A 144,179-nucleotide genomic window follows, 5' to 3' on the forward strand; every position below is an offset into this window, starting at 1 on the left:
TCTACCCCCTTCCACTCACACTGTTACTACTATCTTAATGCAGGTCTTAATTAGCCCTAGGACAGGAGCCTCCTAAATTTTTTCTAGGCCTTCAGTCTCCCCATCTAATTCATCTTGTATATGTTTGCTGCCTGTGTAATCTTCCGGTACATTTTTCTGATCATGTCACTTCTATACTCAAAAACCTGGTTCCTTATTACCTACCTGTAATGTACATTACAGACTACAAATTCCTTATCCTGGCATTCAAGGCTTTCTGAACTCTAATGTCTCCTTATCTTCCCCATCTTCTCCTTCACTACCCCATTTATATGTAGCACTCCGCTTCAGTCAGACCAGAAGATACTGTCCACAGAACCTCCCACAGAATTCTTGTTCCCAGTGCTTTCTTCCTTATCCCTGCCTATAGACATCTAAGCTTTGTACAGAACAGAGACAAAGAGACAGAGACAGAGAGAGAGAGAGAGAGACAGAGACAGAGACAGACAGAGAGACAGAGAGACAGAGAGACAGAGAGAGAGACCATGAAACCTCCTTAGATCCCTGGCTAACCAGAAAGGATGTTGTGGTACAGTGGAAAGGATGCTGGGTCTGCCGTCAAAAGGAATGGATCTGAATACTGGCTCTAGCTGTATTTTCATGGGCAAATCACTTAGCAGCTCTAAGCCTTAGTTTCTTCATCTGTAAAATGGGTATAAAAACACTAGCACTCATGTAATGGAAAGAATACTGGCTCTGGGACTTAGAGGTTCTAAGTCTGCATTCCAGTCCTACCTCTTGTTGTTTACTCTATGTGTGCGATCATAGGCAGAACACTTCACTTCCAGAGGTGTCTCTGTAAAGGCTGCAAGTTGGTCCAGTGGACTTGCAAGCTCCCTTCTATAGTTTATAATCCAAAGTGTTTACTGAATGAATGGATTGATGGACAAATGGATACCACTCTTCTTTTCTTCTTCCCATTCTGACTCTCACCTCTAGAATTACTGGAGCCTCTGAAAATTGTTCCATGTCTGTCCCATACAATAATCCCAGTTGGAGGTAGAGTGGAAAAGAGGCATAGCCAGATACTGTATAATGTGCACACACAATGGGTAGGGCGCTGGAGGCAGGAAGACCCAAGTTCAAATTCAGGGTCAAACCCTTCCTACCTATGCCACTTAGACGTTGTTTGCCTCAGTTTCCTCAATTGTAAAATGAGGATAACAATAACACCTACAACCCAGGGTTGTGAGGATCAAATGAGTTCATATTTGTAAAGTACTTAGCCCAGAGTCTGGCACATAGTAGGTGCTATATCAATGCTAGTTAGTATTATGAGTGATAAGAATGTTGGGTTTGCAGTCAAGAACATAGGATACTTATATTTGTGTGACCTTGGGAAGGTGACGACTCCGCATCTCAGATTCCTCATTAATAACATGAAGTTGGGTTAGTCTACCTCAAAGAGCCCTCCCAGCTCTAAATTTATGGTCCAATGGTCATCATTCCTAGAAAACAAGAAGCTGAAGGGTCAGTTAAAGCGTTGTAGTGGGAATTCTTGGTGGTGTGTGGGGTTGGATTAAGACTGAGCCAAGGTCTCAACAGTCTGTGATTCCCTCTGGCTCTATGGGGCATGGGAAGCCCCGCCTCCTCTTCAATCGATCAATCAATTAACAAGAATTTAAGGACTTAACAATATATCTAGATGGGGTTCGTACTGGAGAAACGAACACCAAAGTGAGGTTGTCCCTGCTCTCAAGGAACTTATGTTTTATTAGAGGAACAGAACACACCCAAGATAAGTAAATAAATGATCTGTCCTCGGGAATTGGACTTTTCTTTTGGGATGTGGGATGAGCAGACTTCCTGAGTCTGGGCTCACTAAGTTTGTTTTGGGGAAGGAAGTGTCTGGAACTGGGAAAACCCAGACCTCCTCCCGTTTCGCTGTGCCCCACCTAGTTACCCACCATCCAACAGTCTTTACTCCTTGTCTCACAGGATTGAGTCTCTTCCATTCTCCTCACCTACATCCCAAGGGAGACTGGATCCTGCCTAAGGGGGAATTCTGGTCTTAGCTTACCTCCCCCCTTGAGTACGGTATTGGGCACACAGCAGATATTCAATAAAGGTTTGAATCTTCCATATTTGGTCTTTGATGATGGAAGTGGAAGGATACTAATGGTATTAACTCAAGCTTCCTAGAGTCCTGTAAGACTGACCAAGTGCTTTCCCCACAGCCATCTTGTAAGGTCAGTAGTGCTACCATTTATTCACTCATTCAGTCTCAGACACTTACTAGCTGTGTGACCTTGGGTAAGTCACTTAACCCTGTTTGCCTCAGTTTTTTTAATCTGTAAAGTGAGGTGGAGAAGGAAAGGGCAAACTACCTCAACGTCTTTGCCAAGAAAATCCGAAATGGGGTTATGAAGAGTCGGACGTGATTGAGAAGGACTGAATAAATACCCACAACAAACTATTGTTCCCTTTCTCCAACGGCCCCAATTGACCCATCCTCAAATGTCCAGCAGGTGGCAGCAGAACCGAAGAGGCCAGTGGGCGGGTGGGGCAGTGGGCGGGATGCCCCCCGGGGCTTCTAGCTCAGTGTTCAGCATCCCAGAGCTTTCAGTAGCTTGGGTCGGCTTCTTTCTCTCCGACTATCCTCCTTCTCCTCCTGCTCCTTCTTCTCCTCCGCTCGATCTGTCTGGCCCAGCCCTGCCTGCCCCTGCAGGGGCCATGACCATCAACACCCTCCACCAGGGGGGCAGCTACAAAGTCCAGATGCCATGTCTGAGCAAGGTAAGAGGGGACAGGGAAACTACATCCCTGTCCCCCTGTGCCTGGTGATCCTATGATCCTCCCCTGGGAGGTAGAATGAGCTCATCTCTCTTGTCTACTGATTCCCTGGCCAACTGATAGGAGGGGATTCATAAGAGGGGGCTGGGGGGAGCCATACTTTCTTTGTTGGGGAGAAGAGGTTATGGGTTTGAAGTAGTCTATGTCCTGGGGAAGGAGCCCAGGGATGGTCCTGTGACCTGGGAGAATTTGGAGGGGTTTGGGGAGAAGGGATTCTGTCCCTCAAGACAGCCTAGCAGAGACACTATAACTTGGAAGGACCCTGGATGGGAAGTACTCCAGGGATCTTTGGACAGCGTAGTAGATACCCTCTGACCTGGAACGAGCCTGGGAAGGGGGTGCACTGTGCTCTAGGGGAACCCGGAGGAGGGACAGTCTAGCAGAGACCCTGTGGTATGGGAAGAACCTGGAAAAAAAACATTTCCCTAAGAGGACCTTGGGGATACCTTGCCTTTCTGTCCTTTCTGCATGAGGAAAGAGTCAGCTTGGGGACACTAAGCTTTCTGGCCATGAGACCTGCAACATTCCTCCACTGGCACCTGACTGATTGGTCCTGAGTGGCCTTAACTTGCCTCCTTTTCAGGGGAGCAGAAGAGTCATTGCTGTTCCCCCCTGCCCCTTATCTGCTGATTCAGACTGTCTTTCTCCCGTTTCTGCCTTCCCCTTTCTTCTCTCTGATGGCCTCTTGGCTCTGGGTTCCCCTTGAGCAGGTGGACATGTGTGAATAGGGTTGCTACCGCACCCTTCTGGGAGTGGCCCCATCATTGCCCTCAATCATTGCCCCATCAGGGGTTCTGGCCAGAGGCTGCTCGCGGCCCCAAACATCCTCGACAAAGGCCTCTCTGGGTCCCTGGCCTGGTCCTGCTCCAGAAGCAATGGGTCCCTATTAAAGTCTTTCCAGGTCCTGGGATTCTTCTTATGTCCTTACATACCTTGACAAAATTGGGTTATCTTTCACAGAACAGAGCAGCCCTAGAATAAACTTCAAAATATCAAAAACGGGATGTCAAAGTTGGGAGTGACCTTAGGGTAGGAAACACAGCTGGAAGGGCCCTTAGAACCCAGAACATAAAATATCAGACCTGGAAGGGTCCTTAGAACACAGAACATAAAGTATCAGACCTGGAAGGGTCCTTAGAACACAGAACATAAAGTATCAGACCTGGAAGGGCCCTTAGAACACAGAACATAAAATATCAGACCAGGAAGGGACCTTAGAAGAAAGAATACAGACTAGCATAGAATACAGAATATCAGAGGCAGAAGGATCCTTAGAACACAGAACACAGAATGTTAGAGCTGGGGTGGGGGCCTTAGAAGAGGAAATGTTAGCTTGTAGATATGGAAGGACCTTAGATACCATTAGTCCAGCTCCTACTTTTGCAGATGAGGAAATTGAGCCTCAATAAGGAGACAGTCCCAGACCCCCAGTTTTGATTGGCTATTTTCCTAGACTATGCTTTAAACATCTGATCTTTTGTGGTCCAGCTTTCCAAGCTGTGTTCCCCCTTTGTCTATTTCCCTGGTTCCCCAAGAATCTCTGGAACTTCAGCATTGACCAACAGGCTCTACTGGGCTTCTCAGGACACTTTCCCGGAGTCCTTCTGTCCCCAGTACTCTCATTCCATTGGCTTTTCAAGGAGGCCTGGCTGTAGATCTCTGGGAAGGAATAAACAGCTCTGTAGCAGAACCATGGGCTGATCGGCGCCATCCTTCCCTCGGCCCTGGAAAGAGCCAAGCTCTGAGCTGGGAAGGCATTTAGTCAAATGCTAAAAATAAAAGCAGCCTGCTTTGTTATAGACAGACTCTTGCCCTGGTCCCCGGGAGGGAAAGCTGGGGGAGGGGGTAGCCCTGCACTCCCTCTTGATGGCGGAATGGGGAGAGGAGGACCAGGAGCCCTCCCAAGAGTTCTCAACCCCTGGGACAAAATGTTAAAAAGGAGGTTGGTGTTTTCTCTACCTCTGGCTTCCTGCCCAGCCCTAGGCAGTCCCTTCCCTTTTCCTCCCCCAGGAGCAGAGCGGGGGTGTCCCCTAGAGAGGAGGAACAATTTTATACAGAAACAGAAGAAGATGTGGCTGCTTGTGGGAGGGGTGGTCTGGGGTGATTTTAGAGGCTCTGAAGTCCCTCCTGTACACTTCCCCAACCAAAAAGAGACCTCTCCTACTTAGAACCTGGTACCTGAAATTCTACCATTCAAGATTCATTCATTTGACCTGATCTCTAGTTAAAATGCAAATATACCTGGGAGCAGACTTTGATAATGGAGAAACTAAGAAAATACTGGGTCCCGAAAGTGCAAAGAGAAGTAGGGCCCACTAAGAGAGGAAAAGGATGCAGGAGTGAGGGGATGGAAGACTGAAGGGTCCCTGAACCAACAGAAATGATGGCCCTGCACAGTGTCTAGGTCCATTGTAGCTTTATGGGGGGGGGGGGTTCATCACTGTATCCCACAGATGGAGCGTGTGATTGTGGGCATGCAGGATCCAGACATGGGAGTTAAGATGCGGAATCAGCGCCTGCTCATCACAGTAATTCCTCATGCCATGACAGGTGAGTCCTGTAGTGCTGAGGGGATTGGAGAGGTGCCCAAGTATAGCTTAAGGCCCCTCTGAGGAGAGGGGAGACAATTTGGAAAGGTTTCTGGGAGAGACAGCAAAGGCAGGTCTGTTGCATATTGAAGTTGGATCCCCACAGCTCAGTGAAGGCCCTGCAATGAAATACCAGGATAGGAGACCTGGGACCCACCAGCCCTAAGCTCTGAAAGGAGAGCTCATCTGTCCTTCCCCCATAGCTTGTCTCCCATTAATGCACTTGGTCATCAATTATGCATCAGGTTGGGGGCAGGGATTGAGCTAAGAAGAGCTTGGGGTCCAAGGTTCTGTCTTCTTCTTGCTGAGGAGCGGTGCTATCCCCATCCCACCCCAAATCTCCCTGACTTTTTGACCCCACCCCATCTCATCTCCATTTTGTGCTTGGGGCTCCTAGGTTTTTGTCTAGCTAACAGAGTAGGGCAGAAAGTGTCCCCCTCCCTTGGGACCCCAGGAATGAGGAGGGTCTCCCGCATCTGATTGTGGGATGGATGGAGGTGGAGTAGTGACCCCTGCGTCCAGGGACATCATCAGCCTCAGAAAACTTGCCCATTGGTCTGGGTAACTGTCCTGGGGATGGGAGTGGCCTGGTCTGGTACTTCTGAGCTGCTTGCTTTGCCCATACCCTCTCTCGCCCTGCATCTGTCTGCCTATTCACCAGGCTTATCATTGCTGCCAAATTCTCACTCTTCGAATGGAGGAAGAAGGGGGAGGGGAGGCAGAAAGGGAGAGGAGATCAGGATTGGGCCTGACTTGGTCTTCCTGTGTTGCTGTCTGTCTCTGTGTCTCTGTCTCACTTTCTCCTCTTTCTGTCTCTCTCAAAAGGTAGTGATATTGTGGAATGGCTCATCCAGAAATTCTCTATCTCAGAGGAAGGTAAGAGAGCATCAAGGTTGGGAGGAACTGTTTCCTGCTTCTCAGGCAGGAAGGGCTGGCTAAACATTGCCCCTGTCCCTCTGGTCCTCTGTAGAGCAGGAGAGCCAGGGTTCATTTGTCCATCCGCAAAGGCGCTGAGCTGGGCCGGTCCCACACCAAACATGGTCTTACCCTTCCCTTTCTTTTCCTCTTTCGGAGACTGAGGGCTCAGTCCAATCTTCCAGATGATTATTGTTCCCGATTTAATTCCTTGTTAGGAAGTGTAATCTCCAAGTGCAGTGAGCTAGCTGCCAAAGATAATGAGTTCCCCAGCGCCAGAGGTATTCCAGCAAAGCTGGATGACAGCTGGTAGAGTAGGTGGGTTGGGGTAGATGCTTTAGGCAGTCCCTTCCAGCTCTGAGATTCTGTAATCTGTAAGAGGATGGGGGCTATGGGTGTGGTGGGGGGGCAAGACCAAGTTAACGAGGACCTGGGACCTCCTGAAGGGGCTGGGGAGCACCATGTGCGGATTGGAACCTCCCTGAGGACAATGGGGGCCATTTTCCTGCAGAGCTCAGGTTCCTGGTCCTGCGACACACTCTAGAAACCTAGTGCCCCTCCCTCCAGCAGCCTTTAATGGGTCTGGAAAGCTGAGCTTTTATCTTGTCCTCACTAGGGACCAGGGTTGAATTCATTTGCTCTGCACCCGCTGCAAGAAAACAGGCGGCTCCTCTCAGGAGACTGGAAGACAGTACAGACCCAGATTGAATGGCAGGGGGACACTTGGGCAGAAGCAGTAACTGAGAATAACCTTGGGGTCTGGGTCGGGAGCTGCTGGAAGCTGGCTTGGGTTGACACAGAATCCCTCCCTGGCTCCCCTGAAGTTTCTGATCACCTGGCCTGGCTCACACTCTGTCTTCCTCCTCCTCTACCTCCCCCTTCTCCTCTTTCTCTCCCTTCTCCCACTTCCCCTCCTCCCTTTCCTATTCCATCCCCCTCTTCTACTCCCCCCTCCTTTTTCCTCCTCCTCCAACCTTCTCCCCCTTCTCTTTCTCCTCCTCCTCATTCTTCTCACTCAGGGCTTACAAAATCATGGGATTCAGTGCAGGAATACACCAAATGCTTCATCTGACAGATGAGGAAGTCTCTTTTAGAATCCCTTGCTTTCTTCCAATCTCAGCTCACTCTGGCATGTATACAAGGCCTTGCCTAATTCCTCCTGGTATCTAAAGCCTCCCCACCCTGAAATCACTTTGTATGTTTTTTTTTTTTTACATTCTAATGGAATTTTTTCCCAATTACACGTGAAGACAATTTTCAACATACATTTTTTGGAAAGATTTTGAGTTCCAAATTTTTCTCCCTTCCTCCTTCCCTCCTCTCCCCCTTCCCCAAGGCAGCAAACACTCTAAGTTATATATATGCAGTAACGTAAAACTTGTATGTGTTTTTTAATCACTTTGATGGGTACCTGTTTTCCCCCAAGAGAATGGTAGGTGTTGAAGGGCAGAAATTAGTCAGTCAGCTGGTAGAGTGGATAGTGGGAGACTTGGGGTCAGAAACACTTGAGTGTAAATTCTGACTTGGTTAGCTCCTAGATATATAGCCCTAGGCTCATTATCTAATCTCTCTCAGCCTTAGTTTTCTCATCTGTAAAATGGAGAGATTAATAGCAGCTATACCTCAGTCAGTTGTCATAAGAATCAAATGAGATAAATTGTAAAGGAGTTAGCTCAGTACCCGGCACATAGTAGAGACTCTATAAATGTTAGCTGCTATTATTATTGTTTACGTCATATATAATTATCATATATTATTCAGATACTTTCTAGCTATGTGACCCTGGCCAAGTCGCTTAATCCTGTTTGCCTCAGTTTCCTCATCTGTAAAATGAGCTTGGGAAGGAAATGGCAAAGCTCTCCAGCATCTTTGCCAAGAAAATTCTGGATGGGGGTCATAAAGAATGAACTAAACCATGACAAATTATTGTTGTTAGACAATATGTCAGACATTTTGCAAACATGTAGTGTCCTATACATGCTAGATGTTATTATTGTCCCTATAGTCATAGTGCCTGGCACATGTGGCTTTGTTTTTGAACAGTTACAATTTAATCAGGGCAGGAGCTATTAAGGCTTAAATAATAATAAGCTAATATTATAAGGCTTAGAGCTGCACTAAAACTCTTGGGACACCTTGTCTTATGGTTTACTTTAGAACTAAGTGTGGATTATTCATACATTGTTAGACTCGTTTGAAGGATTGAGAAAGGAATGATAAATAGAAGCATGTAACAGGATGATTTTACATACATATATATACATACATACACGCACACACACACGATTTGTATCTAATGGTAGCCATCTCTAGGGCGGGGAGGAGGGAGGGAAAAAAAGCAAAAAAGAAAGAAATTTATAGGAGAAATCTATTATATATTTAAAAGGAGTAGTGAGTTGTATACTATAGATTTACAGTTTTCATGCGCAATCATCTTTTTTATTATACTGTTATGGAAATGCTTGTCTTAGTCCATAAATTAAAAATAAAATAAGGGAGCGAAGGTTATACAAAAATCAGAGGTATCAACATTAAAAAAAACTAAGTGGTTCCCTAGAACTAGATACCTTTTCCCAGAAGTGATCTAAGCCCAAATCTCCCTCTGCAGAGTCTCTCCATCTGGGGAATCTCATTGTGAAACATGGCTACATCTATCCCCTGAAGGACCCTCGATGTCTTGTGCTCCGAGCAGATGATTCCCCTTACAGGTTCCAGGTGAGACTGCCCTTCAGTTCAACGCCATCTTTCTATGATTAAGAAAAACCAACACTCAAAGAGGGTGAGGGATTTCCCAAGGTCACACAGCAGATTTGGAACGATCTGTGGTGATAGTGGAGAGGTGTCCAGTCCTCTAGGTGGGACATCCTCCAGCCAGCCAGCCAGTCACTCAACCTGGCAAAAGTCTTGGGTACCTGGTTCTGGGTATGGCTTCAAAGAGGGAGGGGCTCTCTAGGATTGGTGTTGTGGGGGCTGGAGCTAACTTGTAGATAGGTGTAACTCAGTTCCTCTCCCCCAGCCAGCCCCCTCAGGCCTCCTGGATTGCAGCTGGCCCCTCTCCCAGTTCTTCACTTAAAGTAAAAGACCTGATTTGCATTTTTCACATATTATTTTTACTCTATAAAAATGGCAAGTGAGGGGGAACAAGGTGGTGGTGGGTACAGCACTGTACTTGCTATTGGAAGCTTGGGCCTTGGGCCTTGGCATTACTACTCCCACCCTAACAGTGTATAACTATGGGTATGTTACTAAGACTCTTTGAACCTCAGTTTCCTCCTCTGTAAAATGGGGCTAATACTTGAACCGTTGAGTTTGTCATGAAGCAGAGAGCTTTGTGGATGACAGAGTGCCAGAGAAAAGTGAGAAGGATTTGAAATCTGAGGTCCTGGGTTCAAATTTCAGCTTATCTGCTTTATTACAAGAGTTGTGACTTTGAAGAAGACAGTTTACTTTTCTGGGCCTCAGTTTCTTCATTTGTTAAGTGAGATTCCTTCCAGCTTTAAAATGTGTGGCTCTACGATCCTATTGTTATCATTATTACCTCCTCCTCTTCTTCCAGCAGGGGACTTACTTAGCCTGAGAGGACAACTGAGGCATCTTTAATGCTGACTGGGGAATCTATTTCCAGCCAAGTTAATTGCAGCTAGAGATAGATTTCCCTAAAGGTGGGCTGGGCGCCAGAGGCCTGCCCCACCTCTCTTCTTCTGGGGAAGGGAGTGGTAGCCATGGGATGTGAGTTTGGGAGAGAGATAAGGAACCAGCTTGTCTCAGGGCCAAAATAAGCTTTGTGCCACCCTACAGGAGACCTCACAGGAAATGATGAAGTAGACTGAGACTGAGAATTGGGTCATAGGAGTTTAGAACTAGAAGTGTCTCTTGGGAACCTTCTAGTTAAAATTGTTCATTTTACAGATGGGAAGACTGAGAGTCAGTGAAGTGAAATGGCTTGCTCAGGAAATAAGGGGCAGAGCTGAGATTCAGACCTAGAAGTCTAACTTTAAATTCATTGCCCATTCTGGATCTTTCCACTGTGTGTGACTTTGAACCAGTTTTCTCCCTCTCTGGGGCTCCGGACCTAGAAGTGGACTGAAGGACTTTTAAGGTCTTTCTACCTTTAAATAACAGCCTCTCCAAAGCATACAGGGCTTTGTAGTTTACAAAGCACATTTTTGTTTGATCGCTACAGCGAGCTTGTGGAGTAAGCTGGGCAGGCATTATTGTCCCCATTGGATAGATAAGGAAACTGAGACCCAGAGAGGAAAAGGAATTTGTCCAAGGTTACACGATGAATTAATGGCAGAGCCGGGACCAGATGGTAGGACCCCTCATTCCAAGGCTACGGCTCTTTTCTTTGTCATTTTAGGTTGAGGGTAAGGAAGACACCAAAGACAGGTAGAATTAAAAAATCCAGTTCAGAGAAGAGAGGATCTGTCTTCAGTGGTGGTAGATGATGTTAGAGGGGACGTTTGGAGCTCTAGTCTAGGTGGTAGAGAACCTTGAATGCCACAAGAATCAGGTAAGTGGGATAGGTCAGACATACTTGCTCCTGAAAAAGTAGGAATGCCATGCTCAGGAAAGAGCATCCTTCTGCTTCTCCCTTCTGCTTCTCCATCCTTCTGAAAGAGCATCTGTCTAAGGTTTAGGTTTAATTTTTCACTAATCCTATCCATCCACGGCAGCTGGCTCTGTACCAGTCTGTCCCTCTCCAGGAATCAGTATCTCACCATATTTGAGAGGCCTTCTCCTGATACCCTGTAACGCTGGGGCCTTCCCTAGAAGATTACCTCCAAGCTATACTATAAATAACATGTAGGCAGGGACAGTGTTTTTTTGGCTTTCTTTGCATCCCCAGGACTTAGAACAGAGCCTGATAGATAGAGCTTAAAAAATAAAACTTGTTGACTCGATTTGACTACAAGTCTGGAGTAAGGTCTGGGTTCCTCCAGAAAGGCTTCCTGGAGGAGGAGGGGAGATGGGGGAGCCCACTTTGTTATTTCCAGCCTGTGATGTCCTGCTCTCTACCTCCTCCCCCCAGACACCCTATTTCTGGATGAGCACCAAGTGGCCAGCTGCTGAACTGGATTATGGTAAGTGGGTCAGGGCCAGAGGCAAGGCTGTGGCTAACAGATTTCGAATGATTTGATAATGGGGGGCGGTGTGTCCAGAGACTGTCAGACTCACAGGAATGTCAGTACTCTGAGGGGCCTAGGAGGTCATGCAGTTCAATTCCCTCTTTCTACAATTAAGGGAAATCAAGATCCAGAGAGGGTGAAGGACTTGCCCAAGGTCGCATAGTTATTCACTGAAGGGCCCCGCTGGGTCTCAGCTCTTCTCCCTTCATTCCTCCCCAGCCCCAGACAGTCAGTGTCCCCAGGGCAGGGCCAGCCTTCATCAGGCCCCTCCCGGCTGCTGCCTGGGAGAGTCCCGGTGCCAAACAGCCTCTGCCCTTGGTGCGCCCACCCTTCTCTGTTCAAGTTGCTGCGATGTGCAACATAGTAATCTGTGTAATTATTTACCATTTATGTAATCTATTAGTTACATCTGTCATTTAGGACAAGCTATTTTAATCTCTGTTTGCCTCAGTTTCCCAATTTGTAAAGAGAAAAATAATAATGGCACCCACCTCCCAGGGTCGTTGTGAGATCAAAATGATATTTAATAATTGTAAAGTGCCAAGCACTGCAACATTACTATTTCTCTAATTAAATGTACCTGATAACTTTAAAATGCCAAAGACAATAAGATCGATGACTTTATGTGATAATCTGGAAATGCAATTGATGTCATCTGAAGTTTGTTTGTGTTATTATTGGATTTCTAAATTCTCTTATATTGTAAAATTTGAGAAACCAGTGTAAACAGAAATGACGTTAGACAAAGTAATTTTTTATCTGGATTTTGTTACATATGAACTGGGCTCTTAAAAGGATCTGATAAATAAATTAGATGTCTGAGAACTGTTAAATATTTAATGAGGTATATTTAGTTGTAAACAGGTAATAATATTAGTAATACTATTACTACTAATAATAATATTTACTATAGTAGCAGATTTTCATTTGAAAATCTTGGCTTTTATAAAAGTATACAAAGTCGTTTAAAGAGGTAGTTTCAGCATATTAACGATGAGTCATCTCTTAGGTTTTTGCTGTATGTTTGAAGCTCTAGAATATGGGTAGTTTTAATTTATAAGTAAAGGATTAATGATATTAACTATTGGGGAAACATCAGGAAAGATATTGAAGCTCTATGATGTGGTTAGTGAAATTTTGCTATTTTAGGTAAAAATTCCTGGGACTGCAAATGTACGGTTGTTTTGAGTTTTGATTACCAGGATATTTGTCTGAAATGTCATAAAGCCAATAGTGTAGCAGTCTGAGAACTGCTTAAAGGTGGATGTTTGCACCTGGGAAAGGTTGTGGGGAACAACCTAGGATATGGCCTATGTAGGATCCTTCTGACTCCATTTCCCCATTGTGCTATTTCCTTTCTGGAAAAGGAAAATTCCCCACCTGGTTAGTCCTGAGCCTTGCCTTTAACACTCTGTGACTATATGATTGGTTGTCAGATGTGACTCATGCCTGGAATTAGAGCTAAGGGAATTTTTTTCCAACAGAGCTAAGAGAGTTTTTCCCTTGTATTATGATATAACTTTGTCCCTCCTTTTTATTTTGTGGTAAATTTCTATCATCAAGAAGTTTTGTAAGCGCAACACTAAATCTATTAAATAATAGATTGATACTGGAACATCTCCAAGTTGTTATAATAGGATTCAAGTACGATCATCTTACAATTCCTACGCTTACGGTCAGCTTATAACATGGGAATGATATCCTCTGAAGGAGGAAATAGTTAGACAAACTAATAAGACAAAGATATAATGTAAAAGTTTTCTAATTAAATGGAATAGCAAATTTGGAAAAAAGTAACAAGATTGGTCTGTTTTTACTAAGAAATATATGCAGATGTATGCGATTGGCTTCCAAAATTTATCGTAGAAATTCAGGCTCTGGGTTTGAGTTTTTAAGTTTAGCAATATGTTTTGAGTAAGAAGTTCTCAAAATTGGGTTAAGGATTTATTAATTAAGGATTAGTTGGATTTTTACATAAAAAATTGCATTGATAATGATATAGAAAGTTAAATTTGTTTCCCATTTTAAAAATCTGTCTGATAATCTGATAGGACAGAGGAGTTCATTTTCAATTGGACTCATGAAATTTTAAAGATACCAGGTATAGGAGTTAGGTGGGATAGGCACATGCTCCAGACTCCAGGGATGGGGTAGGACTTCTGGAATGATGTTACTGGAGGGAGCTGGTGTTTAGTCACCAGTTTTCCCTCTGTCTATGGTGCATGTGCACATATGCATGTGTGTTGGCAAGTGCACATGCATGCACACGTGTTTGTGCCCACCATGTCTGCCTTTCCAGCTATCTATTTGGCCAAGAAGAATATACGGAAACAAGGGGACCTGATTGAGCATGAAAAGGTAGGGCGGCCCCAGGCCCACTGCCCCCATCCAATACATTCAGATCCTCCTCCGTACTAATGGGGATACCAGTGGGGTATACAAAATGCTTCATTTCTTCAAAGCAGAGGACATGCAGACCACCCAGCTCCTTGCCCTCTTGACTAGGTCCCACGCAGAATTGCCTTGGGGCCCTCTATCTCCAGCCTCTCTCCTAGAGGGGATGGGGTCTGAATCTACAGCCTTGGGGCAGGGGTAGGGTTGGGTAGGGGGCCCTGACTGGAGCCCCTCTCCTCCTCTCCCTCCTACAGGATTACTATAACCAGCTGCATAAGAAGATCAATCACACATGGGACTTTGTAGTGATGCAGGCCCGGGAGCAGCTGAGGTGAGCCCTTCTGTGCCCTCTACCCTTCTCTCCCCCTCCCAGCAAACCCTGCCCTTTGTTTCAGGTCGTAACCACACGAGCCATGGCCCCTGAGTCTGTGGTCTGCATCAGGGACTATGTTAAATACTCTCCTGTCTTGCTGTCTCCCCTCCCCTCCTAATTTATCTCCTGGCACTGCCTGGAGTGGGAGACTGGGACTGGGGGAGGCAAGGATCTCTGGGGGATACAGAATCAGGAGCTAAGCCATTCAGCTGGGAAAGGAGATAAGAGGAAATGGGGGTGGCTAGATGTTGGTGAGTAGGCTTTCCAGATGTTAGGGGAAAGTGTCTGCTAATCCAACAGCCCCCAGGTTCTACCCCACCCACTCTCAATCTCCTCTGAGACAGGGATTAGGGTCATGCTCTCCCCTGAGATCAGCACATCCCCAGACTGATCTCCATCTGATCCAGCACCCCCTTCTCCCAGCCTGATCTCTGACTGAGCTCCTTGCCTTTCCTTCAGAGCAGCCAAGCAGCGCCGGAAAGGGGACAGAATTGTCATTGAGTGCCAGGAGCAGACTTACTGGCTGGTGAATCGGCCCCCGGTGAGAGACACTCCCCATGTTAGGTTGGGCAAATCGCTTAACCACCCTGGGCCTCAGGATCCCTTCCCTACACAGTGAGGAATCTGGACTAGTAGATGATGAAAGGAAAGAGGAAAGGCCAACAGGGGGGACATTGGTCATTGGAAATGACCAATGGGGAGGGAGATTTAGATGAGGAGCTCTGAAAAAGGGGCACAGAAGACAAACTTTCTCTGAGGCTCACTGAGTAGGGGTAGGGGGCGAGCGGGGGCTCACCGGGAGGGAAGCTGTGGAGAGGGGGCAAGGTTAGATGAATAGACTTTGGACCATGAGCTGATTCTCTCAGTGCCCCACTCTTCTGGCCAGCCTGGGGTCAGCTCTACTCTCTGTCTCCCTCTGCTGTAGCTGAAGGTAACTACAGTCTCTGGGAGCCCCTCAGTAGGGTTTGGGGGACCTGGGACCCTAGAGGGTGTTTAGTTTTTAAACTGTTCCCTGCCTTGCCCCACCTCCCTCCCCTCATCCCAAACCAGGTCAGTCAGTAACCCAGCTCCCCTTTCCCTCTTGGTGAAATGAGGGCAGGACAGGATTTCTTAGCTTGAAAATGGCTTCATTCCCAGGCTCCATCAGGAGGCAGGCGGCTATGAGCCTGGAGAGGGCCTGCCCTATGGACCTGGCCCTATGGAGTGGGCAGCAGAACCTCAGGGGGAGACAGTAAGAGGTTGAAAGTTGACTCCTCCATTTTCCCTCCACTCCTTCCCCCCATTTCTCTGTCAGCCAGGAGCCCTGAATGTGATGGAGCAGGGACCCGAGCGGGGTAACGGCTATGCCACCAGAGTGCAGATGGTGAGTGGTGATTCCCCTGTTTGTAGAAAATAACCCTTACCTTGTCTGTGTAATAAAGGAATTTTGAGGAAAGCCGACTCTGGCAGGATTTCGGGATACATACCCAGGGCTGGCCTCAACCTCTTTCCCCACCCCCTTCCTATCTCCCTTTTCTCTTTAGCTGGGTTCCAGCTCTGGCTTTGGATCAAGACCTCAAATGTCTCTGGTTTCCCCTTCTCTCTCTCCAGCTCCCTCCCCTGACCATATTTAAAGACGGAGCTGACTGAAACCACAACGTGAAGAATGATTAAGGGAATGAGAAGCATTTTCAGGAACAAGGATCCTTAAGATTATGCATTCTAGAGCTGGAAGTACTGAGAATGCCACTTAGCCCAAACCCCTCATTTACAGCTGGGGAAGCTGACACTCAGGTCAAGTGACTTGACCAAGGCCACATACTGGTATATGTAAGAAACAGGTTGTAGGTCCTCTGATTTGAGAGTCAGTGCTGTGTTCCCCAGGGGCCAGGAGCTATGAAGCCCCATATGAGAACAGAAGGTCTGAGAACGAATTAGACAACAGGAGATTGTTTTGTGGCTGTAATGGTTGATTGCTTCAGACAGACTGGGACCAGGCTGAACTCTTTGTCTAACTTTTTTTTTCCTGGAACTAGACTTGTGATTTTATTGGCACAGGAGACTTCTAATGAGGAAGGCCCTGGAAAGTAGAAATTTCCCTCATTTTCCCCTCCCCCTGCCTGGACTCTGGAGACTTAAAAAGAGAGCTCCAAAAACCTCTTCCCTTCCAGCCAAGTCCAGTCCATTCTTCTGCGCTAGAGTCTGGGGCCTTGTTATAGTTAACACTGGACCCTGGAACTACAGATAGCTACATGGCTATAGCCTTCAGCTGCAGCCAGCTACTGGACCATTTAAGGTCCCCCTAGTAGCTCCCTGGGATGGAAAAGTTGAGATGTGACCAAGGATTCCCGTTAGCACTGGACTTATTTGATTTGAGTCCCTTTGGTTGGGAGCTAAGTGGGTCTAATCTAAGCTTGGTCTCCAACCTTCTATGTGATCCTAGGCAGATTCCATCCCCTCTGGTCAATTTCTCTGTCTGTAATTGAAAGAGTTGGAATAGATGATCTTAAGGTTCTCCATGGGCAGCTAGGCAATGCCATAGTGCACAGACTGTGGGGCTGGAGTCAGGAAGACCTGAGTTCAAATTTGGCCTCAGACCCTGGGCAAGTCACTGGACTCTGTTTGCCTCAGTTTCTCATCTGTAAAATGAGTTGGAGAAGGAAATGGCAAATTATTCCAGTATCTCTGCCAAGAAAACCTCAAATGGGGTCACAGAGTCAAACAGGACTAAAAATGACTGAATAGAAAGGTTCTCTGAAGTTCTGGATTTTTGTATGTATCCAAAGTATAACTAAGGTTGTGACCTCAGGTATGTCCCCCACAGCAGGGGGTGCACTCCACTGACCTAGCCACACTTGCTCCTCATCATGGTAATGATGAGAGGCACTGGTATCTGAGAGGCTGGTGGGGTTAGAGTCCAGCCAGGGTTTAGGACTGGGGAAGTGATCAGAAGTGTGGGGGAGAAGACTGTAAGGTTGCCTTCATCAGCATTTATGGGGAGACGTTCGTCTGATGAGCACCATATCGTTTCACCTATGAGATAAAAACACGTAGCATTTACTTTAATCTTGTGACAACCTGGTGAGATAGGAGTTATTCTTATCCCCATTTTGCAAATGGGGAAACTGAGGAAGAGAGAAGTGAGGTTATTTGCTAGGGGTTTTGCCGCTAGTAAGTCCACTCTATCCACCATGCCACACAGGTAAATCACTCACTAATTGTGCTTACTTCTTATGTCTGATTCTGGCTGTGGGTGAAAGGGAAGGGAGAAGTTATTCCTCATTAGGGACTCTCATGGCCCCCCATTCACCAGACTGTTCTGCCTTGCCCTCACCCTCTTTGTCTTAATCTTTTTCAGACTAAAAATATGGATTTCTATAAGCGAGAGGTAAGCCTTTAGACTGTCCTTGGGTTTTATGGAAGGGGAACACATTGTGGGGCCCTGGGATCCTTCCAGGGCTGGGGAACCTGGGGTCTTGAGGCCACATGTAGCCTTGAGGCTGCAGGTTCCTACCTCTGTGTTTAGCCTAAGGCCTGCTGGGAGAGATGGGATGATAGAGCTATGGGTGGAATCTGGTTACCTCCTGGCTATGGGGATATCCCACTTAAAAGTTTTTTAATTGGGTAAATATGGACAAAGATGAAAGACAAGGGAGGCTTGGCTGTCCCCATCCACCCCACTGGAAGGTCATCCCTGGCTGGTATGGGGGCCTTAAAGTTGATCCCTCCCCATTCCTTTTTTTTCTTGTGTCTCTGCCTAGATCGAGTACTGTAGGAAGGCGATGAGTAGGACTAGGGTGAAGTCTTCTATCTGCCTGGAAGCGTGAGTGGCTCCAGATTAAGAGGAGCAGGGTCTAGGAAGGTGGGAGGGCAGGGATGTCTTACATGTCCACCCCAAATCTCTCCCAAATGCTTCCTTTGTCCCCACCCATATTCCTCTGGCTTTCTAAACCCCTATCTGGGATTTCCTGGGTTTACTCTTACCATAACAGCCCTTTCCTTTCTACAAGTCCTTGAATGGGGAGGGCTCCCCACAATTGTCTTCATTCTCTGGCACCACCACTTACTACCTTTGTGACCTTGAGCATATCGTTTATTCAGTGTGAACCTCAGTTTCCTTTTCTGTATAATGAGAGGATTGAACTAATTGACCTCCAAGTTCTCTTCCAGCTCTAAATCCACGTTCTTGTTATCCTTATGGGCTTACTCCACCCAGATACCTCAAGTTCAATGACCAGTACATGCCCCATGACCCCATTATGTCTGGCTGCCTGCCCAGTAACCCATGGATCACTGATGATACTGACTACTGGTCAATGAATGCCCCCACGTGAGTGTGCTTCTCACCTGCTGAGGGTGGGTGGAGAGAACTAGGGCCACCCTTGTTTCCAGTAAAAAAAATCATTCCACAGTACTGCTGATTCTTGCTGGGGCTCATGGGCTCAGACACAGGAACTCTGGCTCCAGAATTCATCAAGGCCCTCCCATTTAGTGGGCCTCATGCTTAAACTAGGCAGGTTCTAAGGGGACCTGAATGGTAATCACCCTGATAAATTCTGGATCCGTTTCTCTAATTCTGAGAGTTATGGGGAGATTCTTGGGGTGGAAGATATAAAAGGAGCTGCCATCACATACACATTTATTGCCTAGGGTGACGACCCCTACTAAATTACGGGTTGAGCGTTGGGCCTTTAACTTCAGAGAACTTCTGGGGGATCCTCTGGGCCATATACAGTTCATGGAATTCCTCAAGAAAGAGTTCAGTGGTAAGACAGTTACCCCCAGCTCCACCCCTGGTCATGTTCCTGTAGGGAATTCAGGGACCCAAGAGGATCCTGAGTGATAACCATTAGAAGTCGAAGGCAGAGACAGGTTAAATATTTGAGGAAGGATTTGAGCTCAGGTCTTTCCATCCCCCAGTTCAATACTCTACCTGGCCACCTAGATGCTAGCATGCCTGGCATGATGATGTACTTCCTGATCCAGACTCAGCCTTTTTCTTCCCAGTTCACTGGAGCCTTGTCTCTTCACCAGAACATTGTGGGCCAATGGGGGTAGGGTGGGAATAGGAAGATGTTCAGAATGACTAGGTATGCAGTTGGGGGCCCAGCTCACTTTGTTCGGGGCTTTAGGGGCTTCTCCCTGAACATTTCTTCTCTCAAGTCACCCCTTCCTCTGGTCACCCCTTCCTCCCTCCCACCCAGCTGAGAACCTGAGCTTCTGGGAAGCATGTGAAGACCTTCGATATGGGGAACAGTCCAAGATTGCTGAGAGTGTCGACTCTGTCTACCAGTGAGTCTCACCTCTCCCCCCACCCCAGATCCTGCTCTGGGTCCTGACTCTCCTTGGGTGTCAGAGCAGAGAATCTTCTGGTCACAAGGGGTTTTTCTTCAGAGGTCATTAGGTCCATTCCTCTGCTGTCAATGTATCCAGGTGTACTGAGGTGAGGGTGGGATGGGAAATTTTTGACATTATGTCTGAGGGAGCTCTGTGCCCCAAGATGCTTCCCCTCCACTCCCTATTTGAGGCCAAATTAACTACTTTATGCTTCCTTTTGTGAGTGGTACACACGATTTCACTCTCTAATGAAGGGAAGTGGGATTAGCCAGAGAGGAGTCACTGGATATTCAGGGGTATTAGGTGGTCCAGTTGAGTCTGCTGAATGAGGGGTAGTGAGAACAGCTTGGGGATGGGATATATCAAGACGTAGGTAAGTAGTAACAGAATAGAATGGTACAGGGACCATGCCTCTATCTCTACTCTTTTTAAAAGTATAAACATTTCTGAGACAGATATCTTATCTAAAACCATGGGAGGATTAGTCTAGCCAGGTGGGAACAAGAATGAGCTACACAATAGATATTTATTACAAGTGGGGAAGGAGAGAGAGACTCTGATCAGGAGGGTGAAAAAGCAAAGGTAATTTTCGTTTTTTCCCAGTGCCTTGATGGGCAACAGTATCTTAAAGGCAGGCCACAGACTGCAGGTTCTTCTGTTAATTTGTCCCTATTTCTCCACCTGTTGGGGTTCAGACAGTTTCTTGCCCCTGGAGCCACACGCTGGGTCAACATTGACAGCAAGACTATGGAGAAGACACTTGAAGGGATCCGTAGACCCCATCGCTATGTCATGGATGATGCCCAAATGCATATCTACATGCTTATGAAGAAGGTGCTGGGACTAGGGGTTCAGTGGAGTTGGGAAAAGAAAAAGGGTTCCCATCTAAAAGCACTGTCTCCCTGTTAAGGCTGTGAAAGGTGGCTGGGTCTGAAGCTTGAAAACCATGCATTTATCTTAGAGAAATGCAAAAAGAGTTCCCTATGGTTCCCCATCCTTGCCTTGAAGACTGGGACCCTTGACTTAGAAAAATTAAAAATGCCTGGGTCTTGGAACGTATGCATTCATTCATTCATTCACTCATGTTTTATTGAGTGGAAGGCTACTTACAATGTCAAACAGAAAACAAAACCAAGACCAAGCCCAGATCAGTTACAAGGAGTAGATTAGGTATTATTGGACATCTGAGATGAGTTGCATAGCTGTTCAGTCACTTTTGTTGACCCCATTTGAGTTTCCTTGGTGGAGACACTGGAGTGGTTTGCCATTTTTTTCTCCAGTTCATTTTATAGACGAGGAAACTGAGGCAAACAAGGTTAAGTGACTTGCCTAGGATTGCACAGCTAAAAAGTGTCTGAGGTCAAATTTGAACTCAGGTCTTCCTGACTCCAGACCTGGCACTCTATCTCCTGCATCACCTAGCTGCTCTTCTGAGTTGGATTAGATCTGACAATTATCCTGCAAATAATTATAAGAACATGGAAAGCACACGGTAATGGGGTCATTAATGGACTTTTCTCACAAGTTGTTCCTAGAGCCTTGTGGGAGGGGATTATCAAATTGAGGAGGAAGCTGTGTACTTGCATGTTCCTCTGTTCTGGAGGCATCAAAGGGACTAAATAAACACTAAAAAGGCAGCCTGAGCAGTGGCAAGAGCTCTGAATTTGGAGTCAGAGGGGTCTGGGTATGAATCTTCTCTCTGCTACTTTCTACCTGTAATTGTGAGCAAGTCATAAACCTCTTTGGGTCTCAGTTTCCTAATCTGTAAAAGGAAGGGATTAGACTAGATCTCTAAATCCATAATTCTATACCAAATTACTTCAACGATCTCTTAGAAGGTAATTTTATGGTCCTGGGAAACAAAAAGTACAAATTTCAAAACAACTGTATAAGTAATGCTATTGGAATAAGGTGGTTCTGCCTATCTTTCAGGATTCCTATCCCAGGTTCTTAAAGTCTGACATGTATAAGACACTCCTGGCAGAGGCTGTGATTCCACCCGAGACTAAGAAACGGTGAGCTTCACCCCTGACCCATTCTATTCACTCTTATTTCCTAAACTCCAAGATTCGGGTTTGTAGGGGGTTGGGGGACAGGAGGAATGAGGCAGTCTTTCCCCTGGCCTTTTACCACCAGTAACCACTTTTTCACATGAGAGCTGGAATTGGGAATTACCAAGCAGGTTTACCTCACCCTATCCCCTTCCATGGAATGGGTCAGCTTGGGGGAGAAATCTCTTATTGAGCAAAGAGAATGGGGGCAAGACTTGACAACAGCTCCTGCATTTGCACTGCCCCTTGAGAGTCCGGCCTTCATCCTTCCCTCCTCTCTCTCTTTCCAGAGTGTTCCCATTTATGAGGAAGCAGCGCCACTCCAGCCCTAGCCCGGCCCTCCTCCTGCCCTCAGAACAGGAGCCCAAGGGGGAGGACAAGAGCAAGTCCCCGACTTCTGGCACCTCTACTGGGGAAGGGGAAGGCTAGGCATGGCAGTCCTCCCTTCTCCTCTATTGCAGCTTTTCCCTCTCCTCTGACTGACAGCCTGGAGGATGTAATTGGAGAGGGGAGGGGTTGGCAGTGCGAGGTATGGGGAAGGAGACAGAGAGAAAGGCATGTCATGAACTGAGATGTGTGAGGGCTCCCCACTCCTCCCTCCTTGTCCCAGACATTTCCAGCGTTCTCCAAAGAGAGGTTATAGTGCCCACCCACTCCTTACCTCTAATTCTGAGTCAGTCCTCAGGCATCTCACCCACCCCAGCCTTAGGCAGAGAAGCATGGTGCAGTGGACATGGTGGAGCAAGGGCTTAGGAGTAAGGGCACAGGGTTCTAGTCTTAGCTCAGTTGCTAACTTGCAGTTTACCATTGGGTAAGTCACTCTCTGGGCTTCAGTTTCCTTCCTGAACAAGTTACTTGGATGATACAAAGGCAGATGAAATGCTCCCGAAGGTTTACTCTTCCAGCTCTAAAATCCCATCATTCGATCCCCACTCCAGCCAGACCTGGCTTGGTGACTTCTGAAATGGGCTGTTTCCCAGGTTCCATTAGAACCTTTCTGGCTCTGCAGTCGAGTAGTTATTTTTATGGCTCTTTAGGGTCAGCTCATCAAGGAGCAGCTGTTATCTACCTTAAGGTCTCCAGATGCCCTTCATATACATGTGTGCACATGCATGAACCCCCAGGAGCATACATGTTTCCTGGCTGAGCAGCAGTTTCCTCGTCTTCCTTCCCATGGCAGGCTCTTATAGTTCCAATAGATGGCAAAAAGAGTAGGTCTGCTGAGCCAGCCACTCCAGGGTGGGGCAGGAACCCTGAATTTGCTGGGAGAAAAAATGGGCAAAACTTCCTGCTCCCCCAATATCAGAAAAGATCAAAGCCATTGATTTCCAATTTGCCCCAGAGAAATATCTCCAAATAAATGAATCTGGGATTTGGAAGGGAATTCACAAGTTATCTCGTCTAACCCATACGTGAACAAGTGGGCTTTACGTGCAGTCCGCTTTGGGATAGCTTTAACCTGTAGGAGAGCACTTCAAATACTTGAAAACAGCTATCCTCAAGCATTCTCCAAGCCAGACACCCCCAGTTCTTTCAACTCATCGACATGCCATGATTTTGGTACCCTTTACCATCAAAGGAGGGCAGCTAGTGGTGCAGTGGATAGAGTGACAAGCCTGGAGTCAAGAAGGCTCATTTTCCCAAGTCAAATCTGACCTCAGACACGTATTAGCTGCGTGACACATCAGTCACACGTCAGTTTCCTCATCTGTAAAATGAAGTAGAGAAGGAAATGGCAAACTGCTCCAGTATCTTTGCTAAGAAAATTCCAAATGGGGTCATGAAGAATTCATCAAAGTTGCTCTCTTCTGGATACTCTCCCGTGTATCACTGTACTACCTAAGATGTGGCAGTGAGAACAGAAATGTGGTCTGACCACAGTAGGGCATAGAAGGCCTGCTGCTCCTCTTCATGCAGCCTAGGATTACATGACATCGTTTGGCTGCTGTATCATCCTCTCAGCTTGTTGAGCTCAGTCCACTAAGACCCTTAGATTTTTTTTTTTTCAGATGAACTTTTGTCTAGCCACACCATCTGTACCTTGCACTTAAAAAGTTAGTTTTCTGAATCCAAAAGTGAGAATTTACATTTATCCCTACTAAGTTTTATCAAATTAGATTTGGCTCAATAAACTAGCATGTCAGAACCTTTTTGGGTACTGATAGTATCATCCAACATGTTAGCTATCTTGTTAGCTTATTGAAGGAAGGCCAAGATAGCGTTGGCTACTCTGCTTTTTGGCAAAGAGCACACCAGTGCATGTCTATATAATTGGAGTCCTCTGTCACTATTGTAACCATGCCTCTCTGCCAGGCTTGGGATGTTTCCGAAATTTCTCATTTCCTTTCTGTCCAGAAAAGATGTTGCAATGACAATATCAGTTCTGTTTCTGTCTCTGTTGATCTTTATGCAAATGTTGTTTCTTTCTTCAAATTCCTAGATTTTTAAAAATAGATATATCTCCTGATACACAATGCTATTCCTTACCCCACCCTCTACGCCCTCTCCTTTCGCCCACCATTTCTCTTGAATCTTTCTAAAGGCAGTAACGGGGCCCATCCCACCAAGTCTCAGTGATTTGACCTATGGTCAAATTTTGTTTCCTTGTGTTGTTATCACCGACCTTGTCTTTACCCAAAAAGTGTCCGATGTACAAAAGTAGAGGCATCTGAGCCCATGGACTTTCAGAGCTACTCCTTATTTGGATTTTACCTCTGGTGAATTTCAATTATTGTTATTGGTAATTAGGGGGTTTTCTCCTTCAACCTTTTCCTTTTCCTTTTCTTTTTCATTCAAATCTCTTTTGAGAGGGGCAGCATGGGGTAGTGCAAAGTATCAGACAGACCCGCAGCCCAATACTCCTCCAAACCAGATTAAAATGTAATTGGGAAGTATTTAACAAAATAAAAAATACAATGGAACACAGATAACATCAATATGTGGTTTTCTAAGTCGATATATGAAGCCCACATGTCCTGCTTCTATTTGATACCAATGGTGGAGTGGATAAAGTAGGCCTCAGAGCCAGGAAGATGCAGGTTCAAGGCTCTGACACATATTAGGTGTATTATCCTGGGCAACTCACTTAACCTTTCAGTGCCATAGGCAACTCTCTAAAACTATAAATTGCAGAAGATGATGACCTACACTGGCAGAGGGAATTTCCTCCCCTGGAAGTTACCAATGTAAATGAAGTCACTGGTCTAGTCTCAGTCTCTATCGATCAGATTTACAAGACTCCAGGCAATACATTTTTACTGGTCTTATTAGGTCAATTTCCTCCCCAAAAAGAGCCCATCATTTCTATGTTGTGGCCCAGAAATCCCAAATCCATCTACACTGCCAACTGTTCACTTTCTAAATCTCCCTTTTTCTTCTGAAGGCTTTGCCTTCTAATGGCAGACCAATGGAAAATGCCACTTGTGCCACTCAATTCTTCACTTTCTTGGCCATGACTCAGTACTCCTTGGCAATGATTTCTGGTGGTATCATTGGTACCTATGTAATTCACAAGAAATGAGTGGGGCAGTCCTTGGGTTTGACAGTTTTGGGGAGGTCCTCCACATTTTGAGACGTGTGGCCTTAGAAGGCAGACTTCTCTAGGACCAGGGCCAGATATCATCGATCAACACTCCTGGTCTCTTCCAGTCACTCTGATGAAATCACCTCATGATTCCTAAGAGGACAAGCAATTGCTTTTTCAGAAAGAACCCTTTCCTGCTGACTCCACTGGTCCTTTTTCACTTCCTCTTTTTCATCTCATTCTTGCACTTGCCAAACTTCTGATATGGTTCAGGACTTTTCTCTGCCTTTTAATTTTGGAGCCTACCACTTTCAAAAAAAAGGAATACTCCCTTCTCCTTGATAAGCTGGAGAGTCTTTGAAGAGGCATTCTTTGAGGCTTATTCATTACCTTTTCTTCTAGAAGAGAGACTAGCTTATTCTTTGAGCATGGACAGATGTTATTTGGGCATGATGGGAGACAAATACTCTGTAAGAGTTTTGCATAACTCACGTTTACACAGTGGTTTAAAAAGTTTGCAAAAGCATAGTACAAGTGAATCTCAAACAATCCCAAGACTTTATCATCCTTACCTTCCAGATGAGACATCTAAGATTCAGAGAAGTAACCAGGCTGTGTTAACCCTTAGGTTAACCATAAGTTGCCCTGACTTCATCCACTACCCAAATTCTCCTCCTCTGTGATAGCAAGGCTTAGTAAGTTGAATGTTGGCTTTAGCATCAGGAAGATCTGGTGGTGTGAGGCTGAACCAGAAACTTAAAACCTTTGGTGCTCTTCATGAAGTCATAAGTTGCAGTGAAGGTGTTGATTGGCATTGGTTGAGTAAACTATCTCCTCATCTGGAGTTTCCTATATCAATTGCAATCCTACATCTATCCCTATCCTATGCCATCTTTGCTGGGAGTGAAATCATTAGTCCAGAGCCTTCTTACTATAGCTTATTCTCCTTACCACTATTTAGCAGTCATATCCCACTTGGGTGGGGGTGGCGAGGGGTTCTGAGTCAGGCTTGGAGTCAGGAAAACCTGAGTTTACATTGGATAATGAGGCATGTGACCCTGGCAAGTCACTTAACCAGTTTGCCTCAGTTTCTTCATCTGCAAAATGGGGATAACAGTACCTATGTCCTGGGGTGGTTGTAAGGATTAAATAATTGCAAAGTGCTTAGCACAGTACCTGGCACACAGTAAGCACCACGTAAATATTAACTATCGTTATCTGGGCTCCCTTGTGATGAGCAAACGTACTCGAAGGATAAAAGCTTATGTTCTCTGTGTGAAGCCTTGGCCTTGTTAGTACTATACGTACCCTCTCCTCTGAATTCTCTGGCCCAGACGAAGGCCCATTCCACAAAGCTGTATAGACTATGCGCTCTGAACCTCTACATGGAGACATACAGAGTTCCATGTGTGCCCCTCTGTTTGAAGGGCAGGATCAAGAGAACAGCAGAAAGGCAAGGCTTGAGACAGCTGTTTCCAGCACTGTGCACCCTGGTGGGAAGGGAGGAAGCCAAAGTTACTCATAAGAATAAGCATAAGGCTTCATGGATGTGACAAGTACAGGGGAAGCTCAGTGGTCTCTTCAGCCTGGGCTAGGAGCAAGGGGCAGTGGCTGAGAGGTGGCAGGCAGCTTTTTCAGGTAACCAGCTAGAACATCTGGGATATCTACAAGATCCTTTAAAACCTACTGACACCTAGAATGAAGGCAGTAAGAGGGGAATTCCTAGAACATGGGTGATAGGGCTAGGGCTCTCCTAAGGAATGGTCTCTTATCAGGGGAAAATAATTATAGGAGGTAGGATCATTTCACTGCTCAACAATTTTTTTTGGAGGGGCAAGGCAAGGCAATTGGGGTTAAGTGACTTGCCTAAAGTCACACATCTAGTAAATGTCAAGTATCTGAGGCTAAATTAGAACTTGGATCCTCCTGATTCTAGGACTGGTATTCTATGCACTGCACCACCTAGCTGCCCCTACTGCTCAACAATTCTGCAGGTGATGCAGGAGTGATGAAAACAGTCCTCCTGTAAATGTCACGAATTCTGTGATTCAAAGAGTTTTCAGTCTACACTTTGATAGAGTACCGTTAGGTGTATGAAAGGTCAGTGATCCGTGACACGGGAAATCATCTTTAGCTAGGGGTTTCACAGCAGGTTGCACAGAGGGAACAAATCAACCTGGGCTTTGAAGGAAAGAGAGGATTTTAATAGTTTGAGATGGGAGTAGAGGTAGGGAACGGAGGCCTGAGAATATTTTCAGGAGGAGACTATCAAAATTCATCCAGGCTAGAAAACAGGATAGCAATAGGAGGAGGGGAAAGGCTGAGAGTGGGCCACTTTATCTCTAGAACATAGAGTATGTAAAACAGCATTATGTGAGATAAGGCAAGAGATATGCTGGAGATTGTGACACGCCACAAAGAACTCTGAATTGTACTCAGTAGGTAACAGAAAACCACCGAAGGTTCTGAAGCAAAGGAATGATGTGAGGACACTTCTTTCTGCTAAGGCAGATGTTGTCTGTGGGTACTTCAGACCTTTAATTAAAATCATCTCTATTTCTAGGGCTAAGACTAACAGGTACTCTCACTACAGATCAACGTCTTCCTTACCTAGAGTGTACTCAAAGACTGCAAGATGCTTACCCTGTTTAACTTATGCAAAAATTAAATCCAAGAAAGCCCTGAGTTCCCACCAATAGCTTAAAGAGTAGGGAGATAGTAATCAAAGCTGTCCCTATTTTTTCCACATCGATCCTTAGGGGTTCTTTTGAAGAAAGTTTGGAGGAACATTCCCCTCCCATTTCTCTGGGCAAGATCAGATTTTATCTTCATCTTACAGAGGAAAAAACTGGAGCTGAGTGGTGTATCAGAAATCAGAGCTCTTTCCCTCACACCATGTTGCCGTTTGCCAGCTCAGGGGTGCATAGAGATGCACAATATTGGGGCGTGTAGCTGCCCTGGATTCCTGACTTCACCTTGGTGAACCCCTCACTCTCTCCTGCCTTGGTAACCCCATCTCTTGATCCCTATTTTGCACATCTTCGTTCTAAGTGGTTTACTCCTGTGGTGTGACTCTACAAGGTCTTCTCCCACACAAGCCTTTTGGCCTCTGTGTCTTCACACTCCCTCTTCATTTTTCTAAGCAGTGGGGAGTATGGGGAGACCCATCTGGACTGGCTGGGCTAGGGAGCAGAGCTGCACTATCTGAAAGAGGCTCATTCAGTCTTTAGTGACGAGTTTGGCAGGCTGCAGAGACAAGACTAGCCGAGTGGCCATGCCTCTCCATCCACGTGACAGTAAATTGTTAATGGTTACTCCACTGGATTTACTTTCATCTTAAAGGGCCAGAACCTGAAGTAAAGAGACCCACAGATCCTGCTAAGATTTCAGATCGACTGAACTGTCATGCCCTCATCTACTAAAACTGCAACAGTGTGGGCTGAGCCTGCATCTTTCACATCTGACCCACTGCAGCACACTCTTGGGGAGGCCCATTCTATCAGCCACCACTGAGCTTGTAGCACACTCCACACACTGGCGGCATTTACAAACAACGCAAAAGCATTTATTGAAAAAGACAATGGAAACTATGGGGTTCAAACTGATTTGTATGAGGTCAGAGAGGTCAAGTTCCACGATCTGAGGCAGGTCCTAAGCTGCACCTGCCTGGAGAGGAGCTTAAGATCAACAAGGCACATTGCAATGCAAGGACTCGAATCATTCCCAATGGTCTCTTAAGGCAAAATACCTTCCACATCCAGAAAAAGAATTATGGAATTTGCTCACAGAATGAAGCATGTCGTTTTCGTTTGTATTATGTTTGGGTTTGTTTTATGATTTCTCCCATTCATTTTAATTCTTCTATGCAACATGACTAAGGTGAAAATGTATTTAATAGGAATGTATGTGTAGAACCTATATAAAACTGTATGCTATCTCAGGGAGGGAGTGGGGAGGAGGGGAAAAAATCTAAGATATATGGAAGGGATTGTAGAACACTGAAAACAAAATAATAATAATTTTAAAAAAAAGATCAACAAGGCACTAAAGGAAGTTCTTCGTTACCTAAGTCACCAAGCCCAAGCCCAATGCCATCATCCCAAGCCTCCCCACATAAGAGTTGCTGCAGCCTGGAGGGGCTCGGCTCTCTGGTACTGAGCAGCAGTGCAGTGTGGAGGGCCTTGACTTTCTGACTTTAGCAGGTGACAAGTCCAGTTCATTCTGATTCCATAAAGGAGAACAGGCCCAGAGTAGAACATCCAAGAAACCCATTGTTTCCTATTGATGCTGGTGTAAAGAATTTTCCTGAGTGTGTGTTACCCCTGCTGGGTATGTTTTGGAGTTTATGGTACAAGTATCCAATGTGAATATTTTAAAACCACCAAATTTGGTGAGCAACCTGCCTCATATCATGGCACATCACCTGCTGCTCATCAGAAAGCTGCTGGGAACAGTGTTTTTTCTCCCAAACTACAGGTATGGAGTCTCTGAAGCCCAGCTACCCCCAAGGACTAAGTCCAATGGGCTCCTTCAAGTCAAAATCTCTACTGTACCAAGAAAGCTTCCTAAATTAGGATTTGGGGGCAGATAAGGTTCTGCCAAAGCAGCAGTCACCAGGACACCCACAGAGTCCAGGGGCAGCCTAGAGGTGAGTATAGTCTAAACAGCTCTAAGCAGGAGGAAGGGTCAGATGGGCAGTGTTTCTGGTGACACATACTCACTGGATGCTGCTATCTGACCAGGAACAAAAGTGTTTCCACAGAAGTTAGGTAAAGCTGGAGGAGGAACAGCAGAATTGCTTCACAATTTCCTGAAAATGTCAGCATTTCTCAGTCATTCCATCAGCTTGTCTAAAATGGATATGCTGGACAGAGATAGGAAAACCACCAAGAAAGAGTCCCACCTCCCTCAACCTAACTCAGCAGCCCTAAACCCCATACGTCTTCAAGAAGGAAATCTCAACAAGTTGGCCCTACGGTAAAGTGAATGGCCTCATGCTTAGCCTGGAGGTCTGGTAAGGCTGTCTTATAGAAGTTTTGGTCATGGCTGAGAACACAAGAGAGGGCAGAGGCAGAACCTGTTTGGAGAACTCAGGTCCTTGTACTAAACCTTAGAGCAGACCTGCACAACTTGGCAGTAGGTAGGGGTCAAAATTAAAATAGGCTAAACTTCTTTGGGCTACAGACAGGTTAGACTAGAGACAGAATGATGGTGGTTGGTTGCCATGGGTCATGTAACAAACAGGAGTGTGCACGGTGTCAACACTACATGTTTCATAGGCCACCCGAAATCCTTTGGTGGGCCACAAGTGGCCTATATGTTGTGTAGGCCTGCCTTGGAGAGAATCACAAGGTGAGTGCCATGTCCGCCATATTCAGGGCAAATGAGTGAAGACACACCAGGAAAATGGGATTAATGCTATCAAAGGTATAATGAGTTAGGCTTCCCCAGTGAGTAACCTTTCCTAATTGTTCCTTATTTGTAAGGAGCACGTAAGAAGGCATTTTGATACCATCTAAACTCTTGAGTCTCAAAGTAAGGCACCTGGAGAAAGACTTGGGACAAAGGACTCCAATTCTGTTTCCATAAGAAAAGGAAACTGCACTTCTGGCCTATGTATAGGTCAGTTTGGAGAACATGTGAAAAGTAGAATTTTCTTGGATTTTTAATTTCTTCAGTTGGTTTCTTAGAGAGGAGGAAGAAGACAAAGGAAAAAGCAGACACCGTCTGCTGACGAGTTCATGCTTCCCTCTTGTATCTCAGCTCATAAAACCGGTCCTTAATGGATTGTTCATTCTCAGGCTTTGCCTGCTGCCCCAGCCAGATCACCCGAGCATTTAGGACATTCTCCTTCACCTTTTGCTTTGATAAAGACACCAGGCCAGGCCAGTCTTGATCCGTGGGCCCAGTCAGCAGCACGTAAGAGGCATGGTGATTCTGCTCAAACAGCACTATGGTGGGAGAGACACAAGGGGTCAAGGGTCTCTCCGGGGTGCCAAGAATGCCAGCCCTCCCACCAATCCTACATCAAAGGACCTATGTTTTCACCCTGGAAAGCCCACCATCCCAGGCTGTCACTAATTAAAACCAAAGGGGAGATGAGCATCCAGGTCCCCTGAGTAAAGGTTTTCACTTACCATTAAAAGCCACAATGTTTTTGGTAATGTTGGTAAGTTCCAAAAAGTTATCGGGAAAAGTGGGATGGAACATATACAGGGTTTTCTGTGAATCAACAGTTTCCTATAGAGAACAAAAACCAAAAACCATGGAGGGTTAATGTGCTTGGTGTACATCCTAGTCCACTCTAGACTCCTGGACAGCTCTTCTGGTCCCCCCTCCCCACAAGAGATCAGATAACTTAGAAGGAACCTTAAGACCATCAACCCTTTGATTTTGTAGAAGAAAGGCAGAGTTGGGACTTGAACCCAGGCCCTCCAACTCCAAAGTTCGGGCTTGGCATGGTCTCTCCTCATACCATCTGGTTACTGCTGCTCCAGAAGAAGAAGGCGGATCGTCGGTCTGCTGTCATTACAGCAGCAGACTTGGGTGTCCCTGCAAACGCATTCAGGGTGTGGCTCCAGAGAATGGCTCCTGAAGCAGCGTCCACAATGAAGATCTGAAGGAAGAGGGGACATGCTGGGGAAAGGTCCTACAGCAGAGAATGGGGGGCCACATCGTGGGTCCCCAGATGCCAGCTGACTTCCACTTGGGGATTTTACTGGCTTGGCCCAGTGACTACCCATGTGGAGTGTATTAGAGACCACATTTCCCTTTATCAAGTGTCTACTAACCGCAGAGCCTGGTGGAAGATAAAAGGTTTGCATAATGACGAGCACCCTGGGAAGTAGGAGCTATCATCTCCATTTTACATAACAATTCTGGGAAGGTGCTATCATCATCATCACATTTTACAGTTGAGAAAACTGAGGCAGAAAGAGATTAAGTGACTTGCCCAGGGTCATACAGTTAGGAAGTGGCCAAAGCCTCTATGACTCTAGGGCTTTATCCTGTGCCCCTTTAGTAGCCAGCTGTGTGTTGTAAGTTAAGACAAGGCCTCCAGCCTTCACAGAGTTTAATGTGTAGAAAGAGGATATGACACATTTGCAAATAATATAAAATAACGTGGTAAGTGAATCCTGGGGAACAAGGAGGGAATGTGATTTAATACAGGTCAGTGCCTTCTCTGCAGAGCAGTCTAAGCAAGCTGCCAGAGGAGCAGTGAGAGGTTCAGTGATTTCCCAAGGTCACACCTTCCCTTCTATGTTAGAAGTGGGACCTGGACCAAGGTCCTGGTGATTTTGAGGGCAGTTTTTTTGTCTACTGCTCTGGAATGCCTTTCAGTAAGGCAGTAAATTAGAGAGCTGGGAACAAAGAGCAGAGAGAAGGAGAGAGGAAAGGAAAGCTTTCTGGAAGAAGCAGCATTTGAAAAAGTGGACTTTAAACAATAAGGAGGAATTCCACAGGAGGATATGGGGAGGGCATTCTGAGCAAAGCCGGGCATGGCAAAGCAAAGATTCTGTTTAGAGAATAGACTGTGAAGAGCAGTGGTCTGAATGGCCATGCCAGGCTGGAAAGGGCCACGCCAAAGAGATTCTGGTTTATACAATAGGCAAGAGAGAACCACTAATGGTTTCCTGAAGAATCCCCAGCTTCAGCCTTGTGTCACTAATTGCCAACTGGACATTTCAAAGTCAACATGACCACAACTGACCTGGACCTGGAATCAGAAAGACCAGAGTTTAAATCCTCAGACACTCAGCTATGTGACCTCGGGCAAGTCATTTAACCTCTATCTGCCTCTGATACCTCATCTATAAAATGAGGATAAAAATAGCAAACTACCTACCCAAAACTGTTGTGAAGATAAAATGAGATGTTTGTAAATCTTAAAGTGCTATATAAATGCTACTTTGGGGCATTTCCCTATTTAAAAAACTCCAGTGGCTCCCTATTATCTCCAGGATGAATTATAAAATCATAACCTGGCCCCTTCCCACCATTCCAGTACTCTTATACCTCACTCCCTGCTCCACATCCTCTGGGATTAATGACACCAGCTACCTTGTTGCCACTCTCAGACAACACTCCTCTCCCAACTCTGGGCATTTTCAGGGACCATCTCCCATCCCTGAAATGTTCTCCGTCCTCATATCCATTTCCCTCCCACTTTCCCTTGAAATTTCAGCTAGAGTGAAAATGAATGTTAAAAGTTAAATAAAAAAAAAAAAAGAAAAAGAAAAAAAAAGATCATGATGTATATGAATGACAGCAAACTATATGGTTGAACCAAAAATATGTTAAACATATATCCTTTATCTTGTGGACTCTTTCTCTAATGACATCAAAATGTCATTCAGATTTGATAAGTGCAAAATTCTTAATGTAACCCTAATAAAAGATAGATTGAATACTTCTAACTTTAAAAAAAAAAAAAGAAATTTCAGCTAGAATCCCACCTTCTTCCCCATTTCTACAGAAGGTACCACAATTCCTTTAGTCTCCCAGGTCCATAACCTTGGTGTTACCCACGACTCCTCTCAGTCACTCAACATATCTAAAGACAATGTCTTGTCTTTTCTACCTCCACACCCTCCCTCTGCATCCTTCACGCAAGGATTTACACAACACCACCTTCTTTGAGGCCTCTTCCGTAGATGATTATAACAGCTTCTTAGCTGATCTGCCCAATCCAAGTGTCTCTATTCAACTCTATTTTACACGCTGCTACCAAAATGATGTATTATGTGACTCAATAAATTCCACGAGCTCCCTATTTCTTCTGCAAGCAGACACAAAGTCCTCTGTGTACCCTGAAAGGCCCTTCACTACTTGGCTCCAATCTATCAGACATCATTCCTCTCCTGATCTCTATGATGTAGCCAGAGTTCTCTTGGTCCCTTCTTCCCACACCATGGATCTCTCCTTTCTCCAGGCCTTTGTTCCAGCTCACCTTGGAGAACCGTGCTGTTCTTCCTTCAAGGTGGGTGTGAAGAACCACCTTCTAAACAAAGCCTTTCCTGATTCTCCCAAACTTCTAGCACCCTCCCTTCCAAACAACCTTGTATTTAATGACTTAGTATTTAGCCCATATATATTTATGTATATATACAAAGGCAGTATGCTGTAGTGGATAAAAGTGCCAACTATAAGGCCAGGAATACTTTGGAGTTGAGGTGGGTTGAATCCCACCTTTGATATATGATGCCCAGGTAACCCTGGGCAAGTCACTTAATCTCTCACTTACTTCTCTGGACACCTCTCTAAGGCAGTAAATTTCAGAGAAATTCTACCAATGATAGAGAGAGTACAGGTTCAATTCCTGTATCACTACACTTCCATTTTGGTTGCTGTTTAGTCATTTTCAGTCATGTCTAAGTGTACTGGAGTGGTGTGCCATTGCCTTCTCTAGTTCATTTTACGTATGAGGAAACTGAGGCAAACAGGGTTAAATGATTTGCCTAGGGTCACACAGCTAGTAAGCATGTATTTATATTTCCCCTCATTAAAATGGACACGCCTCGCTAGTAGATATTGTTTTATTCTTTGCATTTGTAAAGAGAGACCATATGGCACCTGCCATCCAAGTACATTTCTGTGTCTCAGTCCTCTCGTTTCTCCACCTTAGCAGCATGAAAGGCTGAAGAACCCCTATACCACCTGACCTTTGTGGATGTGCAAATGCTGATTTGGCAGCACCAACAGTCACTGAGACACACGAGTCACCCACAGGAAAGTATTTCTAACACAGGCAGCTGTCTCTCTGCCCCTCTTTATGCTCATCCCAAGAGGCAGGGCACCACAAATCTTACCTTTCCTGACCCTGGCTGGTCATCTTTTTGCCCTTTTTGCCTGGCACCCTCCTCCCTTCATCACCCAGGCCCCTCTTACCCCAGAATCAGGTCTCTTACTCCTTATCCAAGGAATATACTGGGTGCCAGCACACTCTGGCTGCCCAGACTTATCTGCCTCAAGCTTCAGAGAAAGACAGGATGAGCAAAGGAGTTGGTTTCAAACCTTTCTTTGGACACCGGTTCCATTTTCAAGGACTATAGCGAGTGCACCTGGTTTGTAGTAGCCAAGGACTGGTTTTCTGGAAGGATAAAAGGAGGAAGATCAAAATGGAAATTCCTAAAGAAAGTTACTGGAATAACTAACATTCCAGCAACAAGCAGAGTGGCTGACTCTCATGGTCAGCATATACTGTACACAGACAGCAATTTAAAACAAATTCAATGAATGACAGAGCTTTCCCTGCAAAGAGGCAGTTCCCTGGGAGAGGCAGTGCAAAGCTCTTCACCACTCCTAAGCAAGCAGCAGCGTCAAATTTAACAGGCGGGTGTTTGGGTGACTTAAGTCCCTCAAAGCCATTTTTAGAACAATATTGCTGTTACTATACACAACATTCTCCTGGTTCTGATCATTTCCCGCAAGTCTATCTGTGTTTTTCTAAGATCATCATGCTCATCATTTCTTATCAGCACAGTCGTATTCCATCACCATCATTCCCTACTGTGAGCAGCACAGTCTAGTGGAAGAAGGGCCACTTCCTCTCTGGGTGACCTGCGGCCCAGCACTGAATAAGTCTAATTTCTCATCTTTAAATTAGACTAACACCTTACCTTACAATAGGACTGTTTAGATAAATTACTTAAAATGTTTGCATACGGAAATGCTGAACAAACAAAAGCTGATTCTATTAGTGCAATAATCTAAACTGCCCCTCTGTCTAGGAAGGAAGGAGACCAGCACACCTACTAAAATGCTTACTATGTGCTAGGCACTGAGCTAAGCTTTAAAATGATCTCATCTGAGTCTTGCAATAACCCTAGGAGGTAGGTGCTAGTATCCCACCATCATCACCATCACCAACATCCCCATTTTACAGTAGGGGAAACAAAAGCAGATGGAGCTCAAGTGGCTTGCCCAGTGTCACCCAGCTAGTAAGCATCTGAGGCTACAGGTGAACCTGGTCTCCCTGTCTACACCATCCTGCTGCCCTGGCACAAGAAGGTATTTCTGTTTTTTTTTTTTAAACAATCTCCTAGATAAGAATACTAGTCGTTTGCTTTAGAGGCCAACGATACCTCACAACTTCAGACATGTTGAGGGTCCACTTCAAAATAAGTCTCTGTCCATCAAGCAGCTCACAAGCATCTGATTTCACAAGGAGTATGTCATTTCCTGTATTCCTAGGTACTTTCATTAGGTAGCGGATGGTTCCCGAGCTAAGTATAAAAGCAGGGGGAAGGACCAATTAGATAAAAGAGTGAAGGTTTCTTGGGAGGAAAAACATATTAGTTCTTTAACTGGATCAAAATGTTTCCAATTCTGACAAAACAGAATTATGAAAGGCAAGGGGTGCTCATTCTGGGGAGAGGGACTGGCTAATCAGAGACAAATGGAAATTTGGCACCTCTGGAGGTGACTGTCTACACTCTCCCAATCATACAGTTACCCATTTATTTCACTCACTCCTCTTCTAAAACATTTGGAACACTGGTTTTTTTTTAAACATTTTATTTATCTTATTCTGAACTTCAGAAATAAAAGAAGCATTTCCATAACATAGAATAGAAAAAAAAAAGATTGCACATGAAACTACAAATCTATTTTGTACAACTTGCTGTTCCTTTAAAATATATAATAAAATGATCACGTAACTTCCCCCCACCCTTTTTCCTCCCCTCCACCCTGCTTGAGATGGTCACCTGCCCATCATTAGACACAAATACACACACACACACACACACACACACAGACATTCTTTTCCATTTATCAGTTCCTTTTCTGGATGCAGATAATGTCTTCCTTCTTAGGTCCCTTGTAGTAAGTTGGGTATTTGTTCAAACAGTCAAATTTGGATATTTAGTCAAAATGCCTTAAGTCACTCAAAGTCATTTTTAGAACAATACTGCTGTTACTATACACAACATGCTCCTGGATCTGCTCATTTCCCACAAGTCTATCTGTGTTTTTCTAAGATCATCAAGCTCATTGTTTCTTCTAGCACAGTAGTATTCCATCACCATCACATACCACTTGTTCAGTCGTTCCCTAATGGACAGGCACCCCTGAAATTTCCAGTTTTTTGCCACCACAAAGAGAGCTGTACTTTAGGACATATAGATTCTTTTCCTTTTTCCCTAAACATCTTTAGAAAGAGAATTAGTAGTGGTATTTCTGGGTCAAAGAGTTATCTGTCCTCTTTTTTAAAAATTAATTTATTACATTGCTATGTATGGCATTCACTATGGGCAGAGAGCTTTCCTCATCCATTGGGAAAATATTTCTATTTTTATAATCAGAGTCAAGAGGTAAGTGGGCATAGTGAACTTTTTCTCATGAGCACATGTATTCTGTAAAGTAAGGTAGATTTGTGTATTTTTGGTCCTACAAAACAAGTAATTTCTAGATACTTTCTCACTGACTTAGAAGACAATAAATGTATTTTAAAATACCTGACATATAGCTGGAACTTTGATCTTATTTCAATTTAAATTCTTGAAGGATTTAATTTCTCTCTTTGTTAAACTCTTCTCTATGGGATAGAAAATTCTCCATGCAAAAAAGGATAATATAATGTTCAATTTGAAACTTTTCTGAGATAAGATTAACACCTTATGGAATGATTCCAGTCAATGAATAATGAATTGCATGAGGTTTTTCAAATCTGTTAAATATTTCTTATTGGTGTGATGTAAGAGAAAGAGTGCTGGATTTGGAGTCAAGAGGAAGATGACCTAGATTTTGAAATCCATGTATATATTACCTCTGTGACCCTAGGGAAGTTCACCCAATCTTGTTGGACTTGTTTCCTGACCTGCAAATACTGCCTTACCAGTTAATTTTGTTAAATTTGGGGAAAAAAAGGAGTTATTTGTATATGGAAAACAAGGGACTTATCCCCTTCCCTCTTCTTCTCTATAATCTTTTCTCTCTCCAACTATTATTTTTAATCAATAAGCATTTATTATGTCCCTACTTAGGGTCTGCTCAAGACTCCACTCTTCCAGGCCTTCCTGGGCTCAGCATGGCACCGTGCCCTGCACACAAGAAACGCTGGCATCGCAGGCTCTTCCCGCTCCTGGGGCTTCTCTCCATGCTTCCCTCAGCACCATTTCACTTCTCCTCCAGGGCCTTTTGCTCGCACTTTTTCTCTTGCTGTGTCCCGTGCCCCTAGCTGGGTGGCATCTTCCACACAATTTCATAGTATTTTATGCTCCTCTATTCACATTAGATTTATGGGTGACCGTGCCTTATATCCATGAGACTGTAATTTCTGGATCACAGGGAACACATCTTTTGTATTTTCCTTTCTGCCTAGCACTGCATACAGTAGGCACTTAGTATTTGCTAAATGGGCAATTCCTCATTTTTCTCTTCTGATTTTATCTCTACTTTTGTTTGTCCTTCATACTTTAAGCCTTGAATATGATACACAACACCTAACCGCTTCCCTTTAAACTGCTTATACCATGATCTTTCATGCTTTTATGTAGATCTCCATATACACTGGAATATAGCAGCACTTTTTGTGGTAACAAAGAAATAAAAACAAAGGAGATGCCCATCAAGTGGATAATGGCTAGACACTCTATGGTACACGAAGATACCATTAAAGCAGGAGATCTTAATCTTTTTTGGGTCATGTACCCTACCCTTTCGGCAATCTAGTGAAGTTTATGGACAATGGCTCACAATCATGTTTTTAAGTGAGTAAGATAAACTACAAAGGATTTCAAGGGAAATCAATTAAATTGAAACATATATAGTTATCAAAGTATTAAAAAAGCCAAATTTATGGACCCCCAGGTTAAGAACCCTTGATGTAATGGAACATGATTAGGTTGTAAGAAAAAATAAATATGATGACCCTGCTGAACCGGTAGGAAAACAGAAAAAACAGAACAATCAAAATTAAATGTTGTGTAATTGTAATGCCCAAACTTGACCCTCAAGAAGGTCTATAAGGAGGCACTTTCTTTCTCTAAAGAGAAAGATGCTTGGGGTATGGAACGTTTCATTATAATCTCAGACTTTTTTGATGTGCTAGTTAGTTTTGCTGAATTGTTATTTTCCTTTATTTTTTCCAGTCATAATGGATGGCTATTTGGGAATATGAAGGAGAAAATGTATTGGGAAATATAGGTAATATTTTAAAAACATCTGCATGAGACAATTACTTTTTTCATTAGAGAGTCACCCTCCTCCAGAGAGAAATATCAACCATACTATAGAAGTGCAAGAAAATGTGACTGTACAAAATGAACCTGAGAGAAAGAGGCATTCTGTGGGTAACATTGTCAATCATTATCTTCCAGTAAGGATCTTCCTCAAATATGCTTCTTCCTCCAGTCATTTCATCATAAATCTCCTTCAGAGGATATCCAAGGAGGAAAGATGCTGCATAAGACAAAAATGAATCAAAGGTCTGGTGTAAGGAGTGGCTCACAGCATCCAGGGCTAAGGAATGGCAATCTTCTACCAAAGCTCCTGTACCAAAATCTTAAGGGTCTTTGGGAAGCACAACATGTGTTCTAGACATCACGGAATAGTGAGAATGACTGGACTTAGGAATCAGAAGGCCTGGGTTTTTATACTTACCAGAACTGTGATTATGAGCAATTCATTTTTAATCTGAGTCAATTTCTTCCTCTATAAAATGGGAGTAATAACCCATTTTTATGGGCTATTGCAAGAAAAGTGTTTTGTATTAACAAGAACTATTATTATTATTGTTATCCCTCAAGAGTCTTTAAAGAATTTTGATAGAATTTGCATCAGAAGAACCCAGGGGATCTATTTGAGAAATGGTGAGAAGACCAGCCAAGATGGCAGAGTAGAAAGAAGTAGTATGACTGAGGTCTCCCCCACAACTGAATGGGAAATCTTGAAAAAAAAATTAAGAACAAAAATAATTCTGACTCATTTTTCCAGCCCGGGTTGTCACTGAGAGGCAGGCAGAAGAGTCTGCGGACTCTGGGATGGAGTATAGCCAGGGATGGCCAAGGAGCATTACAGCCTAGACCCTGGAGGAAGACCTGCATATGACTGTGCACCAGGGCAAGAAAGAACAGAACTAGAATCCAGGGCAAACTGAGGAGGGAACCTATATCCAGGCATTCTAGCATAAGCAGTTGTATGACTAGGCTGTGTACTGAGTGCAGAGCAAATACAAAAAGCAAGGAGTAGCTTAATGGCTCTGGTCCTAGGCGAGGAGCAGGATCTTAGATCTAACCCTCAGTCTAGTCTGAAGCCTACACTGGAATCATGAGGACAGTAAATCCAAACCAAAGAAGAGTCTGAAGTTCTGTCACTCTGAATCTGAAGAGCTTTCCAACTGACTGATGGTGCAGTCTAACAGGGAACCGCAACCAAGGCCAGGCCCACAGCTGAATGGTCGCACCCAAGCCAACTAGCAGAACTTAGACCAAGAGGTAAAGCACTCAGACTTGATTTTACATCAGACTGCTTTGGGAGCACTCAAAGTTAGAAGGTCCCTAGCCTAAGCTATTCTTGAGATGCTAGAAAGCAGCTAGAAGACCAAACAGACACCAAACAGGATCAAAGTCAGCCCTGCCATTCTCTTCAGAAGCACAAAGAACCTGGCCCTAAGGCAAAGTCCAAAGTTGGAGTGGAAGAATAAGCATCTCACCATAAAGAACTATCATGGTGACAGGGAGGCTCAAGACATAAATCCAGAAGAAGAGAGTGACGCCAAAATACCCAGAACCAAGCCTCAAAGAAAAACATAGCTTAGAAATAAGCTTAGCTAGAATTCCTGGAAGAGACGAAGCTAGAATTCAAAAGACCTAAAAATGATTTTAAATACAATGAGTATACTAGAGGAAACAACTGGAAAAGAAATGAGAGCCATGGAAGAAAGAATCGGAAAGACAATTAGAAGTTGGAAAAAGAAGTGTAAAGCCTGAGCCATACAAGAGACTTCTTGAAAATTAGAATAGACCAAGCAGAAGTAAATGACTCCATAAAGAAACAAGAAATATTAAAATAAAGCCAAAATACTGAAAAATAGAAGGCATACGTTATCTCATATCTGAAACTCAGCTGGAAAACAGAACAAGGAAAGGCAATTTAAGAATCACTGGAACTGCTTAAAAGCCAGGACCAAAAATAAAAAAGACTAAATATCAAACTTTTTAAAAAATAGCAAAAGAAAATTGCTTAGAACTAGAGAGCAAAGTAAGACTAGAGAGAATCCATTGTTCACCTCTTCACTCTGAGGAACATCATGGCCAAATCTAGTGCTTCCAAGTCAAACAAAAACATACTGCAAATAGCCAGAGAGGATTCAAATACTGTACCAAGGAGCACAGCAGTCAGGGTCACACACAATCAGCAGCTGCCTCCATGAAGTAACAGAGACTGGAATAATCCAGAAAAAAAAGCATCGAGGCTTATAACCAAGAATCATTTACTGAACAAAACTGAGTATAATCATACAAGTGAAAAAACAGACAATGAGATGGAGTGTTCCTGATGAAAAAATCAGAGCTGTGTAGAAGCTCTGAAATACATGTAGGAGAAGACAGAAGCACAAAAGGGTAAACATGAACAAGCAATACAGGACTGAGCAAGGATGAACTGATCACATTCTAGTAAGAGAAGATAGATAAGATTTTCCTCGGAACCTTACTGTCATCAGGGGTTATAGAAAAAGGTTAACAAGACAGGGGCCTGGGAATGTTTTTTTAATGTTTTGATGATCTTAAAATAAGAAAGGAAAGGGAGGGGAAAAGGAATACACTAAAGGGAAAAGAAAGGTGAGGAAAATGAACTGACTTCATTTGGGTGCACAAACAAAAGACGGTATAAATGAGGAGGAAGGGATGAGGAAAGCCAGAGACACTCAGGCTTCATTTTCATCCAGATTGGTTAGTGGAGGGGAGAGAACACACACAGAGTTGGTTGTAGAAATACAAGTCACTCAACATGGAACAGGAAAGAAAGGGGAGAAGGGAGAGGGAGGACAAAAAGGAGGAAGGATTAATTCTAAGCTAAACAAACTTTACCTAGGAAGTATAACTCAAAACTTAGAGCAGAGGGCTTTAAAAGGAAAGAGAGAGAAGAACCTGTGACTGGACTTCTGAACCAGGGAAAGAAAAGAGGGAACTGGGGAGGGAGCAAAAGCAGAACATAACAAACTTAGACTTCTGGCATTGAGAACATGCCTTTTCTCTTACCACTCTCTTCTTTATAAAGGGTAAGAGGGATACTCTGATCAATGCAACAAATAACCAACCAGAGGACTCAGGATGAAACATCCTACTGTCCTTCTGATGGAGAGGCGTTTGATATAATGCGCAGGATAAGACATTCCTTTTTACATAACCAATGTGGGAATGTGTTGTGCTTAACTATGCATATTTCCTATGAAAGATTTCTTTTTCTTTTTCTCAGTGGAGGAGGAGGGAAGAGAACATAAAATTCCTGTTAATCGAAAAAAAATTTTAAAAAGAGAGGTCCAGAGTACAAAGAAAAAAAAATACCAGAATGAAAAATAATGTAGTAGGCTCCAGTGTTTGTGACATGCATGACATAACCAACTTCTCCTTCTATATTTAGGCGGCTCATGGAACCAACTTGGTCACCAGTAGTGCTTGAATAGAGGTAACTTTTAATCTGGAAGACAAAAGAACCCCCCCCCAAAAAATATCAGGATGTTGCAATTACTCTTGTGCCATTGAAAAGCTAGGTGGAGCAGTGGATAGAGCACTAGGTCTGGAGTCAGGAAGACCCAAGTTCAAATCCAACCTCAGTACTTGGCATTGTGAAAAAACTGCAGGTTGGGAAAACCTTTCTTATTTGAGTTCCACCTCATAAAGATTTCCCTTAGAGGCCTGAAACAGAAAAGGAATTAGGCTAAAAAAATAAAAACCTTGAAATGAGCCACCCTGGTAGCTGTGTAAATGCTTCCGCAAAGGAAGGGGCACCTTTCAGAGACAGTTACCCAGAAAACTTTGAAAGAAGAAAGAAAAAAAAACTAACAGTCTTTACCCCCTTTAGAGCCAGATAACCTCCCCCTCCCCCTGCTGTCTATGAGCAGAACCCTGAGCCTTAAGTCAAGAATCTGTAACTAAAAAGACAAAGGGGAGTGCAAGAAAAACACAAAGGAGAAAATAAAGGAGGGCGTGTATGGAGGAATAAAGGGAAATCAAGCATTTCCAGCTGGTTTTGACTGAAGGCCACAGACACAGTAGAGAAATAATATTTGTAAATGTGCCTGGCACATATCAAGCACTATATAAATGCCACCTGTATTATTATTATAATATAAACTTACTCTAACGCTGTAGGCCGTTAGATGCCAAACTCAAAGGAATCAAGACTTAGCTTACTGGTGGAGCAGTAAGAAGCAATTACACATGGAAAGGAAAGTAGTCAAAGGGAAGGGGAGGAGGGAACCCCATAGCATAGCAATAATGCTTTCCATCACAGAAAAAGTAGCTCATTGCTTAGAAAAGGATTCCTTCTCTTCCACCACAAAGTATGAAAGAAAAAGTTTGTACCTCTCTCCCTGATCTGATGAAAAGTAGCAGGTCTTCAACCCCATTGCCAGTCACATCAGGTATCCTCAGGAATGGACTCAGTATTGAGTCGTTAACTCCAAAGCGCCAAGGCAGATGCCACAGTATTTCCCCTTAAGAGGAAAAAAAGATGTATTAAAAAAAGATGTATTACAGGTGAGCAATGGCTTCAAAAATCAAAATTCTAAGAGACCCTAAGATTTCTTAGTAGAGATTTCACAGGGCTAGCAAATACTTATTAAATTGAACTTAACTTCCGGACTTCCTGGTCCCAATTTCAGTAACAGAAGATGGCTTGTATTCGTATAGGAGTTCACACTTTTCTCATCTGAAACTCACAATAGTCAGTCAGGCATTCTTAAGCACCTACTCTGTGACTGACAGATGGAGATATGAAGGAAAGCAAAAGACAGTTCTGGCCCTCAATGAGCAACTGGAAACAACATGCAGATTGCCATTTACCAACAAGCTACACAGAGAGGGAAGGCAGCAGCACTAAGAAGGACTGGGAAAGGTTTCTTGAAGAAGCTGGATTTCAGCTGGGACTTGAAGGAAGTCAGGGAAAGTCAGAAGGCAGAGAAGAGGAGGGAGACTGGAGGGCATGGGGGATGGACAGTCAGTAAAAAGGCTTAGAAAACTGAGAGATGGAGTGCTGCGTGTGTGAGGACGAGCAAGGAGGGCAGGGTCATTGACTCACAGAAGAACATGTAAGCAGCTCACAAAGGCGGGAGGGGGCTACTTGGAATGCCAAATGAGACTTCATATTTGATCCCAGAAGTGATAAGGAGCCACTAGAGAGAAAGTGTGCAAGTGCACAAAACCACCAGAGCTCTACTTCAGGAGGACCACTTTGACGGTTAAGTGGAGGATGGACTGCAATGGGGAGCGACTTGAAATAGGACAACCAACCAGAAGCCTATTATGCCAGTCTGGCAGGGAGGATGTGAAGATGGTAAGTGTCAGAGAAGAGAAGTGGAGTAAAGGGGAGATAACACAAAGCCCCTGGTAACAGGTGAAGAAGGTGAGGAAGACACATTGGTTTAGAGCTTGGGTAACTTTGGAGAGAAAGAGCACAAGTTCTATTTTGGACATGAGTCTAAGATATCTACAGAACATCCATTTCTAGACATCCAACAGTTCATTGGAGATATAAGAATGGAGGTCAGCAAAGAAGTTGGGGCGAGATAAGTAAATCTGAGAATCATCAGGAGAGAGATGACAGAACCCTAAGGGATACCCAGAGTTGACCTAGGGCATGACCTAAATGAAGGTCCAGCAGAGGAGTCTGGGAAGCGGTATTCAAATGGGAAGGGGAGAAGCAGAACAGAGTAGTGGCTGGGTGGAGAAGGAAGGGTGAGTACCAGAGAGCTCCTTCCAGATCCTCCATTTAGGGCCCTGCCACATCTCCCTGATTCTACTTTCCCCATTCCTGCTACTTTTTAGCTTTTTTATGCACTGTCTTGCCCTGTCAGATTGTGAGCTCCTTGAGGACAGGGATTGTTTTTTGCTTTTCTTTGCAAACCCAGAGCTTAGTATAGGGCCCTGCACGTAGTAGGCTTCCAAATGTTTATTGAGCTTCAGTGTATGCTTATCAGATAAACAGGGAAAATAACACATATAGTACTTATACTTTATAGAGTTGTGGAGAAAGCACTTTGTAAACTATAAGGAGCTATTTAAGTGTGAGCTGTAATTATTATTCCTGGTGTTTTACAAACAAAACAATTGGTATCGTACCATTTGGATCTACTGAATTTCTCAGGAAAAAATTCCTAACAAAAACTCTTGTTCTAACCTTAATCTCCTTACCCACACACAGTTTTCCTTTCCCACCTCATAAGATTTCTTTATTCCCTGAAATCATTTCTACTTCTTGCTTTTTTCCTCTCTTTCATATTCTGGAAGCTACAATTAACAGGGAAGTTCTGAATCAGCTATTCACACATAGAACATTTTGGAGCCTGTAAACATGCTCATCTATCTCTATCCTAAAAAGCCAAGGAGTTTGCAGTTTCAGCTCTAGATTTATTTAGCTTACTTCCCCAAAGTCAGAATGATAAATGCTCTCCAATATTTTATCAACTGTTTTTTAAAGTAGTCAACCCCAAACCATTCTTCCTTATTTCAGACTTGCTGAGAAGCTATTACTATCCCATATTTTAGAGGTACAAAGTCAACCTCCTTTTCTCTCCATGTTTTCCTGGACTTAAATGTCTATTTTACAGGAGCCACCTATAATTTGAGGAGGGGGGGGCTCACTGATCCAAATTTTAGGATAGGGGTCAAAGGTGCTTGATGGCCAAGGTTGTATAAAGAAGTACACAGTGGCATGCATGTGAGAAAAGAACTTGTCTTGCCACCCTTTTCCTCCTTCCTATTTCTACCAAACCTGAGACATCCTGGGGATTAACTATGATTTATTCTACCAGTAGATATAATGAAGAACTAAGGCAACTCCCAAAAAATGTCTCTGCTGAAGAGCTCGACCCTCCAGGCTGGGTAGGATCACTCTGAGTCATCACAAAAAAGGGAAAAAAAAGAAACCCACTGTGACAATGGCTTTTTCACAAATCAAGGGTGACCCACCCAGGGAGCAACATTAATTGCTTTGCACCTGGGTTTAGATTCTAGAAAGAATATATTCTTGGCACCTTAAATTAGGTTGAATAAATGAAGTTATAGTATGGTTCTTTTAAGAGGGTCCTGATTGCTTTTCAGAGATTTAATTAAAAATCTACAATATTATAAAATCTCTGAAGATGAAAACATTGTCATTTTTTGTCTTTTTCTCTCCTCTGATGTCTAGATCAGTGCTTAAATTGTGGGTTGCAACTCCATGTGGGGTCATAAGGGATCATGAAAAATTTGGCAACAGTAAAAGGTTTCTAAATGCACAGTGACCAAAAATTAATTACAAATCAAACTCATAATGAATCTGAAGTGTTTTGCCCTGCAGTCTCGGTTTTCATCACAAAGCATGTTGCACTTTGCACTGTACATGCCCTCAGGCCACACAACCCCAAAGAATGCTGCTGCCAAAATGTGAAAAGGGGGTCTGGAGTAGAAAAAGTTTAAGAAGACCTGGTCTAGAAGATGCCCAACATAGCAGGTATCTAATAAGGTTAACTGAACTGTCAGATTTTGACTTCACTGGATGCAATCCTCCCATGCTATCCCCATACTTCCCTAAAGGACCATGAAAATTTAGGAGAGAAAATATAAATATGCTCCACCTGTTTGTCCTACCTATGGTAAAATCAACTGCAAGGAAAGAACTCTTTTTTTCCCCCACAATGAAGCAGCTTGAGGGTGGCCCATTCGGCATCTCATAATTAAAACACTCCATGTAGGCAACGTCCTGAACAACAGGCCTCTCCCAGAGCAGGCTGCCATTGGCACCAGACACAGCAGCAAGAAAGACGCATGGGGAGGTTAAGCCTAGGAGAGGAAAGGCACAGTTACTGTTTGTGTACACACTCGTTTGTCTCTGGTTCATTTGTCAGAAGGAGCACCATAATGACTTTTTAATTCATGGGCCCACCCCCACCCCCAGTGCTACTGACTGTCCTTTCTAAAGTGGAGTTTTTACAGGGTTTAGACTCCTGCCACATCGCTATCTAATTCATGGCCTGCAAAACTCCCAAACGCAGGGTGAACTAGAATAAAATGTAATTGAGTTAAATAAAAATAAGCATGCACACGTAAACATACAAATACAACACAAAGGATGTGACTTTGTGGTTTTGTAAGTCAGTAAGTGGTGCTGTGCTCCATTTCTAATTGAGTTTGATACCACTGATCTACACACTTTAGACATTTAATAAATATTTGTCAAAGGCCTCCTGATTTCCGAGTTTACGCATCTTCAGCTGATCAGCAGAAACACTGCTTCAGAATCATTACCTACAAATTCAGGCAATCTATACACAAGTGCTGCCAAACACTCTCTTGACTAATGTTTCTGCCAGAAAAAGGAAAGGAATTTTTGTATCTGATTATTCAGAATAGTGCCTGAGAAGGCACTGCAGGTTCTCTCCTTCTTCCTACCAACAAGCAAAATTACCTTCATCTGTGCAGGATATATTACCGCTGCTGCTGCTGTTGCTGTCTTTATAAAGAAAAATAACATCTTGAACAGTGTCTTCGTTTATATCTTTAAACTCCATGAAGTCATAGGTTACTGAAAAAGAGTCACAAATAAGTATCAATAGCCAGCTCAGCGTAAGCAGCGCACTAACGAGGACTTCGGTGACTGTTGGATTCATCCCCTCTCTATTTTACAGATGAGAACATGGAAACCCAACCAGGGGGCCCAGGTGACTTGCCCACAGTCATCACCTAAGGTGTAAGCAATAAGTTGATTTGAATAAGGATTAGGTAATCAACACTCCCCATTACAGGAATTATACGTCCCTTCTAAATTTACTGTTGCCCTTCTGTTTATTTTTAATACTTCGTTTTTCTCTTTTTTGTCATTTTCATTACCCATATATTTTTCCCTCCCCTGGTCAAACAATTAAGTATTGAAAAGCAAAACAAATGTGTACATTAGCTGTGTCTGAAAATGTAGGTTTGTTTTCACGCCTTTAGTCTATCCTCCCTTCACCCAGAGGTGGGTACAAAGCTCCATCATTAGTCTTCTAGAGTCATGGCTGGTCATTTGAATTAAGTAGAAGTCTTACTCATTCAAAGTTTGCTTTTCTTGATAAAACTGTAGTTATTGTTTTTTAAATAATATTTTATTTTTTCCAATTACATGTAAAAACAATTTTTAACATTCATTTTTATAAAATTTTTTGAGTTCCAAATTTTCTCTCTCCTCTCCCCCTCCTCCCTTCCCAAGATGGTAAGCAATTTGATATGAGTTACTTATTTGCAATTATGTAAAAAACATTTTTCTGTACTAGTCATGTTGCGAAAGAAGAAACAGAAAAGAAAAAAACATGAAAAAACTAAAGTGAAAATAGCATACTTTAAAAAATTGTAGTTATTGTAAAAATGATTCTCCTATTTCGGCTGCTCACTTCACTCTGCACTGGCTCACATAAGTCTTCCTAGGCTTTCTGAATCCATCCCTTTCATCAGTTCTTACAATACAATAATATTCTACTAATTCATATATCCTAATTAGTTTAGTCATCTACTTTGTTTCCAATTCTTTGCAACAACAAAGAGACCCGCTACAAATATTTTTGTCCATTATGGGTCCTTTCTGTATGTATGTGACTTCCATGGCTACTACTTTAGATACATGCAATAATCTGTAAAGGAAAGAACAATTCTAATAACATAGCAAAGAACTTCTGGTAAATAAGGAATATCATTACTGCAGAAAAGACTTTTTCTTCCTTCTGTCAGGTCCCCTTTTTACTCTTTTAATTTCTTTTCACTTTAGGATGGGAAAATGAAGCAAAGGGGAAGGAGGAAAAGCTCAGAAATGGAAAATCTCTGTGTTAAACTATATGAAGGACAGATGACTAGAGATGGAATAATTAACCAGTTCTGTAACTTTTTCTGTTCCATATTTAGCACTTCCCCTAGATGAGAAGGGGGTATTTTATTCCTCTTTGGAAAAAAATGTAAACTACTTCCTTTCCTTTCTCTTTAACAGAGGGACCCAATGGATATCGGAATGAGTTTAAAGGTCCACAAAGCTAGCTCTCACTGTGAAGTACCTAACTCCCAAACTCAAGAGAAGTTTATTCCTGAACTTGCTGGCTGACAATGAATGAAGATTTTCTAGAGTTCACTAATAAAACTCGCATTTACATAGCACATATACAGCTCACAATGCTCTTTAACAAGCACAATCAAGAAGCCCTCTCCAGACCTAGCACAGAGAAGCATTCTCAAAATTATTCAAATTCATATCCACTCAAATAGTATCACGTACTCCTGTTTTCCTGAGCATTATGAAAGAGAAGGAATGTCCTGAAAAGACTGCCTCAATCACTGTACTCAGCAGTCAACTGCGGGAAGCTGGAAGCTTCTAGTTTCAGTGAGGGAGGACTAGTGTCATTTTTGCTTTCTATACTTACAGATTTAAGGGCTATGGGTGGCATGTTTGTCAACAGTTTGTAAAACAATATCTACCAGGAATCATTCACTTCTTTTTTTCTTTTTCTTTTTTTAAATTAATTTTTAGTTTTCAACATTCACTTTTATAAGTTGTTTCAGTTCTAAATTTCCCTCCTCCCCAAGAAGGCATGCAATGTGACAAAGGCTATACATGAACAAACGTATTTCCACACTAGTCAATCACTCATGTTTTTTATGGCAGGCTTCACGTCTACTAGCCTATTTGTGAGTGAATAAGAGAGGCCAATTGTATTCATTTTAACACCTGGTATTTACAAAATGGAGAGAAGGTCAGCTAAATTTAGGGGTGAGGTGATTATTTCTCATTTCTTTCTGGCAACGGCCTTTTTTTTTTTTTTAATTTTTAAACCCAGCTTCTCGCAACTACAAGAAAGCAACAGTAACAGCTTAGGACCCACGTTCTGGGCCACTCATTCCTACACACACAAAAAGCATAACTTCACCATAAGGGAAGAGCTGTTTGGCTTTTCCTAGTGAAGTCCAGTGGGAGCAAGAGAAAGGCACAAATGAGCATACTTACAGTCAGCTTACCTGCTGTGTTATAATTTATTTCCCACATTTTTTGTGATATAGGTCGATCTGGACATGGGATGATGAATGAAATGATGAATACCACAAAAAGGCAGGAAAATAACAAAAAGAAAAAAGCGACTGTGCGGCACTGGGCAAACCCGGAATGATGAGATGTTTTCTTAAAGGAACGGTTCTTTTCAGTTTGGTTTTCCAAATTCCCCCGAGGCTTTCTGTCATCATGCTTCAAAGGGTGGATCTCAGCTTCTAATTCTTTGTCCATCCTGTGGGCATTATTCAGTTCCACTCCTGGTCATGACCATTAATAAATCAGAATTAGCTATATTATCAATCAGTATAGGGCTTAGCAGACAACCTTTTGGGTTACTAAGATTTGGGCCCATTTAGGGAGAAAGCTCTTTTCTTAGATCCACAAGCTCAAAGGTATGAACTGAAAGGGCATCAGTCCTAAAAGGTTCCATCTAGAAAGTTTTAATATTGATTTTAAAAGACACAAAGACTGGAGCTGACCCAGAGGCTCTAAAAAAAACTCTGTTACCATTAAGATACTTCTGTCCTATTCAACAGACTGAGCAAACCCTACAAAATTAAGAAACAAAAAACACAAAACCACTCAAAGTCAAAAAAATAACAAAGTGATCCTAATCTCATCATCTTGGCAGGTACAACTAGTAAGGGGATGGGAGGGAAGGGGTTATCCAAAAGCTCCCAGGCCCACCTACCCAAAATTAAGAATGGGAGAAGTGAGACAGAGTTCATTTGATATTTGAGAGAACCAGAAATTTTTAAGCTTAAGATGTAGGGGATGGGGATGTACCAGGTAGGAGTTAAGGAAGAGAGAGAATAGTAGTGATTCACATGTGTATAGCTTTTTACAATTGTAAGGGCAAATAGGTGGCACAGTGGATAGAGCGCAGGGTCAGGAGTCAGGAAGACCTCAGTTCAAATACAGCATCAGATACAAGCTGTGCATCCCTGGGAAAGCGATTTAACCCTATTTGCTTCAATTTTCTCATCTATAAAATGAGCTGGAGGAGGAAATGGCAAACCACTCCAGTATCTGACTAGAAAACCCCAAATGAGGTCACAAAGAATTGGACACAAGTGAAATGACAACAAAACAAATGAGAGTTGTAAAGCATTTTATAAATATGTTATTCTATATCAGGAGAACTTCAAGAATTGAAAGGTGCTTCACAGTCCAAACTGTAACCAGACAGAAATCCCTTCTTACTGTGTTGCTGACAAACTGTCATCCAGACTCTGTCTAAAGACTTCCAGCAACAGGACCCAGAAGTCTGAGGTAGTTTATTTCAAAACTTTTGGATGGCTCTATTTGGAAGTTTTTCTTAATATTAAGTCAAAATAGCCTTCTCTATAGCTTTCACTAAATGTTGATCATTTCACTTTCTTGTATCTCAGATTCCTATAACTGGAATATGGAGATGGAGAAGATACATCTAGCTACATTTAGTGGGCATCTCTCTACTCTCTATGAGGTAGCCCAAAACTTAAGATAGTCTCTTATGTTGTGATTCTCAGGATGAAGGAAGTAGGCTGCAAATATTCCCCCTTTATAGAGAGGGAAATCAAAGGCTAGAGAAGCAGTCAGAACTTGAAAACAGGTCTTTTTACTCCAAGTACAACACTCTACTTACCAGACTACTATTCCTGAAAAACAATAACAAAAACACAAGAGAACAAATTCCTTAATAAAACTTAATACTAATAATCAATTTAAAACAAGTCAAGTTTTGGAAAAAATGGCCATGCAGTGTGTCTTCTTGGACATAAAGAATTCAGGCAGTGAACCTAAAAATAAAATGAATGGTTTGGTCTTTCATGTTGATTCACTGATAGTGGAGCTCTGAATATAAATTATTTTGGAAAACAATTGAGAATTATGCAGAAAAAGTTACAAAGTTGGAACTCTGATTTAGTGATCCTATTTTGGGGTTTATATTCCAAGAAGGTCAACGACTTTAAGAAAAGTCTCATTTATACAAAAACATTTATATCAAGATCTCAGAATAGAAAATGCAACATACCTCCCTCCTCACAATGGAATGCTGGGAGGAAAAGGAGAAGGGAGAGTACTGGGGCAGAATGTTACCTAAGTTGTCAGACTGAGTCCCGTAATTAATGCTTTTGCTGAATTGTTTTTCTTTGTCACAATGGAGGGGTCAACGTAGCAGGGCGGGGATTTCTGCCTCCCTAGAAATTACTACAATATAAACACAAACAGCGTCATTACATGTCATTTAAAAGAAGAAAATTATACCAGCATATGCATAAGCAAAGAATTGGAAATAAAGTGTAAGTGCCCGAAGATTTGGAAGTGGCTGAACTGTAGCATCTGAATGGAAATGAAATATCACACTATAAAGAATTAATATGATGAACTAAAGGAGTGATGGAAACATGTTTGCAAGACGCAGAATAAAGAAAACGTATCTAAAAGAACATATACAACGTCTACAACTATATAAATTAAGACAATTCTACATAGCAACCAAACTCAGATCAAACAGTCAGACGAGCAGACGGAGTTCTGGACTCGTGGAATTGGGGAGATCTATGGGCAAATTCCATCCCAGGCACTCACTAGTTGTGTGATCCTGGGCAGTCACTCAGCCTCTTAGTAAGATAAAGAGGTTGGATTTGATGGCATCTAAAAGTTCCCTCCTATAAAAATGGCCCATGTTGGCACCAACACATTAAAGCTGAAAAGGATGAGTATGCCTTAAGGAATGGTAAACCATTAAAGTGAAACGTTCTATCAGCAGGAATCACTCTCAGATGCTGTTTTGCCTAACAGGTTCCCAAGACTGTACTTTATAAAGGATTAACTGGGAGTTTAAGAAATTCATGAGTAAAAAAACAAGTTTGGCCTTCCTCTTTTATTGTTTGGTATTAAGGTTTCATAGAAACATGTGAGTTTATGGAACAGGAAATGGGGTGGAAGAGGCAGATGAGAAGAAGCAGGGAAATCTTTTGGTGAAGCAGATTCCAAGAGAACTGGAATCAAGCCTAACAGCTTCAAGTTTGTGTTCAACTGGCCTACTTATTCTCAGTACGTACAGTGCTTCTTTCCTGCCTCTGTACCTCGGAATCCTTCCCTTCCCTTTCACAGATCAGCTCAAATATTTTCTCTGACAAATGTGCTGCCCTCCCCATTTACTCTGTACACACTGCTTTGTATTCACTTATCTGCCTCTCCAGAAGGTAAGTTCCTTGAGGTCAGGGATTTTCATTTTTGCCTATTGCTTATTGAATACTAGTTGAATTGAATCATATACTCTCTAGTGTTAAAATAGGAGCTACGGAATTCTGGGGGGAAGGGAAAAGAATTTCCTAACTATAGGCCAGTGGAACTGAATTCCTGGCAAAATTCTGGAGCATATTACTAAAGGGATAGTGATGGTCAATGAATATCTGAAAAGGGAAGTGGTTATTATAATAAGCCAGTAGAGTTTCATCAAGAACGGACCATCCTAGACTAATACTAGTTCCTTTTTTGACAGTATTCTTAGATTCCTTCTAACAGATGCTCCTAGATCAAGGGATTATAGTATAAATATAGTTTACCTGTATTTTGGTAAAACACTTGTGAAGTTTTTCCATCCTATTTGCACAAAAAAAATAGAGAAATATGGGCTAGACAATATATGTACAATTAGGTAGAGATGGAACTTTCTCAATGGCCAGATCCAAAGTACAGTCCTTAATCATCTGATGTTGTGGTGGGCGAAAGATGAAATGACTAAAGAAAACAAAGGCTTGACCTTCCAAGCATTTTGATTTATTAAATAACGGATGCCAATTGCCTAACAAACCAGAATCAGATCACCTCAGTTTAGGCCTAGACCTTGAATATAGGGGAAGACAGACTTTGATACAGTAAGAATAATTAATCAAATAATGCCAATTAATTAAAAGAAAACAATACTAATTGAAGGAACTTTCCAAATTGGGAGGAGGAGACTGAACAGGTGAAATTCCCTGAATTCAGAAAAAGAAGTATACCACTCTCCCCATGTGTCTATAAACAATCAAAGGAATATGGAAACAATACCTGATTGATCAGCAGAGGGCCAGTTTTCAGATAAGACACGTGGGTTGTTTTGAGATGTACAACTGTGAGAAAACTCCTTACATCATCTTTGGATCTGACTGGGTTTCTAGTCAGCATAACTGAGGTCCTTGGTTAAGGATCTCTACACAGCAGGTAGAGGTGGTCTAGTTTCCCAGCAACCCAGGACTAGGTTCAAACAATGCAATATGGTTTCCTCCCAATTCCCACAATTGAATAAAGTTTTCTCACAAGACAGAAAGTGGACTGGACCCATAACTGAACAGAAACAAAGCTAGCTCCAGAGCTGGGTCACAAGAGAGAGTCAGTGTGGTTCCCTCAGTTCCCAAAATTAACACTTGCTGTCCTAATTCCCTCAGTGTCAACTTAGGAGGTCTCCAAAGGAATGCCCAAAGTATCTATACTTAGCCCCATGCTATTTGACATTTTTCTCAAATATATGGACAGAGAAAGAGATGGCATGCTTATAAAATTTGCAAGTGATACAGAGGAACAGGTAGGATTAAAAAATATCTTGATAGACTCAGATTGGGCAATAGACTCAGACTGGGCTAAATTTTCTTAAATGAATCTGGGATGTCTTTGGTATAAATACTTTCTTCAGTGAAACAATCTCAACCCATCCATGTCCTTTCTGTGACTAAGATCAAATTCACTGGGGATAAATGTAACCTTTCAAAAAAAAAAACCACCCTCAGTACAAAATGGGGGGAAAAAGTCTTGTTAAACAATACCAAGTACAAAATAGGAAAAATTCCAGATATTAGTTTGCTGGAACAGATCTGGAGGAGTGGGTGGGAAAGAGCTGAGATTTTTAGCGTACTTCATGAGTCAACAGTTTGATATGGCAGCTGTGAAAACTAACACAATCTTGGTCTTCATTAATAGAGACATGGTGTCTACCAGAACTATGAAGATGATAATACTGCTGTACGTTGTCCTGTTCAGATCACATCTACAATACGGTGTTTGATTTTGTGCATCATATTTTAGAAAGGACACTGATATTACTGATAAATATCCAGAGGAAGGCTAGGAGGGTGGTAAAAGACCTCAAGTTCATGACATAAAAGTGTTGACTGGTTGAAGAAATTAGGGATGTTTCACCTAGAGAAGAAAAGACTGAGAGAGACAGAATTGCTGTCTTCAAATATTTTAAGGGCTTGTCACATCGGAAGAGGACTGATTTATTTTGCTTGGCCTTAGTGGACAAAACTAGGAAGGAAGTTGCAGGATGGCAAACATAGACTTGATACATACAAGGAAAAAATTGACAATTAGTGCTATCCACAAGAAGAATGGACTTCTACGAGAGGTAGTGGGTTCCCCTGCCCTAGAGGTCTTCAAGCTAATCACCACAGGATTTGTCAGGTAGGTTGTAGATTCTTGGCAAGTAGAGGTTGATCAAAGTGGCCTCTGAAGTCCCTTCCAATTCTTAGATTCTGTGAAATATTTTTGACTACACCAAAGTGAATGAAATGAATGAGAGGAAAAAAAAATGAATCCCCCTACACAGATACAGAGCCCGTTAACCCCTCCAATCTGATATCTAAGGAGACAACTCAGCAAAACTGTCTAGGAAAAAGTGACTTAGGGAAAAATCACCAACTATTTCAATATAGAGTGGCCTTTGTGGGGTCTGTGGGGATCAGTGCTTACAAAAAGGTAGGAATCTGGAAAATGTCTGAATTATGAAAAAACAAAAGCAAACTTTTTGGGAGGGTCTTTTCAGAATAGAGTGAAAGGAAGACAAATGTGCATTTTAAACGTTATCCATGAGGAATGTCCAGACATACTCTTCCTGCAGGCACATAAACAGTTCAATTCAACTTGACATTTATTGGCACCTATGTATATGTACAAGGTAGGGTACTAGAAAATACAAAGCATGGAAAGCAACACTGTCCCTTCCCAGTTCTTAAAGAGTTACAGTCAAAAGGAGGAATGATATGTACACATGTTTCAAAGTATGATGTTCCTGAAGTACAAAGAAGAATGCAAAATACTCCAAGAAAATTGAGGAAGAGAACACTTTCACAGTTGGAGGAGTCGGGGTAAAGGTAAAATCAGGGAAGGCTTCGGGAAAGACACTGGCCTAGAAGAAAGAGAAAGACTTCAACAGGGAAGATACAGCATGAATGTGGAGAATAAATTGTGCTAATAGCAAAGGTGGGAGAGTGCTGGAGAAGGCCAGAGGACAGCTAGAGTCTAGTTTGGGTGGAACATAGGGTATATGATGGGCAGCAATGTGAAATAATATGAGAATTAGTCCTTGGAGGATTTTAACCACCAGATGAAGACATCTAAATATTAACCCACAGACAATAAACCATTAAAGGTTTTTCAGCAGAGGAATGATATAGTAGGAACTGTGAATTAAGAATTTTTAAATCAGGATTAGAAAGACTGGGTGAGCAGTTAGAAGATTATTACAATAGCTTAGGAGAAGAGAGGGCCTGAATTATGGTAATCTGAGAGGTCAGGAAGACACTGATATCTGTATGAGTTTGTAAAGGACTTGGTAGCTTACTGAATGCATTTGATGATGCAGCAAAAAGTTTAGGAGGCAATGTGGTATACAAAGGAAATCGAGTTTGATTTGGAATCATAAGACAAGAATTCAAATCTCGGGTCTTCCATCCTTACTCCCCTGTATAACACACTCCCTGTACCTCTATGGGCCTTATTTTCCTCATCTGTAAAATGAATGGTTTGGACTAGATCTAAGCTCTAAATCTATGAACCTATGGCTCGAAAATTCCTAGTCTGGGTGAAAAGAAAGACTAGTACCATTAGAAAAAGAGAAGTTAAGAAAGGGGTAGGTTTTGGAGAATATGGTGAATTATAGTTCAGATATGTTAAATTTAAGGTGCAAAGGTTCAGTAGGCAGCTGGAGATGTGGAACGCTGTTCAAGGAAGTATATGACTTGGATATGTAGGTTTTTGGAGTAATAACTGAAGTGACAGAAGTGGAAGAGAATCAGGAGAAAAATGGTAGAACATAACAGAGTTTTAGGGGAAGCTCACATCTGGTGGCCAGCATGAAGATGAAGCTCTGGCAAATGAAACCAAAGAAAGAATGGACAGACAGGTGGGAGCTGAACCAGGACAGAACAGTATCACGGAAGCCAAGGGAAAAGGGAGATGAAGCGGGTACTACAACACATCCTCTTCCTTGACCTCGGTTATGAGGATCTTTTCTGAAATAGCTCTGAAGTAATCTGAATAATGTAGCCCAGCTGCATCTATTAGAGGGAGATGGAAATAGAAAAACAGGAAGGAAGGAAGGACTGCCTCTACACATTCAGAGACCAAGCTAGAGATAGACAACTGACTATCTGGGAAATCAGGAGAGAGAGGAAGCAAACCACACTGATTCACTGTAACCCTGTACTGGCTTGCTACTCATTTGGACACAGCAATTAAGCATTTTTTAAAGCTGCTCTATATCAGGTACTCAAGATACAAAGACAAAACAAAGAGTTCCTGCCCTCATGAAGTTTACATCCTAAGAGGAGAAAACATTTGCATATAATAGGTTTATGCAAGATACAAGGTAGATACTATATGTTTGTGTGTATACATGCATGTATATATACACATGTGCATCTGTATATATGTGTGTATGTATATATGTACATGTGTGTGTATGGAGAAGTCATACCATGTTAGGCCTCAGTTTTCTCATCTGTAAAATGAGAATGTTTGTTGCACAATCTACCATACATACAAGGCTACTGAGAAGAATGCACTTTAAAAAAACCATTTAAATGAAAAATAAATGTGCATTACTGTTATTCCATTGTCACAAGCAGCAGAATGATGTTTTAAAAAATTAATTTATTCAATGATTGTGATTAAGGCAAGAGATCATAAGAAATGAGACAAAACTTCTGCTCTTCAAAACGTTACAAGTGAATAGGCTGTATTAGCTACAGCTGTGCATTTTTACTATGAAGTCAAACAAGGTACACTTTAGAAATAATACCAAATATTTATTATTTTAAATCCATAAGCACTGGCTTAGTCTGGTGTTGGTGATTATGTAAAATGACAGTAGAGTGTAGTGGGAAAAGCAGTGAACTGGCCTTGGAATCACAAAAGCTGGATTTGAGCACCTGGACAGTGGCCAAATCACTTAACTTTTATGTGCTTAAGTCTCAGTTGTAAAATGGAAACAATACACACCCTGCCTGATCTCCCTTTTTCCCTCCCTTCCTCCCTCCCTAGGGTTGTGAGGAAGTCACATGACAAGTTGCAAAGTACAATAAATGTACTCTAGTTGAGTAATGACATTATTGTTGTTAATAAAGCTTTAAAGGAGACCTCATTTTATCAGTGTAAGTCCTTTTTTCATTGACGGCAGCCTGCTCATTATTAGTGACAATAAATCAATACTGTAAATGGGCTATTAAGAAATGTTAAAGGATCATAGGATCAGAAGTGGAAAGGAACAAAGTCACAACACTAAGGCCAAAAATGAGTGAAAAACTAGATTTAAATCAGTTGGGAAAACAGCTTTGCTAGTTTTTTTTAATGCAAATTAAAATAATTTTACCATTAAACCTTATTAAAAGTAGGAATACTGAAAACAAGGATACCTCATATTGGGATGGTGTGAAAATCAGTTATATATACAGTGCTAGGCAGACTGTAAATTGTTTTAGTCTTTACGAAGGACATAAAAATTTCTAACAGGAGATGCAAAACTGTTTTTGGGAAATACATGCCAAGGATATAACCCAAAGAAGGGGAAATTTATTTGTACAAAGATACTCACAGCTGGGCAGCTAAGATGGCACAGTGGGCCACCTGGGGTCTCTCACTTCAACTACAGCCTCAGACATTTACTAGCTGACCCTGCGCAAGTCACTACCCCTGTGTGCCTCAGTTCCTCAGCTGTAAAATGAGCTAGAGAAATGAAAAACCGTTCCAGTATCTTTGCCAAGAAAACCCCAAAAGGGGTCATGGAGATCTGGACAAGATAAACAACTGAAGAACAAAAACTCATAGCTATTTATAGCATTAAAATAATTGCAAACAACTGAAATGACTACTATTAACTGACTAGCTAAGGAAACCACAGTATCTTTTTTTTAAAAAATCTAACTTTACTTTAAGATGATGGAATATCACTGGGCTAGTAAAAATGAAATTTGTGGGTTATGCCTATTCACAGAAATATCTATGCAAAATTATGTTTGGTGAAAAAATTCAAAATACAATAGTACAGAAATACATTCTGATTACAGCTATGTAAAAATATTTCACTAGACATTAAAAGACTAGAAAAGACTTTGCAGGATTGTACACCCAGTTCAGTATCAAATTAATTTTAAGTTTATAAATAGCATTCATAACTAAAACTATAGCAGTGAAATAACAAAGACTATATATCTGTCAGCAAAATTAAAATTCTTTACCACTCCCGTAGCTTCAGAATATCTTATATTAATCTATATTCACAGCCACCACCTTAGTCAAGGTCCTCATCATTTCTCATCCGGACTATTTAGTACAACATTCTTTTTTAAAAAAATCAGTTTTATGATGTTTTTTATATTGTCTCTTCTCTTCCCAGAGAGTCAACCTATATAACAAATAATACTTTTTTAAAAAGGGGAAAAAAATTAGTATTAACTGATCAAAATACTGAACAAGTCTGAAACGTGCGACCCTTGTGGACTTCCCAGCCTCTCTCTGCAGATGGCAATGTACTGTCGCTCTCCGAGCTCTGCTCATTCTCTGCCATTTCTGCAGCAGCCTCATAACATCTCCTATCAAAGATGTCAAAATGATTTCCCTTCAGTACAAATCTGACCACTTCACTCCTCTACTCGATAAACTTCCAAGTTTGCTATTGCATCTGGGAGATCAAATATGAGCTTCCAATTTCTAAAGTTCTTTACATTCTGGCCCCTATCCAGATTTTTCCAACCTTAGTCAAACATTATCCCTTTCTTGCACTCTACACAACAGTCCAGTTGGCCTCCTTGCTGTTTCTAACACTGGCTATGAAGCAAAAGATCACTTCTGAAATGACTATCTATTCATGACCTTGGATAACTCACTAAACCTCGTAGGAGTTAGTTTCCTTGTCTGTAAAATTATGGGGCTGCTTTCTGCTTTGGATTCTATGATCCTATGAGCTAGGAAGCTGGTCAGTTCAGATGTTACATAGTGAGAGGTTTGAAGAGGATCATGTTCCTCACTGACCCCTCAAAACACATCAAAGAGAAATACCAAAGAAGAAAAACACTTAAAATAACAAGAAAATAAAAACAAATCAGGAAATTAAGTGAAAAAAAGAACAATGATTCAATTAAAGAATACTATCAAGGGCCATAATCAGATAAAATACCAGAAGTAATGCGGATGGAGAAAGAAACAAGGCCGTGTATCCTCAAGAGATGTCCTCAATTTCACTGAATGTGCCCTTTAATACCAATAAGGTCAAACAAAAGCTTTAATAAAAAAAAAAAACAAGTTAACATTAATAGATGCTTTTTAAAAATTGGAGGAAATAAAGAAAAGACCAATATAGAAATGTAACATAAAAACTAGAAGAACAGAAACCAACCAACAATAGACCTGATCATGCAGCAGAAAACAGAATTAAAAGCAAAGACTAACTATAGACTTCCCCCACCAAGAAATGCTAAATTATCTAAACATGCATCATCAACTGATTGGTCCTAGCTTTGGAGGGCAGGAAAAGTCCAGATGTAGCAATCTCAGAAAATTAAAAAAACCAAAATAGTCTGAAGCCAATATTCTAGGAAATTTTCAAAGAAAACTTTCCAGAATTAGAAGAAACAAGTTAAGATAGAGAAACAGAAAGCATCCATAGATGCTTTCATACAAGTATACAAGGAAAAAGCCAAGATTTTATACTCTTAGAGACATTATAACCTCTAACAGAGAGATATACTACAGACTTCCAGAGGAAAGTCAGAAATTACTTAGGAAGAAACAATTATAAGGATCACAGTGGACTTCAAGAGATAAGAAGAGAAACTAGAACATAACACATACAAAATTAAAATCACATGTCCATGAACCCAATACCCAGCAAGACAAAGTATGCTGTTTTATGTCAAAAACAGACTTTTTGAAAAATTTGCAAAGTATGCATTTAATGAAACCTGAAAGGCCCTGCTAGCAAAAAAAAAAAAAAGAGTACTTAAAACAAATCATACTTCTACATTCAAGATAGGCCAGCTGCTAATACTGGGAAGACTCTCAAAGTATTGTCTTGGCTAAATCACAAAATATTCCAGAAGACTGAACTAGTGAGGAAGGGCAGGGAAGAGGAAAGGAGAAAAGACAGATTAATCTCCAAAGTGAGGTAAAGGGGAAGTTAGATTTAAAAAATCTACAAGTAAATCAGGGCAGCTAGGTGGCACAGTGGCTACAGCACAGGGCCTTGAGTCAGAAGACTCATCTTCCTGAGTTCAAATCTGGTCTCAGACATTGCTAGCTGTATGACCCTGGGTAAATCACTTAATCCTGTTTGCCTCTATTTCCTTATCTGTAAAATGAGCTGGAGAAGGAAATGGCACTCACTGCATTATCTCTGCCAAGAAAACTCCTGGTGGGGTCATGATGAGTTGGACAGGGCTGAAAATGACTCAACAACTGGCATGTTAATTTAAGACAGAGTACTCTGGAGTGTTTTGTTTTTTTGTTTTTGTTTTTGTTTTTTTGCTAAGTTCAGGTTAACAACTGAAAGAATTTTAAAAGTGTATCTTTCTGATAAAACTGTTAAAGAAAAGTTGTAAAGCTATAAATTCTCCAATAATAGCACGTGACATTTAGCTTTACAGACTGCTTCAGCTGAGCCTCACAGTCAGTTGAGGGGGTAGATATGATAGGTTTTTCAATCCTCATTTTACAGATGAGGAGACAAAGGCTCTAAGAAGAGAAATGCTTTGTCCAGGATTATATTAAAGTAAATTTTGAAGGCAGGGTTTAACCCCTGGGCTTCATGACTCCCTACCTCTGGCACTCTATTCACTGTACTATGCTTCCTGGAAAAGAAAAAAAGAAAAAAAATGTGTCAAATGGAACATTTTTGTTAAACAAATAGAAGGAAAAAAAGGATTTATCTACAGGGATTAGGAAGTGGACTTATAATTCCATTAAAGTAGGGAACTCAGGTGAGGACACTCCCTCCACCGTGCAGGCTATTGTCTAGAGCAGAAGGGTCCAGTTTGTAACCCCCAAAACTCCCTGGCTGCAGCCCCAATCAGATTAAAATGTAACAGAAATATGTAACAAACTAAATAAAAATACAGTACAACACAATGTTTATTTGTGTTTCTCTAAGACAGGGATCCCTTTCTTTGAGTTTGACACCACTGGCCTTGAGCACCGGCAGGTGACTTGCCCAGGGTCACACAGACAGATGTGAAAATGGGATCTGAGGCCAGGTTTGACCTGATTTTGAGGTTAGCTCTTCAATACAATGTAAATCAAAGCCTATAGAATTAAAAGGAAAAAATGGGTAAAATATACTTGTTGTAAACATTTATCAAAAAAAAGGTCTGACGTCAAGAATCTGTAACTGGCATTTACATACAGCTTTAAAGTTTGCAGGCTGTTGCACATACATGATCTCATTTGGGACTGTTTATTAAGAACTGTGATCCTTGGCTCTTAAGACTACTAAGGTAACAAAGTCATTTCAAATTCAAGGAGTTCAAGAGTCTAATATTTCAAAGGCCAAATTCCCAAAGTTTACCCAGAAAAAGCTCACTTCACCAACCTCCCCAGTATTTTCTGCTGATAGAACAAAGCAGGAGACTTACATCAAGAGTACAAAAGGAAAAAAAAAAAGACCTTTAGAATATAGTTAGTTAGATGAAAATAAGGCCCTTAGCCCAAGCAGAAAATGGATGTCTTCTTTCCTTATACCATATGTTTGGTCCGTCTGAAATTCTGGTCAAAATTAGGACAATTTGCTCAAAAGAGCATGGTGAAATTTTATTTTCCATGAAACAAACTCAACTATTTGGCAAAGATGAAAAAAAACTCAGCAAAATTTTGATTCCTAAACCCAAGAATATTTTTGGTTTTTTGAGGGACAGGGAAGAGGGGAAGGAAGCACCCTTTCTTTGAATAAACTGATCACACTAAAAGGTGAATTCATAATTTTTAAATGTTTAATTAATCCCTTATTTCTATATTATCTTCATGTCTAGACATTTCCCTTACTCATCCCTTACTCCAAAGAGAATTTTTTTTAAAGAGAGAAAAAGAGGCAGTCCAGTAAACCATTAGGTCACATCAACCATACATAGCATTATTTGAAATGTTCTATACCTTCAAGCTCCCACCTTGGCAAGGAGAGATGCATTTTCTCATCTCTTTGCTGAGGCTAACCTTGGACATTATAATTACACAGCATTCAGCATCATTTATTCTGAGTAATTGTGTATATATTGCTTTCCTGATTGACTTAACTTTGTATCATATATGACTTCCCATGCTTCTCTAAATTATTCATATTATGGTGAAGTATTATAGCATTATGTTCATGTACCACAATTTGTTTAATCATTTCCCAAGTGATAAGCATCTATTTTGTTTTTAATTCACCACCAAAAAAAGTGCTGTTAGAGAAATCTTCAATTTAAGAAAACAGGTTCATGACATTGGCAGTCATTTTTTTAAATTCTGGTACTAACATTTGAGATTCTAATTCATTTAGATAGTTTCCTATGTATATATCTATGTTGAAGAAAACATTATATAAATGTGATTCTATAATGAGAAAAAAGTTGATGAAATAAAAAATTATAACTTAAAAATTCAGAAATTAGTTTCAAAATTTAGATTACTAGAATGAAAATCTTTTACATTCATAAACAAGATCACTTAGCATATCTTAACTGATATAAGTCAAATCTAGGTCTTACATTTTAACAAATCCAGCTTTGGGTCTCATTTCCCTTTTTTGGATTCAGTCTTATTCCATGACACTTAAGGTTCTAAGCATCAGTACCCATAACGCAAGCTTAAAGAGGCAGGACATTTGATTTTATTTGATTAGTGTCAATATCTAAGTATCCAGTTTTATATGCTCTGTACACAGTGCCAATAAGGTCTGAATAACCATTTGTTAATGTCTTTCAAAGAAACTCTTTATAAGCAGAATTCCTATCAAGAGTCTACATCAAAGTATCAGGTTAGGTTTTCTCATAATAGGCAAGCTCTTAACACCAGCTTCTATCAAATTCCTTTTTCTCTCACCAACCTGTGGCATAGTTTTGTTTGGCTCAATGGTAACCAGCTCTGTGAGGTGTAAAATGAACTCTTCTGAAACTATTCTCTGTGCTCTAAAGAGAAGTATGCATACCATAGGCCTCCACCCTAACTGCAGTAACCTGGGGGTTCTGCTTCCTGAGAGGCACATTTTCCCAGAGGCCACACCTTTGAACTCTAGACTAGAACAATCTGCAAGCCACTGTCAATAATTCTCAAACTGGGCAAAGTCTATGCTCACAGAATCATATTTTACTGAGACATACAGACAGAATATAGAGACAAAAGTCAATTTTGCTGTTATAAAACACACAAACTCCTAATCCAAAAATATCTATCATTGATATTTAAAATTGCCTCCTGAGCATCTATTCCTTTTGAGATTTCAGAAAAACCTGGAAAGACTTACATGAACTGATGTAAAGTGAAATGAGCAGAACCAGGAGAACAGTGTACATAGTTAACAGCAATACTGTGCATTGACCAACTCTGATAGACTTAGCTCTTCTCAGCAATGTAAGAGACAATTCCAAAAGACTCATGATGGAAAATGCTACCCTCTATGGAGTCTGAATGCAGATGGAAGTATAGTATTTTCTCTTTTTTTTCCCTTTCTTGTGGTTTTCCTCTTTTGTTTTGATTCTTCTTTCACAATATGACTAATGTGGAACTATGTTTAATATGATTGTACATGTAAAGCCTATATCAGACTGTTTTCTGTCTTGGGAGGAGAGAGAAAAAAATCTGTAACTTAAAATCATATAAAAGTGAATGTTGAAAATTATCTTTACATGTAATTGGAAAAAATAAAAATAATTGCCCTACTATACTAATATCAGATACATCATAAAACATACCAACATATAATTTTAAAAAAAGAAGAAAAAAGTATTAATCCATACTACTCCTACTTTTAAAATACAAATATTCTTGAGAAAGGTAGTAAAACAACATCACAATCAACAGTGAGGACCACTACAGAGTTCAACTGGTCCAACCCCCTCTTTTTATAGATGAAGAAACTGGGGCCCTACAAGTGACCTCACCAATGTCACACAACTACTCACTTTCATTTACAAAGCGCTTTGTCTGTAGTACAAGCACCATTATTCCCATCTTTCAAACGAGGAGACTGAGGTTCTGAGAGACTAAATGACTTATTCAATACTACCGAGTTGGTAAGTGTCAAGAGAAATATTGAATCTCAGGTTTCCTGACTCCAAGTTTAACAGTTCTACTCACTACAGGACTCTGAACATCAAATCATTGATATGAATAAACTTACCGTATTTTCTCATTCAGAGAATACCTGTATTGGGCACCTGAAGAGGGGCAGCTAGGTGGCACAGTGGACAGAGCACAGGGCCAGGAATCAGGAAGACCTGAGCTCAAATCCAGCCTCAGACAACATACTTCTTAGCTGTATGACCCTGGGCAAGTCACTTAGACCTGTTTGCCTCAGTTTCCTCATCTGTAAAATGAACTGGAGAAGGAAATGGCAAATCACTCCAGTATCTCTGCCAAGAAAATCCCAAAAAGATCACAAAGAGTCAGAAACAACTTGAGGATAAGGAACTTTAAAAAAAGGAATGGGTCCTAAAATTAGCTCTACCTTGTTCATAATTATGCCTATGTTCAGTTCTGGTCATAAAATATATAGTTAAATATATATGCAAAGCACTAAAATCCTGGGAATTAATCAATTTTTTTTTTTTATCATTCTTCACTTCTATACTAAAGGACCATTGATTGAGAGCTTGGAAGAGACCTTGCCCTGAATTCAATTTCTACATTTCACAGATGGAGAACCTGAGGCCCTGAAAGGTTAAGTGAACCCAGGGTCACACGACTATCATCTCAGTTTCAAAGCCAGGCATTTCTGAGTCCAACTCCAGCACTCTCTCTACTAGAAAAATTAAGTCCAAAGAATTTTCAATTCAGTATCAGGTATCCTCTGTGTAGCCTATGTAGCCAGTACTAAGTAGAAAATAAAAGCTTGCCAAAGATGCACACGACACCATTCCTGACCTTACAGAACTTACAGCCTCATAAGGGACACAAGACCAAGAATCTAGAGATGGTTGAATATCAGGGCTGGAATAGACACTACTGGGGAGACTTTGCAGACCACTAATCCAGACCTCTCATTTTAGAGTAGAAGAAATGGAAACCCAGGCCATGGGACTTGCTGAAGGTACCACAGCTAAAGGTACCACCGATGAAGCCAAGACCTGTGACTGGCACACACTGCTGAGAACTGGTAAACAACACAAGGCGATACATAGTTAACAGGGACAATGAAGGCAGCAGGAATCTGTAAGAAACCTGACAAGAGCCACAAAGTAGTCAAGAAAGTAGTTGCTTTCCCCTTGTGTTATGCTGCTTTTTACAGGAGACTGTACAAAAGCCAATGTGCATAAGCTTCCAGAGCAGAAATAAATGGCTCAGATTGGAGTATTTACTGCTAGGAGGATATGAAAACATTCATTTATCATGTTCCATCACATAGCCTTAGGAGAACAGGACAAACAAACACAAGCACATGACTGCCACCAGTCAACAGCTACATTACCCTGGTCAATATTTTTTGTTTGTTTCAGATGTTACTAGGGATCAAAGACTTTTGTCCGGGTGTGATTAGAGATTAAAAAATAAAAACAAAAAACTGCCTAATAGAAAACAGATGAGAGATTAAGTGGCTCACTAATGCTGTAACTCTCAACAGCTTTATATCCTCTGTGGAAGAGGTTCAAGGCTCCCACACTAAGTATCATCAATGTTTCCATACCCAACAGGAGGTACAGATGAAGAATGCTTGATTTTTCCTTAAAGATGGCCTTGAAGAAAGAGTCTCATGGAGTATAAATTAAACTACCTATGCCAAGAGAGGCAGTAAAGAATAAAGACTGAAGGCTTTTATCTCAACAACCTTGTGAGGCAGGTAGATAGGTAATGAAGATATCAAAAAGAGAAAGTATTATGTAAGAGCTGTTTTATTTGAATACTAACCTAATGATGAAAGAACTGAAGATTAATTGCTGATAGGAAATCAGATGTTTTTAAAAATAAATCACTGTTGGGGGGCAGAGCCAAGATGGTAGAGGAGAAGAATGGACCTCCTCTAGCTCTACCCTCATAGCCCATAAAATACTTGCAAAAAATAACTCTAAAATTCTAGAGCAGCAGAAGCCTCAGAATGACAGAGTGAAAGAGATTTCTAGACCAAGACAGCCTGGAAGGCCAACAAGAAAAGTCTATTATATGGAGCTCAGAGCACAGTACAGTCCAGCCTTGGCCTTGTGGCATGGCAGGGACAGGACTGGAGCAGGCTTTAGGGTACAGAATCACAGGTAGCAGCTGTGGTTCTCAGATTTCTCAACCCACAAATGCCAAAGAGCGCTTCAAAGGTCAGTAAGAAATCTCTTTCACCTGAGTGACAAGGGAGCCAGGTCTGGTCCCAGCCCTGGCCCCAAGGTGGTGGTAGCCACTATGGCAGCAGCATCCACTTTTGGAGCCCTTGGCCTAAAGACCATGGGGGAATCAAGTGGCTGATCTGGGTCTCAGTCCTGAGTGGCAGTCCTGGGGTGAGGAGGAGCACTGGTGTGGTGGAGCTGGTTGAGGCTCTGGAGAGGGAATCCTGCTTACAGACCACAGCACAAGCCAGGGAGAGGAGTAAACTCCTCTCCCTTCGTTGTGCCACCTTGGAGGAACTGAGAACTTATAGGTCCCCAAAGTATATCCTCCACTTCACAAAGGACTCAAAAGTCAAATAACTGGCTAGGAAAATGCCCAAAAAAGGGAAAAAAAAATAAGACTGTAGAAGGTTACTTTCTTGGTGGACAGGTATTTTCTTCCATCCTTTCAGATAAAGAAGAAAGTATACCATCAGAGGAAGACATAAAAGTCAAGGCTTCTACATCAAAACCTCCAAAATAAACATGCAATGGTCTCAGGCCATGGAAGAGCTCAAAAAGGATTTTGAAAATCAAGCAAGAGAGGTGAAGGAAAAATTGGGAAGAGAAATGAGAGAGATGCAAGAAAATCATGAAAAGCAAGTCAATAGCTTGCTAAAGGAGACCCAAAAAATGCTGAAGAAAATAATACCTTTAAAAATAGACTAACCCAAATGGCAAGAAAGGTCCAAAAAGTCAATGAGGAGAAGAATGCTTTGAAAAACAGAATTGGCCAAATGGAAAAGGTGGTTCAAAAGCTCACTGAAGAAAATAGTTCTTTAAAAATTAGAATGGAGCAGATGGAAGCTAATGACTTTATGAGAAACCAAGAAATTACAAAACAAAACCAAAAGAATGAAAAAAATAGAAGACAACGTGAAATATTGCATTGGAAAAACAACTGGCCTGAAAAACAGATCCAGGAGAGATAATTTAAAAAATTATGGGTCTACCTGAAAACCATGATCAAAAAAACAGCTTAGACATCTTCTTTCAAGAAATTATCAAGGAAAATTGCCTTGATATTCTAGAACCAGAGGGTAAAATAGAAATCGAAAGAATTCACTGTTCACCTCCTGAAAGAGACCCAAAAGGAAAACTTCTAGGAATACTGTAGCCAAATTCCAGAATTCCCAGGTCAAAGAGAAAATATTACAAGCAGCCACTAAGAAACAACTCAAGTATTGTGGAAATACAAATCAGGATGACACAGGATTTAGCAGCTTCTACACTAAGGAATCAAAGGGCTTGGACTACAATATTCCAGAGGTCAAAGGACATAGGATTAAAACTAAGAATCACCTACCCAGCAAAACTAAATATAATACCTGGGGGAAGAAATGGAATTTCAATGAAATAGAGGACTTCAAAGCATTCTTGTTGAAAACACCAGAGCTGAACAGAAATTTTGACATTCAAATACAAGAATCAAGAGAAACATGAAAAGGTAAACAAGAAAGAGAAGACTTAAGGATCTCATTAAAGTTGAACTGTTTACATTCCTATATGGAAAGAGGTTATTTGTAACTCATGAGACCTTTTTCAGTATTAGGGTAGTTAGAGGGAATGTATATCTATATCTATATAGATAGATATAGATATATGTAGGTGGGTATGGGTATGTATATATATGCATATTACATATGTGTAGGTATACGTACTTGGATATATGTGTGTATGTGTGTATATATACATATATATGTATTATATATATACACAAATACAGGGCACAGGGTGAGCTGAATACGAAGGGAGAATACCTAAAAAAAAATAAAATTTATTATTGAATGGAATGTACTAGGAGTAAGAGAAAGGGAGAGGTAGAATATAGCAAATCATCTCACATAAAAGAGGGAAGAAAGAGCTTTTCCAATGGAGGGGAAGAAGAGAGAGATGAAAGGAAATAACAGAGCCTTACTCTCATGAGATTTGGCTTAAGGAGGGAATAACACACACTCAATTGGATATGGAAATCTATTTTACCCTGCAGGAAGACAAGGGGAAGGGGATGGGAGAGGGAAGATAATACAAGGGACAACAAATTGGGGAAAGGGCTAATCAGAAGCAAATGCTATTGTGGGAGAACAGGTCAGGGGAGTGAATGGAATAAATAAAGGGCAGCACAGAATAGAGGGAAACATGGTTAGTCTTTTACAACATAACTATTGTGGAAGTGCTCTGCATTGTTAAACATGTATGACCTATATTGAATTGCTTGTTTTCTCAGTGAGGGTGGGTGGGGAGGGAGAGAGAGAATATGGAACTCAAAGCTTTAAGAATGAATGTTAAAAGCTGTTTTAGTATGCAACTGGAAATTAAGTTATACAGGCAATGGAGTATAGAAATCTACTCTGCCCTACAGGAAAACAGAGGGGAAGGGAGATGGAAGAAGGATGGGTAATAGAAGGGAGGACAGACTGGAGGAAGAGGTGGATGGGGTACATGCTGCCCTGGGGTGGGGGATGGGGAGAGACGGGGAGAAATTTTTGAATTCAAATTCTTGTGGAAGTGAATGTTAAGAACTGAAAATAAATAAATTATACATTTTTTAAAAATCTAAAATTTGAAAAAAAAAATAAATCACTGTCTATATAAACTATTTTTAAGAGGCTTAGATGGAAAAATTTCAGCCCCAGAAACATTAGATATACCAGGTGATAAAGCCAATTGACTCAAAATAAAAAGGAGGCAAAACTGGGAATACTAAGGGCATATCATACAGATTCCAAGGAATACTAAACAGAAATAGACGAGTGGTGAGAAAGTTGTGTCCAAAGATGTCCTAAAACACCCTAACAACAAAGAAAAGACATGTAACATAAAATAGTATATGAACTTGAGAAATGATTATTTATTGATGTACAGCACTTAAAGGCCCTGGTTAGCACATGGTCAAAAGCTACCATTAATTCAACAACCATTTATTAAAAAAAAAAGCATTCACTGTACACAGTATGAGGGGGACACAAAGAGGGCACTTCTAGTTTACTGTAGGGGTGAGGAGGCTGGACAGGTTGCAGAAGTATGACTCACAGAGTCACAAAAACTGAAAATGATAGACATGAGGGAGACTCTAGGTACTGTGAGGTAGGGAGAAGCAACTTAATACAAAGTTGCCTGGTTGTTGAAACCATTTATCACAGTTACTTCCTTTCTGTTATTTCTGGATGAGACAGAAGTATCTACAGTGGTATCACTTATAAAATTACTAAAAACATTTGTAGAAGAAAGGAAAAAGTCAAATTTCAGCACAGGTTTGATTTCACTTGACAAGGTTACCCTGACATGGAAACTTTTAAGGCTGAATGCATGGCAGTCTTTTCACAAATTAATACACAATGCTGAAAGGCTTTTAATTTTCATTTCAAATGTTTAAAAAGAATTATCAAAATATATTTGTTACTCTATTTATAACTATCAATCTGAAATCCCTCCTGAAAGTCTATCGTTAATTTCCATAGGGTATCTCTTGATATCTGCACTCTTAAGGTTACTAATTATCAATAAACGTTAACAATTTGAAAGGTAAAAATCAAAACAAACATAAGTCACTTCATGCTCAAGTAACAAAAAAGTTTGTTGATTCTTGGCAAAACCTGACACATGCTTTCTTCTGTAGCTAATACCCCAACTGATAAGGTGTGGGTCATTAAAAAGACCCCAACCAAAAAATACTTAAAAGGTTTGGGATTTAGAATACTGACTAGAGGAAAAACAGCAAACAAGCAGCAAGAAGAAACTCCTGCAAACAGCAAGAGACTTTGAAGCAGTCTTTCAGATCAAGATCTCACTTCTAAGATACAAAGGAAAGAAATGAGTCAGATTTATAAGAATAAGAGCCATTATCCAGGTGATAAAGTCAAAACACAAATAGGTGGTTTTCAGAGAGAAAAAGCTAAGCTATTAATAGCCATATTAAAAAATGCTCTCAACCACTAATAATCAGGTAAATGAAAATTAAAACAACTCTGAGGTATAATCTCACTCATCAGATTGGCTAAGTCGACAAAAATGGAAAATAACAAATGCTGTGGGAGCTATGGAAAAATAGGTATTTTTAATACACTGTTGGTGGAATTCTGAACTAGTACAATTATTCTAGAAAGCAATAAAATGTTAAAATACTTAAATTTAAGCTAACAAACTGTGCATAATCTTTGACCCAGATGTAGTGCTAATACTTTCATACCTCCAAAAGAGATCAAAGAAAGAGGGAAGGGACCCTTATGAACAAGCAGCATTTTGTGGTGGCAAAAGAATTGGAAAGGAGGAGATGCTCATCATTGGAGAATGGCTAAACAAGCTATGGTATATGAATGTGATGGAATACTATTTTAAGAAATGGTGAAGGGATGGTTTCAGAAAAACCTGGGAAGATCTATATGAAATGATGCACTATAAAGTAAGCAGAACCAGGAGAACAACGTATATAACAACAATATTCTGCAAAGATAATCAATCAACTCTGAAAGACTTAGGGATACTGATCAATGAAACAACAAATCACAACTCCAAAAGACTCATAATGAAACATGCAACTCACTCCAGACAGAAAGCTGGTGGACTCAGAGTGCAGACTGGATGCACATTTTCTTTCTTTCTCTTTGGACACTGCTAATGCAGGAATTTGTTATGCATGATTATACATATTTTTAATGGGGGTTGTTTTTCTTGCCTTCTCAATGGGTGAGTGAGAGGGAGAAGGGAAGGAGAGGAACTGAACTGAATTAAAAGAAACTAATTTTGGACTAAAAAAAAAAGCTGAATGGTAAAATTAAAGTAAAGTCAGTCTCTTCATGCTTATATAACAAAATCAGAACAAAAAGGTTTGTTGATTCTTGGCTAAACTTGATGCATATTTTCTTTTTTTCTGCTGCTAATACTCTAATTTATATAGTGTGGGTCATTAGAAAAACACAAACAAAAATATTTAAAAGGTTTAGCATTTACTTAGTATAATGGCCAGAGAAAAAAATCCTTTGCAGAAAGTCTCTCTGATCCAAGATATATAAACAACTGAACCAGAATTTAAAAGAATAAGAGTTATTCTGGTTCCAAAGATGAGATATAAGAAGACAGTCCCCATCCCTTTACAGAGATGAAAGGTCTACGAGTGTGGTATATTGCAAATATTTTTAAACTTTTCAACGTATTGGTCAGTTTTGCTGATTTTTTTTTTCATTGTATTCTTTAAAAATATTTGCTTTATGGAATGGCTCTCTGGAATGGGGAGGAAGAGATACACTGGAGAAAATTTTGGCGATGGAAAAAAAAACAAAAGATAGTGATAAAAATTTATTTTTTTAAATAATAACTATTCTCCAAAAGATAAATGTCAGAACCTATATTCTTCAAAGGAAGAAAACCAAGTTATGAAAAAATACACCAAATCACTAATAAAGAAATGCAAAATAAAGCAATTCTCAGGTTCCGCTTCAAACTCATCAGACTGGCAAAGATGACAAAAGAGGAAAGCAACAAATGTTGGTGGGGTTGTGGGAAAACAGGAACAGTAATGCACTGTGGGTGTGAACTGGACCAGCCATTCTGGGAGCAATTTAAAACTGTCCAAAAAGCTATTAAACTGTGCACACCCAATGACCCAGCTATATAACATTATTAGGTCTATTTATCTTCCCCTACTTCCTCTCTCCTTTCCCCTCTGCCAAAGAGATTAAAGAAAAAGGGGAAACAACCCAGAGGTAGAAAAAATACTTACAGCAGCTCTTTTCATAGTAGGACACAAGATACTCTATTTCCCTGGAACTTTCTCCTTTACCTTCCTCTCTTGGCTTCCCTGGTTCCTGTAAGTCTCAGCTAACATCTCATCTTCTACAGAAGTCGTTCCCCCTCTTCCTTAATCTTAATGTCTTTCCTCTGAGATTATCTCCAATTTACCCAAACAACTTCTTTACATAGCTGTTTGCATGTTGTCTCTTACATTGTGAGTGCTTAGAAAGCAGGGACTGTCTTCTGCCTTTCTTTGTATTCCTAGCACTCAGCACAATGCCTGGCACATGGTAGATACCTAATAAATGCTACTTACACAGCAGCTAGATGGCACAGTGAACAGACTACTGGACCTGGAACCAGGAGAACTTAGTTCAAATCCAGTCTCAGACACTTAGTAGCTTGTGTGTCCCTGGGCAAGTCACTTAACCTCTGTCTGCCTCAATTTCCTCAATCACAAAATGGAGATAATAACACCTATTTCCCCAGGTTGTTGTGAAGATCAAATGAGATAATATTTGTATTTTGCAAACCTTGGAGCACTATATAAATGTTAGCTATTATACTTGACTGATTTCTTGATCATCAGATTCCTCAGATGAATCAGGTCTCTGTGGTCCTTTCTAACTTTAGCATTAGTTTTCCCATGATTCTCTGAGTTTGTCATATTAATAGTTTCTTATGGTAAAGTAATATTTATTATATTCACATACCACAATTTGTTTAACCATTCCCTAATCTAGCAAAGTTGCTGCCAAAAGTGCTAGTACAGAAAATTTATACATACGGGATCTTTCCTTCTGTGTTTGACCTTCTTGGGGTTTACACCTAGCAATGGAATATCTGGGTCATCTTTCATCAATTTTTTTTAGCCTAATTCCAAATCCTTCCTACTTTTCTAAAAAATGATTCCCCCAGGGTTCCACTGGAACATCTCTGGTAATGCTGTCTTAGGTTAGGGAACTTAAAATAACTAACTCTATTCCTGTTAAAGAGAAATGTTCTGTTGACCAATTCCATTTTCTTGCCAAGTTCTCTTTGGGGAAGAAGAGAAGGGAATGTGTAGGGTAAAAAGAAAAAAAATCTGTTTTAAAAATGAAGGCAACACTGCTGCACTAACATTGTCTTATGTTATCACCTCTATATTTTGTCTAGGTTATGCTGAGCATTGCCAATATCTATGCTCTGGATAACACAAAGCATTATGGACATTCAACTAATAAAGACATTATGTCTGACCAAAAACATGTCCTACCCTTCCAGAAAACTCTAGGGGTATTATTATTATTATTAACCAACTATTATTGGCTATCTAGCTTATCAGTTCAGAAATGAAGATGATTCATACTAGTAGGTCTGTATCCCAAAGAAATCAAAGAAAAGGGGAAATGACCTTAGTGTACAAAAATATTTATAGCATCAATTGGGGAATGGCTGAACAAGTCATGGTATATGAATTATAATGAAATACTATTGTGCTATATGAAACAATGAGCAAGAGGATTTCTGAAAAACTTAGAAAGATTTATATGAACAGATGCAAAATGAAGTAAGCAGAACCAGAACACTGTACTCAATTAACAGCAATATTGTAAGGATGATCAACTGTGACTTAGCCAGTCACTCTGATCAAAACAATAATCCAAGACCATTCTAAAGGACCCATGGTGAAAAGTACTACCCCACCTCCAGAGACAGAACTCTGAATACAGGCTGAAGTATACTTTTTTTAAAAAAAATTTCCTTTCTGTGTGTGTTTTCTTTTGCAACATGGCTAATACGGAAATATGTTTTATATGACTTTATAAATATAAGCAATTATCATATTGCTTTCCTTCTCAAGGGGTTCAGGAAGAGAGAATTTAGAACTCAAAATTTTTAAAAATTTATGTTAAAAAATTTTATACGTAGTTGAAAAATATTTAACTAGTTAAATAAAAATGTTTTTTAAAAAAAGAAATGGACTGTTCAATCATGTGACCTTGCCTTAATTGCATCTATAAAATTAAATTTCTTAACTTCTTCCCCAAACATCCATTCAGCACCCTTTTGTGTGGCTTCCTTACCATCTGAAGAGGGAAGACTTACCACTTGTAAACCTGTTTCTTTGAAAAAGACAGATACTATCACTAGTTATTCAGACATGGAAAAATAAACATTTTTAGAAAATTTTTGCCCTCTATGCCACAATGAAGTATTTGTAATATAAAAACACAAAGAGAAAAAAGCTATTTATATCAGCTCTGTGTAATTCCAATGGGTATTTTGTACTATAAATGTCAGAGGATCAGTGAATCTTAATATTACAAGGGATCTCAGAAGTCAGCTAATGAAATTCAGACTACCCCTTCCAAGTTGCTATGGCTATTAAGTTGGCTCTGAATTTGTAGACTAGATTTAAACTCTTCTAGTGATGGGGAACTGACCATTTGCCTATACTCCATTGATAAAGGAGACATAAATATTTATTAAGAACCTGCTATATGATCAAAGTACTGTGCTCAATACAATATCACCTCTGACTTCAAAGAGCTTTATCATCATCTAATAATTTGGGCGTTCTACTTCTTATTTAGCAGAAATCATCAATCCTCTACAGTCTACCTATTCATTCTAGTGCTGTCCCTTAAGTGGAATAAATTCTAATATTATTTCTTTCCAAGTTGGCAGGTGACAGCATTTTTAGCTATTTTTATGGTCCAGATAACAGCAAAACTATGTCTAACTTTATTTTGTAGGTTAAAAGAAAAATTTAAAGAGGTCATTAATTTTGGCAAACATCAAGATAACCCAGGTTTACCAGTTATAAAAAGTGGTTTCTCAAAGGATATGAACAGGCAGTTTTCTGAGGAAGAAATTAAAGCTATCTATAATCATATGGAAAAATGCTCTAAATCACTATTGATTAGAGAGATGCAAATCAAAACAACTCTGAGATAACACATCACACCTATCAGATTGGCTAACAGGAAGATGATAACAGGAAGATGATAAATGCTGCAGAAGATGTGGGAGAATTGGAACACTAATTTATTGTTGGTACACACATTTGGAGCTATGTCCAAAGGGCTATAAAAATGTGCATACCCTTTGACCTAGCAATACTGCTTCTAGAGCTGTATCCCAAAGAGATCATAAAAATGGGGAAAGGTGCCACATGTACAAAAATATTTATAGCAGCTCTTTCTGTGGTGACTAAGAACTGGAAATCTACGGAATATCCATCAACTGGAGAATGGCTGAACAAGTTGTGGTATACGAACGTAATGGAATACTACTGCGCTATAAGAAATGACGAAGAGTCAAACTTCAGAAAAACCTGAAAAGACTTATATGAACTGATGTAGAGTGAAATGAGCAGAAACAGAACATTATACACAGTAACTGCCACAGGGTGAGAGGACTGTTTCTGATAGACTTAGCCCTTCACAGCAATGCAAGGACCTAAAATATTTCCAAAGAATTCTAGATGCAAAATGCCATTCACATTGAAAGAACTATGGAACTGGAACACAGAATGAAGCATATTTTCTCTTGTGTTATGTTTTGGTTTGGTTTTTCTCATGGTTTCTCCCATTCGTTTTAATTCTTCTATGCAACATGGCTAATGTGAAAATGCATTTAATAAGAATGTAAGACTGCATATAAGATTACATTCCATCTCGGGGAGGGAGGGGGAGAAAATTTAAAACTTATGGAAGTGATTGTTGAAAACTGAAAATAAATAAATTAATTAAATTTTTTAAAAACTGGTTTCCAATTCTCTTTGCTATACGAGCTTAACATTTTCCAAATATTCCCAATGAAATTCTAAGAATTAATGATCTTTTGGTGAAAAATTTAAAGGAAAGGTTTTTATTCAATTTAAAGAGACATGTTTGTAAAACTAAGGGGAAAAATGTATCAGATAGAGCTTTGCATGTTCTACTTAGTTCTAAAGAGGTTTTAAGTAAGCCTGTGACTAAGATTTACTCTTTATAAGAGTTGTATTAAATTTCTAAGACTGTGTCATTATGGATGTCTACTGTTAGAACTGATACTCAGGGCAGCTAGGTGACGCACTGGAGGGAGCACTGTGCCTGGAATCAGGGAAACTTGGGTTCAGGTCCGGCCCAGGATGCTTGCTAGCTGTGTGACCCTGAGCAGGTCACTTCGCCCTATTTGCTACAGTTTCCTCATTTGTGGAGTGGAATGGACTGGAGAAAGAAATGGCATTTTTTTATTTAAAAAAATTGATACTAAACACTTTTTTCAATAGGGCCATATTTCCTCCTTGCAGTGTTTCAGAAGTCCCTGCTCCCTTGAAAATAACAAACCACCCTCCCTCAACTCCAGGTCACTCTGGGGATGGGCCATCTCTCTTTCCAGAATGACTGTATCTAAGTTTTTTGAGTGGTCACTGTCACCACCACCACTGTCATCCTTAACACTGCCATCCTTAAAACGGTCATCCTTAAAACTTCTTTTGCCTCAAATAAAATAATTCTTTACACTTTGCAAAGCGATAATACAAAGAATCCTTTTGGTTTCTGGCCCCTTCCTTAACTCAAGGGTGAGAAACTTGTGGCCTCAAGGCCACATGTGGCCCTCTAGGTCCTCAAGTGCAACCCTTTGACTGAATCCAAACTTCACAGAACAAATCCTCTTAATAAAAGGATTTGTTCTGTAAAACTTGGACTTAATCAAAAGGTCGCACCCAAGGACCTAGAAAGTCGCATGTGACCTAGAGGCCACTCCTGTTTAAATCATTCTCTTGTTTGGGACAGAAAAATCAGGACCTACCTAACAAAGAGATCTCTGGTCCAGCCTGGGAAAATATTCTTTCATATCAGAGACTACTTTTTACAAATGGCTAGCCACAGCCATTCCATTCAGGGTAGTATATCTAATAATTAAGGATAAAGAACAACTGAAGAGCTGCAAAATAGTGGTTAAACTGGCAATAAACATTCCAAAGGAAAATAAGGGTGTATATTGCTTGGAACACAAATAGTACATTCTGTTTTGGTTTAGCAAGAGTTCATCATTACTGTTCATATTTTTCCTCTCATAAATTAAAAGCAGCAGCCTGAGTTTAAAAAAAAAGATAAAGATCTATGATGAGATGACTGAGCCCTAAAGATGTCCTCTTAAAGTAAACAGCTGCCATTTATAAAGAACTACCAAATATTTATTAAGCAATTACTATGGGCCACGCACTGTGCAAGGTTCTGGACAAATGAAGATGAAATAGTTCCTGCCCTCAAGTACCTTACACTCTACATATAAGAGCATATTAAATACAATGGGGGGAAGGGCAGAAGAGAAGACAGGCAATGGCAACTTGGGTCAAGAGATGCTGGGAAAGACCACATAAACTGAAAGGAGTGATCTTAGAGGTGAAGGTGGGACCAATTAGGAGGCTACTGCAATAATCCAAGTAAGATGTGATATCGAGGGATGGCAGCTACGTAAGTAGAAAATGGGAAAGATGTGATGTTATAAAGGCAGAATCAAATTAACAAAGATTTAGCAACTGGATGTATGGGGTGAGAGAGTGAGAAGAATATACTGAGAGATTCTGAACCTTGGTGACTAGGATAGCAATACCTGTGACAGAAATAAGCTCAGAAAAAGGATAAGTTTGAAGAGAAAGATAAATTACGATTTGGGTATAGTAATTGTGAAATGTCTATGGAATATCTTGTTTGAAATATCCAATAGGCTCATTTGTGAATGCAACTTAAGAGACTTTGATACATAAGATAAGAGAATTTGATACATAAAGCTAGGAGTCATTTGCAAAGAGATGATAATTAAATCCATGGAAGCTAATGAGGTCACCAAGTAAGAGAAGCCAGAGAGAAAAGATCCAGGACAGGGTGTTGGGATATAACCACAGTTAGGGGGTACAACATGAATGAGGATCCATTAAAAGGCAGGAAGTTCCTCACTCCAAGTCTGAAATTCATTGCTTCTCATTTCTCTACTGCTGAGAACAGCTTAGTTATCATCTTTCCTGATACATCTACCCTTGGCGATTCAGTATTTATGGGGCTGTCACTCCTTTCATAGGGTTACAGCTCTAGACAAGGAAGGGGCCTCAGAGACCATCCATCTCAGTCAACTCTCATTTTACTGAAACCCAGAGAGTTAGGTGACTTGTCCAAGGTCACAACGGTACGATTCAGAGATTCAGAGGGGAAATGTGAACTGTGGTCCTTTGACTCCAGGGCTAGCACTTTTTCTATTCTATCATGCAACCTGCCGTTGAGCAGAGCATCCATCCATTGCTTCTACTTCTCTCTGAAGAAACATCAAGTGGGTTTTCATCAAATCAAGTCTCACTTGCACAGGGAAGAAAAGAAGTGCTAATATATAAATAAAAAACAGATGATAGCTGTTTGGAGGAAGGGCACTGGTCTTTTTAACGGAGAAGGTCTTCAGGGAAATCCTAAGGTTACAGATGAACAACAATATCTTGTTTCCTCGCTAGCAAAAGCACTTTGTTAAAAGATAAAAAGGTCACCAAGTAGCTATGGCTCCAAACAGGTTGACTTTAAAAGTAATTATTAATTATCTAAGTAGGGTTTAAGTAAGGTATTGACATCATCTTTAGATATTAGGTTTCATCCAGCTACTAAGGCTTGCCCTGTCAAATGTCACTGTGAGTTGGATTACTCTTCTAAGAACAGGCACACAATTACTTCCAGCAGCATGAACAGGGGGAAACAGGGGGAAATGGGAGTAAAGATCATAACCTATGAGAAGAAAAAGAGGAACAACAGAAAGAGGAACTGTTACACCTATCTGAAACATTTTTATGAAGCCAATCCTAAGGCAGGGGAGCTGAACAGCTCAACTGTTTGATAGCTTCCCCTCCATTTCAGGCTTATGGTTAAAGCACTAAATAATATGCTATAACATTGCACAGAATAAGATCATAAAAATATCAGGTTCTAAAGCTGACTCTCTACTGTACAAACATCTTAAGGAATCAGAATCTGGTCATTTCACTCTCTGATGTTTTTACTTCAATTAAATCAATTTAATTCAATAAACATTTATTAACCACCTACTCAGTGAAAGGCATGGTGCCAGGCCTTGAGAATAGAAACACAAAAATGAAAGCGGCCTTGCCCTGTGAAGTTTAAATTCTAATCTTCCATCTCAAGTTATGTCCCTTGGACAAGTCCCTACACCTCTGTGAGCTTGTCTCTTCCTCTGTAAAATAGAAATAATAATCCTTGTTCTGCTTTCCCCATAGGGATAGTATGACAAAAGCACTTTAGATCCCCCCAAAATTTATATCATTAATTATAATAGCTAACACTTATACAATGTGCCATGCATTATGCTAAGTGCTTTACAATTATTATCTCTGATCTTCACAACAACCCTGGGAGTAGGTGATATTAGAATCCCATTTTACAGATGAGTAAACTGAGTCAAAGAATAATTTTTTTTTTTTTTAAGTGATCACACAGCTAGTAAGTGTTGGAGGCTAGATTTTTAATTCAGGAGAGATTATGGGTCTTGTGAGTAGTTTCTGTGACCAACAAACAAAAAAAACAGGAAAAATAAGGTGCTTTTCCCCTCTTTTTATCCCTAAGTAATTTCCCGCACTATCAACAATTTCTGCTCTCACCTCCAATATCATGTTTATGTTTATTAAGCTGATCACTATAATGATAACTTACAAAACCAAACTAATAGTTAAAAAATACACACACACACACACACAAACCCTACAAAAATAATGAGGTAGTGGTATCTGTTCTTTACTCTCAAAGAGGACCATGTCATCAGGGAGGTGATGCCATGACATGCAAGTGAATTGGATTTAAGTGATGGAGGGCTGTGCAAAGTTACAAGCCTCAACTTTCTTTTCTACAGTCACCTGCTTCCAGTGGTAAGATACAGATCAGGAAAACTGGAGATGGCCCTGGATGCAGTGGGAAACCGATGCCTTTTTAAGCTAAGACCTTAAACAGGTCTCAGTTTGACTGAGGCAACCCCCATTCAGTGATTAAGGCTAGGTAAGAAATGAGGTAGAGAATGGTCTCTTTTACCTAGGGAGGTTGGGACTAGCCCGACATAGTGGAAACAAAAAACTTCCTTCTTTAGTTCAACAGAAAATATTAAGAAAGAGTATATCCTTCAATCTAAAACAATTTCTAAACTTTGTCCTTTAGCAAAGTGGGTAGAGATTAAAGAACAATGAGGTTCCAGGAAATGGATTCTGGGTGGAAAACAAACTTAGGATAAAAAGTAGCTCTAGCCTAATTAAGATCATGGCTTTCCCCACCCCCAAGAGGGTAGAATGGCCCACTTAGGGGAAGTGTCTTCTTCTCAGTTCAGAAAGGCTCAAGAGATGGATCACAAGGAGGAAAAATTCCTTCCAATCCTAGAAGAATCGGTAAAGGAAGGAAGGGAGTAGTTGTAATTGAAGATTAAGTAACTCCTTCTGGTGTGTTGATTCCAAACCCCTATTTTAACATAATGTGACCTTTTTATGTTGAAGATTCTGAAAAGGTTACCTCAAATTTTCTTGGGGTAGAGAGATGTTGGAATATGGGCCTATGTCAACTTGGACATTATACTCTAAACCACAAATACCTGAATTTGATGTTAAATTAATTAAAAAAAACCAAAAAACTCTGTCAGACTTATGCCTAAAATGCAAAGCAAAATCTTAATATTTTTCTTCACCAAGCCTTTTGACTATATACGCTCTAAATCATGTTTCCTGAGTCTCACTCCAGTGCTCTTTCTACCCTTTAATATATCACTTCCCTTCTACATCGAATGCTTTTATTATAGGGATAAGGGCAAATCCATCTTTCAAGTGAAATGTAAAGTTTAACATGCTGTTATCTAAATGTAGGTAAAGGTCTTATATCACTTATTCATGAGTCCCTACTGCAGTAACTATCTGAGACTATTTTTACATGGTATACTTTCATCCCTTATCTTAAAGTCTTTTAAAATAAGAAAAGTCACAGATGCCTATGGAAAATAGCAAAGAAAGATATTTCAAGGAGACACTTTTACAAGTTATTTGATTTACTTAGAAAGTAACTTGGATTAAGCCTCCTATCCCAAATTTTAAGGCACATTATTCTTCCTACAATTGCATCTTCATCTATATTTATTTTAAATTAAAATCAATCTTCTTCATCCCTGTCTTGACTATTAGGAGTGGTGGGAAGAAGGAATGCTTTAAAGAATGTGAAATGATTCCTCTCTACAAGCATCTCAAAATCAGCAAACTTTTGTGACGAGTTGATAAATTGAATTCACTGCAAAGAGCTGTCAGTTTAAAAAAACAAAACCAAAAGACCTTTAACATGGATATTTCGTATAAAACAAGATTCATAAAAATAAATACTTAAAACAGTTTCCATTCAGACCAACCGCCCAGAAAGGGCACATGATCAAACACCTCTGTCAACATCAACATCTTCCCTTTAGCAGCTCCAAGAATTCAAATCAATCTTATAACCAAAACCAAGGGTGGGGAACCAGAGGTCTCGAGACTCCATGTGGCCCTCTGGGTCCTCGAGTGCGGCACCGAATTCAAACTTCATAAAAGGCTTTGTTCCGTGAAGTCTGGACTCCGTCAAAAGGCCGTCCCCGAGGACCTAGACGGCCACACGTGTCCTGGAGGCTGCGGGTGCCCACCCTGGATGCCACACTGCCCAGCTGATCCAGCTCTGGGTTAGCCAAAAAGCTGCACCAGCAGACATGGATCCAGCCAGGGAGGGAGGGGCGGGGGAATACACGTTTCCCAGGCAAGTTACCTCCTGCTGATGGAGACCCCGGCGCCCCTGCTGACACACACGCCTAGGACGGACCTAGGACGGACCTAGGACGGACCTAGGATGGACCCAGGAGGGACCCAGCACGGACCCAGGACGGACCCAGGAGGGACCTAGGACGCCAAGGCGACGGGATTTCTTTATAAAGAGGAAATAACGAGCACCCGGGAGGCTGAAGCGGTGCCACGCAGAACTCGGCGAGCCACGGGCCGGGGTCCGCCGCAGGAAGGGGGCGGGGCGGGGACGCGCAGGGCTCCTCTCTGGGGGATCCCTGGGAGCGCGGAGGAATCCCACCACCCCATCCCAGCCTCCATCCCTCCGGAGGCCGACAGGTGTTAGAAGGGGGGGCAGGCGCAGGGAGCCCAAGGGGCGCCCACGCCCGGGCCGGGGCGCGGCGCTGGGTCCCCCGCTGGGGGGTCCCTGGGGGCGGGGCGAGGGGAACACGAGGGCACCGGGACCCTGGGGGAGAACGGGGACGCTCAGGAACCCCGGGAAGGAAAGGAGAAGGGACACCTGGGCCGGGGCGGCGAGGGGGCCTAAGCCCGCTGCACCCGAGGGAGGACGGAGACGCTCCGCCGGCGCACTCACCTGCAGCCAGCTCTAGCCTGCCAGTCAGTGCGCCCGACACCCGAGCCGGTGCAGGTCGCTCCCCTGCCCCGCCCAGCTACGCCACTTCCGCCCCCGGAGTCCCGCCCTTCGGAAAAAAGAGGGTATTCGCGGTGGGCCCCGCGGGTCTCCCGGCACTGCCCTACAACTGTTGCTCCCGGGCACCTTTGCGGCTCCGGCTCGAGGCCCTCCCCCCGCCCCCCTCCGCAGCCTCGTTCTCGGGGGGCTTCTGTGGGCGTGGCCTCGCCTCCGCCCCTCCCAGGGGTGGGGCCAGGGCCGGAGCCCTGCCCGGGTCGACAGGTGGAACTGGGGCTGGGCCGCGGCAGGGGCAAGGGGAGAAGGTCGCGGCTCCTTTGCTGGAAGCCACGCCTGCGACATCAGCCAACTCCACGGAAAGGGCACCGAGGCGCGGGCATCCACCGCTTACCACCTTTGTCCCTGCGGGCAAGTCTCGTGCCCTCTCCGGCTCCCGGCTCGCTGCACCGGCCAAGAAGGGGCTTGATTCCCGGGCTCCTTTCCGGCCGAAAAACCCCATGAACCAGCAGTCAGGACACATCTTCCCCCGCCCCGAGAGATGCCCAAGGTCCTTGGCACCTGTGACCTTGGGCACGCCTTGCGATGTGGATGCAGACAGTGTCGCTTTCCCGGTAGTTCGCGAAGACCTTCCTTTCCCTCTCCTCTGGAAACACCGTCCAACTTCTGCTGGGTGCCCCCTGTCCTCTATCCTTAACCTGTGCCCCCTGTTCTCTATCCTTAACCTGTGCCCCCTGTCCTCTATCCTTAACCTGTGCCCCCTGTCCTCTATCCTTAACCTGTGCCCCTGCCCTGGCCTTCAGTCCTTAAAGCAAAGAATTCCCTTTGTCTCCCTGATCCTTTCTTGTCCCGTCCTTAATCTTTAACCCCCATGAAGACCTCAAAAACTGCATCATCCTTCTGAAACCTCTAAGTAGAACTACCCCAAATAACTGGGGTCTCCATTTAGCTTAGCTGTCTTGCTAAGGAGGCCAAAGCTCCCATTGGCTACAGAGAAGGTCTAAGTGAACCCTTTCACACCAGAACAGCTCTCCTGAATCTGACGTCAACCTTCCCCCTTCTCTGGACCTTAGTGTCCTCTTTGTAAAATGGGAGGGTGGAAAAGAGCACTGGATTTAGGGGGTCAGAGGACCTGGGTTCTACTTAAATAGGTCCAAGTCTTTAGTTACTGTGCCATGGAGTGTCCTCATCTGTCAAATAATGGTTTGGGATAGATGACCCCTGAACTCCCTTCCATCCCTGGCTTCTGACTGTATTCTGTCTTGGTGCTTGGCAAATGGAAAATCAAGGAAATTAAGAGTCTTCTCTCTCCCTTGATTTTGAAGGTATCGAAGGCTAAAACAAGTAGAGTTTTTAAGGATATTGTTGAAGCTGTTTCCCAAACCAGTTCCATGTTATCCTACCAAAGGGTGAGGAATGAATGACCTCAAGGTTCCCTACCTGTCCTAGACTATTTTTCTCAGGCCTGGATTAGTGAAATGCTGTCGTTTTTTCAGTCATGTCCGACTCTTTGTTATTCTATTTGGGGTTTTCTTGGCAAGATACTGGAGTGGTTTGTCATTTCCTTCTCCAGCTCATTTTACAGATGAGGAAACTGAGGCAAACAGGGAGGTAAACAACAATGTGACTTGCCCGGGGTCACATTTGAACTCATGAAAAGGAGTCTTCCTGTTTCCAGGCCTGGTACTCTATCATTGTACCACCTAGTTACTGAAATTAATGAAAGTCTTTTAAAACTAACATTTCCCAGCTTTTTCCCCCCATTCTAATCCATCCTGCCCCCAAAGACCAGGATAATTTACCTAAGAATTATGTTCTAACTGCTTTTCTGTAATATTCTTGGCTCTCAAGCACACACCCTTAGATGGACTGGCAGATGATGTACATTCATCGTACAACATACAGAAAGTTGACTGGGTTTCTATAGGAATTACTATATTTTAGGTTTATCATTTTTTTACTGAATTATTTCAATGCAGAAGATATCAAGAACAGCCACAGTATGCAAGATACCTTCAGGTTTTAGGGGAGGAGAAGTATAGGCATAAATCATTTGGCAATTCCACAGCCTTCCTACTTCATCAACATACAGAAATATCTAAAGCAGAGAGAACTTTCCCAGAATACCCACAAAGCGATAGTTGTACTGCAGCTCCCTGCACAAAAGGCCTATCTGGGTCAGTATCTCTACTGCAAAACCACTTCTGTCCAAAGGCAACAGGGTTGTGGCCAGCATTCCCTCTGTGATGGGGGCTCAAGGGCCTTCCAAAGACCAGGTTGAACCCTAGATGTTGGGTCAGTTAAATTAAGGCTACTTGCTGCAGTATTGTTTTATGTGGGCTCATATTTTAGCAGTAGCAGACTTCTCCAAATGAAAGATTATATGGTAACTCAGTGTTTGCATTTGGGTAGAGGAAAGGGAGGAACCTCATATATAAATAAGACTTTTATGTGTCTATAGGTCATTATTGGAGAGTGTTCTTTTGGGATGGTGTGCCTCTCTAAATTCAAAGGTGGGAGCAGGGAGGTGGCATCTTCCCTTAAAATTGCTTCCCAGTTTTCCCTTTTTGTACAACAAATGTTCCATCTTTGAGGTTCTGGGGACACTCTCTCTTAGAGGTTGAGGGGCCTAGGATGGAGATTGGTAGGGGGACCAAGGATTATCTATTACTTCTGCTTCCAGAACTATGCTTGGGAGCTATGACCACAGTAATTGGTAGAAATGATTAGATATATGGGAATGTTTACCAATCTATTTGAGATTGGTTAAGAGGGGGATGTGGAAGATTATTTCTATAATCCCAGGTGCCATGGTGGAGATTGGGAAGGTTGGGACCAGATGGACATTTATCTGTGAAGCTATACTTGTTTTCCAAACAGGAGATTAATTTTAGGGGCAAAAACAAAAGAAATAAGAATAATTAAAACTACATTAAGTTAAATCTCCAATTTTCCCAGCAATTTTTTGTCAAATGAGGTTTTTTTTAGCACATTTGTGTGTATATTTTTAATTCTTCCTTGTCTAGGGTTTTATTGATCTACTCTTTCATTTTTAAACTAGTACTAAGTAGTTCAAAGATTACTCCATTATAAAAGTTTGAGGACCAAAAGTACTACTGAAATTTCATTCCTATTTTTTTCTTTTTGAAATAAGTTTTATTGATGTTATTTGTTTTAATATCACCATAATTTAATATCACCATAATTTCCCCATGTAACTCTCCTCTTTTCACTCTCAGAGAGTCATCCCATATAACAAACATTTTTAAAAACAAAAATAAAAAGACAAGGAAGTCAGTATAGCTACCAATACTTCAAAAAAGCCTGAAAATATGTACCACACTACTGGACCTCCTACCTCTGCAAAGGGGTGAGGTAGAGATATCTTCTCATCTTATTCTTTATAATTTTGCAGCAAAATTTTTTGTGGATATTCTTTCCATTTACACTGTTGTTACTGTGTATGCTGTTTCCTTGGTTCTGTTTACTTCTATCCTCATCAATTCATCTAGATTTTTCTGTGCTTCTCTTTTTATCTTATTCATTATTTCTTACAGGATGGTAATGCTGTATTTCATTGCATTCAAAAAACCCAGTTTGTTCAGCCTTTCTCTAATCACCAGCCATCCACTTTGTTTCCAATCCATTGCTCTCACAAAAAGTGCTACTTTAAATATTCTGGATATGGGGATTTTGTTTTTATCAATATCCTCGTTGGGGTATTATAGTTATTTTAGTCACTTTAGTTGCATAATTCCAAGTTGTTTTCCAGAATGGTTAGACATACTCCTAGTTCCACAAATGATGCATTGGTGTGCATATCTTCCAACAACCCTTCCAACATTTACTATTCCCATTTTCAGACCTCTTTGCTAGTTTGCAGGGTGTGAGGTGGAACTTCAGGGTTGTTTTGATTGGTATTTATTTATTATTAATGATCCAGATTGAACACTACTAGATACAAATATGAATAATACTATTTTGAAATAATTGCATTATTTGAATTTGCACTATATACTTCCACTGGACTTGAATTAATTACCATAACTAACTTAGAATAGTGCTAATAGGAAGCTATTTCAGGGAATTCATTACTCACATTAATCAGAATCTAGCTGCACACTCTCATATTTTTTTTTAGTACTGCCTGTTCGTATCTTTGGCCACTTATCTATTTGTGAATGGCTTTTGGTCTTTTGTGTATATAAACACATATACATGCATACATATCCATATATATATGTATATTCATTTTTTGTAACGTTTGGACATCAAACTCTTATCAGAGAAAAAAACTTAAAAAATGATAAATAAAATGAAAAGCTGATTCTCTGAAAAGACCAATAAAACTAATAAACATTTAGCCAATTTGGTTAGAACACCCATTTATACTAAAAATAAATAAACAAAACTCCTCCAAAGTATAGGCATAGAGGTTATTTTCTACTATCATAAAAAGTACCTACCTAAAGCCAAAAGCAAGGATTATATGCACTGTGGTGCACTAAAAGTTTTCCCCATAAATGCAGAAGTAAAGCTAGGATGCCTACTCTCCCCACTTATTTGATATTTTTTTTCAGAAATGCTAGCAATAGTAATAAGAAAAGAGAAGGAATTTTAAGGTATAAAGATAAGTAAAAAGGAGATAAAACTAACCCTATTTTCGGATGACATGATGACTTTATTTAGAAAATCCTGGAGAATCACCAAAGATACTAATTGAGAAACTGACAGCTTCAGTAAAATCGCAGTCTACAAAGTAAACTTACAAAAATCAATTACAATTGATTACAAATTTCTATGTAATAACAAAATTCAAGAGGCAGTAATAGAAAGGAAGTATCATTCCAAAAAACTACAAAATGCATAAAATATCTGGGGATCAATCTAACAAAACACAACATACCTGAATAAATTCAATTAAAAAAATGTTCTTTAAATAAAGAATAACTTCCATACCCAGAGAAAGAACTTTGGAATTCAATCGCAGAATGTAGCAGATCATTTTCTTTTGTCTTACGTTTTGGTTTGTTACATGATTTCTCCCATTCATTTTAATTCTTCTACACAACATGACTATAGTGAAAATGTCATATTTGACATGACTACAGTGAAAATGCTATGGCAATCAAATGATCAAAGAAATAGTTTCAGAACTTGATAAAATAATAAAATTCATTTGGAAAAATACAAGATCTAGAATATGAGAGAAATAATGAAAAGCGGTAGAGACAAAGAGAAATATTATTTCTAGAACACAAACTATACTAGAAGCAGCATTCATTAAAACCAGGAGAAAAAACTAGAGAAGGAAAAAAAAAATCAAACAATTAACTCAATAAACTAGTGTTTGATTTAAAAAAAGCATAACTTAGTTAAGAATGAAATTCCCCATGCTTCTATGGGAGTAAACAGAATGGGAGGGATGTTAGGCATGTCTATAATGAATGGTGGATGGGGAATGTAAAACACTGACTGTTGGTCAACTTATTTTTGTAAAGAAAAAATAACAAAAACAAAGTTGAACAGTTTTGCAATATAATCTTGTTCAGTATTTTTGAACACAGAAAAACATTCATCTAGGATGTAACAATCAAGTTGAGTAAAGTCTGTAACAGTTCAACAATTTCAGCCTTTCTCAAGGTAGTTATGTTGTGGGAGTGTACTGAAGCAGTAAGCGTACTCAGCTTAAATCAGTTTCAATTCTGTTCAATGTTGTTCTTATAACACATTACATGGAACACTGAGATGCATATTGGGAGACATGCTTTTTTGGTAAAACAAATATAGGAGCTGGGTCTGCGATTCAAGCGAAACATTTGGCATGCTTTTTTTAGTTTATTTCATTTACTAGCCTGTAAGGCACCTCGTTTAAGCTTTTTTTTTTTTTTTTAAAGTCAATAAGGACAATTTCGAGATATAATATGGGTGCTTTAGGATTTGTATTAAATTCTGAGCCCTTAGTTTAAATCTTTCGTTGTACTGTGATTTCTTTTTCAGTATGTTACACGAGGTGAAATTTATTAAATAAATCTTTCTTTTTGAAAGGAAGAAAGAGAGAATTCCCTATTTGATAAAAACTGCTAGGAAAACTGGAAAGCAGCCTTAACACCATATCCTACAATACATTTTAAATGGGTATGTGACTTTAATATTGGGGTTATACTATTAAAAAAATCACAAAAGAAGCAGACCAAGTGAGAATATATGGAAAGTATTTAGCACAGTGTCTGCCATATAGTAAACATGAAATAAATGCTTATTTTTAAAAAGATCATATTCTGGTCACAGGTATGGATAAGAGATATATCCTTAACCAGTAAGGAATAGGGGCAATTACAAAAGATAAAATGTGTAACTTTGAAACTATGAAACAGAGAAGGCTTTTGCCCAAACAAAACCAATGCACCAAAGATAGGGAAAAGCAAAGAAGAGAAGCAAACGGGAAAAAAAATCTTTGTCAAATTTTATTCCTACTTTTTTCATCATTTCCCTTTATAATTTAGGTCTATTGTTCTTCCAAATGAATTTTTTCATTTTGTCTAGTTGTATAAATTATCCACATGGTCATTTGTTTGGTGTAGGACCACATTTTTAAATTAACTTCAGTAATATTTATTTTTATCATATTGTCATGACCTACTTATGAATACTGACTATTCCTCCAATTATTTAAGTTCTTCATCTCTTTCAAAAATATTTTGTAATTGCATCTATACAGGTATTGAATATAGTTTGGTGAATGACTTAGAGACATGGAATGCATTTTATAGTGATTTGAATGGGACTTCCCTTTATGTTATTTCCTCCTAGATTTTGTTTTTATTATATAGAAATGCTGATTTGGGGGAGGGGTCCACTATATAAGCTGTCATTGGACTGCAACTATTGCTTCAATGTTTCTTTACTGATCTCCTAGGATTTTCTAAGTAAAACATCATCCTCAGGAAATAGCAGTAATTTTGTTTCCTCTTTGCCTATCTCTATTACTTTCACTTCTTTCTCTCGTTTCATGGACACTGACTGCTTGCATTTCTAGAACTTTGTCAAATAGCAGTGGGGAAAAGGGACATTTTTGTTTTACTCCTTTGTTAATTGGGAAAAATTCTAGTGTTTTTCCAGTGCATAGAATCCTAGGGTAGCAAATACCATTCTTTAATAGAGAAGTGGCCAAAGGTCGTGAACAAACAGTTCTCAAAAGAAAAAAATGGTAAACTATTAACAACCAAATGAAACAATGCTTCAAATTACTAATGATAAAGAGAAATGCAAGTCAAAACAACTTTGAGGTTTTACCTTATGCGTAGCAAACTGACAAAGATAGCAAAAGATGGGAATAATCAATGTTATAGAAAGATGAGCACACGAATACATTATTGGTGGAGTTGTAAGGTGGTCTAGCTATTCTGGAAAGCAATTTAGTATTATGTGAAGAAAGTTACTGTAGAAATTCCACAAATTCTCAGCATATACAGTATTGCAGGAAAGTCAATGACAAAAAACAGAGGCTCCATATGCACCAAAATACTTAGAGCAGCATGTTTTATAGTAGCAAAGAACTGGAAACAAAACAGATGTTCCTCAGTTAGGGGATGGCTAAATAAATTATGGTACATAAATATAATATAATAATAGTTCCTCAGTTAGGGGATGGCTAAATAAATTATGGTACATAAATATAATATAATGATACTTATGTACCATAATTTATTTAGCCATATATAGTTAATAAGCAATATTTTATGTAATATAAAGCAATACTTTATATAGCAATAAGAAATAATATAAGAACCCATATATATATAATAGCTACAGAGAATCATGAGAAGATCTCTAAACAGATACAAAGTGAAGCAAATCAAAAACTTTTTCTTCCTCTTAAAAATACCTTACTTTGAAGCATGGCTCTTTGGGAGGGAGTTTAGCTGGGAGATGTTGGTGATGTAAAAATAAAAAACTGCAATAAGATGTATTTTTAAAACTATACAGGTATATAGGATAATACGTATATTTGTCTTCCCAGAGAGCACAGGAAAATACAAAAAGATTGTTCAATTTTCTCAAGTAAGAGTGAAAGGCCCATTTATGAAAATACTTTGTTTTTTCCCTTGGGAAGCTATGTAAGAATGCTAACTCAGAGGGGCCGCTAGGTGGCGAACTGGTCTTGGAATCAGAAGGATCTGAGTTCAAATATGACCTCAGAGACTTGACACAGCTGTGTGACCCTAGGCAGGGCACAATGGTAAGGGAGGAGAGGGGAGGGAGAGAGAGGAGAGGAGAAAAAAGAAGGAAAAGAGAAGGAGAAGAGAAAAGGAAATGAAAACAATGATGCTCAGATCAATTTCCTATATGCAAAGATCCCAATATAGGGGAAAAGGCCTCCCTTACGAATATAGCTACCTACAAATGTGTATGTAATGTAAATATTCTACAGCAAGAAGTATCATTTCATTTACATTCTCTAGAGGAAGGATAGCACTTCCTGTAAAAAAATTCTAAAAAAGTACATCATAGGAAAGTTTTTCTTCCTCTTTTCCATCACAAAAAAATACATCATAAGAAAGGTTTTAAAAACCACAAACCACATTTTGAAATGAATTGTGGCGATCATAGTATAAAGTAGCCCTAAGAACAGTCAGTTTCTTTGGCTCATTATGCCAGACACTATCACGGAGTAAAACTCCAGGAAAATCTCTAAAACAAAACTTAATTAAGCATGGCTTGTGCCTAGGTCTCCCCAAGTGTGGATAATAGGGTCCTCTCCAACAAAGGTATTTAATGTACAATATGGGTATCATAAATGAAAGCTTTTTATTTCATCTACTACATAAAATGAATATGATACAAAGGCCTTCAGGAACAAATGCAAAAAAACTTAAAACACCCAAATAGCCCATTAGACTAATTAAGTCTCCCCCCAAATATAAATATACACTGTGGGACTCCATAACAAATATGTCCTGTTTCCCTCAGACCTGTACTGATCATGTAATTCAAAGCAATATCAGGGAAGGGTTGGAAAGGTGCAGATGTCTTTTGCCACAGTCTTCATTGTAATTTTGGAGCAGCTAGATGGCACAATGGATAGAGCACTGGGCCTGAAGTCAGGAAGATCTGAGTTCAAATTCAGCCTTAGACACCAACTGTGTGACTCTGGGCAAGTTGCTTAATCCTGTTTGCCCCAGTTTCCTCATCTGTAAAAGAAACTAGAGAAAGAAATGACATACCACTCTAGTATCTTTGCCAAGAGAACCCCACATGGAGTCATGTACAGTCAGACACAACTGAACAAAACAATGTAATTACACACACACAGACACACAGTTCTTCTGGTTTTGCTTTCTTTTTTATCAGTTCATGGAGGTCTTCTCATACTTCTCTGAATTACTAGCATTTGTTATTTCTTATGCATAATAATATTGCATTATATTCACAATCCACATTTTGTTTGTACATCTTTTCCCCCATCAGTAGACATCCATTTTTTTCTAGTTGTTTGCTATTACAAGGAAAGTGATAGTGACTACGAGGATTTTGATCTATCTACATATCTATTTATAGATAAATATCTCTCTACCTATCTCTATTTATTTAGAACCTTTCTGAGATATCTGATCAGCAGTGAGATGGCTAGTTCAAAGTATAAGAAGGGTTTAGCAACTTTTCTCACATAATTACAAATTGATTTCCAGACTGGATGAACCAATGGTGAGTGTGGCTTCACTAACATCCTGACTTCCAATTGTCCCTTCAGCAGTAGCTATTTCCATCTTGTATCATCTCTGCCTCCTTGAAGTCTAAGGTAAACCTCACACTTCTCTTAGCATTAGTGATTTGGAGTTTTCAAAATAAGAAATAGAAACTATCCAAAACATATGAAAAGACACTCCAAATCACTAAGAGAAAAATTGATTTGGAAAATGATTAGCTGGTTAAGAAAATGATGGCTAAGAATGTATAGAAGCACAAGACTGGAAGGGAGAAGCAAGTAGGCTACGGTGGCCAAAATTTAGATGTATATGAATAGGGAGGAGTGTAAAATAAGTCTTGAAAGGTAGTTTGGAAACAACACTTGAAACAGGAAGCTGATGAGTTTGTATCTTATCCTAATAAGGATAACAGGGAGCCAGTGAAGATTTTTGAGCAGAGAAATAACACGGACATACTTGTGCTTTTGGAAGACTATTTTGGCAAGCTGCATAGAGAATATACTAAAGAGGGAGTAAATAAATAGTGAGGGAAAATAACAAATAGACCAGTTTGGTTAGAATTTGGAATATACAATGGAGAACAGTATGAACTATTTGGAAAGGATGAATTGGGCAGCGAGACTAGTTAGGAGACTATTAAACAGCTTAAATGAGAAGAGGGTCGGAGTACTTGTTGAATAGAATTGAAGATAAAAATGGCAGGACTTTGCCAACAAAAATAGTAATAACATTTATTTAGCATGTTCTGGTTTACGCAGTACTTCTCGCTAGTGAATTTTGTGAGGTAGACAACATTATCATCCCCGTTTTGTAAAGGACGAAACTGAAGCCCAGATAAAGGAATGATTCACCTAACATCGCTACTGGCAGCAGAGTTGAAATTTTCGACTCAGTTATGTATTTGAGGGAAAAATAAGGAAAAGACAAAGATGATTTCAGGGTTATGAAATTGGTACCTGGGAAGATAGGGGTGCTGCTATTATGGGGGAGGGTTTGGGATGAAGATAATAAGTCCAGTTTTAGACATGTTAAATTTGAAGTGCTAGCAGACATTCTAGTGGAGATATTCAACAGGCTGTTAAGACTTTAGCATTGTAACTCTGAGGAAGAGTTGCCTTATAGCTATAGATTTATCATAATGCATATGAGATAAGTGAAGCCATAAGAGTAGATGAGATTATCAAATGAGTGAGCATAGGGACAGATGAGCATGGGGACTAGGATAAATTCGAGTTCTATGTTTACAGGGTAAAATAAAGCTAAGGAGGTAGTAAAAAGGACAGAGAAGGAAGAGTCAGCTAGGAGAGCTATGCATGACAAGTATCAGGAAAGTTAATTGAGGGAAGAGTATATAGAAGGATATGGTACACTAAGTCAAATGCCACATAAAAGTCAAGATGGAGAGTGGATTTGGGAATAAGAAGATCACTCCTATCCTGGGAGGGAGGTCTAGGAGAGTGAGATGAGAAAAAGTCAGATAATAAGGGGTTGAGGAATGCATGGGTGCCGAGGAAAGGAAGGCTGGGAGCGTGGCCTACCTTTTCTGGGAATTTGGCAATGAAGGAGAGGGTATGGATTGGAAGACAGATTCTGGGGGAAGATAGGAGGATCCAGGGAGAGGCTTTTTAAGGGTAAAGAAGACCTGAGAATGTTGTAGGCTGAGGGAAAGGAGCTGGTACACAAGATATTGAAGCTACATAACTCATGAACTGATTGTTGGAGTGAGGTCTTTCCACTAGTAGGTAAGAGGAATTCAGCTTATAAAGAGGCAAGTATTACCAAGGGAGAGGGGCACTTCTTCCTCTAAGCCTAGAAGGAGGAGACTGTAGGTGAGGAAATTCAGTTGAGGAGAAAGTACGAAAGTAACATGATGAGTCTGATGTTAAATGAATGAACGTTAGCAGCTCTGTGTAAAGGCTAGAGGTTGACTTTGGAGACAGGGAGGAATGACCTCAGTTCAAGTCATGCCTCAGACTCCTACTAGCTGTGTCAAGTCAACAAATACTATGTAAAAGAATCAGAAATTGAGGGGATGCCCATCAAGTAGGGAATGGCTGAACAAGCTGAGGTATATGATTGTGATGAAATATCATTATTCCATAAGAAATGATGAGCAGGATGCTTTCAGAAAAGCCTCGGAGGATATATATGAATTGATGCAAAGTGAAGCCAAAGAACCAGGAAAACATTGTACATAATTACAGTAATGTTGTGTTATGATCAACTGTGAATGACTTGGTTATTCTCAGCAAGACAGTGATCTAAGATAGTTCCTAAAGATTCATAAAGAAAAATGATATCCACCTTCAGAGAAAGAACTGAAGCAGTCTGAATGGAGACTGAAGCATGTTTTAAAATTTTCTTTTTTTCTTTTCTTTTTGGTCTGTTTTCTTTTACAACATGACTAATATGAAAATATGTTTTCCATGATAACACATATAATCTATATCAAATTGCTTGCCTTCTGAATGAAGGTGGAGGGGAGGGAGGGAAAGAATTTGGAACTCAAAATTTTGAAAAATGAATGTTAAAAATTTTTTACCTGTAATTGGAAAAAAAAATATTTGAAAAAAATACTGTGTAATCCTAGTTTACTAGATTCAACTTGCTAAAGTAAATAAAGCATGTTACTATGTGCCAGGTACTGAGCTAAGTAAATATTGGGGATACAAAGAAAGACAAAAACAGTTTCAGCTTTTAAAGACCTCACAGTCTCATGGGGAGACAACATACAAATTATTATACCAACAATTATTATATGTACCAACAAGGTAGAGACAGGATACATTGGAGATAATCTTGGAGGGAAAGCACTAAGCTTGAGGAGGACGATGACACATGTCTGGAAGAGGGTTTGATTTTAGCTGAGATCTGACAGAAGTGAGGGAAACCTGGGGAGAGAAATAAGGAGGGGGGTCATTTCAGGCATAGGGGACACGTAATGAGAAGGCACACAGAGTAGAGCATATCTTGGGCAAGGAACATGAAAGAGGACAGTGTCACTGGATCCCAGAGTACCTGGAGTCTGGGAAGACAGAATGGGGGCCTGGTTAGGAAGGGCTTGAAAAGCCAAACAGAAGATTTTATATCTGATCCTGGAGGTAATTGTTGTCGTTTGCCCTTCATTCTCGGAAGAGGACATGAGTGGAATAGGTTTAGTGAAGACTTCTCAGATTGTAATTCTTCTCCCAGGGGTGAGGTAAGATCTAGAGGCTCAAGGTTACAATATTTTTAGAATAGAATAGTTCCATATAAGGATATAAAACTGTGCAGCATATTAGGGTCTCAATGATTGGATAAAACTTACATAATTCCTCGATGTCTTCATTTCAAAAGGGATTGGTTAGATTTCGTGTCTAGAATGTAAGATCATATTCTCAGCTAATGAGAATAATGGTCAGTGGCGGGGGAGGGACTTGTATTAAGGTCGATATAAATCACGGCCTTTTCTTTGTCTTCGGCTTTCCTACTCCAGGTGAACTGGCATAGGATTGTCCCAATTCTCAAGAATCTAGTAAATAAACTTTCTGTCATCACTTTGAGAGGCCTCTGAGTAATTGATTTAAGTAGGGATCTGAGCCATCCCACACAGACATGATATCAGAAAGGTAATGCCACTGACTTGCAAGTGAATTGGATTTAAGTGAGGGAGGGCTGTGCAAAGTCACCAGCTTCACTTTTTCCTCCAGTGCCATCTGGGTCCAGTAGCCAGATATAAATCAGGATGACTGGTGATGGTCCCCTCTCTGAGGTAATAGAGATCCACTGGTTTCCTTCAAGGCTCAGCTCAGAGGCGCCTCTGGAAGATTATCTTGTTTTTATGTACCTAAGGTCTGTCTGCATACTTGTTACCACTTTCTTAAAATGTAAAGCTCCTAGAGGGAGATTTTGCTTTTTCTTTGTGTCACCAGTACCTGGCACAAAGTCTAGAACCTAGTAAGAGCTTAAAAAAACATTTATTGATCAACTGATTAATTGACCTTGTTTACTGATCAATTGATTAATTTATCCTGGGCAAATCAATTAACATTACTTCCTCCTTAACCCTCTTCAGTCTGGCTTCTTACCTCATTCAGTCTAAACTCTCCCACCTAAGTTATCAATGAACTGTAAGTTGTCAGATCTGGTATTTTTACTCAGTCTTCTTCCTTTAGAGCTCTTTTAGGAACGTTAGGTGGCACAGTAACTAGAATGCAGGATCTGGAGTCAGGAGGACCTGAGGTTGAATCCTCCCTCAGACACTTGTTAATGTGTTGATGGGGTATGAGCCCAAGCCAAGACTTTTGTCCTTTACACCAAAAGAATTTGGGTCCCATTTGTTTGAGGGGGGAATGAAGGGGTACAGATTCTGGGAACCTCCTTGAACTCTCCTTGAATCTTCCCACTTAATCAGGCTTTTCATATGCAAATCTGTTACCCTAAACCTAGCCAGGCTCTCCCTTGTCTGATATCTCCTGATTGCCTCTAGCTGTTTCCCTTGAACAGTGACTCCAGTCTCATTAAGATCCTCCTGGGTATCCTCCTCAAGACTCTCCCTAAACCCCTCCTTCTGTCACCCCAGACTACTGGCCCACCCCCAGATCCCTCCCACAGTCTTTCTGTATATAAGTTCCATTTTACCTCCTTCAAGGCGCTCATTTTCAATTCAGCTCTGATTCTGTCTAGATGAGATTCTGTCTGACCCCCTTGTCAATACAAGTGTCACAAATGGTTAGGCTTCTTAAGACTCAACCCAATATGGCGAATCTTTAATAAACTTTGTTTTACTTTGGCTGAAAGAAGGCTTGGGTACAATTCATTCGGGCATGACCCGGGGTCCCAAGCACCCCAAACTTCAATATTATGGTTCCCTGACCTCAACAGTATGACTCAAGGCAAATCATTTAATCTTTATGTGCCTCAGTTTCATTATCAGTAAAATGGGGAGAATAACAGCTACTTTCCAGGGTTGGTGTGAGGACCAAGTAAGAAAGGAAGAAAACCAGTATTTATTAAGTGCCTGCTACCTGCCAGGCACTGTGCTAATCACCTTCTAACTGTTATCTCATTTGATCCTCACAATAGCCCTGTGGGGAAGGTGCTACTATCCTTCATTTCAGGAAACTGAGGCAGGCAGGGGTTAAATGACTTGACCAGAGCTCACCCAGCTAGAAAGTGAAGCTGGATTTGAATTCAAATCTTCCTGACTCTGGACCCAGCACTCTGTGCACTATGGCACCACCTAGCTAATCCTGTGCCACCTAGCTGGCAGCTATAGAAAGTGCTCAGCAAACCATCAAGCACTATGCAAATCAATGCGAGCTCTTATTATCCCTATAGCCTTGATACTTTTCTCTCTTGGTTTTCTAACACTGTTCTCTCCTAGTTCTCCTACCTGTCTCACTGCTCCTTCTCCGTCTCTCTTGCTTCATCCTCCTACAGAGAGAGCCTAATAACCATGGGTATCCTCCAAGGTTCTGTCCTGGACCTTCTTCTCTTCTTCCTCTTTACTATTGTACTTGGTGATCTCTCCCTCTGTGCTTTGTACGTGGGCGCTGGCCCACTGATTAATTTAGCATTTCTACACAGATGATTCTCAGATCTATTTAGATCTATCTCACCTCTCTCTGAACCATCAGTTTTACCATGTCCAGTTGCTTCCTGGGCATCTCAAACTGGATAACCCCATAAACATCTTAAACTCAATACATACAACTTTGTGTTGTCCTCCAAACCCTCCCCCTTCCTAACTTCTCTAATACTATCAAGATTATCACCACCCTCCCAGTCACTCAGGCTCAAAACCTAGGTGCCACCCTTGACTCTTTCCACACTCTTCACTCTTCATAGCCAATATTGCCAAGTTTTATGATTTTGCCTTCATAACATCTCTCATATATGTCAATCAGTCAATACACATTTATTAAGTACCTACTCTGTACCAAGTTCTGGGGATATAAAAAGAGGCAAAAAATACTGTTCCTGCCCTCAAGGAGTCTGCAAGTCAATGGAGGAGATAGCAAGCAAGCAAATATGTACAGACATACTACATATAGGATCAAAAGGAAATAAATAACAGAAGGGAGGAACTAGAATTAAGATGGATTAGGAAAGGTTTCTGGTGGAAGCCAGTGAAGCATCCCAACTATTGTAGAGAACACTATTCCATTGGGCTGGCCACATTGTTTGAATGTCAAAGGTATGTTTACCTAAAAGATGATTTTATGGAGAATTCATACAAGGCAGACAGCTCCCTTGGTGATCAGAAGAAATGATACAAGGATTCTCTCAAGTTCTCTCTGAGGAATTTTAGAATGGATTGCATGACAGATGAGATAACGTCAAAGGACCACCAAGCAGAGCGTATCACATCACAGAACGCACTGTGCTCTATAAGCAAAGCAGAATTGCAGAAATTCAAGAGAAATGTAAGATATGCAAGTGTACAGACATCTTCACACCAAATGTTCATATGAATTTTTTGTGACCAATCTGTGGTATAGCCTTTTGGGCTCATATTGGTCTTAATTAGCCACAGTTGACTCCGACATTTTAGTCCTCTTTGAGTACAATGGACATCATGGCTACCATTTTGAGGCTGGCCTTCATCATCTCACATCAAGACAATTGCATTAGCCATCTAGTTGGTTTCTCTGCCTCTAGTTTATACACAACAGTCAAACTGATCTTCCTAAAGCCCAGGTCTGACCATGTCATCCCTCTACTCAATGGAGGATGGACACAGCTATGGGCTCACACAGGCCAGGTTCAAAGTGAAGAGAACTTCTCTTTATGATTTTTGCTCCCACCCATGGGAACCTCAGGATTTGGCTTGTCTGGTGAAGCTCTTCAGCTCCCATACAAGTACCAAATTTCCCAAAACACTGAACATAAGGCAAGTGTCACAAACCCCACCAAATATGCAAAATACTCTTTAAGCCCATAGATAATCAAGATCATTGGGAGACAGAGGAGTGGAGCAGGCAATGTGCTATACTTAGGAGTTATGAAAACCTGATTTCAAATCTCATCTCTGCCATTTACCATATTCTGACTTTGGCCCAGGCACTTAACCTCAGACTCACATCTCAGAAGAGGGGAAAGTCTCTTCTAGCTCCATGACATCATGTTAGCCTTCACCTTCATCAGAAATTGGCTCTTCCAGATTTATAGCCCTACTTTGAGGGAGCAGTCCTACAAAAGGAAAGCATTTGTCACTGCCCATTTATATAGTACGTACCAGAGGTCTGAATGGCAAAAAATTAAAAGTTAATAAAGCTTTTTCGCTTTTAACCTGTGTGAGCTCGTTGGTATTTTTAGAGTTAACAGTGGTTACAAAACTTCTTTGATTTTTTTGGTCATGTTACCAGAGTTGACACTCCATTTGACATGGAGAGAAATTATTTTTAAATAACCAATTGTTAATATTGGGATGATCCACGTTTTTTTCCCTTCCTATGTCCTCATTCTTTACTAGGTCTTCCGAAGAACAAGGCTGATAATGAGTTTGGATTTAACCTTTAAACCTCCATCTTGATCAGATCCCACCCAACTGGGGAGCTCCATTGTGTTCCACTCAGGCTGGGTGGGGTGGGAGTGGTGGATCCCCAGTCTAGATGGATCAAAAATAGCACCTCCTTCACAGGGTTATCACTAGGCTCAAATGGGTTGTAAAGAACACTTAGCGCAGCGTCTGGCTCTTAGTAGGTGCTATACATAATTAGTGTTCTCCTCACCCCTCCCTCCCCCATCATCCTGGGCACACTTCTGTTGGCCTCAGCATTCTGCAAACCCACTTTAAAGCTGACAGCCTCGGTCTCCTTCATGCCCTCTGCACCGCAGCCGAACCTCCCGGACCTCTGATGCTCCGGACCCGCCGCACTCACTCCCCTCCCCTCTGCAGAAGCCCCCAGCCAGGCTGAGCTCAAGCTTCCCCTTCCCAATGTTACTGTGCACTATTGGGGTCCTTTGTAGTATTGACTTATCTGTCCACCGTCAGTCCTCTTCTGGGAACATGAAAGCTCCTCGAGGGCTGCTACTGTCCAGGTGTGTCTTTATAACCACAGCGCGCTGTAGGAGTGCTGGGCACCTAACAGGTCCTCCATCAAGGCTTGTTAAAGTCAATTGATTCTTTTTTTTTTAAATCCTTTTAAGTACAGAGTGTAGTATGACGATGGGAAAACTAGCCCCCAGAAATCGCCAGAGTTTGAGTTGCGTCAAAGAAATCCGAGAATGTTCCCCTTACCACCGCCCAGTGAAACTAGAGCGTGAAACATCCCACCCATTCCATTAACCCCACCTCCACCGGACTACAACACCCAGAAGCCTTTGTTTCCTAGTGCCCACGCACTTCCTCCCAACGTCCTCAGCGGCAGGGAAGGAGCGAGCTGGAGAGAAGTAGAGCGCTCGAGGCCGACACGACCCGTCTAGAACTCGCAGCAGCGGAAGGCCGCCACTGCGGCTGGCGCCGTGAGAGGAACCTCCGGCCGGGTTCCCACCCAGCGGCTCTTCCTCTCTCTCCCCACCCGCCGCAGCCAACCATGTCGGCCCAGGCGCAGATGCGGGCCCTGCTGGATCAGCTCATGGGCACGGCCCGGGACGGTGAGTAGGGAGCGGCCGAGGAGCCTGCGACTGGGAATGGCGGGCGGTGATGGCGGGGAGCGGAGGTGGGGGGGGCTGGAGGGAGGTGGCGGGGCCTGGGCGGCCCGGGCGGCCCTAAGTGAGGCGGGGGTAGGGGGAGGGGGGCCGGCCGGCCTGCTCGGCTCTGCGCGTGCGCCCCAGGTGACCCGGGCTCCCTCTCTGGTCTCCCCCGCCCGCCCAGGCGAGGCGCCCGGGCCTTTTGTGCAGCCGCCTCCGGCTTCCCGGCGTCGGCTGGCCTAGCTGGGAGGCCCAGGCCCCGGGCCCCTTTGTCTGCAGGCCGACGCCGCGGCTGCTTTCCCCCACCCCCCGCCCGCATGCATACGCACTCCTCCTGGGCCTGCGGAGGCCCCGCTCGGGCCTTCCTGCGGCTCCCTCCCTTTCTCTCCACTCAGACGGAGGCCTTGGGCGCTGGCTGCCTCCGCGCACGTCCTTCCTCCGGAGGCTCTGGCGCTTCTTAAATTTGAATCCTCCTTGGTGGCTCCTCCTGGCCCCCCACCTGAGCGGGCCTTAAAGGGCGTCCAGAGTAACCGACTGGGATCTCTGTTGGGTGGTTTACCAACCCCCTCCCCGCTAACCAGCAGATACTGCCCGCTTTTGACCGTCTCTTCTTTGCCCCAGGGCCGACTTTTACTTCCTCCTCTCCTGCACACATCCCCTTGCTTGCTGGCCTAGAGACAGCCGCCTTACGAGAAAACAGGGATTTCCTTTAGCGCAGGGCCCGAGTTCTCCATCGCAGACAGTGGTTTCCCAGCCATGTGGCGGTGTTTTTCCTGGGCTTCCTCTGGGACACGTTGTATCCGAAAGGGAGCCTAATGTACTGATAGTGTACCTACGTGCCATTTTTATTCTATTTCGTTGTAAGGTCGGCTTTTCTAATACGGGGGTTTGTGCAAAGTGACGTTATCACCACCTTAAGCCTTCACATGAGAAACCTAGCGTTTAGTCAACTCCTTACAGACGTAGGTAGGTTTGTACTATAGAGAGGGAAACGAGATTCTAATTGTTTCAGGAAAAAAGGCTGCAAAACAAAGAAACAAAACAGAAAAAAACAAAACGAAACTATATTCCAGTTGTGGTTTGTGTTTTCTTTTCTACCGAAGTAATGAAGTTGTAAATTCACACTGGCACATTTTCAGGGCTGTGCAGATTCCTTGCACTTTATTTCATAGTTGAATAAGTGCTTTTTAGCTTTCTTTGTATATTGAGTTGCTTTTGAATTGCTTCCCATATTTTTATTTCATACAAACTGAACAATTGTGGCCCCTCTATTTTATTTATAAAGGTTCAGTGTATCTTTGCCTGCCTACATCAATCTGCAAGGGAGTTGCAGAAAAGCCTCATGTTCATCGAGCCGTGAGTCACAACCAATTTTTAAAGCTGTTATAACCAAAAAGTGTTTGCTTTTTTCACAAGTAACTTTAAAAGTGTAGTTTAGAAAGAAAACATTTTCAATAAAAAAGACACTACATTAATCCTGGATGCTTGCGAATCCTAAGATATAGTCCTACTTTAGTGTTACACAGATCTGTGTCCTATACGCAGATTAGCTTTAAAATTGTCACATTCCATTGCCACTTTGCCTTTACTTTTATGTATCATTCCCCTGACTTCCTTACTGCAGGTGTGGGCAAGAAAACTTTTCCTTTAAAACTTTTCAACAGCGGGCATAAAATTCTGCAGCTGAGGTCTTGAAGAATGCAGATGGGTACAGTATGTGTTGGAGCTCGCAGTGTGTATTGACTAACCTAGTTTCTTTCTGCCTTTCTCATATTGTCTTGTTAAAAGTGACTCCCAAATGCCAAAATATTTTTAAGGGTGGGAAGAAGGGAACCAGGGAGATGCCCAGATCATAGGGTTCTATGATGACATTTGAATACTTTTCCTGGACTTTAGACAAAAAATCACTGCCTACTCAGTTGTCCACATCAAGAAAATAGATGAATAAGTACCTGTTGCTGGTGGAAATTTGGAGGTGTAAGTGTCATATTCTTTGATTCATGGCCCACTGAGAAACATGGGTTTTGGTATCTCCATCCCTATCTGCTCTCCTTGAGTAAGGTCCAGGTAAACTGATAGTTGTTAAGTCCTTTAATTGTGGCCATTGATCTATTTTTGCATAATGGGTAGGTCAGAAATCTTTTGGTAAGATCCCATACTCTGTCATGATGTATCTAAGCCAATAAATACATCAATAGTCCAGTTTCCAATTATATTTCTAGACCCTGTTTTTCAATGAATTTGATGGGGAGTACACAAAATTGATAGTCGGCAAATCCAGGTGAATTGTTGCAGCAGATATCCGTGCATGGTTAGTATGATAATACTGTCTTATTTAAAACCAAACATGAATTTCAGGAGACGAAACCAGACAGAGGGTGAAGTTTACAGATGATCGTGTCTGCAAGAGCCATCTCCTGGACTGCTGTCCTCATGACATTCTGGCTGGAACGGTACGTGCTTTTTATAGTACAATAAAGTAAAGAATTGTTGCTGTGTTAGGGAAGCTGTTCAGCTGGTGCTTTATTTTACATAGCATAGTAGAAATTTCCTAATGCCCTTCAAATTACAAAATATTAAGAAAGATAGATCTTTGGGTATAATAGAACTATTGTATGTCTTAATACTATGAAATTATTTACATAAATTATTGGACTTCAGAAAGTTACTCATACTGAGTACTAAGAAAATATTGTTATTTCCTGAAATATCCATATATAGATTTGTATATTAACTGCTCTTATGTAGGCAAGCAGATTGATCTGATTCCAGACCCTCTCTGACCCTTAACCAATCGCACTCTTCAGTGTTTTGCCAATAATCTAGATTCATGGCTGTCTTTTTTTAAACTAATAGGCATTGTTTATTAAACTTTTTTTTTGAGTATTTTTTAATCAATTAGTGTCTGATTTCCTTTTTGCAAATTTATATCATGTGACTATTTTTAGAAAAGTAGCATGTGAAAGTCAATAAATATGAATTTTTCTCCCATTTTACATCTTATTTTTCTTTCATTTATTTATTTATCTATTTGTCAGGGTTAAGTGACTTGCCCAGGGTCACACAGAGATAATAAGTGCCTAAGATAGGATTTGAACCCAGGTTCTCCTGACTCCAGGGCCAATCTATCCATTGTACCACCCAGTTGCCCCTCATTTTATTTTGTGTTTAACTTTTTCCACTAAAGTCTGGCCCTCATGTCTCCTGTGAAGTTGACCCAAGTTTCTTGAAGATTGTCAGTGGGAGGCAGTCTCTGGAAGGCCTTACCAGAAAGGCTGAGTATGAGTCTAGGAGATGACTGTAAATCTTTAGGCTAAGGACCAAGCTACTTGGCTAATAGAAGTGATTCTTCTCACTAGGTTAACTATCAGGTGTTGAATTTTTTCAGCCACGAAAACTCATGAAAACAGGGTTTGGGTTTTTGTTGTTGTTTTTTTAGAGGGGTGGATTGCAAGCCCTGTTGGTGGTGAAACTATCAGAGATGTGCTGGGGCCAGCTCATACTGACTCTTCAGAGCTAATTGTTAAATTTTCCATATGAGCATTTATTTCTTGTAAATTGACAACTGCTACAAATCAGGGCTTGATTGATTGCTTTGCTGATTATCTAGACTTAAAAGTGATGGTGAAAATGCTAATGATGTAAATTAATATGCTCTGCTTACATTATTTTTTGAAATCTAATTTAAACATTTACCACCATAACCCTGGGAAGTATCTTTGAGATACTGAAAAACAGATTTTTAAGTGGAAAGAGAAACAGTAGACCTGGGCCAATTTTGTTTAATACACTTTTCCAAGATGAGTTAGGATTAAAAAATCTGAAGGGCACAACTTTGTCTGTAGTGATGAGCACAGAAATGTAAAATGTAAATTCCTTGAGAGCAGGGGCTTTTTTTTTTCTTTTTTCTTTTTTATATCCCTGCTAATACAAGGCCTTGCACGTAGCTCTGCAAATACTAGTGAATTCCAGAAATTTTGTTGTTTCCTTAGAAGTAGCATTCTTTCTACAAATAATTTTGAGGGCTTTAATAGCATATATTCACTAAGGTGCTCTTTTTGGCATTGGGTGGTGTGAACATAGATTTTTAAAGGCTATGTCAATGGAGTGGAAACTGGCATACCCTACATAGCTAGAAAAGCTTTTGGCTTATACAGTGCTATTATTTTATAATAAACTCTCTCTTATATTGTTCCATGTGTGCTATACTTATCTCACCACTGGAACTATTTTAAGATAATTAGAAAAAGTTAAATTTCTATATAGTACTTAATATAGCATCATTAGAAATGGGTATTGAATATTAATGGGTGGATTGTATATCTTTGATCTCAGAGAACCATCTCATTGGGCTACTATTCCTTGCCATCAAACTAGGAAATATTAGCTAGATTCAGAAAGATTTGTCACCAAGTAGGCTGTAGGGGGTGCTGCATTTTTAAGCCACAGTAATTCCTGAAGACCATTTACTAAGGTATAGAGAGAAGTTGCCATCTTTGTTGGTGGAGGACAACAAAATGATAGATCCTTAAAAGTATTGAGAGATGATGTGCATGTTCTAAGAGATAATTTTCCCTGTGATGAATCATTACTTTGTCTATTATTGCCGTGAGGAAAGAGCCCCCTGTCAGTTACACATTTGGTATTACAGAAGCTGGTAACTTGACTACCATAGCTATAACTCAGTTTGACAATGTTCTTGATAATGCTATAGCTATTTATATACCAGACCTTTGTGGCTCAATAGTAATCATTTTCTCCATTCACAAATGTTCTGATTGAAAAGCAGTAGTGGGAAAGATCCTGGATTACATCCTGGAGTTATAAATGAAAGGGAAGCATTTCAACCTTGTTTCGAGTAACTGTTGAAATCTCATATTGTTTTTGATCACTCTTATAGCTAAGCAAATTGAATACCTGAGAGGTGAAATTAGTTGCCCATTCACTTGAGCTAGGCCTTGACTCCAGGTCTGATACCATGTTTTACGATCCTTGAACTCTGCCAAGTTGCATCTTGAAAGGAGGGTTGAGGACTTGATTATCCATACTTTTATTAGTCATCTTCCAAATGGTTTATATTTTCTGCTTATATGATACCTTGGATTAATGAGTTTCCTGTTAATACTGTCTTATTTTCTATAAAGAATTATTTCCTTTTTTAGTGTTTCCCCTCCAAGATTTCATTATACCAAAGCTAGGTTCAAGACAGCTAACATTTGTTGAATTACTACTGTTTGTAAAGCCCTGTATGATTTTTGTATACTCCACCATACACTTACACTTCATGGTTTTTATAGACTTCAAAGAAATAGCTTTAATACCTTCTAAAGCAGGAATTCTTAACTTGGTGTCCACTCCACTTAGGGGTCCACAAATAAATATCATCTGTGACTTAAATTTTTAAAAATAATTTATATTTTGATATTTTAAAAATATTGTACAATGTTTTGATAAATAATGTTTAGTATTTCAGTATAGTTGCTTTCTTTTGTAGTCTTATATTTTATTTTAGTAATTTTAAAACATTCTGAGAAGAGGTCCATAAGTTTCACCAGATTGCCAAAGGAATCCATGGCAAAAAAGTTAGGACTGTTGTTCTTAAAGGCTTGCCTGTCTGAAGGAAGTACAAATAACTGAATGAATTTGAGTTTGCCGAAATTCTGGTACCACTCGTAGATAAGATTTAGCCCCAAAATTCTAGATAGTGTGAAAACCACCTCTTTTATAACAATAAAAAGTAAACTATGTTAGTGTAGGAATTATAGCGATGTAGAATATTTTTGTCCTTTGAGAAAGTGTTACATTGCTGTAGATAGTCTTCATTTCAAGGATAAATGTACAATTCTCTTAAGTAGTATTATTTGGAGAGAATTACCTGAAGACTTATTGGCAGTTATAAGTATTATAAAAGTGGATTGCACTGAAGGAGACAAGGAGACACTCCTAAAACCTGTGTTATATCCTCTTTGCATTACTCACTCAGGGGATGGTTCGTGGTAGAAATGGCATTAAAGCATGAATTCTTGCCCTGGGGTCTATAGACCCACCCTGTAAGAAGTGGGGCAGGGGATTATGAATTTGCTTGGGGAAAAATTATGTTTTTATTTTCACTGATCTGTGACTGAAAATTATTATTTCCGCTGATTATGAAGGTAGGCAACAAACTTTAGTACTGTTAGGCTTTGTCAGATTGGGGGGCGTAAATGGAACTAAGATACCATCACTATGTTAGGTCAAGATTCTAGTCCCTGAGAGGACTAATGAGAGCAAAATGGCGTCCTAGTATCCCCTACTAAGTGGGGTAGAATATGAGGCAAAGTATCAAGGCGCAGGGAAAGAGATAAGAATTCAGTTATTGAGGCTGAAGTACAAAGTAGGAAGTTTGATCATTATAGACAGTTTAAGAGCCCAGTTGTTACAACTTTGGTTCAGGTTGAGAGCATGATTTGGCAGCATGGCTATGGTATATTGGGTATGAACAAGGAAACTCACTTTTTTCTCTGCTCTTTACTGCTTTGCTATGTGATGTTAGATAAAGGATTTAACAAAAACTTTGAATTTCCTCTGATAAAAATGAGGGAATTGGAGTACATAATCTCTAATGTTCCTTCTGTTGATAACAGTAAGCATAGCTTAAAGCCCAGGTTTTTAAAAAAAAATTTTTGAACTTAAATGTGCTTTGGGGAAAACTTCATGAATTTTCATGTTTCAGCTTTTTATCCATCATAACTGGAATGTAGTCTGATCAATCTGGAGTTTGTTGCTTTACATATTTTTGATTATTTCTTGGTTCTCCTTGAGCTGAATAGGCCACGCCTATTTCATCTCTTAAGAAAGAAAATTCTTAGGGTTTCTCTTAAATAATTGACTATTAGTTATTGTACATGGTAGCTCTTTTAAAATGACCTACTAAGTGGACTTAAGTGTCTAAAAATACTCTATCTCCTTTTATTTTAACTAGTGACGGATTATTTACAAAAAAAGGAAGAATTGCTAAGTGGGGCAATTGTCCTTTTTTGTGTGTACATTTTTCTTAAAATCTACTTATATAATAAGAACTTGAATCAAGTTAAGAAATTGTAATTTTTAATGTTGCATAAGTAAGTCTCAGAAAAACTTAGGGCAATAATAACCAGGTTTTATTTCTATATTTAGAATTCAGTTTAGGAAAAATTAATATGTTATTTTCAGATGGTCATCCCTAGAAGCTGGCCTCGTATGTTGTTCAGGATGATTTTTGTTTTGTTTTGTTTTTTTTGTCTTAAATAACTTTTCCTTATTTTTCGAAGTGCAGCTAGTTTTTTCACAATGAAGATGTTTGGACCACATCACTGACCCTGTCCTTATATAGAGGAGCTTCAACATACAAGTTGATGTTCTCTAACCTCCCAGCTCTTACAATACACTCTTTCACTTCTCCGCCTCAGCCACATGCAGAGATGGTCACACTCTGAAATTCCTCACCTATCCTTGTGCCTCACTTCTAAACTTACTTTTCCAGCTTTTTGTGACTTCCATTCCCTCTGCTCCTCAGTACTCCTCGTTTTTCTTTTCAGTCTGAACTCTTTGAGTTGACCATTTGAGAACATGGTCTTGCTCATCCATCCATCCCCTCCCCCCCAGCTCCTCATTGTCAATCATTTCTTACCAAACTTTAATCTGGGAAAACTCCCACAATCTGCTTCCTCTGTTCCTGCTCACATACTGCCAAAAAGAGCTTGAGGAAGTCAGGCTGGGGTCACTACAAATTTATGTTCTTGACTGGGCCTCACTTCAGCTGAGTAGTCACAGTGGCTGTTCAAATTTCTCTCCCTAGATCTTTCCATACTCCTCCTCCTCCTTCCTTCCTCTCAATTCATGGATTACTGAAAAGTATAGGCCATTTACAGTGAGCCCACTGGTTTTCCCTTCTGTACAACTAATGATTTTTACATTATCCTTCATTCTTTAGTCTCTAAAGAGGTGTCCCTTCTCACCAAGGTCACCCCCTCTACATGTGCCCTTGATTGCCATCTCTTCATATCTCTTCTGGGAGATTGCCCCCACAATTATATCCTCACTCATTCTTCAGTCTCTCCTTGTTTACTGGTTACTTCCCTTCCGTGCCGCTTATAGCTCATCTCCATCTTTAAAAAAACTTTCATTAGACCCTTCCATCCCCTCAAGCTAATTTTCTGTCTTTCCTCTCTTAGACATTCAAATTCCAAGAAAAAACACTATCCTGTCTACTTTCCTCTTATTTACTTCACTACCCTTTATAGTCTAGATTCTGATATGATTCATGTGACCCCAACATTATAGTTGTCAAATCCAATAACCATATTTCAAGCATCATCCTTTTTGATCTGCCTGAAGGACAGCAGCCAGGTAGTGTCATGAATAGAACAGTGGTCTTTGGAGTCAGGAGTTCAAATTCAGCCTCAGATACTTATTAGTTGTTTTATCCTGAGTAAATCACTTAACCTTGGTTCTTCAGTTTCCTCATCTGTCAAATGGGTAATAATAAATAGCCTCACAGGATTTTTGAAAGGATAAAATGAGATGATATTTGTAAGTGCTTTCCAAACCTTAAAGTACTGTGTAGATGCTAGCTATTACTATTTGACACTGTCATCCTGTGTACTTTATCCTCTTGGTGTCTTCATGACATTGCCCTAAGCTGCTTCTCCTTCTACTCGTCTGCTCTTCTTCAGCCTTTGTTTTCCATCTGGTACCCCTAACAATTGGTTTACTTCAAGGCTCTTTGCTGTGAGCTCTTTATACATTCTCTCTGTGATCTTGTCAGTTCCCATGGGTCTAATTATTATCTCTATAGGTGATTCTCAGGCCTTTATATCCAGCCCTAGCCTCTCTTCTCTGCTTCAGTCCTGCGTCACCTAAGGGACTTTTCAAAATGAATGGCTTATAGGCATCTCCGATTCAGCATGTCCAAAACAGAACTCACCTTTGTCCTCAAACCACCCCTCTTTTCGATCTTCTGCTTTTCTTGAGCTTGATTTCCTTGACTCCTTACTCTTCACCCACATTCCAGTCAGTTGCCAAGTCTTGCTGATTGTCCCTCCACATTTCTCACCTGTCTCCCACAGCCATAACAGTAGGCCCTTGAGCTATTGATATTGCTTGCTAAAAGCTTAGGTCAGCCCATGTCATTCTCCTGCTCAAACTCTAGCAGCTCTCTAATACCTTTACGATCAAATATAAACTCTCTTTGGAATATCCTTTACAAATCTGGTCTCAAAACTATCCCTCTAGACTTATATACATTATTTCTCTTCACATCCTCTGTGGTACAGTCAAATTGGCCCTCTTACCATACCTCTGTATGTATCTGTATGTTGCCTCTGTGAATAGGATGTAAGCTTCTTTAGCCGAGGACTGTTTTGTATTTATGTACACACTTCCTAAATATTTTGTCTTGATTAATTGATTGACCTCATTCTCTTCTTTTCGAGATTAGCACATAGAGGAATCCAAGTGGAGCTTGATATTACTGAGATTTTTATGCAAGAATGGGAGAAAAAAAAAATCCCTAGCAGGGCCGTTTAATATTCTCTTGAAGCTTTACCTGCTTGATTTCCAAGCTGACTGGAATATTATTCTTTTTCCCTCTCATCTGTGCTGTCTTGTTCTCCTGGTATACACGTATAACTCCCAAGATTCTGCAGAAATCAAAAGTACCTGCTAATCATGAAAAAACAAGCTATTGCCTGCAGTGAATAATCTTGGTTTTAGAAGACAGGGTAGAATGACCCTCCTCTTGCTACAAAGGGGAGAGAAAGGATGATAGGAATACAGACTTGCATATACTATCAGATAGAGTTGTTTTGTGAATCAGTTTTACTTAACTGTTCTCTTTTTCAAGTGGGGGGGAAGCTAGAACTTCTTCAGGAGATAAGTTTTTGGTTTTTTTTCAGGGGTATTGTTTTTTTTAATGGTTAAAGAAAAGGGAGAAGAAAACCTTTCTGGTTAAAGTAGTGCACCCAGAGGCAAATATCATTGTGGGAGACTGTGGTACTCTGTAAATAGTGCTGGAGCTAAGAATAACTGATACTTGAATATTTTAAAATTCATAATTTACATACCTTCTTTCATTTTTAACCTCACAATAGCCTTGTAAAGTTAGTACTACTGGTATTATCTCCATTCTACACAAGGGGAAACTGAAGCTTAGAAAGACTTAAGTGACTTAGCTGTGACTCAACAGTTAGTTAAGGGTCAGAGATGGAACTTGAACCAACTTTTCCTGGATAGTGTAGCAATCAAGTCACTCATGCACTTCCTCTTTAGCTGAGATTGAATCTTAGCTCTGTCACTTACTACCTGTGTGACGTTTGGCAAATTGGAATAGGTGACCTCTGAGGTTTCAGTTCTTAGTTCATGATTTTACAATTATTGGAAGACATATGGCAGTTTCTCCAATTAGCCCTTCAAATAGTACTTGCAAGAACTTTGAGGTTCAGAGAGTAGAAGTGTAGATAGAGTAAGTGGCATTGAGAAGTTAGCTGTTAGGACACCTTTCCTATTTCTCCAGGTCATTCTAGTTGCCTGTTTTCCTAGAAGCCCACAAACCAGAGCCTAGGTGCTCAAATTTGGGTAACTGATAGCTAATGGAGGAGGTTTGGGAAGCATCAGGTTTATAGAGAAGGAATTTTGATCACAACAACTATAGCCATTTCTTCATTAGAATGGTAGCTTGCACATGCCACCTGGCTTTCTACTTTTTCCTCCAGTTCTACTACAAACCTTTAATGTTTCCACATGGCAAAGTATCATGCAGATGTATTCAGTTGTCACAGTAATCCTGCAAGGTAGAAAAAGGGGAAGACTTCGGTGTGCTTTTTCTCTGAAAGGCTGTTGTGTAGAAAAGTAATACGTTCAACCTTATGTTTTGACATAGTGTGACATAGTAGAAGAAATGGAGGCAAGACACTTGAGTTTAAATCCTGCTTCAGACACATACTAGTTATGTGACAAGCAAGTCAGTTAATCTCTGAAAGCCTCAGTTTAATCATCTTTAAAATGGGCATTAAAGATCTAGAGCTAGAAGGTGCTATAAGGCCATCTAGTCCAATTTCCTTTTACAAGTGAAACTGAAGCCTAGGGAGGTTGTGACTTATTTTTCAATTAAGATACATTTACTCATCATCTTTTCTACCCCTCCCAATTTAAAAAACCCCCACAAAACTTTTGTAAGTAGTCATAGTCATGCAAAACAGATTCTTTCTGTTGGCTGAGATTTGTGATTTGCCCTTGATTACACATCTAGTAAACATCACCTGTACCATACTCATAGGTGTGAGGAAAGCACTTTAAAGTGTTATAAAAATGTCAGGAATTATTCACAGAATCCTCAGAATTTCTGAGTCCCAGTTTGATACAGTTGTTTGTGCTTTTTTTAAATGCAAGTAATATCATGAACCCAAATTCCCATGTACTGTTTTTTGCTTCTACCTTTATCTGAGTACCTCTTCTTCCTCCTCTCTGCCTTTATAACTTGTGCGTTTACCATCATCAGTAGTAATGGTTACAATTAGGAAACTTAGGACTAATTTTGAATGTTTTCTTTATCTGTATGAAAATTTAGAAATTTGATCAAACTCTGGTTATCCTGACTAGCCTTTTTGTCTGCTTTGTAGACTTTAGTTTGGCCTCACAGAATATGTAGGGTAGATTTTGATTAATCAGAAGTGAAAACTTCCTAATATCAAAACCTGTCTGAAAATGGAATGGCTCTTTTAATCTATAGTGAGCTTTCCATCACTGGAAGTCTTCAGGCAAGACACTTGACAGGGATGTTGTAAAAGGGATTGATGCCTTGGAATATAATTGAACTGAATATCTTCAGAGGACTTTTCCAGTTCTGGAATCCTTTGATTCCTCATTGCTTTCTCCTTTTATTGTACTACTTCCTATTTTCTTGAGATTTATGGGTCAAATGTACTAGCCATTTGATAGATGACAGGATGAATTGGACTTGACAGATGGCACAATAAAATTGGCAAAAATAAGCAAGTTATGTTACAGTTTTCATCATCACAATGCCTTACTATCATGGGACTAACAGCAGCCTGGCCCCTGGTTAGCTGTTAATGTAACATTTTAAAACTTCATAAAGCCGGGAGTATTAAGAGAAACAAAACTTGCCAATAGTAACCTTTTTCTTAATTTTCTAAAGTTGGCTTTGGAATTTGAAAACCTTGATAAATCAAATGAATAATGAAATGTACCAGCCCTTCTTAGTTGCTTTCTACAACAGGAAAAGTTTTCGTGCATTGATATGATGCTTTTTTTTTTCCTTTCACAGCGCATGGACTTAGGAGAATGTACAAAAATTCATGACTTGGCCCTTCGAGCAGATTACGAGATAGCGAGTAAAGAAAGAGACCTGTTTTTTGAGCTGGACGTAAGTCTTATTTTGTATAAATTAATCCAACCCCATTGTGAGTACTTAAATTTCGAGCTGACATTTTTTTCTTTATAGCTTGTTGCTGAAGTTGCTCTCCTGGCGTATTCTTCCCACATACATCCAGACATGCTGGAATGTAATGGACTGGAAATATTGGGATTTTCATAGATGGTATGGGAACTGGATGTTATGGAAAAAAGATATTAAGTTTTGTATAGTTCAGGACTCGTTTGAAAATTCTATATTTTTCCTATGTGTCTTCACATAGATTCATGCCATTTTCCATTCCTCCTCACATACATGAACAATGACAGATAGACAAACTGGTTTTGGGAAAGGACTAGGACAGAGAGAGAAGATCATATTTATAAGGCCTGTAAAGAAGAGCAGAGCTAATGTGAGAGCTTAAAAAAGATTCAATTGGAGCACATGATCAAAAAATGGATTTCATCCATTCATCCATCTCCAAATTGGAGAGCTGTGAGGCCATGTGTTGTGTTATCAAAGTTTGAGGGGAAAATGGACAGTTTTCAAAGAGAAAGCTGGAAAGAATTTTATATTGCCTTATTTGAAGATTTGGAGGGTAAGGAAGGGGAGGGTTGGGACAGTTTTCACTGTCAAATTTATAGCTAAAATGGATTAGATTTTTACATAAATCCTTAATTAGGTAATGCTCAGTTGTATTGATTGAAATCTCGATTATATATTTTTTAGAAATAAGTTACCTAACATTTTTAATCTAGTAATCAGATCAAAATATCAGTACACTATTGAAGACTGATCTATTTTGTTTTTAAAGTTTCTTATAACTTCTGCAAAGCCAGGGTGGGGGAAAATTTTCCCTAAAATCTGATTCAAGTTGAAACCTGAAGATTTAAATGCATGAGAAATGATAGTTACAAGGTACTTGGATTTAGGAATTGAAAATGATAGATGATTTCTGAAAAATAAGACAATTGGAAAGTACATGTATATACTATATAGAAGTGGGGGTTCTTACAGTGCATACTTGTGTACTCTGAGATACAAGCATTTGTCATTAACAAATTATCCTTTATTTTGAAACTCTTTTTTGAACTATCTTTCCCACCTCCCAGGCTTGTGTATTGGACAAGTTGACTTCTTGGCTCCTCACTCTTAAATATCTAATCATCCAAGTCTTTTTGATTTATACTTTCCACAGCTTCTTGCATATCTCTCCCCTTCTCTCAATTTACATTGCCACCATCTTAGTTTAGACCCTCATTGCCTCTCCCCTGAACTATTCCACCAACTTTCTGTGTGGTCTTCCTTATTGAACCTATCCTCCACATAGTTGCCAAACTAATTTTTCTCAAACACAGGTCTGATTATGTCTATCAGAAATACTTTTAGGCTTAAATAAAAACTGATATTTAAAACCCTTAACAACCTGACACCAACCAACCTATCTTTCTAGGCTTATACTTTATTCTCCTTCATAAACTCAATGGTTCAGTCAAACTGACTTTCTTTTGCTGTACCTCAAACAAGACTTTTAATCTCTCATGTCTGTACTTTTTAAGAGGCTGTTATTCATGCCTGGAATGTACTCTCGCCTGAGTTGTAGAATTTTTGCTTCCTTCACAACTCAAGGTACTACCTTGACATGAGACTTGCCCTTATATCTGTCTGTCCCCCACTGCTAATTCCCTCTTTCCCTAAAGTACCTTGTATTTAGTTTTTATTTATTCTGGTTATATTTATATGTTTTCTCCCCTGATCTGAATATAAGCTTCTTGAATACAGGGACTTCTTTTTCTTTGCATCCTCTGTGTCTAGAAGAGCTCTTGGCACATAGGCATTTAATAAATTCTTGTTGGTTGATTTTATAGTGGGACATGTAGGGGAATACCTGTGGCCAGGGTACTATCATTCCCCTGTATTTCTACCAGAACTGTAGTCTCTCCTATATGCATTCTCTAATGGATAGTGCTCTCTGCTGATCACTTGTTGCTGCCTTAACAAAAGTATGAATTAAAGTGATACAGTAAAGTAGAAAGAGTCTAGAATTTAGTCAAGGACCTTGCTGGAATTGCACTGTTTAAATCTTAGAAGGAAGTGACCTTGCATTTTAGAATTGGTGATGGAGAAGGAAAGCATAGTTATACAAATTGTGACATATACCCTGATTTTTGAGAGAATAGATAAAGTCCTTAAACCTAAAATTTGCAAGAGAAATTCAGCCCAGGATGAACGGTAGCTCCCAAAAATAAAATCCTCAAGACACAAAAGCAAAACAGTTCTAGTGAGTAGGAAAACGGGAAGTTAAGAGATTGATGTGGATACACTTGGAATTTAACTGTCATAGATTTTAAAAAGATAGGTACAGAATATAGAAGCAAGGACACACAATGATGTATGTCACAGAAGCACATAAAGGTATACAAATAGTGTCAGGAATGGTGACAGTGTTAAAAAGCTTAGTTTGGTGAGGAAAACTGAGGACAATAGAAAGGTATTAGGAGCGGTTTAGGAAAAATAGGAAGATCACAGAAAGGAAAGGACAATAAATACCCCAGCTCAGCAGATGTGACTGTGAAAGGGCTGAGTGGTGAGAATGCAAGGTTTCTCACCTCTTGTATTACTTTTGTTTTCTCTGCCAATGGGGTGTTTTTTAGATCACAAAGAACAGAACAAAAACAGCTCAAGTTATTAGAGAATCAAGATCAAGTTCAAATGTTGAAACACATCTGGTCCATATTAACGGTATACAACCTAGGGCACTGAAAAAACTGTCAGGAATTCAGAGCCACTGTCTCTATCGTGAAGAATGGGAGAGATGCTACAGTAATGGAAAAAGGAAGTGGCGGTCAGAATCAGCATAGCTTCATCAAGAGCAGGTCATGGCCTAACATTCTTTTATGACTGAGTTACTAGAATGGTAGACCAAGGGAATGGTGTAGAAATAGCATAGTTCAGTTTTAGCAAAAGTATTTGATATAAGATGTCATACTATTTTTGTGGAAAAGACAAGTAGGCCAGGTAAGATATGAAGAAATGTGGACTGGGTAAAATAAAATTAGGTGGATTCAGACCTCGTTGGCCAAGCATACTTAGTATTTGATGTTGGCTTGGAAGAAGATCTTTAATGTGATGACCTATAGGGACCTGTGTTTAATTCTGCTCTTTTTAAGATTTTTAGTGATAATTAATGTACTGCATGATGAAGTGTAATAGGGATTTATGTAGAGACTTAAGCTTGAGTGGATTCAAAGAATTAACTTTATATGTATAAGACGAGAGGTTAATTTTAGAGAAAGAAGCAACACAAAAACTAATGGAAATGAAAAATTATTTTACTGTTAGTATTCTTAAGTAACTGAATATAACAAGTATGTGTTTAAAGATTAAAATAATTATATAAAATAGATATTTTCTTTCCCTTTTAAAATCCACAATAGATTTTTATTTTGAATTGTATTCAATAATTCATATATTAAATGACATTTTATACAGTAACAGATGATTTCAACAAAGTGACTAAGGTCCATTAATGATCTAGTGAGTCTCTCTGACATCTCACCAGAAGCTCAGAAGTTAGTCATAGCTTACATCTTCTTGAAAATGATGTATCCCAGAGCTGTAGATTGCCTTAGTTTCCTGTAAATGTAACCCCTGGCCAATCAGCAAGATTGTTTTAGGTGAGGATTAACCAGCCAACCAGATTATAGGGAGAGGATATGCTTATTGAAATGCTAGAGTGAATTGGTCACTTTGAAGCTTTTAAATCATTCTTGACAAGCTGAACCTCATTTTCTTCCTCTGTGAAATGAAGATACTGGATTAAGTGATCTCTAAAGTACTTTCCAGTTCTAAAGTTCTTTGAATCTATGTCATGCGGGTTTTCTGATCTCATTTAATGTAGTACAAAGTTGGGTGGGGTGTTTAATCACTTAAAAAGATAATGGGGAATCTTTTTTAGGTGATCATAGGGATATAATGAGCATATTTGCATATTGAAACAAGTCCTCTCCTTGAGTCCATTGGTTGGAAAGTTCTTCATTAATTCAACTCTTTGAGGTGAAGGGTGGTTTGGGTGCTTCACATTTTTCAATCTGTTTTGCTATACAAATTACATTTAAAAATACGTCATTCCTCACTTAAGCCTGAGTTCCATTCCTATAACAAAGAATAAAAAAGAGGGAAAATCGGCTATCACAATTAATGAAAACATCAAACAAGTCTGGCAGTATATACCCTCCTTAGTTAAGACACATTTTCTTATCTCTTCAGGACTAATATTCGTCATAATTCAAGTGTTCACTTTTCTTGTTCTTTACAGGCACGTTGTGTATATTTTTTTCCTTGTTTGGTTTTACTTTATCCTGTACTACTAGTTCATATAAGTTTCCATCCTTCTTTGTATTCTTTGTTTTAATTGTTTCTCAGGACATTTTAATATTTCATTACATTGTATACCACAGTTTGTTTAGCTAATCTCTAAACAGTGAGTACTTTGTTTTCATTTCTTTTCTAAAAATGCTGTTGTAAGTGTCTCAGCTTATGAGTCATTTTGTCTTTGTCCTCTTTGAGGTGTAGGCTTAGTAGTGGAATCTCTGGGTCAGTGTGTAGACATTTTGTTCACTTTTTGTGCCTAACTACAGATGCTATGCCGAATGGTTGAACCACTTCACAGTAACATCACGTCAGTGTCTTTGTATTTTCATAGTCCTTCACCCCCTATCCCCCACATTGATTTCCTAATCTTTTATCATTGCCAAGCTACTGGGTATGAATGTAAAAACCACAGGGTTGTTTTGATATGCAATTCTGATATTGGTGATCTAGAAAAAAAATCAAATGTAGTGGTTAGTAGTTTGCAATTCTTTTGAGAACTGTTTGCTTTAAAAAAGCCTTTGACCATTTGTGCATTAAATTGATCCTTCTTTTTTTTAAAGTTAGTTGCTTTGATGCCTTTTGTTTTTTTAGAAAGACCAACATAAAAACTAAAATATTGGATTAACTCAGTCTTTACTTTCTTGTTTATTCGCAGACTAGCAAAAACAGTCCCCAAATATCCAGGATTAACCTGTTCAATTAGAGATTGTTTACCTCCCAATGATTTCACATGTAAGGAGAATCTAATGACAGCTGTAGGGGACCTTTAAGATTATAGTTTTCTAATTTAACTCCTAACAGTTACAGCTGCTGAAAAAGTGCAGTGAAAAAATGAGGTAGTGAGTTTCTTGTCACTAGAGGTCTTCAAGGAAAGGCTACTTGTCAGTTATGTTGTAGAGTGGATTTTTATTCAGGTGCAGGTTGGAGAAGTAGGCCTCTGAGGTCCCTTCCAGCTTTGAGATTTTGCAATTTTTTGACTTGTTTCAAATCCCAATTCTCACTTCACCCTTTGGATCCTCATTTTCCTCATCAGTACCATGATCTTAATGATCTCTAAGACTTCTTTCAGCTCTTTCAGCTCTAAATCTCTGACCCTGTGAATCTTATATTGCCTCTAAATGTCCTGTCTAACTGAATGTGCTTAAAGGAGAGAGAAAGTTGCTTACTTTATAATAAAATGGCAGTTTTCTAACCCATTTTTCTTTTGGTTAAATTGCACCACTAGTTAAAAGAGGTTCTGATGAGCTTAGCTTTCCCATTCATTCTTGTTTAGTTAATATGTCAGGGCAGATTTTTAATTGGTTAAAATAACTATATAGATTTCTCAAAACTGAGATACAGAATAGTATCATGTCTTTGGGCCTTATCTAGTATATACTTTCAAGGTCTTCCCAACACTTCCCCTTCCTTCCCCTCCTCCTTCTCCCCCGTCCCCTCCCCACTTCCCTCTTCCCCTCACCCACCATCATTCCATTCCACATATGTAATAACATGGATCATCAAAAATGACTCAATATTTTGATTCTGAATTGCAGTTTACATTATGAAGTTATTTTGTAAGTTTCAATTTCTTAATTATGGTGTGTTTTTTTGGTTCTCTTGCATTAATATGGCTCAAACATTATTAAAAAGACTTATTTACTGCTCTTGCATTTTTTCAAACGTGATAATTGACAGCTCTTTTTTTTTTAAAAACAAACTTGATGTATCAGTTTATAGCAAAAGAATCAGTCTTTGGAAGAGGGGGAGTCAGTAGAGGAGTATATCTTTTTTAAAGCCTTCTGCTAGTGTTCACTCTCTTGATGAAAGAATGAGAAAATTGGCACATCACATGATGTTATCTTCCTTGGTTGCAAAAAAAAATCTCTCTTCTGATTTGAGAAAAATAGAAGTTTTTCTTTTTTGGGGTCTTTGTTTTTACTTTTTGTTTTTTGCTGCCCAATTTGCACCTACATAGGATGATGTGTCTGTGCAAAAGAAAAATCTTTCCTTTCATAGATACCACTCTCTGTGTTATTTGATTTCTTCCCCCCTCTCCCCCAGGGGCTAACCCTAAAATTTTAGGAGTTGTAAATTCTTCTGCAGAACCAAATTGTGGCTTTCCCATTTCTTTCTAGAGACGTAGGTTGTTTTATGTTGTGCTATTTTTTTTCCCTCCCAATTTTCTTGCAAAAGATTTTCTGGGACTTTTAGTTGATAGAAATTTTCACATAGAAGACATACATGCCTCTGCTTTTCAAACTACAAGTTATAAATCTAAAATGGTTAAAAAAACATACTTTCTCTGATTAAAAAATAATAATGTTGCTTATTTTGTTTTCAGTAGGTATCAAACCCAAATAGCAAATATATAATTTTCCATAAATATTCTTATACATTGCCTAAAAATTGACTTTAGCTTTTTACCTCCTGTTAATAGGCTTATAATCTGGGCTGAATGAATCCTACTTGTTCTTTGTTCTTGAATATTTCAAGCAAAAGCTTTGTTACCATGTCAACAACTGTTTAACTTTCCATGTATTTATATTTTGTTCCCCAATTAAAATTGTTCATAGAGTGTTCCAGGTAAATAAATATTGATTGATTGATTTGATTGAAAGATAGTACTAATAATATTAACAAAGCTCTATTATGTTGAACCAGTTATTAGCTTTATGCTACAATTGATGCATGAACTTGTTTCTGCCCTTTGGGAATTGTTAAAAGAATGATTGTGCAGTTTACGTGGTATGAATTACTTACATTTTCTTGCATATCTCTATACAATTACCTTGGAAAAAGATCTGACAAATCCCTCCATTACTTAATAAACTCCAGAGGTTTCCCTGTTAGCTCCAAGATCAAATAAAAACTCATCTTCTCCTTGTAGAATTCCTAATTTTCTTTAAGGTTCAGCTCAAGTACTTTCTTCTACATGAAACCTTTCCTGATCATCTCTCCCTACTCCCTCCAGTTGCTAGTATAAGAACAAATTATCTTGAATCTCTCTTCCAAATTTCTGTCTCTCTTTCACCAAACGTTATCATCTCTGAATGTGAATACCTTTGGAATTTCACTTTTGTTTTTATTATCTCCAGCATTTAGTACTTCTGACACAGAGACTTAATAAATGGTTATTGTCTGATAGTAAGCAATTAATGAAGGACTCTAATATTTATCAAATGTAAAACATAGGACTCACTTTTATAGTTCTAATTTTTCTGTTTTCCTCAAAATTATATGTCAAAATGAGAGTAGATTTATATTAATAAGCCTAGTGAAGTAGCTAATTTGTTTGGGAAGATACATTGAATGTATGGAAAGTAAATTGGGATATCTAGGTATCATTTAATGACTACCTTACAAAAGGATGTAAACTATTAAAATAAAGTAGCACTCTTGTTTTATCCTCTTCAGTTTAAGGCAAAGTGAACTAACACATACTTCTTAATTCCATCCTTAACATTTCAAAAATTTTGCTTAAATGATTATTCAACAAAGCACATTTGTATCATCTTAACTATCCATATTTGCTTGCCCAGTCAAAATTCTGGTACCTTTTATCTACCAACCTTCAGGACACTCCCCATCCTCAGTGAGTTCATATTAGTATTCTTTCACATATTCTAACCTCAGTTTCTTATCTTACTCCTTTCTCATGACTTCCTTCACTTTAATCATTCACAAAGTTGGTCATATAATTGATTCTGCTGTTTACCTCTTCATGAACTCTGAAATTCCTTTATCTGATCATAATCTGTTGGCATTCCTCCTTTCCCTCTGCCTTCCCCTCTCCAGCACTGTTCTTCATCGACACGGTGACCTCCAATCTTTCCATCCCTTAGTTCACTTCCAGGCTGTCTCTCCTCCTTCCCTCATCTTTGACCCCTTGGTGAATCATTCAAACTCTATACTGTCTTCTCTAGTCTCTTGCCCCCTTATTATATTGCTGATCTTCATCAACCAAGCCTCAGGCTTGACCCCTGTATTTGCTCACACTGCTGAATAGAACTGGAGAAAATCACAAAACACTGCTGACTGGGTTCACCAGAAATAAATCTTATATGACCTTAACTGAGCCCTTGCTGTTGCCAGGCAATCCTTTTATACTTCCCTAATTAATTCACTGTTTCACCACAGCAGTTTCTCCAGACATTTTTATCCTTCATACCTTCTGTGGCTCTCCTCCTTCCACCTTCTCAGTTTTGATAACTTTACCAGAAGAATTAAGGCCATTCATCAAGCCAGAGATTCCCAAAGTGGGTAATAATGCCCCCTGAGGGGTACTGGAATGATCCTAGTGGGGGCCAGTGGTAGCCTCTAGTGCAGTTGGGGCGGGCATTGAATTAAAATAAGGGGTGGGGGAAGGTAAACATAAGGTAAGAAGAGAACTTTGAAAAATCATTGGTACATGTTTCATCTGTTATGTAACAGTTAAAGTCATAGTGATTATATTATTTTCCAAACGAACACAAAGAATTTAAATTATAACTGATCAGTCAAGTCCGTTGACAGGTCTTAACAAGCAGGTGTTGGCAGGTAAGTGTGTTGCACATTGTCAGGAAGTCCAGCATACATCACAGGAATATGTGCATGTAATGACTTGTTTACAATATTGTATTGTTTACTATATATATATATATATATATATATATATATATATATATATATATATATAGTTACATGACCCAATGTCATCAAAATTTCAGTGCAGGAAAACCACAAATTTACAACATATGCTGAAATTTCAGGTGTGTCATTTAAAAATATATGTGTATAATATTACATACTTTTTTGAAATGACACAAATTTTTTTTTAAAACCAATAAAGTGTTAAAGAAAGATGTTCAGAGGGGCACTGACTAATTTATTTTTTTTTAAATGGGAGCAGTAGGCCAATACGTTTGGGAACCTTTGATTTAGACTTCCATCTCTCCTCATCTATTATCCACATGCCTTCTACCACTCTCTCCTTCACCCATTTCACATGAAGAGATGGTCCTTTTCTCTGCCATCTTTTCTTTCCTTCCTATATCTTCCCTATCTTCGGAAAAACTTATTGGATCCATTCATCTCTGCTGACTCTTGTCTTGTATCTCCTACATTTTGTGGCTAAATTCCTTGAGAAAAATCATTTACAAGCAGTACCTCTACTTCTCTCTCTTTTTTATTTTTTATTTTTTTTTTATTTTTTAATTTTTTTTATTTTTTAATGTTTAACAATCACTGCCATACAATTGTGATTTTATCCCCCCCCACCTACCCCCCACTCCCCCCCTCCCTCCTCACGACTGCATACAATTCTGTATAGATTCTACATATACTTTCCTATTGAGTATATTTTCACTATAGTCATGCTATGTAGTCAGACTAAGATAAATGAAAGAAATCGTATAACAAATCAGAACATGATACACAAACACATACACATACACGAACATGATCTGTTACATTATGTGAGTGACTTCCATATTTCTCTCTCTGAGTGTGGAAGGCATTTTGCCTTGAGACCCACCATTGGGATTTATTTTTTTTTTTTTGTAAGAAGTTCTTGTGTTATTACAAAAATCTAGGTCTACCAGAAAAAACTCTCACACACTGTGGTCGTTGCTGTGCATAAAGTTCTCCTGGTTCTGCTCCTTTCACTCAGCATCAGGTCATATAAGTCCTTCCAGGCCTCTCTGAAGTCTTCTTGTTCATCATTTCTTATGACACAATCTCTACTTCTCTCTTAAGGTTTCTGACTTTATCATTCAACTCAAATTACTCCACAAAGTTCCTAATGCTCTTTTTTAAATTGTCCAATCTAATGACTTTTTCTCAGTCCTCATCCTTCTTGACCTCTCTGAAACTTGCCACTGTTGGTCACCCTCTTCTCCTTGATATTCTCTTTTCTCTAGGTTTTTGTGACACTACTCCTGGTTCTATCTGTAACTGCTCCTTCTTGGTCTCCTTTACTAGATCTTCATCAGAATTATGCCTGCTAACTGTGGACGTCCTGCAAGGTTCTGACCTAGATCTTCTTCCTCTCTACTATTTCACTTAGTGATCTCATCAGCTCCCATTTCATTCATCTCTATACTGATGATTCTCAGATTTATTTATCCAGCCCTAACCTCATTCCTCACTTAAAGTCTTGCATTTTCTGAGTGGCTGTTAAGCATATCAGGCCAGATGTCTTACAGACGTCTTAAATGCAATGTGTCCAAAACTAAACTATCTTTCTCTCCTCAAACATTCTCCCCTTCCAAACTTCACTATTACTGTTGGGCATCACTTCCCAGGCTCCCAACCTAGGTATCATCAACTCTCTTTACTTAGCTTTCTTGACGTACTTCCCCCCTGTCCTCCCCACTTGTCCAGTCTGTTGCCAAGACCTGTTGATTTTACTTTTATACCATCACCTTTTATACCATACACCTTTTCTGATACTGCCACCCTAGGTTAGCAATCCTTGGTTTAGAAAAAAGTGAAAGAAAGTACAGGTATCAAGTTACAGATAACCTTTTAAAAGAGTTTGATAAATGAAGGGAAAATATAGGACAGTAGCTAGTGGTAGTTTTTTAAGAACAAGGGGAGGTTTGAGCGTTTTTGTGTGTGACAGAGAAAGACCTAGTAACTGGGTAAATATTAGAAATGAAAGGAATAGGTCTTAAGTAGAGGAATTGACCTTGGTAGATAGAAGAACACATCTTCCTTGGTGACTTAGAGAAAGAAGTAGAGGACAATGTCAAAGGGTTTTGAAATTTTGAGAAAAGATTGGGGCGAATGACTTCCTGGTCAAGTATGATAACATCTCAGCTGAGAGTTTTGGGAGAAGGGCATGCTTGAGGAGAGAAGAGAAGTTTTCAAACAGTTCAACGGTATGGGACAGAGATTCAATTAAGAAGGAGTAAAAAGATTTCCTCTAGGGTAAGTTAACATAAATTTGTAATGGACTTTGATCTGCCTGTGAATAGGAGTCAGCATATGTGAGTATGAGCAGAAAATATACTTACTAGATGCTGAAGTAATAAGAAGAAAGTAAATATAACATGGTGATAATGAAAAAGAGTATTTCCTAACATAACCATGACCTTTATACATGTATTGTACTCTGAATTTGATAGTGGTCAGGTCATTTAGCTTATTCAGTACTTTACTATTTTTAACTCACTTAAGAGCATACCTGGAAATTTGAAAATTTTTCTATTTGGTTTTGGTTTGCAGTGTATAAACCTAGTATTTTAATCTTACTACTTCAGTTTTTGTGTAAGCAGTTAGCAAAATATTCATATTACCTGAGGTTATGTAACCTAGCTATATTAGAAAAATGTATTCTAAACTGAATTTCCAGTAACAGATGTTATTCTGAGATTCTGCATGTAATGTGAATATTAAACCACTGAAAATTTAATAAATGAATAAATCATTAAGTTCTTACTGGGGATCTAACTCAACTGACTGTCATAATTTATTTAGTTGGGATCATAAGATTGATATTAGCATAGGATCCCTTCCCTTTGGACTGTTTCCTAAACCATTCTGAAAAATAAATAACCTGTAGCTTTAAAGATCTCCAGAGAAGGCCTCCCTATGACTGGCCTTTTTTTCTATTTAGAAAAAAAAAAATCTTATTAGGAAGTTAATCTCTTTAACCTAAATCCCTTTTTTTGTCCTAATTCTAACCTTGATAAAGTTGGAGAATGGCTGATTGCCACCTTCTATAGCTATATTTGAATATTTAAATTTATCATCACCCGCTTCACACTAAACTTTTTTTTTTTAACTTTTTCTTGACAGGCTTAATTTGTAACATGTATTTAACATTGTTTGCTTTGAATATTTAAAGTGGTATTTCCAAAGACTTCAGATAGCCTGAAGTTTATCATCTGTTAGTATGGTCTATCATGAAAGGAGCACTGAATTTTAAGTCAAAACAATGGGAGGGTGAAAGCTCTGCCAGTGGCTGACTTGACAATCCTGGACAATTCATTTCATATTGGGATCATTGTTTCCTTGTGTGTAAAATGGGGAGATAGTTGAATGTATGATCTGTGCAGACTTTTCCAGCCCTAAATCTTTGATCACATGACATGTTTATACATGTTTATAGTTTTCCTAGTGAACAGTAGGTTAACCTTTCTCCTCAGAACCTATTACTGCATTTTAAAGTATTTCTCCTGTCAAATTTTATCCTTTTTAAAATAAAATTGTCCTATTCTGGCTAGAATAAAATTTTCTCTTTGGCTTTTTGGATGAAATTCCTTCCCATCTCTGTCTTTACATATTATATTGTATGTTACATTTGTCTTCTGTGAATTTCCAGCAAAGATCTGTTTTTAATTTTCTTTTTCACTTTTCTGTAGATGTCAGGGAACATTTAATTTTTCCTGAAAATTTTCTAAGTAAGTTAATGTTTTTATGAAAATACCCCAAAGCTTTTTCAGTGGAAGAAAAAAAATTAATTATCCCTCTGTATTTGTACCTTCCTGAGTCCTCTTTTTAAAAAGAGATTTCAAGAAAATACTTTTGTCAAATATTTGGGTAGGGTTGGTGGGTTTTGTTTTATTTTTTAGGAGATGGAGGAACCATGTGTTACCTTGAAATTTTTCCCTTAAACCGGCTTCCCAACTGTAAGAAACTGACCTCAGTTTGTATTTTGTGCTGTAAGAAAACAGGTCATTATAGTTGTCTTTTTATCTTAAATGCAGGCAATGGATCATCTGGAGTCCTTTATTGCAGAATGTGACAGGAGAACTGAACTTGCCAAGAAACGACTTGCTGAAACACAGGAAGAGATCAGTGCTGAGGTTTCTGCAAAGGTAGTATCATCATTTCATGAAACGTTTAATTAATTTCCTACATTTCTATTAATGATGAGCTTTTGGAATCTTATATCTTTAAAAAAATCACTTGTGTAAGGAGTTATCTAAATCTCAGCAATCTGGAATGTGTAGCACTCATGAAGACTGACTGCTGCCTTCATAACTAATAATAATCAAGGTCCCTCAATGGTTTTCACTCACTGAAGTAAATTGCAGAAGCAGCATTAATGATTAGAGAATGTAACGACCATCCTGCCTTGTAAAATCTTGTTCACTAAAACCCAAAATAACTTCGTGTACTGTTTAACTATTTACAACCCTCTATAAATTTAATGGGAAAGAAAAAATGAAAGCCTTAAGCTAGTTGCAATAAGTGAATTAGTAGGGATAACCCATTCTTACCAGATTTTAATTCCAACCAAATCAGTTTATTGATGATTGTTGAATTCACAATAAAAAAAGAAAATTTAAGAACAACAGCAAAAACACACCTTAGAAAAATTTAAGCCATGTTGTATGTAGCCTTTTATATGTTAGAGTGACACTGAAGTTATGTGGATATGTTGGTGAGTGTGCTTGATATAAACTAATGAAAAATAGATGAGCTTTAAGGCTTAGAAACCAGCAAACGAACAACCAAGATCCCAGAATTTCACATGCTGTGTTGATGTGCCCTTTCAGGTCTGAACCAGTTGGCCACTCAAGAAGAAAAAAAATGATCCTTGTATTCTATTAGTAGTGTTTCTGTTCTCCTGAAGAGGGAGGAAGGGTTTTTGAAAATTTGAGAAAAGCAGGAGGCAGACTTTGTCAGTTTGGAAATCTTCAAGGTGTATTAAGCTGCTTATTAGTTAAAATTGAAGGAATACCCTTGAGACTCAGATGTTTGAAGATGTACATTATCATATATATAAGGTAAAGGTAGAAAGGTGCAGATTGCAGATGAATTTTCATAGGGTTGCTTATTTTTCATGAATAGTCAAGCATTTAATGAAAGAGATCCTAGCAACTTAATCAACCTCCCCCTTTTTAAAACATGTGAGAAAAATGAGGCCTAAGAAGGGGAAAGCAAGTTGCCTTAAAAGAGTATAAGGAAGTGTTATTCAAACATTACTTGTTAAAGAATCTTTAGCAGAAGTTTTTAAAGTAATGATTCATTGGCATTGCCAAGACCCAGCTCTCAGTTATTTATTATATATGTATATGCATACACACACACAAAATTGATGCCTTTCATATTTATATTACATTCATTTCTAAACACATCTTTCCTCTAACAGAAGAGTTGAGAAAATGTACCTTCCTCCCCTTACTTCAGAGGTGGGGGATCATGGGTGTGGAATGTTGATCATATTTTGAGAAGCAGTTAATATGTTAGTTAGTTTTGCCGAATTGTTTTTTCCTTTTCTGATCTTTGTTATACACAAGGAAGGGGAAAACAGTCATTCTGCAAAACCAGTCTTAATTGAGTTGGATAGAGTTTAGTGGATGAAACACTGTTAAAAAGTCACAGATTCTTGAACTATTCAGGTATTTTAATTATACCCCCAAGTAAATATGTCCCTGATTGTTGCCATTTTTAGGACTCCCTAGATTCCCAGAATAATCTAAAGAGGCATGAGGTAATTGTGATGTAGCAAGACTATTGAATTTAGAGTTGGGAACTGTGTTCAAACCCTGAATCTTCCACTTTCTGCCTTGTGTGACCCTTGAACATGTCCCTTTCAGTTTTAAATGCTGTGAGTCAATTATGTGTTGTTAGAAATACAGTTTGCTTTTTCTTTCTCTTTGGGTAAAGTCATGGTTAATGGCACTGTTTCTTTTCAACAGAAAAGAAGTGTTTCCAAGAGTAAAGAATCCTTTTCAGCAGAAATTATCTATAATTTATCAGTTCTCCTTGTCTTTGCCATTATGTCATTGCTCTTTTCTGATGCTAGAGTTCTGTCTGAAGTAGGAACTGTTAGATAATCATTGTGTGTAGTGGTGAAGCAAATTAGTAGAGTCCATGCATAGTGCATCACAGAATGTTAGAGCTGGAAGGAACATCAGAACTTATATATAATCCAACTTAGAACTCAGTGATCACCTAGCCATTTTACAGGTAAGGAAACTAAAGCCCAGGGAGAATTCACTTTCCCGAGATTATACAGTGAGTTTCCACTGGAACCCCAAATTCTTGATTCCCCAGTCATAACGTTCTTTTTTGCTATGATGACTTTCTTTTTTGCATTAGTGATTTTTCATCTTGGAATAGGGGAAGAGTTAAATAGTGCTGAGGTAAAAACTGTTCAGTAACATGTGATCTTGACGTGTTGTTGAAGAAAACCAGTGTATGTGTTTTCATTGTATGTTTTAACCCTCGACAAATGACTTTTTTATGACAGTTAACTAGTGAGAATCAGAATAAGGTTGAGCTGTGATTGGAGGGGTTCGGGTTTACCTGTAAAGCAGGCATGGTGAACAAAGACTAAATTGGGAATAGCAGAAAAACTGGAATACACTTTAAATTCAAAGGCTCCACAATTGACGTTTGTCTTAGGAAAGGAAAAATTCTATTCTTAATATTATTAAGCCACAGTATCATTCTTGGGATTGCTTCCATATGACCACTATTCCTTGAACTCATTCCTGAGATGCAGTAGGAATGTTGCAAGAGGTTTTCAGACTTGTGTTCACAATTCTTCTTTTCTTCTCTAGGCAGAAAAAGTACATGAATTGAATGAAGAAATTGGCAAACTGCTTGCTAAAGCTGAACAGCTGGGAGCCGAAGGAAATGTAGATGAATCCCAGAAGATCCTTATGGAAGTGGAGAAAGTTCGAGCAAAGAAAAAAGAAGCTGAGGTTTGTTAGCAATTCTAACACTCTCAGAAGGGCTTCAGGGCCGATAACATGCCTCCTTTTATCTGAGAAAATGGAAGCTCAAGGAAACATGACCAGTGAAAAAGTCAAGCAAGATTCAAACACAAGTCTCCTGATTACTAGTTTGTTCTTTCTGTTATACTGTCCTACCATTGATGCAAGGTACTCATAACAGTAGCCTTGTAAAGAGTTTGACGTGGTGGGCAAAACTAATGTCATCTTAGTCTACATTGTTAGATATATAATGTCCAGCATGAGGGCAACTAGTGTTATCCTTTTCTTAAGCTACATCTAGGAGATTATAGTTCTGGAAGGAAACTTCATTTCATTCCTGAGCTGAAATGGGTTATGTGTGAGTGTGACAAGTCTAAGAAGCGTCATCATGTTTTAAGAGGTTGCAAAGCAGGATCTAGAGCTCATGACCCTAAAGAAGAGAGAGACTTGGGGATGGGCAAGGAAATGTGTTTTCAGATATTCAAAGGTCTTTTTGGCAAAAGAGGAATTCAGCTTCTTCTAGTTAGCTGCAGAAGGAAGCACGAGGACCATTTAGTAGAAATTATAGGCAGACAAATTTCAGTGTATTATTAGAAGTTCTTAATATAGTGGTTTGAGAAAAACCTTTTGGGAGGTAATGAGTTTCTCATTGGGTGTCTTCAAACAAACTGTATGAGTACTTGTTGGAGATAGTGTCTCGAATGTTCTTGTTTTGATCATCATGGAGATCATCTCTGCCTAACTCATGTGAGTACACAATTTAGGTATGGGAACTGCTCAGATGAGAAGATTCATGCTCTTCTGGAAAAGGATAAGCTCAGAGATCTCTGGAGGCACTTCCTCAGACTTCTCTCCCCAGCCATCCCAGAGCTTGGGCTGTGATTTCCTTCCAACTTTAAGAATATTTGAATTTGGGTTTAAGTACTGCATTGAGGGAGTGTCTTCATCAGGAGTTTCCTACATCAGTGAATCACAGGGCTGGTAAGAAAACAACAAAAACTAGCTTTGTGTTATAGGCTTTTTGCTTTGTATTTCTTTTCCCCCAGAAAGATGAAGGCCTGGGTAACTGAAGTGTGGCTTGTCAATATTCTGTGCCATATTTTTGTTAGAATGTGCAGTGGGTGAGATCAGGGTTCAAATAAGGACTTGATTTCTGATGTCTTTCTTTTATTTGGTTAGTATGTATTATCAGTTGTCTTGAAGGGAAGTATACAGAAGATTTTCCCCTTCTTAAATTCTGTCTTTTGTGAAAGTTACTGACATATTCTCCTAGATTTGAAAATCAAAGGTGATGAATCTCTGTGCCTTCTGTATTCAGTATACCACTTGAGCTTCAAAAGACCTATTTCTTTGATAGTTGTTCATACCGTAATTATATCTAACTATTCCTCTTAATGTTCAAGGCCAGTGTTGGAAATGCCATTTTTTTTTTTCTATTTTCCTATTTGCTTGTTTTATAAAAGCACTTGTTTTTTGGAAGTCTTTATTAAAAAAAACTGGTGTTGATGTAGAATTTCATGTTTATAATGCCATCTTGTTTGAATGTCACACTCTATAAGGTTGTGGAAGATCCCCATTTCATAGATGAGTAAACTGAGACACTGATGACCATTGGTCTTTGTATCTAGTACCTCAACTTCAGGTGTTTTTTGTCATTTAATGGTAGTCAATAAAGTTCACACAAAACTTTATAAAGGCAGTTACAACTAGCTTAATCTTATGAATGCTAAAGAAACCCAAGTAGGTTTGATATGAACAGGATATGACTTGCCCAAGGTCACACAATAAGTGGTTGAGCCGGGCCTTGAAATCCTGGTCTTGTTCCATGACTACTTTCAGCATGTTCATTGTGCAAGTTGCAAGTTTTGTATTATCTGTTGATCTGCTTGCAGTCCAGTTTAGCAAATCTTTGCCGATTAATCTACTTTTCTCTAGGTTCTGCAGGGGTGCAAAGATCTTTTTATTATATCTGTATCTGTATATCTTATATATTCATATATAGATATATCTAAATACCAAAGGTATCTTTATGCCATACTGTAGCAAATGCTTCCAGTCTTTGTGAGGTAAGGCCAATTTTGTTTTTGGAAAAAAGACATCTTTGTTATTAATGTATCTTAAAGGAATGATGTTTTTGGTCTTCGCCAACTACTGGAATTCCTGGGAAGTTTTTGGTTCTGATTTTTTTTTTCTGGCAGAAATGACTTGAGGAAATGAATTGGTATGAAGTTGCGATTATATAGGTAGTAAGTGGCTTGGTACCAGTACTTCTGATCAGTTTAGGATGCATAGGCATCTGGTGAATAATGAGATATCACTCATTCATCGGTGGGTATAAAGACTGATGTCATTTCATATTTCTGTTCCTGAGGAACTTAAATTGTAGTAGGGAAGATAAAACTAGTATATGAAAATCTTTTAGACCGTATAAAACAAAGTGTCGTATCCCTTCAGAGAAGGGAGAGATCATGATCATATCCATTTGGGAACATGAAGAGTCTTTGCAAAGGAAATGACATTTGGGAGTGCCTTGTCCAGTGCTTTGTTTTGGAAAGATTATTCTCTATGTTGATTGGGTTGGTATGCTGAGTAGGAAAATGGTGGGAATAGGAAGAGACCAGCCAGAGATTTCTGTGACACAAAGATCCCATGATGGTGATTCAGGTGAGAGATAGCGAACTAGGATCTTGGCAGTGGGAGCAGCAAGGGAAAGGAGGGGAGAGAAATTGCAGGGGTAGATTCTGGTGTTCCTTGATACATTGTTGACTGGAAGGATGATGGTACAGTGAATAGAAGTTTGGGAGGCAAGATACTGAGTTCAGTTATGGATGTATTGACTTTGAAATGTTGGTGAAATATTTGGATGAATATGTCCAACTGAGAATTGAGAATGTGAAACTAAATCTCTTGAAGGAGAGATTTTTCTTAGCCATCTTAATCAATGTGGTATTTTAAAGTTTGGGAGTGAATGAAATGCTGAAGAAAAGGGCCCAGGACAAAACTTTAGGGGAATATGTAGATTTTAAGCTTGGGGAAAAATAGAAGAATCTGAAGTTCGAGGAGTTACAGGAATTAGAGGAGGTGTTTGTTATTTGCCAGGTACTATGTTTGGTGTTGGTGAGCAACGCAAAAATGCAAGTGCCAGCTCTCAACAGACTTACGTTCTATGGGGGGAGATAACATGTAAGTGTGTATATGAAATATTATTTTAAAAAATTATTTTGTTTGTGGAAGAAACTAGGAACTGGAGAGGATTGAGAAAGACTTGAGTAGGAGGTTAGACTCAGGCATTTTAGGCATGAGGGAACAGTCTTTGTAAAGGCACAGAAGATGCTGGGGTGTTGTCTGTGAGAAACAACAGAAAGGCCAGGTTAGTTGTCTAGGAAGGGACAGGCCAGTTTAGGTTGAAAAGAGCAGATCAGAAGTTTCCGTGACTGTTAATAGTCTGTGAGTAGTTGCTATACTTCCAGCCAGAGTAAGATGGGAAGACCATCAGATTTGGCAGTTTAGGAATTACTGTAAAATAGAAAAGACTGGTATGGGTGACAATGGAAGGTGACAAAAAAGTCCTTTAGCACTTAGGAGATTATCTTTGAGTGTTAAACTTGTGTGGCCATGGTAGGAGCTAGATTGCAAGAAATGAAAGGAGTGAGTAGTTGGTATATAAGTAGTAAATATAAACTACTCTTGAAGTTTGTCAGCATGAAAGGAAAGAAAAGTGACAGTAGCTTTCAGGGAATAGAAAGATTGTATTCAGTATAGATTTAAACTGTATGTTTGCTGGCAGAAGAGAAAGAGCAAAGAAGAGAGATGATTGAGAGAACCCAGATCCCAGAAGGACTTGCATGTGAAAGGAATATCCTTAAAGAAAGGAGGGAAGGAGCAGTTGGGTGGCAGAGTGGGTAGAGTACTAGACTGCAGTGGATAAGAGCTCCAGCCTTGGAGTCAGGGAGACCTGAGTTCAAATTTGGCTTCAGACACTTGATACTCACTAGCTGTGTGACCCTGGGTAAGTCACTTAACCCCAGTTGCCTCACCAGAAAAAAAATAAAAGAAAGGGAAGCTAAAGAAGGATGTAAGAAAAATTGGAACAATAGAACCCCTATCAGACTACTGAGGAAAGTCAGGAATCAGCAGATCCCAGTCTGGACTTGGAACAAATCTTTCCTCTTCACTGTTTGCAAAATACTTTAAAGTGTGCAACATGCTGAATAAAAGTATTCTTACCATTGTCTGATGGTTTTCAGTAGAGCTATCCTTAATATTTGGTGGCATTAGGAGAAAAGCTAGCTCAATACAGAGCCCATCTATATTCACTCATTCATTAATATCTTTCGCCTTTATGCTTAAGATCTCCACTGCTCCTCTGATTTTAATGAAACGTTCTTCTCAATACTCAAGTGTTAATATTTGAAATCTGGTTGACTGGTAGGATTACTACCAAGATGATCATTTTCCAGAGAAGTCAAAGAAGAAGGACCAGTAGGGTCAACTGGGTTGGTTGATGAGAAGTTTGCTGAGCATTGGGGTCTCTCTTTAAAATGTTTGTGTTGGAATAGGAGGGAACATCATCTAAGTGATAAAGAGTGGGCAGTATTGGCTTATGGGGAATAGGAAAGATTTGGGGCAGCTGCAGAACTCCAGGGAATTAGCAGAAAGTTAGAGGAATTGCTTAGTAGCAAGTGCTGGCCCAGGTGAGATTAGATCACTTGTGTTGACTAAAGAGCCTTTCAACATAGCCTTCTCCAGCATCAACTAGGAGCAGCATAAAGTGCAGAATGCAGTTTGTGAAGAGCACATCACAGAAGTCATTGCTAGAAGGGGTCAGACCAGATAGAGGAGAAGCAAGGGAGTTCAGAATGGGAATGGTGGCCAGGAGAAGAGCAGTAGGAAGAGTGCCAAGGGCCCAGAGGGCAAGAATCTTACGACAAAGGACAATTTCAAAAGAATGAGAGTGGTCGGTGGAAGGTAAGAGAGGTGGGAATTTAAAGTTTGAAATCTTGAGTCAATTTCTTTCACCTTCTGTTATCTTAGGAAGAATATAGAAATTCCATGCCAGCCTCCAGTTTCCAGCAGCAGAAACTTCGAGTCTGTGAGGTGTGCTCTGCATATCTTGGTCTCCATGACAATGATCGTCGTCTTGCAGATCACTTTGGGGGCAAATTACACTTGGGATTTATTCAAATTCGTGAGAAACTGGATCAGTTGAGGGTAAGTTTACTATATTATCTGTTAAGAGGAGGTCTTTTCCTTCTTTTCAGTTCCTTTGAATTATGTTTGGTTTCATTGGAGCCAAAATCATAAGAATGAAACCCTAAACCTTTCAGACCTCTGTAATGGGGTGCTTCAGATTTGATACTAAAAATAGTCAGCTTTGAATATTCCTGTTTTTAAGTTAAACCTTCTCATGTTCCTTAAGTAAAAGAATGGCTAAATACTTTCAAACAACTGACATTTACGTACAACTTCCTTCAGAAGTTACAAGAACAATGCTCCAGGGTAAGTCGTTCTGTGTCATCTCCATTTTGTAAGGATCAGGTCACACAGGTAGTAAGTAGAAGTAGGAGCTTAACTAATGACCACAACGTCAGTGTTTGCTTTTTCCTCGTTAGGCCACATTGTCCTTATTCTGTTACTTAAATACTTAAAATTGGTGGACTTTTAAAAAATTTAAATATAAATATCAGCTACTGAGTATAAGGAAGGACCATTCACTTTTAGTTTTGTAGGAGCACCTCTGGGGTCTGTTAATACTGGCACATCGCGGCACCCCTGGCTTCTTCCTATTTTTGGTTTCTAAGGCACAGAAATAGACATTTTGGTCAGAGAATGCCTGTGAAGAGACTGGTTACCCTACCTGTTTTCATATTGAGGCCACAGCCTTTCTGTCCCACTTCACCAGATCACTAGTTTCAGTCTGCTTGAAAAGTAGGACAGGAAGAAAATAAAGGATAGACTCCTTTTACTCAAGTTAAAGCAAAGCTTTGATTGAGTTTCTGGTAATGAGTTCTCTCACAATAAAACTTCCTACCTTTTTGCGCTGACTGGCAGCTTTATGTACTCACAGGTTTTGTCCTAGCTCAAAGTAGTTCACAAGTACACTTTAAGCTGGCTTCTCTTTTTGGTTAAAAGCAGACAGTTTTCCATATCTTCTTGCCCTGTGTGCTTCCTTGGGGGCAGGTTATTGGTAAGATTTTATAGGCAACTCAGCACCAGAAATTTCATAGTACCCCTACAAGAGGAAGGTATAGAATCTTTCAAGAGGTTGGGTTGGTTTAGGAATGTTATCACTTTGAAGGACTGTCAGTCAGTGAGCATTGATGATGGGCCTGCTATGTGCCAGGCACTCACCAAGTACTGAAATAGTATGAATTAGGTGACTGGGAAATTTGTTCTACCCCTAGAGTGTGACGAAATCTAGAAATACTTGTTTGTTGGATTGATTTTTATCATCATGAGTTTGTGAAATTTGCCTGGAAAAATTGACTTCTTCTGGATAACAGTTTCTTAGTCTTTTACTTAGGAGAACAAAGACCCTTAAATTCCTAAATTCTTGTAAAACCCTTCTTTTGGTGGGTTTTTGTCTCTAAAATTTCACAATATTTAAATCTCACAAGTGTCTCTGCTTTTAGAAAACAGTGGCAGAAAAACAGGAGAAAAGAAATCAAGATCGTTTGAGGAAGAGAGAAGAGCGAGAACGTGAAGAAAGAATGGGCCGAAGGTGAGTTTTAGCAGTCACACTTCAGAGAAATCAGTGGCACATAGGTCAGTTCAGAAGAAATTGTGGTTTTAACAGCTTCTCAGAAAACATGAGTAAGATTCTGCAAATTTAATGTACCAAAAATTTAATAAGTTCTTATTAGGCACTAGGGATCCAAAGATGAGAAGACTGTAGAGCTTACAATCAGATGTGTAGGACACCTTTGCAAATAGGTATGACACAAAGTAGAGTGAGATAAGAACAGTGGAAAGATTTTTTTCTGTTGAGCAGATCACACAGGATCCAAGATTCAGAACTAGAAAGGACCAAAGAGGTTGAATTTAATCCCCTCTTCATTTTACTGATGAGGAACGGCCAAACAAAGTGTGACTTTCCCAAGGTCACATACATAGCTAGTACATAGTAAGTGGCAGATAGGATTTGAATTAGGTCCTTTGATACTAGATTTTTCACCTTTTGTACTAGGATACAGCAGTGGTAACTGCTACCTTTCAGACCAGGAAGGTCTTTGTGGAGAGAAGACTTGAGAAGAAACAAGGAAGGAGAGTAATTCAGTCTTGTGGAGTGACCTGTGAATTTAATCTGGCAGAGAGGCAGGACAAGTTGGGGAAACAGTTGTTCTAATAAAATGCTTAAAGAGGAATAATGGGAAAAAAGAGTGAAGGCTAAGCTGATTTTGAAGTCATGCATGTTTATGGAGCAAACAGCAAATTTAAAGCAACAAAATAGTGTTTAACCTCCCTTTGATTTTATCCTTTCTCGTTTCTGCATGTTTTATCCCCAGAGGAAGAGTGAGGAGATAAAATTGTTCTGTAAACAGAAAAGATTTGTAAAGTCAAGAGACAGTTAATGTGGTATCATTTAAACTGCAGTTGGTAGAGTTGAGTTTTGTAAGTTTTGAGTTCCAAACTCTTTTCCTCCTTTGCTCTCTCCCCTCTTCATTGAGGAGGCAGGCATTTTGATATAGTTTATACATGTGCATTCATGGCGAAGCATTTCCACTTTAGTCATGTTCATAACTTTTAGAACATAACTAATTGCTTTACTGTAATTTTCTTAATGGAGTTACTTATTATATAGTTCTTATAGTTTGCATATTTTTCTCTTTTTTTTAGGTCTGGATCAAGAACTAGAGATCGAAGAAGGTGGGTGTGTTGTATATGTATGGTGAGATTTTCTCCTTGTTGTGAATAGAGGGAGGGGAGAAACAGAGACGGCATCACTTAATAATAGGGGAACCAGTAATCTGTTGATGAACAGGAGGAACAGAATAAGTCGGAGGACATGCTTTAGTGCTGGCTGGTGTTCTATTTCCCAGTGCAAATAATAATGACATACCACACAAGTATGCTCTATCCTAAACTTTTTAGACTGTCTATAGGAATATTTTATGGAATATGTAGAATATCGTGGATGAAATATTAGGTAATTAGGAAAAAAGGAACACCAGATATAAGGAAAAAGGACAAATAATGGGACAAATTGACAGAATACAGAGAAATCACTAGAAGATGGTGTTAAGGGGTTAGATCTTAGACCTAGGGCACCGTGAATTTGGCATTCACCAATGACATGGAGTCCCAGATTTAGAGGAGAGTTCAGAAGTCATCTAGACTAAAGAATCTGAGCATGAATTGCTTCTGTAACATCTTTGTTGTTGTTGATCAGTCATTTCTGGCTCTTTGTGACCCTTTTGGGGTTTTCTTGACTGGAGTGGTTTGCCATTTCCTTCTCAAGCTCATTTTACAGATGAGGAAACTGAGGCAAACAGGGTGAAATGACTTGCCCAGAGTCACACAGCTAGTGTCAGAGGCTCAATTTGAACTCCGATTTTCCTGACTCCAGGTCCCGCCTTCTAGTGACTGTTCCATGTAGTTGTTTTTCAAACCCTGAAGTGACAGGAAACCCACTACTTCCATAGGAAACCATTTCCTATGCTTTACTATATCTTTGTTAAAAAGCTTTTTGATATCCTATTTCTTGCCTTCTCAGTGAGTAGGAGAAAAGGGGGGTGGAAAAAGAGAATTAGGAACTGAAAATTAAAATTTTTTTTAAGAAAGTTTTTTGATATATGATTTAGCTTTGATCATTGGTTCCATTACGTGCTAATTTTGTCAGCAAGGTAAATAAGCATTAGCTCTGGACCTGGGAATGTACTCAAGGCTATTAATTTTTATATAAAATAGCTTGAGGTATAGTGGGAACAGCACTAAATTAGAGATTGAGAAGAATTGAGTTGAAATCTGACTGTGCTATTTATCCATTTTGTGCCTTTAGGTAAGTCACTTCATTTCTGAGCTTCTGTTTCCCCATTTTGTATAATGAGTGAGATACCTGCTTTGCTCATTAGCTCATTGGGTTGTGAAGCTGAATTGAAATTAACATAAAGTACAAGCTGTGTAAATGTGAGGTATTATTTATTTTCAGACTCTATAGCTTTGGGTTTTTGCTACCTCTAACTAGGTCACGATCTCGGGACAGGAGGCGAAGGCGGTCAAGGTCAGGCTCCCGTGAGAGGCGAAAGTCCCGGTCACGATCTCGGGACAGACATAGGCGCCACCGAAGCCGCTCACGTAGCCATAGCAGGGGTCATCGTCGAGGTTCCAGAGACAGAAGTTCGAAACACAAGTAACTACTCTGACTCCTTCACGTAGCAGCAACCAGGAGTGAGCTCCTTCTCTTTGTGTTACCAGGGTCATTGGGTCCTAATAGTTTTTAGTCAGGAATTTTGACCTGGGGGTTTGGTGAGGTTAACTGAAATAAAGACTCCGTGTGCAAAAGACCTGAATTAATTCCTTGCCAGTTAACCATGAAAGTGTTTGGCAGTGTGTGGGAGAGGGCGGAGATGAATGGGGTTTGGAGGATGGGCAGTGTTCGTGGAACATACATTATGTGATTGTCAGGAGTCGTATATCTTGTGAGTGGATTGATCTTTTAAGTAGATGATCATCTCAGAAGCAGAGTGTGAGTGCATGTCATAGGCCTAGAATTTAAGTTCTGAACAGAGGCTAGTGTGGTCAAGCATAAATGCTCTGACATCAAATTAATGGGAACCTTCTGCCTGAATTTTGTCACTACAGAGGGTGTAATCTGTACTTGCCCTTTGTCCCACTGCATATGATTTGCTAATAGTTACCTATAAAATCAGCAGGGAAACGATCTTCTCATCGAAACTTTTTCAGCTTCCATTGATCGATTGTTTCTATTTCCTAGATCTAGAGATCAATCTTCAAGAGAGAAGTCCCAGGATAAAGAGAGGAGGGAAAAGAGCTTTGCTGGAAAAGGGCATGAGGGTACAAATGGCAACGCTGGTTCAAAGAGATCAGAAGAAAGAGAAGCTGGCGAGATCTGAACTCACACTCTGTGTTGCACTGTAAATAGTCTGATAAACATTCTACACAGCCTAAATTTACCATTTATATTTGCTGAATACAACTCATCTTTTGTAGTTTTAAATTTTTATTGTTTTGAAGATAGCTGTGAGTTTATAGAGATACAGAGTTACATACCGTTTACTGGAATTTTGTTTAGTAAGAATATAAGAAAACATGATCTGATGGATTGTCTTCAGTATAGGCCAGTGACACCCATGTAACTTGTTGGTTGCCTCATCCCAATGAATGCAGCAGTTAGCCCCATGGTCAGAAATATAATCATTTCCCCTCCCCCAATCCCACCTCCATTTATGTCCTTTAGAAAACATTCACTTTGACCTTTCAGAGACTTGAATTATATAAGATTAGTTGATAACATTACTACCACTGGTGCTGAATTTGCAATTTCTGTTAGGTTTATACACAGAAGAATCAGGAGTTTGAAATATATAGCCACTTCATTTTTGAGTTTCTGTTATCTGGTGCTTCAACTCCAGAATATAATTACTTGTACTCCCCATTTATACACCTTTGCTTTAGAAACATAACCAGAGTACCTTGTGTACCTTATGGGTGGGGTACACTAAATCACTTACAATTTTCTGATTTTAAAAGCCAGAATCAGATTTGACTATAAATTTGGTTCTTCTGTTCATTCTTTATTTTGTGGATCCCTCCCAGTTAAAACATAAATTCATAATGCGCCTATAAAGATCCTCCATATGCTGAGTTGATTTTAGTACAGCACAGGTTGACCCCTTTAAAAAAAATCATACAACTTTAGCACAGATCTTGTGGGATTGTGTCTTTACCTGAATTCTACAGTGTAGTCTCTTTGTTTACCACTTATATTTGGGACAAAGATAAATCAATAAGTAATCAAATTATATATCCAGAAATTCACCTCAGTAGGGGCACTGTTTAAAAGTTGGTGCTGTGAATACCTTGGCTACTAGGGTTTGTTTGTTTTTTTAATTCTTTGAAATACTATGTGAATTCACATAACTAATCTCTTCATCTTGAATTGATTTCTTGTTTCTTAAGGCAGCCAAGAGACTGCAGTCTCATAAATTTATCCCACAGGCTAATTTTAATTCCACAAAGCAGTTATTTTACCAAATGAATATTTTCAAATTGGTGAACATGTTATTTGTAGATACTGCAAAAATTTCCATTTTTTAGTTTTAAGTGGGGAGGCGATTTTTGAGGAGCTGAGCTTCTAAATAAACTTTTTTTCTTTTTAACATAGGCCCTCCCACCTTAAGATTCTGTGGTTATACAGGAGCTGTTCTTGGTCTGTTTGGTCTTACTGATGCATGTTTAGCTATTGCAGGAATCTAGTTCTGTTTTTTCCAACAACTATTACATTTTAATTATGGGTTATTTGTAGTCTCTACTATGTTCAGGGTTCTCCTTTTCCATGTATTCCCTGTCCACCATGGCCCTTCCCTCCTGCTCCCAACCCCCAAGGAGAGGACAGGCTTATGGCCATGGTATGTTTTTCTTTCTTGAACAAAATGGACCTAATGTCCCAAAGCTTCTGATAACTGATTCCACATTAAAAAGGCAGTGATAGAATGGAACCCACATTTACATCGATTTGTTGTCTGTGCAACATTTTGCAAATATCATGACAACTGGGAGTTGTTTCTTTTGTGGCACCTTTGCTTATGAGGAGTTTTGGTCTAAGTATACAAGTGTAAGTAAGTAAAATCCGCTGTTCTCTTGCCAGTTTAACTCACATTAAAGATTTATGTTTATGTTGCTTGGAGTAGAACTTGGATAATTTCTTGTTTAGCTTTTTATTTTAGCAGGAGACATTCTTTGCTTTTATTTCTGGAGATGTATAATTGAATTTGGTAAGTCTTGTATTCCAAGGAACTGTAATTTAGGGGATGTTTACTGCATGCTCTGAAGAGCAAGCTGTCTTCAGTTGCCAATAAGATTACTTTCTTTACATCTTGTCCTAATGTTTAGTGATTCTGTGGGTTATTAGATAGTTTAGGAAGTTACAGTAATAAAACAGGGAAGACAGGAGATTTCTGTTAAATCCCCATATATTGTATTTAATGTTTCTGAGAATGCCTGGCCCTCCTGACTTTTCCACATTTTCCCAGTAATGAGACTGATCATTCTTGACAGGATTAGTTCTTCAAAAGTCTCAAAAACCATGGGGATATTAAAAGCCAGGAGTCACAGCCCAGAGCTCTTCTTACTTTTCTACCCTAAATATCAAAAGATTTTCATCAGGAAAGGGACCTAAGAGATCTTTAAATTCCAAGACCTTCATTTTAGAGGTGAAATACTAATACCCAGAGAAGGTATGTTAAACTTGTCCAAGGTCACACTGTAAGCAGAGCTACAATTTTTAACTCAAGATACTCTGATTTTTTTATTATTGTTTTCAGATCCATGTATCTTAGATATTTTCCCCTCCTTCTCCCCTACCTGCCCATTCCCTCCCTAAGATGGCATACAATTTTATATAGGTTCTACACATACATTCCTATTACATACATTCTCACCTTAGTCATGTTGCATCTGTATGGATCCAGAAAATCAGGAAAGGGTTTTGCTTATCCCATGATTATCTGTTTAGGTGGAAAAAGATTCCTGGCCAAGCAGACTCTAGGTGTACTCCTCTCACTCCTTGGAACTATGCCCTTTTCTTTTGTGTGGGGTATTAAATAGGAAGTGTCAGCAGAATAAATCCTTGGCCACTACCTAAGGACCGATACTGTGCTAGGTAATGACAATACAAAGATGATGAAGTAGTCCTTGCCCTCAAGAACTTTGCATTCTCATGGAGAAAGCAGTTTGCAGGTGTGTGAATATAAACAGATACAAGACCTTCCTGGGGATGAGGGCAGGTGGAGGGGCACTCAGTGGGCAAACTATGCAGAAGTTGGCACTTGAGCTGAGGCTTAAAGGCTAAACCAAGGATTCCAAAAAGGCCAGGAAGGAAGGAAAGAGAATCTCACTTAGGCATCCTTCAAGCTGATGGTCTCACCCCTGGAGTTTTAGAGCCTTCATGAAGCCTGAAACCTTTTGTTAACTTTATTCTGTAAGGAGTAGCTG

General features: G+C 40.0%; 3 protein-coding genes and 1 long non-coding RNA gene across 13 annotated transcripts; 2 read left to right on the forward strand and 2 right to left on the reverse strand.

Moving 5' to 3' along the window:
- Positions 1-2,577: 2,577 nt before the first annotated feature.
- RGS11 (regulator of G protein signaling 11) lies at positions 2,578-30,949 on the forward strand. Of its 2 annotated transcripts, XM_072602026.1 has the most exons (17): positions 2,578-2,775; positions 5,286-5,382; positions 6,246-6,296; positions 8,944-9,050; positions 11,368-11,419; positions 13,764-13,822; positions 14,113-14,189; positions 14,691-14,772; positions 15,526-15,594; positions 17,569-17,598; positions 17,972-18,033; positions 18,427-18,540; positions 18,861-18,976; positions 19,415-19,502; positions 20,243-20,381; positions 21,480-21,562; positions 21,889-30,949. In XM_072602026.1, exons 1-17 carry the CDS (start codon positions 2,713-2,715, stop codon positions 22,025-22,027), a joined length of 1,428 nt encoding a protein of 475 aa, XP_072458127.1. In that variant the 5' UTR covers positions 2,578-2,712; the 3' UTR covers positions 22,028-30,949. The 2 variants fall into 2 exon arrangements, with proteins under 2 accessions (XP_072458127.1, XP_072458134.1); XM_072602033.1 differs by lacking the exon at positions 5,286-5,382 and having other exon boundaries at positions 2,639-2,775.
- On the reverse strand, positions 28,665-84,316 carry FAM234A (family with sequence similarity 234 member A). 5 transcript variants are annotated; one of them, XM_072602012.1, is made up of 12 exons: positions 84,229-84,316; positions 50,300-50,587; positions 47,733-47,849; positions 46,916-47,107; positions 43,652-43,782; positions 42,632-42,764; positions 39,392-39,524; positions 36,206-36,346; positions 35,136-35,211; positions 31,597-31,737; positions 31,259-31,361; positions 28,665-31,072 (listed from the first exon to the last, which is right to left on the reverse strand). In XM_072602012.1, the coding sequence occupies exons 2-12, from the start codon at positions 50,559-50,561 to the stop codon at positions 30,861-30,863; spliced, it is 1,641 nt and encodes a 546-aa protein (XP_072458113.1). In that variant the 5' UTR covers positions 50,562-50,587; positions 84,229-84,316; the 3' UTR covers positions 28,665-30,860. The 5 variants fall into 5 exon arrangements, with proteins under 5 accessions (XP_072458113.1, XP_072458104.1, XP_072458096.1 ...); XM_072602003.1 differs by lacking the exon at positions 84,229-84,316 and adding an exon at positions 84,154-84,227; XM_072601995.1 differs by lacking the exon at positions 84,229-84,316 and adding an exon at positions 83,623-83,855.
- Positions 84,317-93,071: 8,755 nt separating this feature from the next.
- LOC140499987 (uncharacterized) lies at positions 93,072-102,331 on the reverse strand. Of its 2 annotated transcripts, XR_011965607.1 has the most exons (5): positions 101,765-102,331; positions 101,054-101,162; positions 100,178-100,358; positions 96,754-96,880; positions 93,072-93,485 (listed from the first exon to the last, which is right to left on the reverse strand). It is a non-coding gene; the product is annotated as an uncharacterized lncRNA (long non-coding RNA). The 2 variants fall into 2 exon arrangements; XR_011965600.1 differs by having other exon boundaries at positions 101,054-102,331.
- Positions 102,332-102,439: 108 nt separating this feature from the next.
- LUC7L (LUC7 like) lies at positions 102,440-142,872 on the forward strand. Of its 4 annotated transcripts, none has more exons than XM_072602076.1 (11): positions 102,443-102,569; positions 103,891-103,961; positions 104,964-105,058; positions 114,910-115,008; positions 128,043-128,153; positions 130,851-130,994; positions 136,041-136,217; positions 137,639-137,727; positions 138,843-138,872; positions 140,191-140,393; positions 140,941-142,872. In XM_072602076.1, the coding sequence occupies exons 4-10, from the start codon at positions 114,913-114,915 to the stop codon at positions 140,357-140,359; spliced, it is 816 nt and encodes a 271-aa protein (XP_072458177.1). In that variant the 5' UTR covers positions 102,443-102,569; positions 103,891-103,961; positions 104,964-105,058; positions 114,910-114,912; the 3' UTR covers positions 140,360-140,393; positions 140,941-142,872. The 4 variants fall into 4 exon arrangements, with proteins under 4 accessions (XP_072458158.1, XP_072458148.1, XP_072458177.1 ...); XM_072602067.1 differs by having other exon boundaries at positions 140,191-140,355; XM_072602057.1 differs by lacking the exon at positions 103,891-103,961 and having other exon boundaries at positions 102,440-102,569.
- Positions 142,873-144,179: the final 1,307 nt, after the last annotated feature.

The sequence above is a fragment of the Notamacropus eugenii genome, chromosome 1 (assembly GCF_028372415.1).
Source record: "Notamacropus eugenii isolate mMacEug1 chromosome 1, mMacEug1.pri_v2, whole genome shotgun sequence".
Classification (NCBI taxonomy): domain Eukaryota; kingdom Metazoa; phylum Chordata; class Mammalia; order Diprotodontia; family Macropodidae; genus Notamacropus; species Notamacropus eugenii.

Bases quoted from the DNA above. Each gene is read 5' to 3' on its own strand.
- FAM234A (XM_072601975.1), bottom strand. The intron at 43,783-46,915 runs GTAGGACAAACA...TTTCCTCTTAAG, and splicing joins TGCAGTTGATTTTACCATAG to GGGAAATACTGTGGCATCTG. The intron at 31,073-31,258 runs GTAAGTGAAAAC...CTCCCACCATAG, and splicing joins AAACATTGTGGCTTTTAATG to TGCTGTTTGAGCAGAATCAC.
- LUC7L (XM_072602047.1), top strand. From the start codon at position 102,509: ATGTCGGCCCAGGCGCAGATGCGGGCCCTGCTGGATCAGCTCATGGGC. The intron at 105,059-114,909 runs GTACGTGCTTTT...TTCCTTTCACAG, and splicing joins ATGACATTCTGGCTGGAACG to CGCATGGACTTAGGAGAATG. The intron at 138,873-140,190 runs GTGGGTGTGTTG...ACCTCTAACTAG, and splicing joins AGAACTAGAGATCGAAGAAG to GTCACGATCTCGGGACAGGA.
- RGS11 (XM_072602026.1), top strand. From the start codon at position 2,713: ATGACCATCAACACCCTCCACCAGGGGGGCAGCTACAAAGTCCAGATG. The intron at 14,773-15,525 runs GTGAGAGACACT...TTTCTCTGTCAG, and splicing joins GGCTGGTGAATCGGCCCCCG to CCAGGAGCCCTGAATGTGAT. The intron at 15,595-17,568 runs GTGAGTGGTGAT...AATCTTTTTCAG, and splicing joins ATGCCACCAGAGTGCAGATG to ACTAAAAATATGGATTTCTA.